Below are 126,033 nucleotides of genomic sequence, written 5' to 3' on the forward strand. Positions count from 1 at the left end.
CCCCAACAAGGTAACCCCCACACCATGACCAAACTGCAGGAGGAGATAGATACTGTGTTCCCCAACAAGGTAACCCCCACACCATGACCAAACTGCAGGAGGAAATAGATACTGTGTTCCCCAACAAGGTAACCCCCACACCATGACCAAACTGCAGGAGGAGATAGATACTGTGTTCCCCAACAAGGTAACCCCCACACCATGACCAAACTGCAGGAGGAGATAGATACTGTGTTCCCCAACAAGGTAACCCCCACACCATGACCAAACTGCAGGAGGAGATAGATACTGTGTTCCCCAACAAGGTAACCCCCACACCATGACCAAACTGCAGGAGGAGATAGATACTGTGTTCCCCAACAAGGTAACCCCCACACCATGACCAAACTGCAGGAGGAGATAGATACTGTGTTCCCCAACAAGGTAACCCCCACACCATGACCAAACTGCAGGAGGAGATAGATACTGTGTTCCCCAACAAGGTAACCCCCACACCATGACCAAACTGCAGGAGGAGATAGATACTGTGTTCCCCAACAAGGTAACCCCCACACCATGACCAAACTGCAGGAGGAGATAGATACTGTGTTCCCCAACAAGGTAACCCCCACACCATGACCAAACTGCAGGAGGAGATAGATACTGTGTTCCCCAACAAGGTAACCCCCACACCATGACCAAACTGCAGGAGGAGATAGATACTGTGTTCCCCAACAAGGTAAGCCCCACACCATGACCAAACTGCAGGAGGAGTTAGATACTGTGTTCCCCAACAAGGTAACCCCCACACCATGACCAAACTGCAGGAGGAGATAGATACTGTGTTCCCCAACAAGGTAACCCCACACCATGACCAAACTGCAGGAGGAGATAGATACTCTGTTCCCCAACAAGGTAACCCCCACACCATGACCAAACTGCAGGAGGAGTTAGATACTGTGTTCCCCAACAAGGTAACCCCCACACCATGACCAAACTGCAGGAGGAGATAGATACTCTGTTCCCCAACAAGGTAACCCCCACACCATGACCAAACTGCAGGAGGAGGTAGATACTGTGTTCCCCAACAAGGTAACCCCCACACCATGACCAAACTGCAGGAGGAGATAGATACTGTGTTCCCCAACAAGGTAACCCCCACACCATGACCAAACTGCAGGAGGAGATAGATACTGTGTTCCCCATTAAAGTAACCCCCACACCATGACCAAACTGCAGGAGGAGATAGATACTGTGTTCTCCATCAAAGTAACCCCGGTGTCAGATGTGGTGAGGTACTGATGTACACTACCGGTCAAAAGTTTTAGAATACCTACTCATTCAAGGGTTTTTCTTTATTTTTACTATTTTCTACACTGTAAAATAATAGTGAAGACATCAAAACTATGAAATAACACATATGGAATCATGTAGTAACCAAAAAAGTGTTAAACAAATCCAAATATATTTTATATTTGAGATTCTTCAAATAGCCACCCTTTTCTTGATGACAGCTTTGCACACTCTTTGCATTCTCTCAACCAGCTTCACCTGGAATGCTTTTCCAACAGTCTTGAAGGAGTTCCCACATATGCTGAGCACTTGTTGGCTGCTTGTCCTTCACTCTGCGGTCTGACTCATCCCAAACCATCTCAATTTGGTTGAAGTTGGGGGATTGTGGAGGCCAGGTCATCTGATGCAGCACTCCATCACTCTCCTTCTTGGAAAAATAGTCCTTACACAGCCTGGAGGTGTGTTGGGTCATTGTCCTATTGAGAAAACAAATGATAATCCCACTAAGCACAAACCAGATGGGATGGCGTATCGCTGCAGAATGCTGAGGTAGCCATGCTGGTTAAGTGTTCCTTGAATTCTAAATAAATCACAGACAGTGTCACCAGCAAAGCACCCCCACACATCACACCTCCTCCTCCATGCTTTATGGTGGGAAATACACATCGCGTATCACAAAGACACAGCGTTTGGATCCTGTCACGAACGTCGTATGAAGGAGTGGACCAAAGCGCAGCGTTAGTTGCGAACATACTTGCTTTATTTAATTAAAGCATACACATGAAATAACAAAACAATAAACGACTCGTGAAGTCCTCAGTGACAATGACCAAACACGGAACAAAAACCCACAAACACAAAGTGAAACACAGACAGTTAAATATGGCTCCCAATCAGAGACAACCAGCACACAGCTGACACTCGTTGCCTCTGATTGGGAGTCACTCAGTCAAACATAGAAATAAACAACCTAGAACACCCAACATAGAAACAGAACACATAGAACGAACACACCCTGGCTCAACATAATGAGTCCCAGAGCCAGGGTGTGACAGATCCAAAAATCTCCAATTTGGAGTCCAGACCAAAGGACAAATTTCCTCCGGTCTAATGTCCATTGCTTGTGTTTCTTGGCCCATGCAAGTCTCTTCTTCTTATTGATGTCCTTTAGTAGTGGTTTGAAGGCCTGATTCACACAGTCTCCTCTGAACTGTTGATGTTGAGATGTGTCTGTTACTTGAACTCTGTGAAGCATTTATTTAGGTTGCAATTTCTGAGGCTGGTAACTCTAATGAACTTATCCTCTGCAGCAGAGGTAACTCTGGGTCTTCCATTCCTGTGGCGGTCCTCATGAGAGCCAGTTTCATCATAGCGCTTGATGGGTTGTTGCAACTGCACTTAAAGAAACTTTCAAAGTTCTTGAAATGTTCCGTATTGTTAATTAATTATTAAAATGTAAAGTAATGATGGACTGTCATTTCTCTTTGCTTATTTGAGCTGTTCTTGCCATAATAGGGACTTGGTCTTTTACCAAATAGGGCTATCTTCTGTGTACCCCTCTATCTTGTCACAACACAACTGATTGGCTTAAGAAGGAAAGAAATTCCACAAATTAACTTTTAAGAAGGCACACCTGTTAATTGAAATGCATTCCAGGTGACTACCTCATGAAGATGGTTGAGAGAATGCCAAGAGTGTGCAGTGCTGTCATCAAGGCAAAGGGTGGCTATTTGAAGAATCTCAAATATAAAATATATTTTGATTTGTTTAACAGTTGTATGGTTACTACATGATTCCATATGAGTTATTTCATAGTTTTGATGTCTTCACTATTATTCTACAATGTAGAAAATAGTAAAAAATAAACAAAAACCCTTGAATGAGTGGATGTTCTAAAACTTGTGACCGGTAGTGTAAGTATTCACATGTGTTTGTAACCCCGGTGTCAGATGTGTTGAGGTACTGATATATGTGTAACCCCGGTGTCAGATGTGTTGAGGTACTGATGTACGTGTAACCCCGGTGCCAGATATGTTGAGATACTGATATATGTGTAACCCCGGTGTCAGATGTGGTGAGGTACTGATGTGTGTGTAACCCCGGTGCCAGATGAGGTGAGGTACTGATGTGTGTGTAACCCCGGTGCCAGATGTGGTGAGGTACTGATGTGTGTGTAGCCCCGGTGCCAGATGTGTTGAGGTACTGATGTATGTGTAACCCCGGTGCCAGATGTGGTGAGGTACTGATGTGTGTGTAGCCCCGGTGCCAGATGTGGTGAGGTACTGCTGTGTGTGTAACCCCGGTGCCAGATGTGTTGAGGTACTGATGTGTGTGTAACCCCGGTGCCAGATGTGTTGAGGTACTGATGTGTGTGTAACCCCGGTGCCAGATGTGTTGAGGTACTGATGTGTGTGTAACCCCGGTGCCAGATGTGTTGAGGTACTGATGTGTGTGTAACCCCGGTGCCAGATGTGGTGAGGTACTGATGTGTGTGTAGCCCCGGTGCCAGATGTGGTGAGGTACTGATGTGTGTGTAACCCCGGTGCCAGATGTGTTGAGGTACTGATGTGTGTGTAACCCCGGTGCCAGATGTGTTGAGGTACTGATGTGTGTCTAACCCCGGTGCCAGATGTGTTGAGGTACTGATGTATGTGTAGCCCCGGTGCCAGATGTGTTGAGGTACTGATGTATGTGTAACCCCGGTTCAGGCTCCTATCCAGTACGAAGCTCTGATGCAGATGGACTATCTGGACAGTGTGTTGAACGAGTCTCTGAGACTGTATCCCATCTTCGGCCGACTGGAGAGGGTCGCCAAGAAGACGGTGGAGATCAACGGCATCGTCATCCCCAAAGACTGCGTTGTCATGGTTCCCACGTGGACACTCCACCGCGACCCAGAGATCTGGTCCGACCCTGAGGAGTTCAAACCAGAGAGGTACTGGACCGCACCGTAACCACGGCACAACCACAATACAACCACTTCACAACCACAATACAACCACAATTCAACCACATCACAACCACAGCACAACCACAGCACAACCACCATTTCAAAAGCACTACTTTACTACAATACAAGGATAAACACACTGCTGCAATGTAACCACAACTACAGTGCATCATTATACTGCAATGCAATGTGTTGTCTGAACCACAACCACAAATCAACTACAATACAATGTGTAATGTGACTTAACCACAACCACAAATCAACTACAACGTAATATGTCTGAACCACAACCACAAATCAACTACAATACAATGTGTAATGTGACTGAACCACAACCACAAATCAACTACAATACAATGTGTAATGTGACTGAACCACAACCACAAATCAACTACAATACAATGTGTAATGTGACTGAACCACAACCACAAATCAACTACAATACAATGTGACTGAACCACAACCACAAATCAACTACAATACAATGTGACTGAACCACAACCACAAATCAACTACAATGTGTAATGTGACTGAACCACAACCACAAATCAACTACAATGTAATGCGACAGAACCACAACCACAAATCAACTACAATACAATGTGTAATGTGACTGAACCACAACCACAAATCAACTACAATACAATGTGTAATGTGACTGAACCACAACCACAAATCAACTACAATACAATGTGTAATGTGACTGAACCACAACCACAAATCAACTACAATACAATGTGTAATGTGACTGAACCACAACCACAAATCAACTACAATACAATGTGTAATGTGACTGAACCATAACCACAAATCAACTACAATCCAATGCGACAGAACCACAACCACAAATCAACTACAATACAATGTGTAATGCGACAGAACCACAACCACAAATCAACTACAATACAATGTGTAATGTGACTGAACCACAACCACAAATCAACTACAATACAATGTGTAATGTTCTGAACGACAACCACAAATCAACTACAATACAATGTGTAATGTGACTGAACCACAACCACAAATCAACTACAATACAATGTGTAATGTGACTGAACCACAACCACAAATCAACTACAATACAATGTGTAATGTGACTGAACCACAACCACAAATCAACTACAATACAATGTGACTGAACCACAACCACAAATCAACTACAATACAATGTGTAATGTGACTGAACCACAACCACAAATCAACTACAATGTAATGCGACAGAACCACAACCACAAATCAACTACAATACAATGTGTAATGTGACTGAACCACAACCACAAATCAACTACAATACAATGTGTAATGTGACTGAACCACAACCACAAATCAACTACAATACAATGTGTAATGTGACTGAACCACAACCACAAATCAACTACAATACAATGTGTAATGTGACTGAACCACAACCACAAATCAACTACAATACAATGTGTAATGTGACTGAACCATAACCACAAATCAACTACAATCCAATGCGACAGAACCACAACCACAAATCAACTACAATACAATGTGTAATGCGACAGAACCACAACCACAAATCAACTACAATACAATGTGTAATGTGACTGAACCACAACCACAAATCAACTACAATACAATGTGTAATGTTCTGAACGACAACCACAAATCAACTACAATACAATGTGTAATGTGACTGAACCACAACCACAAATCAACTACAATACAATGTGTAATGTGACTGAACCACAACCACAAATCAACTACAATACAATGTGACTGAACCACAACCACAAATCAACTACAATGTAATGCGACAGAACCACAACCACAAATCAACTACAATGTAATGTGACAGAAATACAACCACAAATCAACTACAATACAATGTGTAATGTGACTGAACCACAACCACAAATCAACTACAATAGAATGTGTAATGTGTTTTTACCACAACCACAAATCAACTACAATGTAATGTGACAGAAATACAACCACAAATCAACTACAATACAATGTGTAATGTGACTGAACCACAACCACAAATCAACTACAATACAATGTGTAATGTGACGGAACCACAACCACAAATCAACTACAATACAATGTGACTGAACCACAACCACAAATCAACTACAATACAATGTGTAATGTGACTGAACCACAACCACAAATCAACTGCAATAGAATGTGTAATGTGACTGAACCACAACCACAAATCAACTACAATACAATGTGTAATGTGACTGAACCACAACCACAAATTAACTACAATACAATGTGACTGAACCACAACCACAAATCAACTACAATACAATGTGTAATGTGACTGAACCACAACCACAAATCAACTACAATACAATGTGAATGAACCACAAACACAAATCAACTACAATGTAATGCGACAGAACCACAACCACAAATCAACTACAATGTAATGTGACAGAAATACAACCACAAATCAACTACAATACAATGTGTAATGTAACTGAACCACAACCACAAATCAACTACAATACAATGTGTAATGTGTTTTTACCACAACCACAAATCAACTACAATATAATGTGACAGAAATACAACCACAAATCAACTACAATACAATGTGTAATGTGACTGAACCACAACCACAAATCAACTACAATACAATGTGTAATGTGACTGAACCACAACCACAAATCAACTACAATACAATGTGACTGAACCACAACCACAAATCAACTACAATACAATGTGTAATGTGACTGAACCACAACCACAAATCAACTACAATGTAATGCGACAGAACCACAACCACAAATCAACTACAATACAATGTGTAATGTGACTGAACCACAACCACAAATCAACTACAATGTAATGCGACAGAACCACAACCACAAATCAACTACAATACAATGTGTAATGTGACTGAACCACAACCACAAATCAACTACAATGTAATGTGACAGAAATACAACCACAAATCAACTACAATACAATGTGTAATGTGAATGAACCACAACCACAAATCAACTACAATACAATGTGTAATGTGACTGAACCACAACCACAAATCAACTACAATACAATGTGACTGAACCACAACCACAAATCAACTACAATGTAATGCGACAGAACCACAACCACAAATCAACTACAATGTAATGTGACAGAAATACAACCACAAATCAACTACAATACAATGTGTAATGTGACTGAACCACAACCACAAATCAACTACAATAGAATGTGTAATGTGTTTTTACCACAACCACAAATCAACTACAATGTAATGTGACAGAAATACAACCACAAATCAACTACAATACAATGTGTAATGTGACTGAACCACAACCACAAATCAACTACAATACAATGTGTAATGTGACGGAACCACAACCACAAATCAACTACAATACAATGTGACTGAACCACAACCACAAATCAACTACAATACAATGTGTAATGTGACTGAACCACAACCACAAATCAACTGCAATAGAATGTGTAATGTGACTGAACCACAACCACAAATCAACTACAATACAATGTGTAATGTGACTGAACCACAACCACAAATTAACTACAATACAATGTGACTGAACCACAACCACAAATCAACTACAATACAATGTGTAATGTGACTGAACCACAACCACAAATCAACTACAATACAATGTGAATGAACCACAAACACAAATCAACTACAATGTAATGCGACAGAACCACAACCACAAATCAACTACAATGTAATGTGACAGAAATACAACCACAAATCAACTACAATACAATGTGTAATGTAACTGAACCACAACCACAAATCAACTACAATACAATGTGTAATGTGTTTTTACCACAACCACAAATCAACTACAATATAATGTGACAGAAATACAACCACAAATCAACTACAATACAATGTGTAATGTGACTGAACCACAACCACAAATCAACTACAATACAATGTGTAATGTGACTGAACCACAACCACAAATCAACTACAATACAATGTGACTGAACCACAACCACAAATCAACTACAATACAATGTGTAATGTGACTGAACCACAACCACAAATCAACTACAATGTAATGCGACAGAACCACAACCACAAATCAACTACAATACAATGTGTAATGTGACTGAACCACAACCACAAATCAACTACAATGTAATGCGACAGAACCACAACCACAAATCAACTACAATACAATGTGTAATGTGACTGAACCACAACCACAAATCAACTACAATGTAATGTGACAGAAATACAACCACAAATCAACTACAATACAATGTGTAATGTGAATGAACCACAACCACAAATCAACTACAATCCAATGTGTAATGTGACTGAACCACAACCACAAATCAACTACAATACAATGTGTAATGTGACTGAACCACAACCACAAATCAACTACAATACAATGTGACTGAACCACAACCACAAATCAACTACAATACAATGTGTAATGTGACTGAACCACAACCACAAATCAACTACAATGTAATGCGACAGAACCACAACCACAAATCAACTACAATACAATGTGTAATGTGACTGAACCACAACCACAAATCAACTACAATACAATGTGTAATGTGACTGAACCACAACCACAAATCAACTACAATACAATGTGTAATGTGACTGAACCACAACCACAAATCAACTACAATACAATGTGTAATGTGACTGAACCACAACCACAAATCAACTACAATACAATGTGTAATGTGACTGAACCATAACCACAAATCAACTACAATCCAATGCGACAGAACCACAACCACAAATCAACTACAATACAATGTGTAATGCGACAGAACCACAACCACAAATCAACTACAATACAATGTGTAATGTGACTGAACCACAACCACAAATCAACTACAATACAATGTGTAATGTTCTGAACGACAACCACAAATCAACTACAATACAATGTGTAATGTGACTGAACCACAACCACAAATCAACTACAATACAATGTGTAATGTGACTGAACCACAACCACAAATCAACTACAATACAATGTGACTGAACCACAACCACAAATCAACTACAATGTAATGCGACAGAACCACAACCACAAATCAACTACAATGTAATGTGACAGAAATACAACCACAAATCAACTACAATACAATGTGTAATGTGACTGAACCACAACCACAAATCAACTACAATAGAATGTGTAATGTGTTTTTACCACAACCACAAATCAACTACAATGTAATGTGACAGAAATACAACCACAAATCAACTACAATACAATGTGTAATGTGACTGAACCACAACCACAAATCAACTACAATACAATGTGTAATGTGACGAAACCACAACCACAAATCAACTACAATAATAATAATAATAATAATATGCCATTTAGCAGACGCTTTTATCCAAAGCGACTTACAGTCATGCGTGCATACATTTTTTTTTTTTGTATATGGGTGGTCCCGGGGTTCGACCCCACTACCTTGGCGTTACAAGCGCCGTGCTCTACCAGCTGAGCTACAGAGGACCACAGTTTAGGCCTATGAGAGAAATATAACTGGTGTTCGTCTTCCATTATAACTCTCAATAACAACACCAGTGCATAGGCCTATCTGTATCCGTAACAGCCTGTATATTGTCCATGTAATCAGCGGGCAGGGAGAGGAGGGTGACATCATGTCCAGCTGGTGTGTGTGTCCATTGGGAGCTATGTGGGGAGATATGCTGTGTGGGGAGCTGTGTCGTTGGCTGGGGAGCTGTGTGGGAGGCTTGGGTAACGCTGCATTTCACAGTCCTCTTGTTAATCAGCTGGGGTGTTTATGGTTTATCTCATAAATACTAGGAAACTACATGTTATTAATGTGTATTTTCACAATTGGCAACAAACAAGTGGTTGTTTGTTACAACAACCCCCAAATAAAATGGCAATGATTATGCAGCCTAATAACCTTTTTATCATGTAATTTCTAAAGAATGACAGGGAAAACAGCTAAGTGAAAATAGAACAGCCAGTGAAATAGACTGTGAAAAGCGTATCCTATCTTAGGCTTGGCTCTAGAGAGCTCCAGCCCAGTGGTGCGATGCCACGTACGCTGTCGTCCGGAGTGCAGACTCTGACTTGGCACAGGTGGATGGTGAAGATGGCATGGGAGCGCGAGCTCTGGACGTTCATCTGGGTGCTGGCCGTGGTACGGGACAGAGCACCCAGCTTCAGACACTGCATCATCTCTGCCTCGGAGGTGACAATACAATGTGACTGAACCACAACCACAAATCAACTACAATACAATGTGTAATGTGACTGAACCACAACCACAAATCAACTACAATACAATGTGTAATGTGACGAAACCACAACCACAAATCAACTACAATACAATGTGACTGAACCACAACCACAAATCAACTACAATACAATGTGTAATGTGACTGAACCACAACCACAAATCAACTACAATACAATGTGTAATGTGTTTTTACCACAACCACAAATCAACTACAATGTAATGTGACAGAAATACAACCACAAATCAACTACAATACAATGTGTAATGTGACTGAACCACAACCACAAATCAACTACAATACAATGTGACTGAACCACAACCACAAATCAACTACAATACAATGTGTAATGTGACTGAACCACAACCACAAATCAACTACAATGTAATGTGACAGAAATACAACCACAAATCAACTACAATACAATGTGTAATGTGACTGAACCACAACCACAAATCAACTACAATACAATGTGTAATGTGTTTTTACCACAACCACAAATCAACTACAATGTAATGTGACAGAAATACAACCACAAATCAACTACAATACAATGTGTAATGTGACTGAACCACAACCACAAATCAACTACAATACAATGTGTAATGTGACTGAACCACAACCACAAATCAACTACAATACAATGTGACTGAACCACAACCACAAATCAACTACAATACAATGTGTAATGTGACTGAACCACAACCACAAATCAACTACAATACAATGTGAATGAACCACAAACACAAATCAACTACAATGTAATGCGACAGAACCACAAACACAAATCAACTACAATGTAATGTGACAGAAATACAACCACAAATCAAGTACAATACAATGTGTAATGTGACTGAACCACAACCACAAATCAACTACAATACAATGTGTAATGTGTTTTTACCACAACCACAAATCAACTACAATGTAATGTGACAGAAATACAACCACAAATCAACTACAATACAATGTGTAATGTGACTGAACCACAACCACAAATCAACTACAATACAATGTGTAATGTGACTGAACCACAACCACAAATCAACTACAATACAATGTGACTGAACCACAACCACAAATCAACTACAATACAATGTGTAATGTGACTGAACCACAACCACAAATCAACTACAATGTAATGCGACAGAACCACAACCACAAATCAACTACAATACAATGTGTAATGTGACTGAACCACAACCACAAATCAACTACAATGTAATGCGACAGAACCACAACCACAAATCAACTACAATACAATGTGTAATGTGACTGAACCACAACCACAAATCAACTACAATGTAATGTGACAGAAATACAACCACAAATCAACTACAATACAATGTGTAATGTGACTGAACCACAACCACAAATCAACTACAATACAATGTGTAATGTGACTGAACCACAACCACAAATCAACTACAATACAATGTGACTGAACCACAACCACAAATCAACTACAATACAATGTGTAATGTGACTGAACCACAACCACAAATCAACTACAATGTAATGCGACAGAACCACAACCACAAATCAACTACAATACAATGTGTAATGTGACTGAACCACAACCACAAATCAACTACAATACAATGTGTAATGTGACTGAACCACAACCACAAATCAACTACAATACAATGTGTAATGTGACTGAACCACAACCACAAATCAACTACAATACAATGTGTAATGTGACTGAACCACAACCACAAATCAACTACAATACAATGTGTAATGTGACTGAACCATAACCACAAATCAACTACAATCCAATGCGACAGAACCACAACCACAAATCAATTACAATACAATGTGTAATGCGACAGAACCACAACCACAAATCAACTACAATACAATGTGTAATGTGACTGAACCACAACCACAAATCAACTACAATACAATGTGTAATGTTCTGAACGACAACCACAAATCAACTACAATACAATGTGTAATGTGACTGAACCACAACCACAAATCAACTACAATACAATGTGTAATGTGACTGAACCACAACCACAAATCAACTACAATACAATGTGACTGAACCACAACCACAAATCAACTACAATGTAATGCGACAGAACCACAACCACAAATCAACTACAATGTAATGTGACAGAAATACAACCACAAATCAACTACAATACAATGTGTAATGTGACTGAACCACAACCACAAATCAACTACAATAGAATGTGTAATGTGTTTTTACCACAACCACAAATCAACTACAATGTAATGTGACAGAAATACAACCACAAATCAACTACAATACAATGTGTAATGTGACTGAACCACAACCACAAATCAACTACAATACAATGTGTAATGTGACGGAACCACAACCACAAATCAACTACAATACAATGTGACTGAACCACAACCACAAATCAACTACAATACAATGTGTAATGTGACTGAACCACAACCACAAATCAACTACAATGTAATGCGACAGAACCACAACCACAAATCAACTACAATGTAATGTGACAGAAATACAACCACAAATCAACTACAATACAATGTGTAATGTGACTGAACCACAACCACAAATCAACTACAATACAATGTGTAATGTGTTTTTACCACAACCACAAATCAACTACAATGTAATGTGACAGAAATACAACCACAAATCAACTACAATACAATGTGTAATGTGACTGAACCACAACCACAAATCAACTACAATACAATGTAATGTGACTGAACCACAACCACAAATCAACTACAATATAATGTGTAATGTGACTGAACCACAACCACAAATCAACTGCAATAGAATGTGTAATGTGACTGAACCACAACCACAAATCAACTACAATACAATGTGTAATGTGACTGAACCATAACCACAAATTAACTACAATACAATGTGACTGAACCACAACCACAAATCAACTACAATACAATGTGTAATGTGACTGAACCACAACCACAAATCAACTACAATACAATGTGAATGAACCACAAACACAAATCAACTACAATGTAATGCGACAGAACCACAACCACAAATCAACTACAATGTAATGTGACAGAAATACAACCACAAATCAACTACAATACAATGTGTAATGTGACTGAACCACAACCACAAATCAACTACAATACAATGTGTAATGTGTTTTTACCACAACCACAAATCAACTACAATGTAATGTGACAGAAATACAACCACAAATCAACTACAATACAATGTGTAATGTGACTGAACCACAACCACAAATCAACTACAATACAATGTGTAATGTGACTGAACGACAACCACAAATCAACTACAATACAATGTGACTGAACCACAACCACAAATCAACTACAATACAATGTGTAATGTGACTGAACCACAACCACAAATCAACTACAATGTAATGCGACAGAACCACAACCACAAATCAACTACAATACAATGTGTAATGTGACTGAACCACAACCACAAATCAACTACAATGTAATGCGACAGAACCACAACCACAAATCAACTACAATACAATGTGTAATGTGACTGAACCACAACCACAAATCAACTACAATGTAATATGACAGAAATACAACCACAAATCAACTACAATACAATGTGTAATGTGAATGAACCACAACCACAAATCAACTACAATCCAATGTGTAATGTGACTGAACCACAACCACAAATCAACTACAATCCAATGTGTAATGTGACTGAACCACAACCACAAATCAACTACAATACAATGTGTAATGTGACTGAACCACAACCACAAATCAACTACAATACAATGTGTAATGTGACTGAACCACAACCCCAAATCAACTCCAATCCAATGTGTAATGTGTCTGCCCTCTCCCTGTCCAGGTTCAGTAAGGAGAACAAGGAGTCTATTGACCCGTACACGTACATGCCATTCGGGGCGGGGCCCAGGAACTGTATCGGGATGCGTTTCGCCCTGATCATGATCAAACTGGCCATGGTCGAGATCCTCCAGAGTTTCACATTCTCCGTCTGCGACGAGACCGAGGTGAGACGCTCACCTGAGCAGACGGAATATGACATAATCAAATATCAGTATCATTCATAGAGTTGGATAGAGGCTGTAACTTGCCGCAGCACTTGTTTTAACATGGAGCTGATTTAACTTGGTTAACTTGGTAGCGGCAGATAGCTTAGTGGTTAAGAGCGTTGTGCCAGTAACCGAAAGGTCGCTGGTTCTAATTTCCGAGCCGACTAGGTGAAAAATCTGTTTATGTGCCCTTGAGCAAGGCACTTAACGTAATTGCTCATGTAAGTCGCTCTGGATAAGAGCGTCTGCTAAATGACTAAAATGTAAAAATGTTACCATCTGTTTTAACATAGACCTGTTTTAGCATGGTCACCACCTGTTTTAACACGGACCTGTTTTAGCATGGTCACCACCTGTTTTAACATGGTCACCACCTGTTTTAACATGGTCACCACCTGTTTTAGCATGGTCACCTCTTGTTTTAACATGGTCACAACCTATTTTAACATGGTCACCACCAGTTTTAGCATGGTCATGACCTGTTTAACACGGTCACCACCTGTTTTAACATGGACCTGTTTTAACATGGACACCACCTGTTTTAACATGGTCACCGCCTGTTTTAACATGGTCACCGCCTGTTTTAACATGGTCACCACCTGTTTAACATGGTCACCACCTGTTTTAACATGGTCACCACCTGTTTTAACATGGACCTGTTTTAACATGGTCACCACCTGTTTTAACATGGTCACCGCCTGTTTTAACATGGTCACCACCTGTTTAACATGGTACCACTTTTTTTAACATGGTCACCACCTGTTTTAACATGGACCTGTTTTAACATGGTCACCACCTGTTTTAACATGGTCACCGCCTGTTTTAACATGGTCACCACCTGTTTTAACATGGTCACCACCTGTTTTAACATGGACCTGTTTTTTTATACATGGACCCCACCTGTTTTAACATGGACCTGTTTTAACATGGACCTGTTTTAACATGGTCACCACCTGTTTTAACATGGTCACCACCTGTTTTAACATGGTCACCACCTGTTTTAACATGGACCTGTTTTAGCATGGTCACCACCTGTTTTAACATGGTCACCACCTGTATTAACATGGTCACCACCTGTTTTAACATGGACCTGTTTTAGCATGGTCACCACCTGTTTTAACATGGACCTGTTATAACATGGTCACCACCTGTTTTAACATGGTCACCACCTGTTTTAACATGGTCACCACCTGTTTTAGCATGGTCACCACCTGTTTTAACATGGTCACCACCTGTTATAACATGGTCAGCGCCTGTTTTAACATGGCACCACCTGTTTTAACATGGACCTGTTATAACATGGTCACCACCTGTTTTAACATGGTCACCACCTGTTTTAACATGGTCACCACCTGTTTTAGCATGGTCACCACCTGTTTTAACATGGTCACCACCTGTTATAACATGGTCAGCGCCTGTTTTAACATGGTCACCACCTGTTTTAGCATGGTCACCACCTTTTTTAACATGGTCTCCACCTGTTATAACATGGTCAGCGCCTGTTTTAGCATAGTCAGCGCCATCGTTGCAAATAAGGAAGAATCTCAATTGTCTTTCCTTGATTCCTCGCGGTTCTCTATCCACGCCTCCTCCTCAAAACCCATTGGATGAGAAGGAATGCGAGGAATCAAGGAAATGCAATTGAGATTCTCCCTAGTCCTGCATTCAACTCTATGTTGACACTTCACACATAAAGACACTGGGGGGCGCTCTAGATCTGTGGTTAGGTTACTGTCTAATGGTTCAGGTTAGTACTGGGTCAGTGGAATCTGGTCCTAGATCAGTGGTTAGGTTAGTGTGTAATGGTTCAGGTTAGTACTGGGTCAGGGGAATCTGGTCCTAGATCAGTGGTTAGGTTAGTGTGTAATGGTTCCTGTTAGTACTGGGGGCTCTGGGATCTAATCCTATAATTGTGGTTAAGGCTGGGGAGGGTTATGTAACAGGAGTTATCAGACGTCCAAAGATCAACACAACACGCCCACGCCCACACACACACATAAACAGTAGTGTCCAACCAGCGAGTTGGAGATCATGGACACATAATTATAAGATAATATAAATAACAATAATATATATCCCTTTAGCAGGATGCTTTTATCCAAAGTGACATATAGTCATGCATACATTTTAGGTATGGGTGGTCCCCGTTAACCTGGCGTTACAAGGCCCATGCTCTACCAACTGAGCTACAAAGGACCACAGTATTAAACCTTGTCCTGGTCTAAAACACACTTTCAATGGACATTATCCCATAATGCAAGTTGTTGAATCCAAGGGCCCGTATTCACAAAGCGTCTCATAGTTGGAGATTGACATACAGGGTTAAATAATTTATTTCGTCTCTTTGGACAGGGACAAGGTGAAACAAAAGTCTCAGAAGTGAGAAGTTGCACCAGATTTAGCTAACAGCTCATTTACATCTGCAGTCCTTGAAATAAATAGATATATGCTATGTCATGTTACATTTACGTCATTTAGCAGACGCTCTTATCCAGAGCGACTTACAGTTAGTGAGTGCATACATTATTTATAATTTTTCATACCCCCCCATGGGAATCGAACCCGCAACCCCTGGCGTTGCAAACGCCATGCTCTATCAACTGAGCTACATCCCTGCCGGCCATTCCCTCCCCTACCCTGGACGACGCTGGGCCAATTGTGCACCGCCACCATGGGTCTCCTGGTTGCGTCCGGCTACGACAGAGCCTGGATTCTAACCAGGATCTCTAGTGGCACAGCTAGCACTGCAATGCAGTGCCTTAGACCACTGCGCCACTCGGGAGACACAATCATGTTTTGTCATGTCATGTTATTCTCTATAGTTCCTGTTGGAGATGGACAACCAGGGTTATGTTCTGTTCTGTTATTCTCTATAGATCCTGTTGGAGATGGACAACCAGGGTTATGTTCTGTTCTGTTATTCTCTATAGATCCTGTTGGAGATGGACAACCAGGGTTATGTTCTGTTCTGTTATTCTCTATAGATCCTGTTGGAGATGGACAACCAGGGTTATGTTCTGTTCTGTTATTCTCTATAGATCCCGTTGGAGATGGACAACCAGGGTTATGTTCTGTTCTGTTATTCTCTATAGATCCTGTTGGAGATGGACAACCAGGGTTATATTCTGTTCTGTTATTCTCTATAGATCCTGTTGGAGATGGACAACCAGGGTTATGTTCTGTTCTGTTCTGTTATTCTCTATAGATCCTGTTGGAGATGGACAACCAGGGTTATGTTCTGTTCTGTTATTCTCTATAGATCCTGTTGGAGATGGACAACCAGGGTTATGTTCTGTTCTGTTATTCTCTATAGATCCTTTTGGAGATGGACAACCAGGGTTATGTTCTGTTCTGTTATTCTCTATAGATCCTGTTGGAGATGGACAACCAGGGTTATGTTCTGTTCTGTTCTGTTATTCTCTATAGATCCTGTTGGAGATGGATATCCAGGGTTATGTTCTGTTCTGTCATGTTATTCTCTATAGATCCTGTTGGAGATGGACAACCAGGGTTATGTTCTGTTCTGTTATTCTCTATAGATCCTGTTGGAGATGGACAACCAGGGTTATGTTCTGTTCTGTTATTCTCTATAGATCCTGTTGGAGATGGACAACCAGGGTTCTGTTCTGTTCTGTTCTGTTATTCTCTATAGATCCTGTTGGAGATGGACAACCAGGGTTATGTTCTGTTCTGTCATGTTATTCTCTATAGATCCTGTTGGAGATGGACAACCAGGGTTATGTTCTGTTCTGTTATTCTCTATAGATCCCGTTGGAGATGGACAACCAGGGTTATGTTCTGTTCTGTCATGTTATTCTCTATAGATCCTGTTGGAGATGGACAACCAGGGTTCTGTTCTGTTCTGTTATTCTCTATAGATCCCATTGGAGATGGACAACCAGGGTTATAGTCTGTTCTGTTATTCTCTATAGATCCCGTTGGAGATGGATATCCAGGGTCTGCTGATGCCCAAAAGACCAATCAAACTGAGGCTGGAGCCTCGTAGCAACACCCCCTCCACCTCTCTGAAGAGTCCAAACACATGACCAAATGCAGGAGTACCCTACCCAACCCTACCATCTATCTGTCTAACATATGAGTCTATCTATCTATCTAACATATGAGTATATCTATCACTCTATCTATCTATCTATCTACAGTTGAAGTTGGAAGTTTACATACACCTTAGCCAAATACATTTAAACTCAGTTTTTCACAATTCCTGACATTTAATCCTAGTAACAAATGCCCTGTCCTAGGTCAGTTAGGATCACCACATTATTTTAAGAATTTGAAATGTCAGATTGTTATTTTTTTATTTTATTTTATTTTATTTAACCTTTATTTAACTAGACAAGTCAGTTAAGAACAAATTCTTACAATGACGGCCTACACCGGCCAAAGCCGGACGAAGCTGGGCCAATTGTGCGCCGCCCTATGGGACTCCCAATCACGGCCGGTTGTGATACAGCCTGGAATCGAACCAGGGGGTCTGTAGTGACACGTCAAGCACTGAGATGCAGTGCCTTAGACCGCTGCACCACTCGGGAGAATGATTTATTTCAGCTTTTATTTCTTTCATCACATTCCCAGTGAGACAGAAGTTTACATACACTCAATTAGTATTTGGTTGTCTTGCCTTTAAATTGTTTAACTTGGGTCAAACGTTTCAGGTAGCCTTCCACAAGCTTCCCACAATAAGTTGGGTTTTGGCCCATTCCTCCTGACAGAGCAGGTGTAACTGAGTCAGGTTTGTAGGCCTCCTTGCTCGCACACGCTTTTTCAGTTCTGCCCACACATTTTCTATAGGCTTGAGGTCAGGGCTTTGTGATGGCCACTCCAATTCCTTGACTTTGTTGTCCTTAAGCCATTTTGCCACAACTTTGGAAGTATGCTTGGGGTCATTGTCCATTTGGAAGACCCACTTGCGACGAAGCTTTAACTTCCTGGCTGATGTCTTGAGATGTTGCTTCAATATATCCACATACTTTTCCTTCCTCATGATACCATCTATTTTGTGAAGTGCACCACAAAAGTATATAACTTTATATCTATCTATCTATCTATCTATCTATCTATCGATCTATCGATCTATCGATCTATCTATCTATCGATCTATCGATCTATCTATCTATCTATCTCTGAATATTCAGACCTTACCCTGCTATAGGCTAATGAATATTCAGGCTGGGATTCAATAGGCTACTGAATATAATATGACAATAAGACTGCATTCATGATAAATGTTGCATATGTTGGCTCAACCGGAAATTACCTTTAAATGGCGCATAGCTGACAAAGAGCTGGGATTGAATCCTGGTCTCAGTTTGAGTAGGGCTCAGAAACACATTTTCACCAGATAAACGAAAGATAGTAATACTATGGATGCATTAGGGGTACATGTCTTGTTAAAGTCAGACACCAGGGCTATTCAATCCATGGCAGATGTCATGTGTGGATCCTGCACACTACTGGCTGGAGGCTAGGATTCTCCTAGAATTTAGAACTCTAACTGGTGTTCTCTAGAACTCTACTCTCATTTTGTTCCTCTGGGTGTTCTGCTGTGCAGTCTTTCCAAAATAGAATCTTTACCGTCTGTTGAAATGATCGCTGCAGCTGCTTTGTTTTAAACTTTAATAATCACAAACCAATAAAAATCATCCCACTAAAGAATAAGGTTGTCTGTGTATTTATTAACATTCATAAATCAAAACATAAGACACAAACACATAATCATGAGAACAATCAATATATATATTGGTTGATTGATGTTATTTATCAATAAATATGTCTAATTTCACTCAGCTAGGCCTAATTGTAGTGTTTTGACTTGGTCATCCACACATTTTCTTTTCCGAACCCAATACTGCCGCCGTGTGGCCGTTGGATGTAAATACACAGCCCTGGTAGCTCGCCTGGTTCCATTCCAAACTACATTTTACATACATTTTAAATTTTAGTCATTTAGCAGACGCTCTTATCCAGAGCGACTTACAGTTAGTGAGTGCATACATTTTCTTTTTTCATACTGGACCCCTCGGTCTCTCTCTCTCTCTCTCTCTCTCACACGGAGGTCTATCACTTAAAGACGAGAATAAAAAAAAACAGGACAAGGCTGAGATATGAGTCTGAAACGAGTTTACTTCGGAGGACACCTGTTTTGTGGAAGCCCCATGTCTGGGACGGGAGGGTTTTTGAGAGGTTTTGATAAGTGGTGTGAGGTAAGAGCCTAGCGCCTCCAGGCTGTCTGTTAATGCCTTACTGAGCGGCAGAAGGGGAGCAACAGAGGTCACAGGCTCTTCAAAGGCTGGGGTCGCCACCCCTCTCACGTTCCACGCATTCCAATGTACTGTGTTAAGGTTGGGCAGCAAGGGGGTTGTTCTCAAGAGGCCCCCAAACACACACACACGTCGACCGCTCGGTGCGCTGCTTGGGGGGACAGAGGACAGATTTCCAGTGCAGGGATAAGGGACACACACACACACAGGGAGCTCCAGACAATCCTAGTTATACTGCACCTGTCCACCTTTACCCCCTCCAACACTAGATTACATGAGGAGCAGGTGAGGCTGCAGTGAGGCCCCTCTCTCAAAGGACTCAATTGTACCCTTTAAAAGTAACTTGTCATACATGCAAGTCCTTGTCATAAAACATGAATAGCCGTGTGTGTGTGTACATGGTTTACTCTCTCTATTAAACTAACATCTGGATATCCAGGTGGCTTGCTTTTCTAAGCAGTTGCTATATTGCCTGCCTCGTACGAATTTTCAGATTTCCTTCAAATGGTTTTGGGATACTGGCACAATTTCTCTCCTCTCTGTCTTGTCTGACCCATTTGACAAGTGCCTCTCCTCACCTCTCGCCTCCAAACCCCCCGATTTCCCACCTGAATCCAGATGATTGGATAATGACAGGTGTCGAGTGTCTTAATGGCCTTTTAGAGCTGGTAGATCTGATAACCTGTGAAGAGGCCCTTCCTGTGATCCTCCTCCATTGTCTCTGTGTGGTTGTTTGAATCATCTTAACTGACTAATACATAGGCTGTTAGGGAGGTGAACAGTGGAACAGGGTCAGGAACTCAAATGTGTTGGGGACTACCTAAAAAAGCACACCACTTCGATACAGCTACGAACTGAAGTTAGTTTTTATCCTCTGATGTTTGTTGTGTAGCAAATATTGATTTATGTTTTTTTTTTCCCGTGAAGCGCGTTCCATTGCGTTCATGTCTGAAATGTGCTATATATATATAAAGCTTGGTTTGATTAGGGTTAGCCAAAATGCTCTCCTAACCTGCTACGTAAATTAAAGTATAACAAAAACCATTTTCCAAACCTTAACCTAATTCTCTTAACCTGCTACGTTAATTATCCTAAACTGCTGCATAAGTTCTCCTAACCTGCTACGAAAACGTAACTTCTGGTCATAGCTGTATAGAAGTGGTTTGTTTTTTAGGGAATCTCCAAGGTGTTGATGGAAGGGAAATGGACTGGCAATAAAAAAAAAATGATTACTCAACCGCGACTGACACTAGGGCTTCAAAACACAAAGCTGGATTTGTAGAATGTGACCGTATATTTGTTTCACAGGTAATGTGCTGACGGATGTCTAAAAGAGATGTTAATAATAAAACAATGTACTTCCATGTTGCCACTGAAGCTCTCAATAGTTTCAAAAACTTGCTCTCAACAGGAAATATGGGCACTGCAACAGACTCTTTGTGAGTCTTTGGAGAACAAGTCTCAACATGTTCAGAGAATTGCAGGACTGCAGGCTAGTTGCTGTTACCTTGCAGGTGTTGGCGGAGCTAATTCAAGATCCCCAGACTAGTTTCCTGTTTGTCCAAATTGATCAAAGTAAACAGTGTATTTATTCCTCTGTAGCTCAGCTGGTAGAGCACGGCGCTTGTAACTCCAAGGTAGTGGGTTCGATCCCCGGGACCACCCGTACACAAAAAAAATGTATGCACGCATGACTGTAAGTCGCTTTGGATAAAAGCGTCTGCTAAATGGCATATTATTGTTTATTTATTTTCTGCACAAGGCATTATTTGAATAAGAAAAGCCGAGCTAGCTACCTGCCAGGGCAGGTTTTGTTTACCGGATAGCTGGATAAGCCTGTGCAAAGCTTCCCTCTTACCTCGAAAGTGACAGAAATACAAATAAGTCTCAAAGCCGTCTCTTTTAACAATGTGTATTCACCTCCAACCATGTTATTTATTAGTTTGTTCATCTGTGACTTTGTATTTGTTTGTTTTGGACCCAAACCAGCAGTTTACAGTTGTTTATTTCCCCTCGCCAGCAGTATCATTTGCATGTGACTACTGATCCACTCTCCACACTTTCCAGTTCTCTTGTATTTCTGCGTTTATAAACACAGTGCAGAGAATCTCTGGTCATGAAGTTCCCCTCCTTCACGCAGAGAACAGTAGTAGTGCAGTCCTGTTTCTGTCGTGTGTCTGTAAATAGCCTGTAAATACCCTGTTTTTTTGTATTTTTCGTACATATTTCCCTATCAGACTTTTCACCCTTCTACAAAATATACTTTCCTGCAACCCGCCTCACTCAATGTGGAACGGACTCTATTATTGACTTACCTTTATCTAGAATCTAGAATCTCCAGTTGAAACTAGCTAGCCAGCTAACTAGCTACTTGCTATTAGCCACAGCTAGCGGTGTTTCACCCAGAACATTGGATTTTTTCCCGCTGGATTAATTTTAATCACTGGACATTGATCACCGGATATTCGGCCAGTCTGCACAGCGCGTTATCGACCCAGAAAATATCCGTTTTTCCGCCGGAATCACTGAATCACTGGACCTTTAACTCCGGATTCATCGCTACCAGCTGGCTACAACAAAACGGACGCTGTGGTCTGGCTAATCATCCTGAGCTAGGCCCATCTCCCGGCTATCTACCTCTCTGTCAACCGGACGGGACCACCTAGTGTTGACACGGAGCCCCGCCGATCCTACACGACTGGTCTGCCGACGAAATCGTCTGATGTGGTTACGACGTTAACCACGAAGATTCCATCCATCTGTTAGCCCTGGCCCGCTAGCACACGCTATCCGTGGCCTCTTACTCACAAGTGCTTCACCACCGGAGCCTTATGATAACTCAGCTATACAGCTGATATCTGCTGGACTGTTCCTTTTTACGGTACTACATCCTGTTTATGTTTAGCCTCAGCCCAAACATGGTTAGTTTATTGTTGTTTCGGTTATTTCTAATTGTACTATATCACTGTAGACCCCCCAGCCTAGCTAAACCTGCCTTAGATAGCTCCTTTGTCCCTCCCCCCATATACTCAGAGACCGACTCAATTGATGCCTCTAGAGATACTATCTCTTTCATTGTTACCCAATGCTTAGGTTTACCTCCACTTTACTCATATCCTTCCATATCCTTGTCTGTACATAATGCCCTGAATCTTTTCTATAACACCCGGAAATCTGCCCCCTTTATTTTATGTACCCAACGCACTAGAAGACCAGTTCTTAAAGCCTTTAGCCGTATCCTTATTCTAGTCCTCCTCTGTTCCTCTGGTGATGTAGAGGCTAACCCAGGCCCTGCAGCCCTCAGTATCACTCCTACTCCCCAGGCGCTATCATGTGATGACTTCTGTAATCGCAAAAGTCTTGGTTTCTTGCACATAAATATCAGAAGTCTACTTCCTAAGTTTGAGTTATTCACTGCGTTAGCACACTCTGCCAACCCTGATGTTCTAGCAGTGTCTGAATCCTGGCTCAGGAAGGCCAGCAAAAATTCTGAAATTTCCATCCCCAACTATAACATTTTCCGTCTAGATAGAACTGCCAAAGGGGGTGGAGTTGCAATCTACTGTAGAGATAGCATGCAGAGCTCCATCATACTATCCAGGTCAGTGCCCAAACAGTTTGAGCTTCTACTTCTAAAAATTCACCTTTCCAGAAATAAGTCTCTCACTGTTGCCGCTTGCTACAGACCCCCCTCAGCCCCCAGCTGTGCCCTGGACACCATATGTGAATTGATTGCCCCCCATTTCTCCTCAGAGTTTGTACTGCTTGGTGACCTAAATTGGGATATGCTTAATACCCCAGCCATCCTACAATCCAAGCTAGATGCCCTCAACCTCACGCAAATGATCAACGAACCTACCAGGTACAACCCTAAATCCGTAAACATGGGTACCCTCATAGATATCATCCTGACTAACATACCCTCTAAATACACCTCAGCTGTCTTCAACCAAGATCTCAGCGATCACTGCCTTATTGCCTGCGTCCGTAACGGGTCCGCGGTCAAACGACCACCCCTCATCACTGTCAAACGCTCCCTAAAACACTTTAGCGAGGAGGCCTTCCTAATTGACTTGGCCCAGGTATCCTGGATGGATATAGATCTCATTCCGTCAGTAGAGGATGCCTGGTTGTTCCTTAAAAGTAATTTCCTCTCAATCTTAAATAAACATGCCCCATTCAAAAAATACAGAACTAAGAACCGATATAGCCCCTGGTTCTCCTCAGACTTGACTGCCCTTGACCAGCACAAAAACATCCTGTGGCTGTCACACTCTGGCTCCGGGACTGTGTGTTAGAGCCAGGGTGTATTTCATTTGGTGGTGTTGGGGATGGGTGAGTTTCATTTTGTTTGTGTTTAGTGGTGATTGGTCAATGACTCCCAATCGGAGGTAACGAGTGTCAGCTGTCGGCTCGTTATCTCTGATTGGGAGCCATATATATTCTGTGTGTTTTTCACCTTGTGTTTGTGGGTTTTTGTTCCTGTTGTTCCTGTGTTCCAGTGTTCCATGTTCCGTGTTTCAGTATTTGTAACTTTTGGCCTTCACGTATCGTCTTTTGTTTTGTTTTCTCGTGTTGCACTTTATTTAATAAAGTCATGAACACTCAACGCGCTGCGCTTTGGTCCGCTCATTTTGAAGACGATCGTGACAGAAAAACCCACCATCAAAGGACCAAGCGGCGTGTCAAGCGGCAACAGTATCCACCTGTCAAGGATTCATGGACATGGGAGGAGATATTGGATGGAAAGGGTCCTTGGGCACAACCGGGAGAATATCGCCTCCCTCGTGAAGAGCTGGAGGCAGCCAAAGCCGAGAGGAGGTGGTATGAGGAGGCAGCACGAAGGCGAGGCTGGAAGCCCGTGGACGAGAGGCAACCCCAAGAAATTTTTTGGGGGGGGCACATGGCTTGGGCGACTGAGCAGCAGGAGGCTGCCACAAGGCAGATTCAAAGGGCTACCAGGTTAAGGGGGCTGACGGAGGCAGAGAAGGGGCGGATTCAGGAAGCTACCAGGTTAAGGGGGCTACTGGGAAAAGCAGGGAAGGAAGGTGTAGAGGCTCGGCGAGAGGTACTGGGGTGTGTAACCAGTCCGGTCCGGCCCGTTCCTAATCCCGAGGTACAGCCAGTAGTGTGTGTTCCCCGTACGGTACGGCCTGTTCCGGCCCCTCGCACTAAGTGTACGGTACGCGTCGCCAGCCCGGTTCGGCCTGTTCCTGCCACCCGCACCAAGTGTACGGTGCGCGTCGCCAGCCCAGCCCGGCCTGTTCCTGAGCCTCGTAGGAAGCATACGGTGCGCGTCGCCAGCCCTTTCCCACCAGTGCCTACACCACGCACCAAGCCTCCTGTGTGTTCCCCGAGTCCTGTGCGTCCTGTTGCTGCTCTCCGCACTAGGCGTTATGAGAGTCCCCAGGGTCCAGCATGCCCTGTTCCGGCTCTCCGCACTAGCCCTTATGTGCGTCCCCAGGGTCCAGCATACCCTGTTGCTGCTTCCCGCACTAGCCCTGAGATGCGTGTCCTCAGCCCGGTACCTCCAGTTCCGGCACCACGTACTAGGCCGTATGTGCGTCCCCAGGGTCCAGCATGCCCTGTTGCTACTCCCCGCACTAGCCCTGAGATGCGTGTCCTCAGCCCGGGACCACCAGTTCCGGCACCACGCACCAGGCCTACGGTGCGCCTCAGACGGCCAGAGTCTGCCGTCTGCCCAACGGGGCCTGAACTGCCCGTCTGCCTAAAGCCTGCAAAGCCGCCCGTCTGCCATGAGCCATCAGAGCCGTCCGCCAGACCGGAGCCGCTAGAGCCTTCCGCCAGACAGGATCAGCCAGAGCCTTCCGCCAGACAGGATCAGCCAGAGCCTTCTGCCAGACAGGATCAGCCTGAGCCTTCTGCCAGACAGGATCAGCCAGAGCCTTCAGCCAGCCATAAGCAGCCAGATCCGTCAGCCAGCCATGAGCAGCCAGATCCGTCAGCCAGCCATGAGCAGCCAGATCCGTCAGCCAGCCATGAGCAGCCAGATCCGTCAGCCAGCCATGAGCAGCCAGATCCGTCAGCCAGCCATGAGCAGCCAGATCCGTCAGCCAGCCATGAGCAGCCAGATCCGTCAGCCAGCCATGAGCAGCCAGATCCGTCAGCTAGCCATGAGCAGCCAGATCCGTCAGCCAGCCATGAGCAGCCAGATCCGTCAGCCAGCCATGAGCAGCCAGATCCGTCAGCCAGCCATGAGCCGTCCAGCCGGGATCCGCCAGAGCCGTCCAGCCGGGATCCGCCAGAGCCGTCCAGCCGGGATCCGCCAGAGCCGTCCAGCCGGGATCCGCCAGAGCCGTCCAGCCGGGATCCGCCAGAGCCGTCCAGCCGGGATTCACCAGAGCCGTCCAGCCGGGATCCGTCAGAGCCGTCCAGCCGGGATCCGCCAGAGCCAGCCAGCCAGGATCCGCCATTTAGTCCGGTGCTGCCCCTTAGCTCGGTGTTGCTCCTTATCCTGGTGCTGTCCCTTATCCTGGTGCTGCCCCTTAGTCCGGTGCTGCCCCTTAGCTCGGTGCTGCTTCTTATCCTGGTGCTGTCCCTTAGTCCGGTGCTGCCCCTTAGTCCGGTGCTGCCTCTTAGTCCGGTGCTGCCCCTTAATCCAGGTGGGTTAGGTTGTAGGGTGGTCAAATGGAGGAGGCTACTAAAGCGGGTAGTGACTATGGTGGGGTGGGGACCACGACCAGTGCCAGAGCCGCCTCCGAGGAGCAACACCCACCCAGCCCTCCCCATTTTTTGGGTTAGGCGCGGTCGGAGTCCGCGCCTTTGGGGGGGGGGTACTGTCACACTCTGGCTCCGGGACTGTGTGTTAGAGCCAGGGTGTATTTCATTTGGTGGTGTTGGGGATGGGTGAGTTTCATTTTGTTTGTGTTTAGTGGTGATTGGTCAATGACTCCCAATCGGAGGTAACGAGTGTCAGCTGTCGGCTCGTTATCTCTGATTGGGAGCCATATATATTCTGTGTGTTTTTCACCTTGTGTTTGTGGGTTTTTGTTCCTGTTGTTCCTGTGTTCCAGTGTTCCATGTTCCGTGTTTCAGTATTTGTAACTTTTGGACTTCACGTATCGTCTTTTGTTTTGTTTTCTCGTGTTGCACTTTATTTAATAAAGTCATGAACACTCAACGCGCTGCGCTTTGGTCCGCTCATTTTGAAGACGATCGTGACAGTGGCGTACAGCACTAGCATCAAATAGCCCCCGCGATATGCAACTTTTCAGGGAAGTTAGGAATCAATATACACAAGCAGTCAAGAAAGCAAAGGCTAACTTTTTCAAACAGAAATTTGCATCCTGTAGCACTAACTCCAAAAAGTTTTGGGACACTGTAAAGTCCATGGAGAATAAGAGCACTTCCTCCCAGCTGCCCACTGCACTGAGGCTAGGAAACACTATCACCACCGATAAATCTACAATAATCGAGAATTTCAACAAGCATTTTGCTACAGCTGGCCATGCTTTCCATCTGGCTACCACTAACCCGGCCACCAACTCTGCACCCTCTGCTGCAACTTGCCCATGCCCCCCCCGCTTCTCCTTCACACAAATTCAGACAGCTGATGTTTTGAAAGCGCTGCAAAATCTGGACCCCTACAAATCAGCTGGGCTAGACAATCTGGACCCTTTCTTTCTAAAACTAGCCGCCGAAATTGTCGCAACCCCTATTACTAGTCTGTTCAACCTCTCTTTCATAACGTCTGAGATCCCCAGAGATTGGAAAGCTGCCGCGGTCATCCCCCTCTTCAAAGGGGGTGACACTCTAGATCCAAACTGCTACAGACCTATATCCATCCTGCCCTGCCTTTCGAAAGTATTCGAAAGCCAAGTTAACAAACAGATCATCGACCATTTCGAATACCACCGTACCTTCTCCGCTATGCAATCCGGTTTCCGAGCTGGTCACGGGTGCACTTCAGCCACGCTCAAGGTCCTAAACGATATTATAACCGCGATTGATAATAGACAGTACTGTGCAGCCGTCTTCATCGACCTGGCCAAGGCTTTCGACTCTGTCAACCACCGCATTCTTATTGGCAGACTAAATAGCCTTGGTTTCTCAAATGACTGCCTCGCCTGGTTCACCAACTACTTCTCAGATAGAGTTCAGTGTGTCAAATCGGAGGGCCTGTTGTCTGGACCTATGGCAGTCTCTATGGGGGTGCCACAGGGTTCAATTCTTGGGCCGACACTTTTCTCCGTGTATATCAATGATGTCGCTCTTGCTGCTGGTGACTCTCAGATCCACCTCTACGCAGACGACACCATTTTGTATACATCTGGCCCTTCATTGGACACTGTGTTAACAAACCTCCAAACGAGCTTCAATGCCATACAACAATCCTTCAGTAGCCTTCAACTGCTCTTAAACACTAGTAAAACTAAATGCATGCTTTTCAATCGAACGCTGCTAGCACCCGCCCACCCGACTAGAATCACCACTCTCTACGGGTCTGACCTAGAGTATGTGGACAACTACAAATATGTGTCTGGTTAGACTGTAATAGGTGTCTGGTTAGACTGTAAACTCAACTTCCAGACTCACATAAAGAATCTCCAATCCAAAGTTAAATCTAGAATCGGCTTCCTATTTCGCAACAAAGCCTCCTTCACTCATGCTGCCAAACATGCCCTCGTAAAACTGACTATCCTACCGATCCTTGACTTCGGCGATGTAATAATATAATAATAATAATATGCCATTTAGCAGACGCTTTTATCCAAAGCGACTTACAGTCATGCGTGCATACATTTTTTTGTGTATGGGTGGTCCCGGGGATCGAACCCACTACCTTGGCGTTACAAGCGCCGTGCTCTACCAGCTGAGCTACAGAGGATGTCATTTACAAAATAGCCTCCAACACTCTACTCAGTAAATTGGATGTAGTCTATCACAGTGCCACCCGTTTTGTCTCCAAAGCCCCATACACTACCCACCACTGTGACCTGTACGCTCTTGTTGGCTGGTCCTCACTACATGTTCGTCGTCAAACCCACTGGCTCCAGGCCATCTATAAATCACTGCTAGGCAAATCCCCGCCTTATCTTAGCTCATTGGTCACCATAGCAGCACCCACCCGTAGTCTGCGCTCCAGCAGGTATATCTCACTGGTCATTCCCAAAGCCAACACCTCCTTTGGCCGCCATTCCTTCCAGTTCTCTGCTGCCAATGACTGGAACGAATTGCAAAAATCTCTGAAGCTGGAGACTCTTATCTCCCTCAATAACTTTAAGCATCAGTTGTCAGAGCACCTTACCGATCACTGCACCTGTACACAGCCCATCTGAAATTAGCCCACCCAACTACCTCATCCCTATATTGTTATTTATTTTGCTCTTTTGCACCCCAGTATCTCTATTTGCACATAATCTCTTGCACATCTAGCATTCCAGTGTTAATACTATTATAATTATTCTGCACTATAGCCTATTTATTGCCTTACCTCCATAACTTGCTACATTTGCACACACTGTATATACATTTTCTGTTGTATTTCTGACTTTGTTTTTTTTTAACCCCATATGTAACTCTGTGTTGTTTTTTATTGCACTACTTTGCTTTATCTTGGCCAGGTCGCAGTTGTAAATGAGAACCTGTTCTCAACTGGCTTACCTGGTTAAATAAAGGTGAAATAAAAATAAAAAAAGTCAGGGATAGCAGCGACCAAACAAGTGATCAGATCAAATTAAAAAAACATTCTCAATCTGGCCCGGGAAACCAATGCCATAAGTCAAGCACTTGTTGTCTGTTCCTGGAACCGAGTACTAACCCTCTCCCTTACAAGGGCATACTCTGTTTAGGCAATGCAAATAGTCCAGGTAGCCACGATTAGCTGTTCAGGAGTCTTATGGCTTGGGGGTAGAAGCTGTTAAGAAGCCTTTTGGACCTAGACTTGGCGCTCCGGTACCGCTTGCATTGCGGAAGCAGAGAGAACAGTCTATGACTAGGGTGGCTGGAGTCTTTGACAATTTTTAGGGCCTTCCATTGACACCGCCTGGTATAGAGGTCCTGGATGGCAGGAAGCTTGGCCCCAACGATGTACTGGGCCGTACGCACTACCCTCTGTAGCGCCTTGCGGTCTGAGGCCGAGCAGTTGCCATACCAGGCGGTGATGCAGTCAGGCCTCTTTTTTTTTCCTGCAGTCCAAAATCATCTTCTTTGTCTTGATCACGTTGAGGGAGAGGTTGTTGTCCTGGCACCACACGGCCAGGTCTCTGACCTCCTCCCTATAGTCTGTCTCATCGTTGTCAGTGATCAGGCCTACCACTGTTGTGTCGTCAGCAAACTTAATGATGGTGTTGGAGTCACGCCTGACCATGCAGTCATGGGTGAACATGGAGTACAGGAGGGGACTGAGCACGCACCCCTGAGGGGCCCCTGTGTTGAGGATCAGCATGGCAGATGTGTTGTTACCTACCCTTACCACCTGGGGGTGGCCCGTCAGGAAGTCCAGGATCCAGTTGCAGATTGAGGTGTTTAGTCCCAGGATCCTTAGCTTAGTGATGAGCTTTGAGGGCACTATGGTGTTGAATGCTGAGCTTTAGTCAATGCATAGCATTCTCACGTAGGTGTTCCTCTTGTCCAGGTGGGAAAGGGCAGTGTGGAGTGCAATAGAGATTGCATCATCTGTGGATCTGTTGGGGCGGTATGCAAATTGGAGTGGGTCTAGGGTTTCTGGGATAATGGTGTTGATGTGAGCCATGACCAGCCTTTCAAAGCACTTCATAGCTACAGATGTCAGTGCTACGGGTCGGTAGTCATTTAGGCAGGTTATCTTAGTGTCCTTGGGCACGGGGACTATGGTGGTCTGCTTGAAACATGTTGGTATTACAGACTCAGTCAGGGACATGTTGAAAATGTCAGTGAAGACACTTGCCAGTTGGTCAGCACATGCTCAGAGTACACGTCCTGGTAATCCGTCTGGCCCTGCGGCCTTGTGAATGTTGACCTGCTTAAAAGTCTTACTCACATCGGCTACGGAGAGCGTGATCACATAGTCATCCGGAACAGCTGGTGCTCTCATGCATGCTTCAGTGTTGCTTGCCTCGAAGCGAGCATAGAAGTGGTTTAGCTCGTCTGGTAGGCTTGTGTCACTGGGAAGCTCGCGGCTGTGGTTCCCTTTGTAGTCTGTAATAGTTTTCAAGCCCTGCCACATCCGACGAGCGTCAGAGCCGGTGTAGTACGATTCAATCTTAGTCCTGTATTGACTCTTTGCCTGTTTGATGGTTCGTCGGAGGGCATAGCGGGATTTTTTATAAGCGTCCGGGTTAGAGTCCCGCTCCTTGAAAGCGGCAGCTCTACCCTTTTGCTCAGTGCGGATGTTTCCTGTAATCCATGGCTTCTGGTTGGGGTATGTACGTACAGTCACTGTGGGGACGACATCATCGATGCACTTATTGATGAAGCCAGTGACTGATGTGGTGTACTCCTCAATGCTATCTGAAGAATCCCGGAACATGTTCCAGTCTGTGCCAGCAAAACAGTCCTGTAGCTTAGCATCTGCGTCATCTGACCACTTTTTTATTAGCAGAGTCACCAGTGCTTCCTGCTTCAGAGGTGTAGGGAGATGATCGAACAGGTTTCCTGTTATATTCATCAGAGGTGTAGGGAGGGTGAAGTCTGTGAATCCCCAAAATAGTAATTATACAGATGATTAACAAAACATGCACACTACAGTATTCATATCTTGTTTTTTTGTTTAAATGTGAATGAAACAAAAAACTGTTTTGATAATGGTTTTCATACACATACCTTGTCCATAATGTAGAGGCTTATGGGATACTCCTTGATGAGGTTAGGGAGGAGGATGGTACATGTGATCGGTACCAACACACCAATACCAATTGAACCCCTCATTTTTTTTAAATGTAAAGGCTACAACTGCAAAGTTTTTTTTAGGACATAAAATGTGCTGTTAGATTAATACATGATACTAGCAGTGGATGTTATATTTAGTGTTAGCGATCTAGCTAATGTTTTTTTGAGTTTTCACTTCCTCATGTGGTGAATTAGCCCCAAAGTCAATTTGCCTATGACATTAGTGCACATAGATGTTGACAAGATCATCTCAATCTGGTGATTTCTCACAGTTAAAGTCCTGCAGGAAGAGCTACGACGCTAATATTAGTGTAAATTCTTCACATTTCATGGACCCAAGATCCAGAGGTAACACTGTACAGTGCAATAGAAGTTTGCCCCAATGTCACGATCGTCGGGAACAGAGGACCAAGGCGCAGCGTGGAAGGTGAACATATTTTTATTATATGAGTAATCACACGAACAGAACAAAACAACAAAAGAGACGTCCTCGGTTTAAACACAAACCGAATTGAAACAAGATCCCACACCCCACTGTGTCAAACAGACTGAATAAATATGGTTCCCAATCAGAGACAACCAGAAACAGCTGACACTAGTTGCCTCTGATTGAGAACCACTTTGGCCAACCTAGAAACACAACAACTAGAATCGACAAAGGAAACTCACACCCTGGCTCAACATACAAGTGTCCCCAGAGCCAGGGCGTGACACCCAATGCAATTCTGAAGTCTAATACAGCCACAGTGCGACTTCAACTATTATTTTTGGGAGTGTCAAATTAACTACTTATTGTCTTTTGTTTAATTAATATAACAACATTCCAACCTTGTTCAGCGTTACCTAGTCCAAATATGGCATTATTCCACTATTTGTATCCGTTTGCATCAGTTTCAATATGGGACTCTTATTCTGAAGGCGAACCGCAAATTCCATTGTGGCTCATCCTTGTTGTGGCTAGATTCACACAGGTGCTTTTCCGACGGGATACAACAATCATCCGCAACGTGTACTGTCTCAAACAGAATACCGAGAAGAGCAACAGTCGGTAGTCGAACCACACTAGAACCGGACAGAAAAAAACAACTAAAAACCTGTCAGACCATTGGACAAGTGAACTCGAACCGAGCCTGAGAGAAAACGGGACCTTTGTTTTTAGAAGCAGCAGCGAGCCGAACCGGAGGAAAGATGAGTTTTCTGCCCTACTTCTCTGCTGAGACCTGGACACTCCTGGCCCTCCTCATCACCCTCATAGTGGTGTAAGGACTTCAAATGAAATTGTATTACATCAAATCAAATGTTATGTGTCACATGCATGGTAGTTAACCGGTGTAGACTAACAGTGAAATGCTTACTTAGGGGTCATTTTCCAACAATGCAGAGTTAAAGATATGTTTTTATTTTTTGTAAATACTTCTCTAGAATATATTACTAGTTAATGTGTGTGTGTGTGTGTGTGTGTATAGGTACGGATACTGGCCCTATGGTGTATTCACTAAGATGGGGATCCCTGGACCCAAACCCATACCTTACCTTGGCACAATGATGGAGTATAAAAAGGTTTGTAATAATAATATGCCATTTAGCAGACGCTTTTATCCAAAGCCACTTACAGTCATGCCTGCATACATTATTTTGTGTATGGGTGGTCCCGGGGATCGAACCCACTACCTTGGCGTTACAAGCGCCGTGCTCTACCAGCTGAGCTACAGAGGACCACGTTGTACACATTCATAGTAAACATCTCTACATGTTTTACACAATAGTGTTTTTTTCCCCCCCATGTAAAATAATACATTGAGAAGGACAAAAATGACTAGCAGGTTGTTTAAACAATAGATAAAAGGTCATATGAGACATGATAAGTCTAGAAGTTGTGTTGCTTCCCCCTGGGGAAAGAACAGAACAAACCCTCCTCAACCCTGACCTGTTTCAGGTGTTCAACCCTGACCTGTTTCAGGTGTTCAACCCTGACCTGTTTCAGGTGTTCAAACCTGACCTGTTTCAGGTGTGTTCTCTGATCAGCTGTAGGACACACCTACATAAACTAGCGCATGCCCAGGCATGAATCAGCTGTTTTTCTCTCTCTCTCTTTCTCTCTTTTCAATTTAAGGGCTTTATTGGCATGGGAAACGTGTGTTAACATTGCCAAAGCAAGGGAAGTAGATAGTAAACAAAAGTGAAATAAATATTAACAGTAAACATTACACTCAGAAGTTTCAAAAGAATAAAGACATTTCAAATGTCATATTATGTATATATACAGTGTTGTAACAATGTGCAAATAGTTAAAGTACAAATGGGAAAATAAATAAACATATGTGTTGTATTTACGATGGTGTTTGTTCTTCACTGGTTGCCCTTTTCTTGTGGCAACAGGTCACAAATCTTGCAACTGTGATGGCACACTGTGGTTTTTCACCCAGTAGATAAGGGAGTTTATCAAAATTGGGTTTGTTTTTGAATTCTTTGTGGATCGCCGTAATCTGAGGGAAATATGTGTCTCTAATATGGTCATACATTTGGCAGGAGGTTAGGAAGTGCAGCTCAGTTTCCACCTCATTTTGTGGGCAGTGTGCACATAGCCTGTCTTCTCTTGAGAGCCAGGTCTGCCTACGGCGGCCTTTCTCAATAGCAAGGCTATGGTCACTGAGTCTGTACATAGTCAAAGCTTTCCTTAAGTTTGGGTCAGTCACAGTGGTCAGGTATTCTGCCACTGTGTACTCTCTGTTTAGGGCCAAATAGCATTCTAGTTTGCTCTGTTTTTTTGTTCTTTCCAATGTGTCAAGTAATTCTCTTTTTGTTTTCTCATGATTTGGTTGGGTCTAATTGTGTTGTTGTCCTGGGGCTGTGTGGGGTCTGTTTGTGAACAGAGGCCCAGGACAAGCTTACTTAGGGGACTCTTCTCCAAGTTCATTTCTCTGTAGGTGATGGCTTTGTTATGGAAGGTTTGGGAATCGCTTCCTTTTAAGTGGTTATAGAATTTAACGGCTCTTTTCTGGATTTTGATAATTAGCGGGTATTGGCCTAATTCTGCTCTGCATGCATTATTTGGTGTTTTACGTTGTACACTGATGTTTTTGCAGAATTCTGCATGCAGTCTCAATTTGGTGTTTGTCCCATTTTGTGAATTCTTGGTTGGTGAGCGGACCCCAGACCTCAGAACCATAAAGGGCAATGGGTTCTATAACTGATTCAAGTATTTTTAGCCAGATCCTAATTGGTATGTCAAATTTTATGTTCCTTTTGATGGCATAGAAGGCCCTTCTTGCCTTGTCTCTCAGATCGTTCACAGCTTTGTGGAAGTTACCTGTGGCGCTGATGTTTAGGCCGAGGTATGTATAGTTATTTGTGTGCTCTAGGGCAACGGTGTCAAGATGGAATTTGTATTTGTGGTCCTGGCAACTGGACCTTTTTTGGAACACCATTATTTTTGTCTTACTGAGATTTACTGTCAGGGCCCAGGTCTGACAGAATCTGTGCAGAAGATCTAGGTGCTGCTGTAGGCCCTCCTTGGTTGGTGACAGAAGCACCAGATCATCAGCAAACAGAAGACATTTGACTTCAGATTCTAGTAGGGTGAGGCTGGGTGCTGCAGACTGTTCTAGTGCCCTCGCCAATTCATTGATATATATGTTGAAGAGGGTGGGGCTTAAACTGCATCCCTGTCTCACCCCACGGCCCTGTGGAAAGAAATGTGTGATTTTTGCCAATTTTAACCGCACACTTGTTGTTTGTGTACATGGATTTTATAATGTCGTATGTTTTTCCCCCAACCCCACTTTCCATCAATTTGTATAGCAGACCCTCATGCCAAATTGAGTCAAAAGCTTTTTTGAAATCAACAAAGTATGAGAAGACTTTGTTTTGGTTTGTTTGTTTGTCAATTAGGGTGTGCAGGGTGAATACGTGGTCTGTCGTACGGTGATTTGGTAAAAAGCCAATTTGACATTTGCTCAGTACATTGTTTTCACTGAGGAAATGAACTAGTCTGTTGTTAATGATAATGCAGAGGATTTTCCCAAGGTTGCTGTTGACGCATATCCCACGGTAGTTATTGGGGTCAAATTTGTCTCCACTTTTGTGGATTGGGGTGATCAGTCCTTGGTTCCAAATATTGGGGAAGATGCCAGAGCTAAGGATGATGTTAAAGAGTTTAAGTATAGCTAATTGAAATTTGTGGTATGTATATTTTATCATTTCATTGAGGATACCATCAACACCACAGGACTTTTTGGGTTGGAGGGTTTGTATTTTCTCCTGTAGTTCATTCAATGTAATTGGAGAATCCAGTGGGTTCTGGTAGTCTTTAATAGTTGATTCTAAGATTTGCATTTGATCATGTATATTTTTTTGCTGTTTGTTCTCTGTTATAGGGCCAAAAAGATTGGAGAAGTGGTTTACCCATACATCTCCGTTTTGGATAGATAGCTCTTCGTGTTGTTGTTTGTTTAGTGTTTTCCAATTTTCCCAGAAGTGGTTAGAGTCTATGGATTCTTCAATTACATTGAGCTGATTTCTGACATGCTGTTCCTTCTTTTTCCGTAGTGTATTTCTGTATTGTTTTAGTGATTCACCATAGTGAAGGCATAGGCTCAGGTTTTCTGGGTCTCTATGTTTTTGGTTGGATAGGTTTCTCAATTTCTTTCTTAGGTTTTTGCATTCTTCATCAAACCATTTATCACTGTTATTACTTTTCTTTGGTTTTCTGTTAGAGATTTTTAGATTTGATAGGGAAGCTGAGAGGTCAAATATACTGTTTAGGTTTTCTACTGCCAAGTTTACAACTTCACTATTACAGTGGAACGTTTTGTCCAGGAAGTTGTCTAGAATGGATTGAATTTGTTGTTTCCTAATTGTTTTTTGGTAGGTTTCAACACTACTTTCCTTCCATCTATAGCATTTCTTAATATTTTTCAGTTCATTTGGCTTTGATGCCTCATGATTGAGTATTGCTCTGTTCAAGTAGACTGTGATTTTGCTGTGGTCTGATAGGGGTGTCAGTGGGCTGACTGTGAACGCTCTGAGAGACTCTGGGTTGAGGTCAGTGATAAAGTAGTCTACAGTACTACTGCCAAGAGATGAGCTATAGGTGTACCTACCATAGGAGTCCCCTCGAAGCCTACCATTGACTATGTACATACCCAGTGTGCGACAGAGCTGCAGGAGTCGTGACCCATTTTTGTTGGTTATGTTGTCGTAGTTGTGCCTAGGGGGGCATATGGGGGAGGGAATGCTGTCACCTCCAGGTAGGTGTTTGTCCCCCTGTGTGCTGAGGGTGTCAGGTTCTTGTCCAGTTCTGGCATTTAGGTCGCCACAGACTAGTACATGTCCCTGGGTCTGGAAATGATTGATTTTCCCCCTCCAGGATGGAGAAACTGTCTTCATTAAAGTATGGGGATTCTAGTGGGGGGATATAGGTAGCACACAGGAGGACATTTTTCTCAGTTGAGATAATTTCCTTTTGAATTTCTAACCAAATGTCAAATGTTCCTGTTTTGATTAATTTAATAGAGTGAGTTAGGTCTGCTCTATACCAAATTAGCATACCCCCTGAGTCCCTTCCCTGTTTCACACCTGGTAGTTTGGTGGATGGGACTACCAGCTCTCTGTAACCTAGAGGGCAACCAGTGGGTCCGTCTCCTCTATACCATGTTTCTTGTAGGATGACAATGTCTGTATTTCCGATTTCTTTGAAGTCCAGATTCCTGCTCTTTAGGCCAAAGGCAGATGACCTCAGGCCTTGGATATTCCAGGATGAAATAGTGAAGGCTTTGTGTTCCATAAAGTGTCTAATGTTGTTGGTTGTGTGGTTTGGCCTCAGGCCAGTAATTGTGAGCAGAGCCTGCTGAGCATCTGGTACATACCATTGGCTTGGGCTAGTGTAAGAGTGGTTGTTGGGCCTGTTTGCCTGCTCACGGCCTGGGCGTATGTGTGACTTTCATGTTGAGGCCCTCTTTGTGGGGGGCTTGGGGTGGGTAGGAGGGGCATAGGTCTGATCTGAGGGGGCCTAAATGGGGTGTGGGCATGGTTGACTTGGGGGGGAGTTAATTGGTGGGGGTGGGGGTGTAGATGTGGTTGATGGTGCTGTGGTCTGGATGTAGGTCCTCTCTGCGGGGGTCCTCTCTGTGTAGGTCCTGGGGGGGGGGTCCCGCAGGTCTGGGAGGGTGTCTCGCTGGTCTGGGCGGGGTGTCTGTTGATCTGTTGCTCCTGTGTGAGGTGTTGTGTCTGCGGTTGAGGGCGATATCCTTTAGGGTCCGGGCGAAGGTGGGCACTGCTGCCTTGTATAGGTGGACCTGGTCATAAAGGCTGTTCACATCCAGGGTGAAGTGGTGGGCCAGGTAGACATTTGGTTTTGATGCACAGTCACGGGAAATACTTGCGTTTACCCGCTGTATGGTAGCAGGGTGGAAGTCTTTTCGTGGTAACAGGGTTGAGATAACCACTTGTGCGTTGGGGAAAGTAGAATAAGCTTTTTCTATCACTCCCTTGAGTGATGTGGCCACCCTTTCCTGTTGTGTTCTCAGGTCGTTTGTGCCTGTGTGTATTATTATGTGGCTGGGTGATCCTAGTCGGTCCTCAGACAGAAGGTCTAGGGCGTGCTGGGTGTTTGGACACCAGAGTTTTGGAAAAAGTTTATTTTCTTGTATGTATTTCCCGTTTGAGTCCATAAGGAGTACAATCTGTGGCTTGTGTATGTCCTCAGTGGGTGTGGGGGGGTTGTCAGGAGGGCTATCAGGGTGTCTGACTGGGGGGTTGCTCAGAGGGGTTGGGATCCCCTGGGCTTGGAGTTCTTCATTTGTGTGTGATGTCGAGGCTATGGTCAGGGTCTAGGGTGGACTGTTCTGCTGCGGTGTCGAGACTTTGGCCAGGATCTGAGGTGGGCTGTTCTGCTGGCTTCTCTGCGGGGGTGGCCAGCTCTCTAATGGGTTGTTCTATGTCACCCGTCATCGTTCTCACCTTCTCCTCTCCTCTAGTGCTCTGTTCTTCTCCTGCTCCTGCTCTTTCTCCTGTTGATGTTGTCTTACCACAGTCCAGAGTGCAGACATGTCTCTCTCTACCTGCAGCTCTCCAGGTCTAGTTAAGGGGGTGTTGTGCTGGACTGTTGTCTGGGTCTGTGCTGACTGGAGTGTGTTCACCTGCTGTTCCAGCTCCACCTGCCTTACCTCCAGCTGGGTGAATTTATCCTTCATTTCAATGAGGGAGTAGTACTCTGTGCTGGGAAGTTGACTTTCTGCTTGGGGTTGCTCTGTGGGGTTATTTAATGAAGAGGTCTGGTCTGACCCGCTCGGGGTAGGGGTATCTTTCTCAAGGGAGAGCTTCTCCTGCTGAGCAATTTCTTTGATTAGGTGAAAGTCCAGCTGGAACTGTTTGGTGTTGCCTTGAACCAAAACGGTTCCAGATTTATAGAGATTAATATTAGATGACTCAGAGTCCTCGTTGTCCAGTATCCTGAGTTTCCACCCGTCGCTAACACCCCCCCTCTTAACAGAGGGGTAGTGTGCTAGTATAGCACTGTGCCATGCCAGGGGATGGTCTGTGTGGAAGATAAGGTTGCTTATGTTCCCATTTTTATACAAATCTGCAAAAAGTGTCTCCTGCTTCCCCAAAAGAAGTTTCAATTTGTACTCTTTTCGTGTCTTGTCGTTTTTTACATTCAGAGGGTACTGTATTTTAATGACCTCTGAACAGTGGGGGGGTGCTTCTAAGGCCTCTCCATTTGGTTGGGGTAGACTGTACGACTCTCCTGCCATTGTTGGGCTCCGGGGCTTTGACACCTCTCACTTCACACGTCAGTGTGACGGAACCGGTGTGGATGTGGTGGAGGAGTCAAGCGCAGGAAACAGAGGTTTAGTCCAACAAGACTTTAATAGTCTAAAGTACACGAGAGAAAACCCCGACCTCGAAAAATACACGAAGTGGCGAGGGAAAATTACGCACACGCGTAAAACACTAAACATGAAACAAAACGGAAAACATCCACGAAGCATAGACAAAGTGGCCACAAAATAACAACACACAAAAACCCTAGAGCAAAACAAGGAACTTATAAGACACGTAATCAACACCCAAACAGACACAGGTGTGACAGACAGACAAAAGCAATCAACTACAGAAACATAGAGCGGTGGCAGCTAGTACTCCGGGGACGGCGAACGCCGAAGCCTGCCCGAACCAGGAGGAGGAGCAGTCTCGGCCGAAACCGTGACAGTCAGTGCTAATTGAAATTGTATCTCTTTGTCAAGTAAGCTTAAGCTTTGTAGCCTTAGCATTCAGTCCTTATAAAATAAAATATATCATTGTAATGTATTTTTCTTCTTGGTTTTTGAAAGTGAAAAATAGCTTCATACTAAACATTACTCACTCAGTTCCAGGTTGGATGGTGTTTTCAGGTTTCTGTTTGTTTGCCAGAGCATTTGCTGTATAGTTTGAGAATAGTAATCCTTGGTAGTAGAAAACTTTCCAGGTAATTCCGTCCAAAATCAGGTTGTAGGTTTGGAGTTTTGGTTTGGAATGAAGGTTATGTTGTGGAGGGTAGCATCCTGTATATGTCCCTGCCAAAAAATCCTACTTTATCTAACTCTAAATCTATATATTTCGTTAAAAATGCAGGAGCAATGTCTTTGAGCTCTCTCTCTCTCTCTCTCCAGGGTTTCACTAACTTTGACACAGAGTGCTTTCAGAAGTACGGGAGAATCTGGGGGTGAGTTCAGTTGGCTGTACCTTACTAGGATGACTCACAACTGTACTATGCTCAATTCTTCATCTGCTCAAGCTATCATGTGACCATGAATAATAATAGTAATATCAACAGTAACAACAAGAATAATGTTTTATATGAGGTGGTTTAAGCCAGGTGTGTGTGTGTTTCTCCTCTGTGAAGGATCTATGATGGGAGGCAGTCTGTTCTGTGTACCATGTACAGTGAGGGAAAAAAGTATTTGATCTCCTGCTGATTTTGTAAATTTGCCCACTGACAAAGAAATGATCAGTCTATAATTTTAATGGTACGTTTATTTGAACAGTGAGAGACAGAATAACAACAAAAAAATCCAGAAAAACACATGTCAAAAATGTTATAAATTGATTTGCATTATAACGAGGGAAATAAGTATTTGACCCCTCTGCAAAACATGACTTAGTACTTGGTGGCAAAACCCTTGTTGGCAATCACAGAGGTCAGACGTTTCTTGTAGTTGGCCACTGTTACGAACCCCGTGGCTTTTAAACGTCTAGGGTGATGGACATGAGACCCGTAACATAAATTCATGCAAATTATAAGTGTGGTATGGAACAGTGAGAACAAATATGACACAACAACCATGAACTACCGTCAAACACAAATGGTTTATTTCTGAACACACGGTAAGGGTTTGGGAAAAAGGGCTGAGCAGGACCCAAGAAATGAAACAATAGTGTAAAACCCCCTAAGCTGATCTTGCCTGCCTCAAGAACCGCTAGTGCTACTGCTACCATACAAAAATACAGTGGGTGGTCCGCTCAGGTCTAACTAGTGTATATAGACAGTTCTTTCTACGGGAAATGTATGCCCAAGGGCAGCTAGCTCAAACTCCCCTTTTCCCAGAAACACACAATAGTTACCCAACCAGAGTAACCAGCACTTAGTGAGTACTCTAAACAAAGGACCTCACAGTATCCATTACTCACATACAAAACAGTAGTCTAACAGAATTACTAATCATAGTAAACAGCACTTAGTGAGTAATCAAAAAACAGGACACCACCGTGTCCATACTCACATACGGAAATATTCTCTCTCTCTCTCAACAAACACAAGACTGGTTTTTATACAATGGGCTGTGTGATTGAACAAACGAGTAACAGGTGGTGCTATTCACAGGAATGTTCACTGATTGGTCCAATCAGCAGACACCTCAACGACCACCAATCAGGAACATACAGGACACCTGTGATTAGGGCAGAAGGAGAGAAACACACAAAAACACAGGATACCTGTATCCGTAACACTCCCACCCTTAAAAGAGCAAACCAAAATGGTTTGCGACACACAACACCCAAAATTCAATAATCATCCTGCCGGGATAACAAAAAAAAACCTAGATCATCAAACACGAGACAAAGCATCTGCCATCACATTATCTAACCCCTTTTTGTGGCGGATCTCCAAATTATAATTTTGCACGACAAGTGCCCAACGCATAAGGCGTTGGTTCTGGTTGTACATCCGGTGGAGAAAAACTAAGGGGTTATGATCAGTATACACTATCACTGGTAATGCACTGGAACCAACATAAACTTCAAAGTACTGCAGAGCTAACAACAAAGCTAGAGCTTCTTGTTCAATGGTGGAATAGTTTGTCTGACATTTGTTAAATTTCCGTGAAAAATAACAGACAGGATGGTCCACTCCACTCTGGTCTTGCTGCAGTAGAACAGCACCCGCACCTCTGGCACTTGCATCTACCTCCAGTTTAAACGGCCGTTCAAAATCTGGCGCAGCAAGAACAGGAGTACTACACAAGAGTGCTTTAGCAGTGTTGAAAGCAGTACAACAATCTTCAGACCATACAAATTTTCTCGCCGGACTGAGCAAATCCGTTAATGGAGCAACTACCGCAGAGAAATTTTTACAGAAACTACGGTAGTAGCCAACCATCCCTAAAAAACGGTGTAGCTCTCTTCTGGTGGTAGGTGCGGGAAATGCGTTTATAGCTGAGACCTTAGCATCTCTGAATTGGGCAATCTAGCACACTGCTGCTGAGTATTGCGCAACTCCAAACCATCTCCGTCCACATCATTAACATGACCTCCCACTACAGCCGTAGCAGCAATAGAGACAGCCGACTCGGCCAGTTTCTCTGGACTGTCTACCTGAGTGACGGGTCTGGTGTGGTATGTCTTCAACATGTTAACGTGGCACACACGAGATTGACGTTTTCTATCAGGAGTCTGTATCACGTAGTCAGTTTCACTTAGTTTCTTTTCAATGACATAAGGACCAGAGAAACGTGCTGACAATGACGCTCCTGGCACAGGCAACAATACAAGAACTCGGTCACCTGGCTGCAGTGAACGAGAAACAGCCTGTGTGTCATAGTGTCGTTTCATCCGTTTCTGTGAGGACGACAGCGCTTCCTTTGCTAGAGCACAGGCAGCATGTAGGCGCTCACGAAAGCGACTAACGTAGTCCAACACATTTTCTTTCACACACAACTCTTGTGACAAAAACTGATCCTTAAGGACTTTCATAGGTCCTCTCATGGTGTGTCCAAACACCAGTTCAGCTGGGCTGAACCCTAGGGATTCCTGTACTGTCTCACGGACAGCAAACAACACTAGAGGAACTCCCTCATCCCAATCTTTCTCAGATTCCAAACAATATTTACGGAGCATAGACTTCAGGGTCTGATGCCAACGTTCAAGCGCACCCTGAGACTCTGGGTGATATGCGCTTGACACACGGTGTGTAACTGACAAGGATTTTAACACTTGTTTGAAAAGTTTAGAAAGGAAATTCGTACCCTGATCAGTTTGTATCACCTTAGGTAATCCAAAAGTTGAGAAGAATTTGATCAACGCTTTACTCACCACCGGAGCAGTAATCCTTCGCAGAGGAATGGCCTCTGGGTACCTGGTGGCCACACACATAATTGTCAACATAAACTGGTTACCAGATTTTGTTTTTGGTAATGGTCCAACACAATCAACCATCACATGTTCGAATGGTTCACCTATGGCCGGTATGGGACAAAGAGGCGCGGGGGAAATAACCTGGTTCGGTTTCCCAACTACTTGACAGGTGTGGCAAGTCCGACAGAACTGAGCCACATCTTGTTTTAAGCCAGGCCAAAAGAAATGTCGCAAAACACGATCATAAGTCTTGGTGACTCCCAGATGTCCGGACCACTGGTGATCATGAGCGAGGGATAAAACATTTTGTCGAAAGGCTGTAGGAATCACTATTTGGTAAACAGCATTCCAATCTCCGCCAGCGTCAACATGGGATGTCCATTTACGCATGAGGAGATTACCATCAATGAAATATGCCATGTTTTTCTTCTTTAGCTCGTCCTCTGAGACAACACTAGAAAAACATTTAGCCAGGCTAATGTCAACCTGTTGGTTAGCGATCAGCTGCTCACGAGTAACTGGTAACTGTATTGCCTCAGCAACAAGTTCCACATCCTTCTTCCTTTCTCTGGGCTGTTGGTCAGACGGCACCAGCTTACCAGAGGTAGCACCCGAACTACCCTCTGGGTCACACTCTCTGAATAGAATCGTGTCTGACAAATCTACCACTTCACCCACTTGTCGTGCTTGAGCACGTGTGACTGCACAAGCGGGGAACACCTCTGGATAACCCTGTGCCAGCTCCTCGGAGAGAGACTGGTCACTTTTATCCAATACCTCCAATATGGGTATTACCTTTCCTCCGGCAATATCGTTGCCCATTATAAATGTCACCCCTTTTACTGGCAACATAGGACGTACGCCAACTCTGAACAATCCACTGACTAACTCAGAGTGTACGTTCACAAAGTGCAATGGCACTGGGACGAAACCCATTTCAATTCCTTGTACTAACACACTGGAACCACAATATGTATTATTAGACAAGGGCAACACATCAGATAGTATGAACGACTGCGCCGCACCAGTATCTCTGAGGATTCTAACTGGACGCTGAGACGCTTCATCATCTGATATAGAAACAAACCCCTCAAAAATGAACGGTTCATAACTGTGATCTGGGACAGGGACTTTCAAACCACATTCACTATGAGGCTTCGGTCTTGATTCCGGCCTTACCACCGTACGAATCAGCCCAACACCCGTTGGCGGCCTGGCGTGCTGAGGCATCCCCGGTTTGCGTTTTAGCAGAAAGCAATCATTAACTATATGTCCCACCTTATGACAATAGAAACAGTGACGCACATCTTTTGGGCGTGCTGGATGTACTGCTGGTCGACTAGGATTAAAAGTTAGCAACTCCGCAGCCCGGCTCTCCGTACGAGCCGAAAACACGCTCTTATGCGTCAACACAAACTCGTCTGCCAATACCGACGCTTCCGACAGTGAGGATACTTTCTGTTCGTTCAGATAAACTACAATGCGTTCCGGTAAACAATTTTTAAACTCTTCTAACAAGATTAACTCCCGTAGAGAGTTAAAATCAGTTACCTTACTAGCACTGTGCCATTTGTCAAAGAGATTTCCTTTGTCTCTAGCAAACTCCACATAAGTCTGAGTAGGAGACTTTTTATGAGACCTAAATCTCTGTCGATATGCCTCAGGAACAAGCTCATAGGCACGAAGAACAGTAGCTTTAACCACTTCATAATTCAAACTGTCTTCAAGAGGTAGCGCTGCCAGAACCTCTTGGGCTTTACCTGTTAGCTTACACTGAAGTAATAGGCACCATACCTCGTCGGGCCATTTCAATGCTACCGCTATACGTTCAAAAACACTGAAATAGGAATCAACCTCTGACTCCCTGAACACAGGTACCAAGGTGATCTGCCTACTAATATCAAACGTAGCAGATGACACAGCTGGTGAGGATGGCTCACTAGCAGGCATAGTATGAGCAGAGACTAACCTCGCTGTTTCTGCCTCTAGTTCCATTTTACGCATCTCCAGTTCCATCTTACGCGTCTCCAGTTCTTGATCAAGCCTACGCGTCTCCAGTTCCATCTTACGCGTCTCCTGTTCTGCCTCTAGCTTACGCGTCTCCTGTTCTGCCTCTAGCTTACGCGTCTCCTGTTCTATCTTACGCGTCTCCTGTTCTGCCTCTAGTTCCATTTTACGCATCTCCAGCTTGTCTTGCCTGATGTGTGCCCGCTCTTCCGCCTCCATTTGGAGCCGCGTCGAGCGGACATCGATCCTGGCATCACTGTCAGTCAGTGGGGAGAGTGGGTCATAACGGGGCAATGTGGCTGGAGCCTTAGCCTCGTCCTCAGACACTGATGGGCTTACAGAAACAGCAACCACATCCCCTACAGGAGCAGCAGACTCAGGCGGCGGTAACACAAGCACTCGCTCGCTCAACAATATTTCTAACACTACTTCCCTAACTTCTGCTTTCACTAAACCCCTCGGTATGGGTACAGAAAAGTGGTCAGCCAAAGCCTGTAGATCCACTCTACGGCAATTATCAAAAACCTCCCACGTAGGGTTTTCCAAAAATGCCTCCAACTCAAAAGTAGCCATCCTACTAGCAACACGAGCCGTCGACTACTGAACACACAAAAAAAACAGGTAGTACAGCTGCCAAGCTCAACACTGAACCAGCCACTAACTAATTTACATGAGTAGCATGGGATATATCCCGGACGAGCCCCCCACTTTATGTTACGAACCCCGTGGCTTTTAAACGTCTAGGGTGATGGACATGAGACCCGTAACATAAATTCATGCAAATTATAAGTGTGGTATGGAACAGTGAGAACAAATATGACACAACAACCATGAACTACCGTCAAACACAAATGGTTTATTTCTGAACACACGGTAAGGGTTTGGGAAAAAGGGCTGAGCAGGACCCAAGAAATGAAACAATAGTGTAAAACCCCCTAAGCTGATCTTGCCTGCCTCAAGAACCGCTAGTGCTACTGCTACCATACAAAAATACAGTGGGTGGTCCGCTCAGGTCTAACTAGTGTATATAGACAGTTCTTTCTACGGGAAATGTATGCCCAAGGGCAGCTAGCTCAAACTCCCCTTTTCCCAGAAACACACAATAGTTACCCAACCAGAGTAACCAGCACTTAGTGAGTACTCTAAACAAAGGACCTCACAGCAGAGGTGTGGACTCGAGTCATGTGACTTGGACTCGAGTCAGACTCGAGTCATGAATTTGATGACTTCAGACTCGACTCGACAAAATGTACAAAGACTTGCAACTCGACTTGGACTTTAACATCAATGACTCGTGACTTGACTTGGACTTGTGCCTTATGACTCGAAGACTTGCTACGAGGACTTGTAATGACTTGCAAAGACTTGCTAAGAGGACTTGAAATGACTCGAAACTAAAATGTAGGACTTTGGACTCGACTTGAGACTTGATGGCTTTGACTTTTGACTCGACTTGGGACTTGCCTCATCTTTGACTCGACTTGACTCGGGACTCGAGGGCAAAGACTTGAGACTTACTTGTGACTTGCATAACAATGACTTTGTCCCACCTCTGCCTCACAGTATCCATTACTCACATACAAAACAGTAGTCTAACAAAATTACTAATCATAGTAAACAGCACTTAGTGAGTAATCAAAAAACAGGACACCACCGTGTCCATACTCACATACGGAAATATTCTCTCTCTCTCTCAACAAACACAAGACTGGTTTTTATACAATGGGCTGTGTGATTGAACAAACGAGTAACAGGTGGTGCTATTCACAGGAATGTTCACTGATTGGTCCAATCAGCAGACACCTCAACGACCACCAATCAGGAACATACAGGACACCTGTGATTAGGGCAGAAGGAGAGAAACACACAAAAACACAGGATACCTGTATCCGTAACAGCCACCAGGATTGCACACATCTCAGGAGGGATTTTGTTCCACTCCTCTTTGCAGATCTTCTATAAGTCATTAAGGTTTTGAGGCTGACGTTTGGCGAACCTTCAGCTCCCTCCACATATTTTCTATGGTATTAAGGTCTGGAGACTGGCTAGGCCACTCCAGGACCTTAATGTGCTTCGTCTTGAGCCACTCCTTTGTTGCCTTGGCCGTGTGTTTTGGGTCATTGTCATGCTGGAATACCCATCCACGACCCATTTTCAATGCCCTGGCTGAGGGAAGGAGGTTCTCACCCAAGATTTGACGATACATGGCCCCGTCCATCGTCCCTTTGATGCGGTGAAGTTGTCCTGTCCCCTTAGCAGAAAAACACCCCCAAAGCATAATGTTTCCACCTCCATGTTTGACGGTGGGGATGGTGTTCTTGGGGTCATAGGCAGTATTTCTCCTCCTCCAAACACGACGAGTAGAGTTGATGCCAAAGAGCTCGATTTTGGTCTCCTCTGACCACCACTTCCACCCAGTTCTCCTCTGAATCATTCAGATGTTCATTGGCAAACTTCAGACGGCCCTGTATATGTGCTTTCTTGAGCAAGGGGACCTTGAGGGCGCTGCAGGATTTCAGTCCTTCACGGCGTAGTGTGTTACCAATTGTTTTCTTGGTGACTATGGTCCCAGCTGCCTTGAGGTCATTGACAAGATCCTCCCGCGTAGTTCTGGGCTGATTCCTCACCGTTCTCATGATCATTGCAACTCCACGAGGTGAGATCTTGCATGGAGCCCCAGGCCAAGGGAGATTGACAGTTCTTTTGTGTTTCTTCCATTTGCGAATAATCGCATCAACTGTTGTCACCTTCTCACCAAGCTGCTTGGCGATGGTCTTGTAGCCCATTCCAGCGTTGTGTAGGTCTACAATCTTGTCCCTGACATCCTTGGAGAGCTCTTTGGTCTTGGCCATGGTGGAGAGTTTGGAATCTGATTGATTGCTTCTGTGGACAGGTGTCTTTTATACAGGTAACAAACTGAGATTAGGAGCACTCCCTTTAAGAGTGTGCTCCTAATCTCAGCTCGTTACCTGTATAAAAGACACCTGGGAGCCAGAAATCTTTCTGATTGAGAGGGGGTCAAATACTTATTTCCCTCATTAAAATGCAAATCAATTTATAACATTTTTTACATGTGTTTTTCTGGATTTTTTTGTTGTTATTCTGTCTCTCACTGTTCAAATAAACCTACCATTAAAATTATAGACTGATTAATTTCTTTGTCAGTGGGCAAACGTACAAAATCAGCAGGGGATCAAATACTTTTTTCCCTCACTGTAGGTGTATATGAGGTGGTTTAATCCAGGTGTGTGTGTTTCTCCTCTGTGAAGGATCTATGATGGGAGGCAGTCTGTTCTGTGTATCATGGACAAAAGCATGATCAAGACCATCCTGATTAAAGAGTGTTACAACATCTTCACCAACCGCAGGGTGAGACACACACACACACACACACACACACACACACACACACACACACACATATCCCCCTAATAATAATCTTAATAATAATAATCCTAACAGCATTATTTATATTATTAATACATTATCTGTGGAATTCATTTAAATATGAAAGACTTCCATCTGAAAGGTGAGCTGTTTGATAATTATTACAACTGTCCTCCATGTTTTAGAACTTCCATCTGAACGGCGAGCTGTTTGATAATTATAACAACTGTCCTCCATGTTTTAGAACTTCCATCTGAACGGAGAGCTGTTTGATAATTATTACAACTGTCCTCCATGTTTTAGAACTTCCGTCTGAACGGAGAGCTGTTTGATGCGTTGTCCGTTGCCGAGGACGATACATGGAGACGGATCCGCAGTGTCCTCTCTCCTTCCTTTACCTCTGGACGACTAAAAGAGGTAGAACCATCCCTCCATCTCCCTCATCCTTTTATCATCTGTCATTTCTACTCCTGTTTTATCAATTTATTATAAACTCATTATAGCTCGTTATAAACTCTTTATAGCTCGTTATAAACTCTTTATAGCTTGTTATAAACTCTTTATAAACCCATTTTGAAGAAGTTATAAACTTATAAATGTTATAAACTTGTCTCCCGAGTGGCGCAGTGGTCTAAGGCACTGCATAGCAGTACTAGCTGTGCCACTAGAGATCCTGGTTTGAATCCAGGTTCTGTCGGGCGGCGCATAATTGGCTCAGCGTTGTCCAGGGTAGGAGAGGGAATGGCCGGCAGGGATGTAGCTCAGTTGGTAGAGCATAGCGTTTGCAACGCCAGGGTTGTGGGTTCAATTCCCACGGGGGGCCAGTATGAAAAATAAAATAATGTATGCACTCACTAACTGTAAGTCGCTCTGGATAAGAGCGTCTGCTAAATGACTAAAATGTAAATGTTATAAACCTATTATCAACGAGTTTAAACTCCTCTCTCTCCTCTAGATGTATGGTGTCATGAAGCAGCAGTCTGCTAACCTGCTGCCCTCTCTCTCTCTCTCTCTCTCTCTCTCTCATTCTCATTCTCTGTCTCTCTCTCTCCCTGTCTCTCTGTCTGTCTGTCTGTCTCTGTGTCTGTCTGTCTGTCTCTGTCTCTGTCTCTGTCTCTGTCTCTGTCTCTGTCTCTGTCTCTGTCTCTCCTCTAGATGTTTGGTATCATGAAGCAGCACTCCTCTACCCTGCTGAATGGAATGAAGAAGCAGGCAGATAAAGACCAGGCCATCGAACTGAAGGAGTGAGTCCTGACCTCTGACCTCTGACTTTTCACTTTAACCTTTAAAAAAATAGAATCACCTCTGGCAGCGATTACAGCTGTGTCTTTGCACACCTGGATTAAATGGCATATTATATTATTATATATATATTATTATATTATACAATATTTGCACATTATTATTTTTATTATGTTGTGGAAAATGGTCTTTGTCCTCCGTCAAACACAAAGTACTTTCAGAGTTTTTTGTAGAATTCAGATAGACTTTATTACAATCAATATAGCCGAGGTGGTCTGCAGAGCATCTAACTTTCCACCTCTCAGCTCTCAGTTTATACAGTCAATTTACATACATTTTAGCTTAATCCCTCCCTCTTTGGTTCCTCCACCACTGTCTCCAGTTTTCACCTCTTGACCGCTCCGCCCACTTCCTTAATGGCGGTATCTGACTTCCCTCCCTTCTAGTTCCGTGTCTGGAAACAATAGTGGTGGGACCAATGCCTGTCATGTAAAAATAACAGCCCTGTCATGCAAAAATAACAGCCCTGTCATGCAAAAATAACAGAGCCCTTTCCTGGCTCCGTTCTGACCCCCAAACCTATCAATCGATACTTAAACATGGTAGGTCCATAATCAATTTCTCAAACATATACCAGCCTCCTCCCTCTCTACTACCCAGTCCAAAACGCCCCCGTCATGTTGTGATCAACCATGTTTAGTCTGAACTCTGTTCAACCCCTGGCTCCGTTCCAGGACTATGCCTAAGGAGAGAGGCAAAGGGCAACAGTCTGGTTTCAGTCACTGATAAGGCTTAGAGTGGATTAGAGAGGAAGAGAGGAGCTTGAAGAGAGAAGAAACAGTTTACTGAGTCTGAAAAGATCCACACTATAGTTGTGTGGATGTGGTCAGTAGTTGTGGTCAGTCGTTGTGTGGATGTGGTCAGTAGTTGTGGTCAATAGTTGTGGTCAGTAGTTGTGTGGATGTGGTCAGTTGTTGTGGTCAGTAGTTGTGTGGATGTGGTCAGTCGTTGTGTGGATGTGGTCAGTCGTTGTGGTCAGTCGTTGTGGTCAGTAGTTGTGTGGTTGTGGTCAGTCGTTGTGTGGATGTGGTCAGTAGTTGTGTGTATGTGGTCAGTCGTTGTGGTCAGTCGTTGTGTGGATGTGGTCAGTAGTTGTGTGGATGTGGTTGTGGTCAGTGGATGTGGTCAGTAGTTGTGTGGTTGTGGTCAGTAGTTGTGGTCAGTAGTTGTGTGGTTGTGGTCAGTAGTTGTGGTCAGTGGTTGTGGTCAGTTGTTGTGGTCAGTATTTGTGGTCAGTCGTTGTGTGGTTGTGGTCAGTAGTTGTGGTCAGTGGTTGTGGTCAGTAGTTGTGTAGCTGTGGTCAGTAGTTGTGGTCAGTAGTTGTGTGGTTGTGGTCAGTATTTGTGGTCAGTCGTTGTGTGGATGTGGTGAGTCGTTGTGGTCAGTCGTTGTGGTCAGTAGTTGTGTGGATGTGGTCAGTCGTTGTGTAATTGTGGTTGTGTTGCAGGTTCTTTGGGCCCTACAGTATGGACGTGGTCACCAGCACAGCCTTCGGTGTGGACATTGACTCTCTGAACAACCCTTCAGACCCCTTCGTCTCCAACGTCAAGAAGATGCTCAAGTTTGACATGTTAAACCCACTGTTCCTCCTAATCGGTGAGACCACACACACACACACACACACACACACACACACACACACACACACACACACACACGGAAGCAAAGTTGTACTTTTTAATCACATAAAGGGATATAACTTTTAATGAAAGGTTTCTCTTCTCCTCTCTCCTCCTCCTCCAGCGTTGTTCCCCTTCACGAGTCCTATCTTGGAGAAGATGAAGTTTTCTTTCTTCCCGACTCCAGTGACAGACTTCTTTTACGCCTCGCTGGCTAAGATAAAATCTGGACGCGGCACTGGGAACACAACTGTAAACGTTTTATAATTGTATTGAAATATTCTGAATTTATATATTGAACAAAAATATAAACGCAACATGCAAAAATGTCAACGATTTTACTGAGTTACAGTTCATATAAGGAAATCAGTCAATTGAATCTATTGATTTCACATGACTGGGCAGGGGCGCAGCTATGGGTGGGCCTGGGAGGGCATAGGCCCACCCACTGGGGAGCCAGGCCCAGCCAATGAGAACGAGTTTTTCCCCACAAAAGGGCTTTATTACAGACAGAAATACTCCTCAGTTTCATCAGCTGTCCGGGTGGCTGGTCTCAGACGATCCCGCAGGTGGAGATTCTGGGCTGGTGTGGTTACACGTGGTCTGCGGTTGTAAGGCCAGTTGGACGTATTGTCAATTTCTCTAAAACAACGTTGGAGGCGGTTTATGGTAGAGAAATTGACATTAAATTCTCTGGCAACAGCTCTGGTGGACATTCCTGCATGCCAATGGCACGCTCCCTCAAAACGTAAGACATCTGTGGTATTGTGTGACAAAACTGCACATTTTAGAGTGGCCTTTTATTGTCCACAGCACAAGCTGCACCTGTGTAATGATCATGCTGTTTAATCAGCTTCTTGATATGCCACACCTGTCATGTGGATGGATTATATTGGCAAAGGAGAAATGCTCACTAACAAGGATGTAAACAGTATTGTGTACAAAACCTTTGAGAAATCAGCTTTTTGTGAGTATGGAACATTTCTGGGATCTTTTATTTCAGCTCATGAAACATGGGAACAATTTTACATGTTGCATTTATATCTTTGTTCAGTATATATTATGTTTAGGAAACCTATGTTTGTCAACGTCTGGGTGAGGTGGTGAAACGGAATCAGGCGCAGGACACAGAACTGAGAAATGAATTGATTTACTAAAACAAAAGTAAACCATAACAAACCCTCCACGCAGGGAAGAGCAGTCCAACAGCTCAACCAAAACCACGTAAAACAATGGACAATCACGCAAAAGCCCAGGAGGGAAAACAGAGGTCATTATAGGGAAACAAATAAGCATAATGGGTAACAGGTGTGAATAATAAAGACAAGACTAGTGTAACACCGAAACATCGATCGGTGGCAACTAGTACTCCGGTGACGACGAACGTCAAAGCCTGCCCGAGCAAGGAGGAGGGGCAGCCTCGGCTGTATTCATGACAGTAACAGCTCCAGCCGTGCGTCGACACCGGCCTCGGGGACGGCCAGGAGGACGCGGAGCAGGGCGAGTCGGATGACGACGATGGAAATCCCTTAACAAGGAGGGGTCGAGGATGTCCCTCCTGGGAACCCAGCTCTGTTCCTCCGGACCGTACCCCTCCCACTCCACGAGATACTGCAGGCCTCCCACCCGACGCCTCAAATCCAGAATGGAACGGACCGAGTACGCCGGTGCTCCCTCGATGTCCAACGGGGACGGAGGAACCTCCCGCACCTCAGACTCCTGGAGCGGACCAGCTACCACCAGCCTGAGGAGAGACACATGGAACGAGGGGTTAATACGGTAATCAGGAGGGAGTTGTAACGTATAACAAAACCTCGTTCAACCTCCTCAGGACTTTAAAGGGCCCCACAAACCGCCGACCCAGCTTCCGGCAGGGCAGGCGAAGGGGCAGGTTTCGGGTCGAGAGCCAGACCCGGTCCCCCGGTGCATACACCGGAGCCTCACTGCGGTGGCGGTCGGCACTCGCCTTCTGTCTCCTGATATCCCGTTGCAGGCTACATGGGAAGCGTACCATGTCTCCTCTGAGCGCCGAAACCATTCATCCACCGCAGGTGCCTCGATCTGGCTTTGATGCCAGGACCGGCTGGTAACCTAGTACACACTGAAAGGGAGAGACAGGTCAGTGGAGGAGTGGCGGAGGGAATTTTGTGCCATCTCTGCCCAGGGGATGTAAACTGACCAATCTCCCTGCCGGTCCTGGCAATATGATCTCAGAAACCTACCCACATCCTGGTTTGCTCTCTCCACCTGCCCATTACTCTCAGGGTGAAACCCTGAGTTCAGGCTGACCGAGACCCCCAGATGGTCCATGAACGCCTTCCAGACCCTTGATGTAAACTGGGGACCCCGATCAGACACTATATCCTCAGGTACCCCATAGTGCCGGAAGACGTGTGTAAACCGGGCCTCCGCGGTCTGTAGGGCAGTAGGGAAACCGGGCAAAGGAATGAGATAACAGGTCTTAGAAAACCGATCCACAACAACCAGGATCGTGGTGTTAGCTTGTGACGGAGGAAGATCCGTATCAAAGTCCACCGATAGGTGTGACCACGGCCGTTGTGGAACGGGGAGGGGTTGTAATTTCCCTCTGGGCAGGTGTCTAGGTGCCTTGCACTGGGCGCACACCGAACAGGAAGAAACATAAACCCTCACGTCCTGAGCTAAGGTAGGCCACCAGTACATCCCACTAAGACAGCGCACTGTCCGACCGATGCCAGGATGCCCAGAGGAGGGTGACGTGTGAGCCCAATAGATCAAACAATCGCGAACCTCAGACGGAACGTACAAACGACCCACTGGACACTGGGGGGGAGTGGGCTCCGTGTGTAACGCCCGCTCGATGTCCGCGTCAACCTCCCATACCACCGGTGCCACCAGACAAGAAGCCGGAAGTATGGGAGTGGGCTCCCTCGTCCGCTCCACTGAGTCATACAGCCGGGACAGAGTGTCTGCCTTAGCATTCTGGAAACCTGGCCTGTACGATAGGGTGAACACAAAACGCGTGAAAAACATGGCCCACCTTGCCTGACGAGGGTTCAGTCTCCTCGCTGCCCGTATGTACCCCAGATTGCGGTGGTCAGTCAAAATGAGAAAAGGGTGTTTTGCCCCCTCAAGCCAATGTCTCCACACCTTAAGAGCTTTCACAACAGCTAACAGCTCCCGGTCCCCCACATCATAGTTTTGCTCCGCCGGGCTGAGCTTCTTCAAAAATAAAGCACAAGGGCGGAGTTTGGGAGGTGTACCCGAGCGATGAGACAGTACAGCTCCAATCCCAGCCTCGGACGCGTCCACCTCGACTGTGAATTGCAAGGAAGGATCCGGATGAGCCAGCACGGGAGCCAAGGTGAACAGCGCCTTCAGCTGACCAAAAGCCATTCCGCCTCAGCTGACCACTGCAGGCGCACCGGTCCGCCCTTCAGTAAAGAGGTTATGGGAGCTGCTACATGGCCAAAGCCCCGGATAAATCTCCGGAAGTAGTTGGCAAACCCCAAAAATCGCTGCACCTCCTTTACCGTGGTAGGAGTCGGCCAATTACGCACGGCTGAAATGCGGTCACTCTCCATCTCGACCCCTGACTCTGACAGGCGGTATCCTAAGAAAGAGAAGGACTGTTTGAAGAACAAACATTTCTCAGCCTTAACGTACAGGTCATGCTCCAACAGTCTACCAAGCACCTTGCACACCAGGGACACATGCGTGTAGCCGAGTATATGAGAATATAATCTATATACACCACTACACCCTGTCCGTGCAGATCCCTGATAATCTCATCGACAAAGGATTGAAAGACTGAGGGAGCATTCATCGACCCGTACGGCAAGACGAGGTACTCATAGTGATCAGAGGTGGTACTAAATGCCGTCTTCCACTCGTCCCCCTCCCAGATACGGACCAGATTGTACGCGCTCCTGAGGTCCAATTTTGCGAAGAAGTGCGCCCCATGCAATGACTCTGTCATACTAGCTATGAGAGATAGAGGATAGCTGTATTTTACGGTTATCTGATTTAGACCTCGATAGTCAATGCACGGGCGTAAACCTCCATCCTTCTTCTTCACAAAAAATAAACTTGAGGAGGCAGGGGAAGTGGAGGGCCGACTGTATCCCTGTCCCAGAGATTCTGTGACATATTTCTCCATAGCCACCGTCTCCTCCTGTGACAGAGGATACACGTGACTCCTGGGAAGTGCAGCACCCTCCCGGAGATCTATCGCACAATCCCCTCGTCGATGGGGTGGTAATTGAGTCGCCTTCTTCTTACAGAAGGCGAGAGCCAAATCGGCATATTCTGAGAGAATGTGCATTGTGGAGACATGGTTTGGACTCTCCACCGTAGTTGCCCCTACGGAAACACCTACACACCTTCCCGAGCACTGAGGTGACCATCCCTTAAGAGCCCTCTGTTGCCATGAAATCCTGGGGTCATGGGTGGCTAGCCAGGGAAGCCCCAGCACCACGGGAAACACAGGAGAATCAATAAGGAAGAGACACATTTTTTTCCTCATGACCCCCCTGCGTCTCCATACGGAGTGGAACTGTGACCTCCCTAACCATACCCGACCCTACATGGCGACTATCTAGGGCACGTATGGGGAAGGGCACATCTACAGGCAATATAGGAATCCCTAATTTATGCGCAACCAGCCTATCCATAAAATTCCCAGCTGCACCGGAATCTACGAGCGCCTTATACTGCGAATGTGGGGAAAACCCAGGGAAATTTACATTGACCATCATGTGAGCAACAGGGAGCTCTGGGTGAGTTGGGTGCCTACTCACCTGGGATGGCCCACCAGGTCCCTGCCTGCTGCTCTCTCCTGCAACGGCCCGCAGTGTGTCCTCTGCGGCCACAGTTGGTGCAGGAGACCACCCCCTTGCAGAGTCTCTCCACATCAGCACCTCCAAGCTCCATAGGAGTGGAGTCGGAAGTGCTGGGGGATGGACTGGACGGACCCTGATCCGGATGTCCGCGGGTGGCCAACAGGTTATCCAGCCGGATCGATAAATCTACCAGCTGGTCCAGGTTTAGATTCGTGTCCCTGCAGGCCAGCTCTCTACGAGCGTCCTCCCGTAGACTGCATCAGTAGTGGTCAATCAGGGCCCTCTTATTCCATCCCGCGCTGGCTGCCAGTGTCCTGAAATCCAGGGCGAAGTCCTGTGCGCTCCTCCTTCCCTGTCTGAGGTGAAACATACGCTCCCCTGCTGCTCTCCCCTCCGGCGGATGATCGAAATACTGCCCGGAAACGGCGGGTAAAATCCTCGTAACGTACGGACTCAGCATCTTTTCCACCCCACTCCGCGTTGGCCCATTCCAGCGCTCTGCCCTAGAGACAGGAGATGAGGGCGGACACGCTCTCGTATCCCGAGGGAGCCGGGTGGATGGTTGCCAGGTAGAGCTCCACCTGGAGCAGGAAACCCTTACACCCGGCAGCTGTCCCATCGGGAGCGAGAGCCGAATTCCACTGGATCTAGGGTTTGATGGTCTTTGATGGGGAAGAAATCAGAGGAGGAGGAAGTGTAGGAAAACCACCTCTCTCCCATCGATCCATGGTGTTCACCACTCGATCCACAGCCAGACCTAGAGTCTGCAGCACGGTCGAGTTGCTGCTGGATGCGTTCCTCCACCGAGGCGCTGGGATCGGACGTGCCTGCTGACTCCATAGATGTGCGTGATTCTGTCAACGTCTGGGTGAAGTGGTGAAACAGAATCAGGCGCAGGACACAGAACTGAGAAATGGATTTACTAAAACAAAAGTAAACCATAACAAACCCTCCACGCAGGGAAGAGCAGTACAACAGCTCACCAAAACGACGTAAAACAATGGACAAACACGCACAAACCCAGGAGGAAAAACAGAGGTCATTATAGGGAAACAAATAAGCAAAATGGGTAACATGTGTGAACAATAAAGACAAGACTAGTGTAACACAGAAACATCGATCGGTGGCAGCTAGTACTCCGGTGACAACGAACGTCAAAGCCTGCCCGAACAAGGAGGGGAGGCAGCCTCGGAGGAAGTCGTGACCGTTTGTGTTGGTTGTGATTGGACCAGATCCAGTAGAATCTGTTTGTGTTGGTTGTGATTGGGTGGATTTTTACATCATTTATTTCTGCTTCCAGAGTCGGGTGGATTTCTTACAGCTGATGATCGACTCTCAGAAAGGCAGCGACACAAAGACAGGAGAGGAACAGACTAAAGGTACCTGCCAAACACACACCTGTTAACTACTGCTACAAACACACACCTGTTAACTACTGTTACAAACACACACCTGTTAACTACTGTTACAAACACACACCTGGAAACTACTGTTACAAACACACACCTGGAAACTACTGTTACAAACACACACCTGGAAACTACTGTTACAAACACACACCTGGAAACTACTGTTACAAACACACACCTGGAAACTAATAATACAAACACACACCTGGAAACTACTGTTACAAACACACACCTGTTAACAATTCCCCACCCCCCACCCCCCACACAGGACTGACCGATCATGAGATCTTGTCTCAGGCCATGATCTTTATCTTTGCCGGCTATGAGACCAGTAGCAGTACTCTGAGTTTCCTGGCCTATAACCTGGCTACCAACCCACATGTCATGACCAAACTGCAGGAGGAGATAGATACTGTGTTCCCCAACAAGGTAACCCCCACACCATGACCAAACTGCAGGAGGAGATAGATACTGTGTTCCCCAACAAGGTAACCCCCACACCATGACCAAACTGCAGGAGGAAATAGATACTGTGTTCCCCAACAAGGTAACCCCGGTGCCAGATGTGTTGAGGTACTGATGTATGTGTAACCCCGGTGCCAGATGTGGTGAGGTACTGATGTATGTGTAACCCCGGTTCAGGCTCCTATCCAGTACGAAGCTCTGATGCAGATGGACTATCTGGACAGTGTGTTGAACGAGTCTCTGAGACTGTACCCAGTCTCCCCCCGACTGGAGAGGGTCGCCAAGAAGACGGTGGAGATCAACGGCATCGTCATCCCCAAAGACTGCGTTGTCATGGTTCCCACGTGGACCCTCCACCGCGACACAGAGATCTGGTCCGACCCTGAGGAGTTCAAACCAGAGAGGTACTGGACCGCATCGTAACCACAGCACAACCACAATACAACCATATCACAACCATAGCACAACCACAATACAACCATATCACAACCATAGCACAACCACAATACAACCACAACACAACCACAACACAACCACAACACAAGGATAAACACACTGCTGCAATGTAACCACAACTACAGTGCATCATTATACTGCAGTGCAATGTGTTGTGTCTGAACCACAACCACAAATCAACTACAATACAATGTGTAATGTGACTGAACCACAACCACAAATCAACTACAATACAATGTGTAATGTGTCTGAACCACAACCACAAATCAACTACAATACAATGTGACTGAACCACAACCACAAATCAACTACAATACAATGTGTAATGTGACTGAACCACAACCACAAATCAACTACAATACAATGTGTAATGTGACTGAACCACAACCACAAATCAACTCCAATCCAATGTGTAATGTGTCTGCCCTCTCCCTGTCCAGGTTCAGTAAGGAGAACAAGGAGTCTATTGACCCGTACACGTACATGCCGTTCGGGGCGGGGCCCAGGAACTGTATCGGGATGCGTTTCGCCCTGATCATGATCAAACTGGCCATGGTCGAGATCCTCCAGAGTTTCACATTCTCCGTCTGCGACGAGACCGAGGTGAGATGCTCACCTGAGCAGACGCACCACCTGTTTTAGCATGGTCACCACCTGTTTTAACATGGTCACCACCCATTTTAACATGGTCACCACCTGTTTTAACATGGTCACCACCTGTTTTAACATGGACCTGTTTTAACATGTTCACCACCAGTTTTAGCATGGTCACCACCTGTTTTAGCATGGTCACAACCTGTTTTAACATGGTCACCACCTGTTTTAACATGGTCACCACCTGTTTTTGCATGGTCACCACCTGTTTTAACATGGTCAGCGCCTGTTTTAGCATGGTCAATGCCATCGTTGCCAATATAGAAGAATAAGGAAGAATCTCAATTGTCTTTCCTTGATTCCTTATGTTCTCTATCCTCACCTCCTCCTCAAAACCCATTGGATGAGAAGGAATACGAGGAATCAAGGAAATGCAATTGAGATTCTCCCTAGTCCTGTATTCAACTCTGAAACCTGTTTTAACATGGACCTGTTTTAACATGGTCACCACCTGTTTTAACATGGACCTGTTTTAAAATGGTCACCACCTGTTTTAACATGGACCTGTTTTAACATGGTCACCGCCTGTTTTAACGTGAACCTGTTTTAACATGGTCAACACCTGTTTTAAAATGGTAACCACCTGTTTTAAAATGGACCTGTTTTAAAATGGTCACCACCTGTTTTAACATGGTCACCACCTGTTTTAACATGGTCACCACCTGTTTTAAAATGGTCAACACCTGTTTTAGCATGGTCACCACCTGTTAAACATGGCCACCACCTGTTTTAACATGGTCACCACCTGTTTTAACATGGACCTGTTTTAGAATAGTCACCACCTGTTTTAACATGGACCTGTTTTAACATGTTCACCACCAGTTTTATCATGGACCTGTTTTAGCATGGTCACCACCTGTTTTAACATGGACCTGTTTTAACATGGTCACCACCTGTTTTAGCATGGACCTGTTTTAACATGGTCACCACCTGTTTTAACATGGACCTGTTTTAAAATGGCCACCACCTGTTTTAACATGGACCTGTTTTAACATGGTCACAGCCTGTTTCAACGTGAACCAGTTTTAACATGGTCAACACCTGTTTTAGCATGGACCTGTTTTAACATGGTCACCACCTATTTCAACATGGACCTGTTTTAACATGGTCACCACCTATTTTAACATGAACCTGTTTCAGCATGGTCACCACCTGTTTTTAAATGGTCACCACCTGTTTTAGCATGGTCACCACCTGTTTTAACATGGTCACCACCTGTTTTAACATGGTCACCACCTGTTTTAACATGGACCTGTTTTGGCATGGTCACCACCTGTTTTAACATGGTTACCACCTGTTTTAACATGGTCACCACCTGTTTTAACATGGTCATCACCTGTTTTAACATGGTCACTGCCTGTTTTAACGTGAACCCGTTTTAACATGGTCAACACCTGTTTTAAAATGGTCACCACCTATTTTAACATGGTCAACACCTGTTTTAACATGGTCACCACCTGTTTTAAAATGGTCACTACCTGTTTTAGCATGGACCTGTTTTAACATGGTCACCACCTATTTTAACATGGACCTGTTTTAAAATGGTCACCACCTATTTTAACATGGACCTGTTTCAGCATGGTCACCACCTGTTTTAAAATGGTCACCACCTGTTTTAGCATGGTCACCACCTGTTTTAACATGGTCACCACCTGTTTTAACATGGTCACCACCTATTTTAGCATGGACCTGTTTTAACATGGTCACCACCTGTTTAAAAATGGTCACCACCTGTTTTAGCATGGTCACCACCTGTTTTAACATGGTCACCACCTGTTTTAACATGGACCTGTTTTGGCATGGTCACCACCTGTTTTAACATAGTTACCACCAGTTTTAAAATGGTCACCACCTGTTTTAGCATGGACCTGTTTTAACATGGTCATCACCTGTTTTAGAATGGACCTGTTTTAACATGGTCACCACATATTTTAACATGGACCTGTTTTAACATGGTCACCACCTATTTTAACATGGACCTGTTTCAGCATGTTCACCACCTGTTTTAAAATGGTCACCACCTGTTTTAGCATGGTCACCACCTGTTTTAGCATGGTCACCACCTGTGTTAACATGGTCACCACCTGTTTTAACATGGTCACCACCTGTTTTAACATGGTCACCACCTATTTTAGCATGGACCTGTTTTAACATGGTCACCACCTGTTTTAACATGGACCTGTTTTGGCATGTCACCACCTGTTTTAACATGGTTACCACCTGTTTTAACATGGTCATCACCTGTTTTAACATGGTCACTGCCTGTTTTAACGTGAACCCATTTTAACATGGTCAACACCTGTTTTAAAATGGTCACCACCTATTTTAACATGGTCACCACCTGTTTTAAAATGGTCACTACCTGTTTTAGTATGGACCTGTTTTAACATGGTCACCACCTATTTTAACATAGACCTGTTTTAAAATGGACACCACCTATTTTAACATGGACCTGTTTCAGCATGGTCACCACCTGTTTTAAAATGGTTTCCACCTGTTTTAGCATGGTCACCACCTTTTTTAACATGTTCACCACCTGTTTTAACATGGTCACCACCTATTTTAGCATGGACCTGTTTTAACATGGTCACCACCTGTTTAAAAATGGTCACCACCTGTTTTAGCATGGTCACCACCTGTTTTAACATGGTCACCACCTGTTTTAATATGGACCTGTTTTGGCATGGTCACCACCTGTTTTAACATAGTTACCACCTGTTTTAAAATGGTCACCACCTGTTTTAGCATGGACCTGTTTTAACATGGTCACCACCTGTTTTAGCATGGACCTGTTTTAACATGGTCACCACATATTTTAACATGGACCTGTTTTAACATGGTCACCACCTATTTTAACATGGACCTGTTTCAGCATGGTCACCACCTGTTTTAAAATGGTCACCACCTGTGTTAACATGGTCACCACCTGTTTTAACATGGTCACCACCTATTTTAGCATGGACCTGTTTTAACATGGTCACCACCTGTTTTAACATGGACCTGTTTTGGCATGTCACCACCTGTTTTAACATGGTTACCACCTGTTTTAACATGGTCACCACCTGTTTTAACATGGTCACCACATATTTTAACATGGTCACCATCTGTTTTAACATGGTCACCACCTGTTTTAACATGGTCAGCGCCTGTTTTAGCATGGTCAATGCCATCGTTGCAAATATAGAAGAATAAGGAAGAATCTCAATTGTCTTTCCTTGATTCCTCGCGGTTCTCTATCCCCGCCTCCTCCTCAAAACCCATTGGATGAGAAAGAATGCGAGGAATCAAGTAAATGCAATTGAGATTCTCCCTAGTCCTGCATTCAACTCTATGTTGACACTTCACACATAAAGACACTGGGGGGCGCTCTAGATCAGTGGTTAGGTTACTGTTAGGACTGGGTCAGGGGAATCTGGTCCTAGATCAGTGGTTAGGTTAGTATCTAATGGTTAATCTAATCACACACACACACACACACATAGCACACATTGTCCATCTCCAACATCCATATGCTCAGTTGTTCTGTCATGTTATTCTCTATAGATCTTGTTGGATATGGACAACCAGGGTTATGTTCTGTCATGTTATTCTCTATAGATCCTGTTGGAGATGGACAACCAGGGTTATGTTCTGTCATGTTATTCTCTATAGATCCTGTTGGAGATGGACAACCAGGGTTATGTTATGTTCTGTTATTCTCTATAGATCCTGTTGGATATGGACAACCAGGGTTATGTTCTGTTCTGTTATTCTCTATAGATCCTGTTGGAGATGGACAACCAGGGTTATATTATTTTCTGTTATTCTCTATAGATCCTGTTGGAGATGGACAACCAGGGTTATGTTCTGTTCTGTTATTCTCTATAGATCCTGTTGGAGATGGACAACCAGGGTTATGTTCTGTTCTGTTATTCTCTATAGATCCTGTTGGAGATGGACAACCAGGGTTATGTTCTGTCATGTTATTCTCTATAGATCCTGTTGGAGATGGACAACCTGGGTTCTGTTCTGTTCTGTCATGTTATTCTCTATAGATCCTGTTGGAGATGGACAACCAGGGTTATGTTCTGTTCTGTTTTGTTATTCTTTATAGATCCTGTTGGAGATGGACAGCCAGTTTCTGCTGATGCCTAAACGACCAATCAAACTGAGGCTGGAGCCCCGTAGCAACACCCCTAGCAACACCACCACCACCTCTCTGAAGAGTCCAAACACATGACCAAATGCAGGAGTACCTTACCCTACCATCTATCTATCTATCTATCTATCTATCTATCTATCTATCTATCTATCTATCTATCTACACCTCCATCACTCTATCTATCCATCCATCCATCCATCCATCCATCCATCCATCCATCCATCCATCCATCCATCCATCCATCCATCCATCCATCCATCCATCCATCCATCCATCCATCACTACCTACCTACCTGTCACACTATCTATCTATACTGAACAAAAATAGAAACGCAACATGCAACAATTTCAAAGATGTTACAGTTCATATAAGCAAATCAATCAATGGAAATAAATTCATTAGGCCCTAATCTATTGATTTCACATGACTGGGCAGAGGTGGCATTGTGTTGTGTGACAAAACTGCACATTTTAGAGTGGCCTTTTTATTGTCCCCAGCACAAGGTGCACCTGTGTAATGATCATGCTGTTTAATCAGCTTCTTGATATGCCACACCTGTCAGGTGGATGGATTATTTTGGCAAAGAAGAAATGCTCACTAACAGGGATGTGAACACATTTTTGGGGGTCTGTAGTGAAGCACTGAGATGCAGTGCCTTAGACCGCTGCACCACTCGGGAGAATGACTTATTTCAGCTTTTATTTCTTTCATCACATTCCCAGTGAGTCAGAAGTTTACATACACTCAATTAGTATTTGGTAGCATTGCCTTTCAATTGTTTAACTTGGGTCAAATGTTTCAGGTAGCCTTCCACAAGCTTCCCACAATAAGTTGGGTTTTGGCCCATTCCTCCTGACAGAGCAGGTGTAACTGAGTCAGGTTTGTAGGCCTCCTTGCTCGCACACGCTTTTTTAGTTCTGCCCACACATTCTCTATAGGATTGAGGTCAGGGCTTTGTAATGAAGTGCACCACAAAAGTATATAACTTTCTATCTATCTATCTATCTATCTATCTATCTATCTATCTATCTATCTATCTATCTATCTATCTATCTATCTATCTATCTATCTATCTATCTATCTATCTATCTATCTATCTATCTATCTATCTATCTATCTATCTATCTATCTATCTATCTATCTATCACTGAATATTCAGTCCTTACCCTAACCCTGCTATATTCAATAGGTTTCTGAATATAATATGACAATAAGACTGCATTCATGATAAATGTAGCATTTGTCGGCTCAACTGGAAATTACCTTTAAATGGCGCATAGCTGACAAAGAGCTGGGATTGAATCCTGGTCTCAGTTTGAGTAGGGCTCAGAAACACATTTTCACCAGATAAAAGAAAGATAGTAATACTATGGATGCATTAGGGGTACATGTCTTGTTAAAGTCAGACACCAGGGGTATTCAATCCATGGCAGATGTCATGTGTGGATCCTGCACACTACTGGCTGGAGGCTAGGATTCTCCTAGAATTTAGAACTCTAACTGGTGTTCTCTAGAACTCTACTCTCATTGTGTTCCTCTGGGTGTTCTGCTGTGCAGTCTTTCCAAAATAGAATCTTTACCGTCTGTTGAAATGATCGCTGCAGCTGCTTTGATTTAAACTTTAATAATCACAAATCAATAAAAATCATTCCACTAAAGAACAAGGTCGTCTGTGTATTTATTAACATTCATAAATCAAAACATAAGACACAAACACATAATCATGAGCACAATCAATATATATATTGGTTGATTGATGTTATTTATCAAGACATATTTCTAAATTCATACATCTAGGATCCACTCTCCACACTTTCCAGTTCTCTTGTATTTCTGCGTTTATAAACACAGTGCAGAGAATCTCTGGTCATGAAGTTCACCTCCTTCACACAGAGAACAGTTCACCTTCATTTCGCAATACAAAACAAACAGTCGGGGATAGCAGTGACCAAACAAGTGATCAGATCAAATTTAAAAAAAAATCTCAATCTGGCCCGGAACCAAGTCAAGCACTTGTTGTCTGTTCCTGGAACCGAGTACTAACCCTCTCCCTTACAAGGGCATACTCTGTTTAGTGTTTACCTTTAGGAAATAAAAAATTATGAAAAAAATCTAATTTTGAATCTGAAGATATTTTAGCTTATAATTAGTTGGAATCACATCTTAGATGATGCTTCCCTTTTTTTGTCTTCTAATTTAATATATGTACAAATAAACAACCAACATCTATGGGATTATTTTTGATGCTTAAAACAGAAGCTTTATACTAAATAAAACAAATTATTAGAATAACAGTGCAGAAAGTGTGGTTTCACATTAAGAAATAGTGTGCCTTCAACGGGATTCAACCTCATACCCTTACGTCTCTGAATGTTTCCCAGTGCCCAACTCTGCTTGCTAAGCTACCAGTTAGGTGAAATGACATGTACATCAGCGGGATCTCGCGTTCTGCAACACACGGTTTGTAAAAGCACGTGATTAAACAAAGCTTTGGATGCCGTTGATGACGTACTTCTGATAAAGTGATACACACATCAGCACACAGCTTCGAAGTTAGCCGCTTAGCGATTTTGACACGTGCCTCAGAACTAGGGTATCAAACGTAACATCACTACCGACAACCCTTCACGTTGCAGGGCCCTTTGTGTGTGAGAGTCGAGAGTGTGTTTTTATTTAGTTTGTTTGCTAAATTAGCAAGATACGAGCAAGCTAACTAGCTAGCTAACTGTTAGCTAAAGTGAACCCATTGCAAACATGACATGAGTATGTGGACACCCGCTCGTCGAACAAACATCTCACTCCAAAATCATGGGCATTAATATGGAGTTGTTCCCCCCTTTGCTGCTATAACAGCCTCCACTCTTCTGGGAAGGCTTTACACTAGATGTTGGAACATTGCTGCGGGCACTGATGTTGGGCGATTAGAACTGGCTCGCAGTCAGCGTTCCAATTCATCCCAAAGGTGTTCGATGGTGTTGAGGTCAGGGCTTTGTGCAGGCCAGTCAAGTTCTTCCACAAAGTTGGAAGCAAGGAAACGTCTAGACTGTCATTGTATGCTGTAGTGTTAAGATTTCCCTTCACTGGAACTAACGGGCCTAGAACGAACCATGAAACAGCCCCAGACCATTATTCCTTCTTCACCAAAATGTACAGTTGGCAATGCAAATAGTCCGGGTAGCCATGATTAGCTGTTCAGGAGTCTTATGGCTTGGGGGTATAAGCTGTTAAGAAGCATTTTGGACCTAGACTTGGCGCTGAAGTCTTTGACAATTTTTAGGGCCTTCCTCTGACACCGCCTAGTATAGAGGTCCTGGATGGCAGGAAGCTTGGCCCCAGTGATGTACTGGGCCGTACGCACTACTCTCTGTAGTGCCTTGCGGTCGGAGGCCGAGCAGTTGCCATACCAGGCGGTGATACATCCAGTCAGGATGCTCTCGATGGTGCAGCTGTATAACTTTTTGAGGATCTGAGGACCCATGCCAAATCTTTTCAGTCTCTTGAGGGGGAATAGGCTTTGTCATGCCCTCTTCTCAACTGTCTTGGTGTGTTTGGACCATGATAGTTTGTTGGTGATGTGGACACCAAGAAAGTTGAAGCTCTCAACCTGTCCCAGTACAGCCCCGTCGATGAGAATGGGGGTGTGCTCAGTCCTCTTTTTATTTCCCGCAGTCCACAATCATCTTCTTTGTCTTGATCACGTTGAGGGAGAGGTTGTTATCCTGGCACCACACGGCCAGGTCTCTGACCTCCTCCCTATAGGCTGTCTCATCGTTGTCAGTGATCAGGGCTACCACTGTTGTGTCGTCGGCAAACTTAATGATGGTGTTGGAGTCGCGCCTGGCCATGCAGTCATGGGTGAATAGGGAGTACAGGAGGGGACTGAGCACGCACCCCTGAGGGGCCCCCGTGTTGAGGATCAGAGTGGCAGATGTGTCGCAGTGCTAGCTGTGCCACTAGAGACCCTGGTTCGATTCCAGGCTCTGTCGCAGCCGGCCGTGACTGGGAGACCCATGGGGCTGCGAACAATTGGTGCCGTCCAGGGTAGGGGAGGGTTTGGCCGGCAGGGATGTTCTTGTTCCATCGCACACTAGCACTAGCGACTCCTGTGGCGGGCCGGGCGCAGTGCACGCTCACTCGGTCGCCAGGTGTACGATGTTTCCTCCGGCACATTGGTGCGGCTGGCTTCTGGGTTAAGCGGGCACTGTGTCGAGAAGCAGTGCGGCTAGGTTGGGTTGTGTTTCGGAGGACGTACGACTCTCGACCTTCGCCTCTCCCGTGTCCGTACGGGAGTTGCAGCGATGGGACAAAACTGTAAATACCAATTGGATACCACGAAATTGGGGAGAAAAAGCGGGTAAAATACCAACAATAAAAAATACAATAAAAAATGGCAACAACGCTGTTGCCTGTAATCCATGGCTTCTGGTTGGGGTATGTACGTACGGTCACTGTGGGGACGACGTCATCGATGCACTTATTGATGAAGCCAGTGACTGATGTGGTGTACTCCTCAATGCTATCGGAAGAATCCTGAATTATATTCCAGTCTGTGCTAGCAAAACAGTCCTGTAGCTTAGCATCTGTGTCATCTGACCGCTTCTTTATTAACCGAGTCACTGGTGCTTCCTGCTTTAGTTTTTGCTTATAAGCAGGAATCAGGAGGATAGAGTTATGGTCAGATTTGCCAAATGGAGGGCGAGGGAGAGCTTTGTATGCGTCTCTGTGTGTGGTGTAAAGTGGGTCAAGAGTTTTTTTTCCTCTGGTTGCACATTTAGCATGCTGGTAGAAATTAGGTAGAACGGATTTAAGTTTCCCTGCATTAAAGTCCCCGGCCACTAGGAGCGCCGCCTCTGGATGAGTGTTTTCCTGTTTACTTATGGCCTTATACAGCTCATTCAGTGCAATCCTAGTGACAGCATCGGTTTGTGGTGGTAAATAGACAGCTATGAAAAATATAGATGAAAACTCTCTTGGTAAATAGTGTGGTCTACAACTTCTCATAAGATACTCTACCTCAGGCGAGCAAAACCTTGAGACTTCCTTATTATTAGATTGTATGCACCAGCTGTTGTTTACAAATATACACAGACCGCCATCCCTTACCGGAGTCTGCCGTTCTATCCTGCCGATGTAGCGTATATCCAGCCAGCTGTATGTTATCCATGTCGTCGTTCAGTTCTTCAGGACTCGGCGGTCCCGTTCTGTGAGCTTGTGTGGCCTACCACTTCGCAGCTGAGCCGTTGTTGCTCCTAGACGTTTTCACTTCACAATAACAGCACTTACAGTTGACCGCGACAGCTCCAGCAGGGAAGAAATTTGACGAACTGACTTGTTGGAAAGGTGGCATACTATGACGGTGCCACTTTGAAAGACACTGAGCTCTTCAGTAAGTAAAATTCTGTGTGAGAACCCATGTCAGAAACCATGACTGTTAGAGTGTAGCACAGTATAGTTTATAACAGCTCAACATTAACAACGTTGCATCATGCAACACTTTACATCAAATAAACAACACACTGGCAGCATTACGATTCGCTACCCTTTTTTCAGAAGTGTTCACTCGTTCAATCCCCCTCGTGCATTTCCCAGCCCATGGGCCTGTTTCACTGGGACCTGTGAGCCACGCTCTCCCTCTCACCCGATGTGCTCTCTGGGATGGAGAAGAAAAGCTTTCTGATTGGATAATATTTCTAAATCTAATTGTGGGAATACATAGCTTTGGAAGCAGCTGCTGTTGTTCTCAGATTTCTGTGGGTATATATTTTATTTTGTCATCTCTTAATATTGAGCTCAACAGCAACTATTTAACAACCAAGATATTTAATATGTCTTTAAAATACGAAGCGTGCATCGGCCATTGCGAGTGCATAGGGGACACTCTAAAATGCGAAGCGTGCATCAGCCCATTGCGAGTGCATAGGGGACACTCTAAAATGCGAAGCGTGCATCGGCCCATTGCGAGTGCATAGGGGACACTCTAAAATGCGAAGCGTGCATCGGCCCATTGTGAGTGCATAGGGGACACTCTAAAATACGAAGCGTGCATCGGCCATTGCGAGTGCATAGGGGACACTCTAAAATACGAAGCGTGCATCGGCCCATTGCGAGTGAATAGGGGACACTCTAAAATACGAAGTGTGCATCGGCCCATTGCGAGTGAATAGGGGAAACTCTAAAATACGAAGTGTGCATCGGCCCATTGCGAGTGAATAGGGGACACTCTAAAAAGAAAAGGTTGCTGGAGTATCCTTTAAGGGTTCTTCAAATTAAAACTGTGAGAGAACCCTGATAAGTTCTTCGGAGAACCCTTTAAAATGGTTCTTTAAAGAACCCCTTTTAATGGATCCTTTTGAAGAACCTTTTGGGGTTAGTTTTTTAACAACCCCCCCCCCCCCCCCCCCCCCCCCTTCCCCGTAGTATTATTATTATTAATAATTACTACTTTGGGGGATTTACAGACTTCACCCACCCTACAGCTATGGGTATTATTATTATTAATAATAATTATTATAATAATTATAATAATTATAATAATACACATAACAACAATAACACAATATTTTAGTTGTCAGTGTTTATTATGATTTTAGTGATGATTTTAGTGGCAAAGCAGAATAAAGCAGAATAAAGCAGAATAAAGCAGAATATAAAAAATCCAAATATGAGGTAAGCTCCCAGCAGAGCCCCAAGTCCAATGGATATATCCCATGGCCTGTTGATGTTAATGTGTTGATGTTCTCCATATCCATAGTCAGAATGATTTTGCAGTGCATGGTGATCGAACAGGTTTCCTGTTATATTCATCAGAGGTGTAGGGAGGGTGAAGTCTGTGAATCCCCAAAATAGTAATTATACAGATGTACAGTATTCATATCTTGTTTTATTGTGGTAAATGTGAATGAAAAAAAAACTGTTTTGATAATGGTTTTCATACACATACCTTGTCCATAATGTAGAGGCTTATGGGATATTCCTTGATGAGGTAAGGGAGGAGGATGGTACATGTGATCGGTACCAACACACCCATACCAATTGAACCCCTCATTTTTTTTTATATGAAGGCTACAACTGCAAAGTTTTTTTTTAGGACATAAAATGTGCTGTTAGATTAATACATGATACTAGCAGTGGATGTTATATTTAGTGTTAGCGATCTAGCTAATGTGTTTTGAGTTTTCACTTCCTCATGTGGTGAATTAGCCCCAAAGGAAATTTGCATTTAAGTCATTTAGCAGATGCTCGTATCCAGAGCGATTTACAGGAGCAATTAGGGTTAAGTGCCTATCGACAGATTTTTCACCTAGTTGGCTCGGGGATTAGAACCGGCGACCTTTCGGTTACTGGCACAACGCTCTTAACCACTAATCTACCAGCCTGCATATGATATTAGTGCACGTAGATGTTGACAAAATCATCTCAATCAGGTGATTTCTCACAGTTAATGTCCTGCAGGAAGAGCTACGACGCTAATATTAGTGTAAATTCTTCACGTTTCATGGACCCAAGACCCAGAGGTAACACTGTACAGTGCAATAGAAGTTTGCCCCAATGCAATTCTGAAGTCTAATACAGCCACAGTGTGACTTTAACTATTATTTTTGTGTGTGTCAAATTAACTACTTATTGTCTTTTGTTTAATTAATATAATAACATTCCAACCTTGTTCAGCTTTACCTAGTCCAAATATGGCATTATTCCATTATTTGTATCCGTTTGCATCAGTTTCAATATGGGACTCTTATTCTGAACGCGAACCGCAAATTCCATTGTGGCTCATCCTTATTGTGGCTAGCTTCACACCTTTCCGACGGGATACAACAATCACGCGCAAGTTGTACTGTCCCAAGCAGAATACCGAGAAGAGCAAAGGTCGGTAGTCGAACCGCACTAGAACCGGACAGAAAAAAACAACTCAAATCCTGTCAGACCATTGGACAAGTGAACTCGAACCGAGCCTGAGAGAAAACGGGACCTTTGTTTTTAGAAGCAGCAGGGAGCCGAACCGGAGGAAAGATGAGTTTTCTGCCCTACTTCTCTGCTGAGACCTGGACACTCCTGGCCCTCCTCATCACCCTCATAGTGGTGTAAGAACTTCAAATGAAATTGTATTACATCAAATCAAATATTATATGCCACATGCATGGTAGTTAACCGGTGTAGACTAACAGTGAAATGCTTACTTAGGGGTCATTTTCCAACAATGCATAGTTAAAGATATGTTTTTATTTTTTGGAAATACTTCTCTAGAATATATTACTAGTTAATGTGTGTGTGTGTGTGTATAGGTATGGATACTGGCCCTATGGTGTATTCACTAAGATGGGGATCCCTGGACCCAAACCCCTACCTTACCTTGGCACAATGATGGAGTATAAAAAGGTTTGTAATAATATAATAATAATATGCCATTTAGCAGACGCTTTTATCCAAAGCCACTTACAGTCATGCCTGCATACATTATTTTGTGTATGGGTGGTGCCGGGGATCGAACCCACTACCTTGGCGTTACAAGCGCCGTGCTCTACCAGCTGAGCTACAGAGGACCACGTTGTCCACATTCATAGTAAACATCTCTTACATGTTTTACACAATAGTGTTTCCCCCCCCCCCCATGTAAAATAATACATTGAGAAGGACAAAAATGACTAGCAGGTTGTTTAAACAATAGATAAACAAAAGGTCATATGAGACATGATAAGTCTAGAAGTTGTGTTGCTTGCCCCTGGGGGCCGTAAAACAGAACAGAACAGAACAAACCCTCCTGAACCCTGACCTGTTTCAGGTGTTCATCCCTCCTGAACCCTGACCTGTTTCAGGTGTGTTCTCTGTTCAGGCATGAATCAGCTGTTTTTTTTCTCTCTCTCTCTCTCTCTCTCTCTCTCTCTCCCTCTCTCTCTCTGTACTCTCTCTCTCTCTCTGTACTCTCTCTCCATGTCTCTCTCTCTCTCTCTCTCTCTCTCTCTCTCTCTCTCTCTCTCTGTTCTCTCTGTTCTCTCTCTCTCTCTCTCTCTCTCTCTCTCTCTCTCTCTCTCTCTCTCTCTCTCTCCAGGGTTTCACTAACTTTGACACAGAGTGCTTTCAGAAGTACGGGAGAATCTGGGGGTGAGTTCAGTTGGCTGTACTGTACTAGGTTGACTCACAACTGTACTATGCTCAATTCTTCACCTGCTCAAGCTATCATGTGACCATGAATAATAATAGTAATATCAACAGTAACAACAAGAATAATGTTTTATATGTAGTTTTATATGAGGTGGTTTAAGCCAGGTGTGTGTGTGTTTCTCCTCTGTGAAGGATCTATGATGGGAGGCAGTCTGTTCTGTGTACCATGTACAGTGAGGGAAAAAAGTATTTGATCCCCTGCTGATTTTGTAAATTTGCCCACTGACAAAGAAATGATCAGTCTATAATTTTAATGGTAGGTTTATTTGAACATTGAGAGACAGAATAACAACAAAAAAATCCAGAAAAACACATGTCAAAAATGTTATAAATTGATTTGCATTATAACGAGGGAAATAAGTATTTGACCCCTCTGCAAAACATGACTTAGTACTTGGTGGAAAAACCCTTGTTGGCAATCAGAGGTCAGACGTTTCTTGTAGTTGGCTACCAGGATTGCACACATCTCAGGAGGGATTTTGTTCCACTCCTCTTTGCAGATCTTCTATAAGTCATTAAGGTTTTGAGGCTGACATTTAGCGAACCTTCAGCTCCCTCCACAGATTTTCTATGGTATTAAGGTCTGGAGACTGGCTAGGCCACTCCAGGACCTTAATGTGCTTCTTCTTGAGCCACTCCTTTGTTGCCTTGGCCGTGTGTTTTGGGTCATTGTCATGCTGGAATACCCATCCACGACCCTTTTTCAATGCCCTGGCTGAGGGAAGGAGGTTCTCACCCAAGATTTGACGATACATGGCCCCGTCCATCGTCCCTTTGATGCGGTGAAGTTGTCCTGTCCCCTTAGCAGAAAAACACCCCCAAAGCATAATGTTTCCACCTCCATGTTTGACGGTGGGCATGGTGTTCTTGGGGTCATAGGCAGTATTGCTCCTCCTCCAAACACGGCGAGTAGAGTTGATGCCAAAGAGCTCGATTTTGGTCTCATCTGACCACAACACTTTCACCCAGTTCTCCTCTGAATCATTCAGATGTTAATTGGCAACTTCAGACGGGCCTGTATATGTGCTTTCTTGAGCAGGGGGACATTGAGGGCGCTGCAGGATTTCAGTCCTTCACGGCGTAGTGTGTTACCAATTGTTTTCTTGGTGACTGTGGTCCCAGCTGCCTTGAGATCATTGACAAGATCCTCCCGCGTAGTTCTGGGCTGATTCCTCACCGTTCTCATGATCATTGCAACTCCACGAGGTGAGATCTTGCATGGAGCCCCAGGCCAAGGGAGATTGACAGTTCTTTTGTGTTTCTTCCATTTGCAAATAATCGCATCAACTGTTGTCACCTTCTCACCAAGCTGCTTGGCGATGGTCTTGTAGCCCATTCCAGCCTTGTGTAGGTCTACAATCTTGTCCCTGACATCCTTGGAGAGCTCTTTGGTCTTGGCCATGGTGGAGAGTTTGGAATCTGATTGATTGATTGCTTCTGTGGACAGGTGTCTTTTATACAGGTAACAAACTGAGATTAGGAGCACTCCCTTTAAGAGTGTGCTCCTAATCTCAGCTCGTTACCTGTATAAAAGACACCTGGGAGCCAGAAATCTTTCTGATTGAGAGGGGGTCAAATACTTATTTCCCTCATTAAAATGCAAATCAATTTATAACATTTTTGACATGCGTTTTTCTGGATTTTGTTGTTGTTATTCTGTCTCTCACTGTTCAAATAAACCTACCATTAAAATTATAGACTGATAATTTCTTTGTCAGTGGGCAAACGTACAAAATCAGCAGGGGATCAAATACTTTTTTCCCTCACTGTAGGTGTATATATAGTGGTTTAATCCAGGTGTCTGTGTGTTTCTCCTCTGTGAAGGATCTATGATGGGAGGCAGCCTGTTCTGTGTATCATGGACAAAAGCATGATCAAGACCATCCTGATTAAAGAGTGTTATAGCATCTTCACCAACCGCAGGGTGAGACACACACACACACACACACACACACACACACACACACACACACACACACACACACACACACACACACACACACACACACACACACACACACACACACACACCTAATAATAATAATCCTAACATCATTATTTATATTATTAATACATTATCTGTGGAATTCATGTAAATATGAAAGACTTCTGTCTGAACGGAGAGCTGTTTGATAATTATTACAACTGTCCTCCATGTTTTAGAACTTCCATCTGAACGGAGAGCTGTTTGATAATTATTACAACTGTCCTCCATGTTTTAGAACTTCCATCTGAACGGAGAGCTGTTTGATAATTATTACAACTGTCCTCCATGTTTTAGAACTTCCATCTGAACGGAGAGCTGTTTGATAATTATTACAACTGTCCTCCATGTTTTAGAACCTCCATCTGAACGGAGAGCTGTTTGATAATTATTACAACTGTCCTCCATGTTTTAGAACTTCCGTCTGAACGGAGAGCTGTTTGATAATTATTACAACTGTCCTCCATGTTTTAGAACTTCCATCTGAACGGCGAGCTGTTTGATGCGTTGTCCGTTGCCGAGGACGATACATGGAGACGGATCCGCAGTGTCCTCTCTCCTTCCTTTACCTCTGGACGACTAAAAGAGGTAGAACCATCCCTCCATCTCCCTCATCATTTTATCATCTGTCATTTCTACTCATGTTTTATCAATTTATTATAAACTCATTATAGCTTGTTATAAACTCTTTATAAACCCATTTTGAACATGTTATAAAGTTATTATCAACGTGTTATAAACTCCTCTCTCTTCTCTAGATGTTTGGTGTCATGAAGCAGCTAACCTGCTACTCTCTCTCTCTCTGTTCTCTCTCTGTCTCTCTCTGTACTCTCTCTCTCCCCTCTCTCTCTCTCTCCTCTCTCTCTCTCTCTCTCTCTCTCTCTCTCTCTCTCTCGTCTGTCTGTCTGTCTGTCTGTCTGTCTGTCTGTCTGTCTGTCTCTGTCTCTCTCTCTCTGTCTCTCTCTCTCTCTGTCTCTCTCACTCCCACCCCTTTCTCTCTCTCTCTCTCTCTCTCTCTCTCTCTCTCTCTCTCTCTCTCTCTCTCTCTCTCTCTCTCTCTCTCTCTCTCTCTCTCTCTCTCTCTCTCTCTCTCTCTCTCTCTCTCTCTCTCTCTCTCTCCTCTAGATGTTTGGTATCATGAAGCAGCACTCCTCTACCCTGCTGAATGGAATGAAGAAGCAGGCAGATAAAGACCAGGCCATCGAACTGAAGGAGTGAGTCCTGACCTCTGACCCCTAACCTCTGACTTTTCACCTTACACCTCTGAGTCTTGATTGTAATACACACACACACAGTACCTTCAGAAAGCATTCACACCCATTGATTTATTCCACATTTTGTGTTACAGCCTGAATTCAAAATGGATTAAAAAAATTAATAAATAAATCACATCTACACACAATACATTTTACATTACATTTTAATAATTTAGCAGACGCTCTCATCCAGAGCAACTTACAGTAAGTGAGTGCATACATTTTTCATACTGGCCCCCCGTGGGAAACGAACCCACAACCCTGGCGTTGCAAGCGCCATGCTCTACCAACTGAGCTACAGGGGACTCCAATACCCCATAATGACAGTGAAAACATGTTTTTAGGACATTTATTGAAAATGAAATACAGAAATATCTCATTTATATAATTATTCACACCCCTGAGTGAATACATGTTAGAATCACCTTTAGCAGCGATTACAGCTGTGAGTCTTTCTGGGTAAGTCTCTAAGAGCTTTGTACACCTGGATTGTACAATATTCGCACATTATTCTTTTAAAAATTCTTCAAGCTCTGTCAAGTTGGTTGTTGATCATTACTAGAAAGCCATTTCAAGTCTTGCCATAGATTTTCAAGCCGAATTTAAGTCAATACTGTAACTAGGCCACTCAGGAACATTCAATGTCGTCTAAGTAAGCAACTCCAGTGTATATTTGGCCTTGTGTTTTAGGTTATTGTCCTGCTGAAAGGTGAATCTGTCTGTTTGAAAGCAGATTGAACCAGGTTTTTGTCTAGGATTTTGCCTGTGCTTAGCTCTATTCTGTTTATTTTTATCCTAAAAAACTCTCTAGTCCTTGCCGATGACAAGCATACCCTTAACATGATGCAATGGCCACCACCATAATTGAGACATGTAGAGTGGTACTCAGTGATGTGTTGCGCTGGATTTGCCCCAAACGTAACACTTTGTATTCAGGGCATAAAGTTAATTGCTTTGCCACTTTTTTGCAGTATTATTTTAGTAACTTGTTACAAACAGGGTGCATGTTTTGGAATATGTTTTATTCTGTACAGGCTTCCTTCTTTTCACTCTGTCAATTAGGTTAGTATTGTGGAGTAACTACAATGTTATTGATCCATCCCCAGTTTTCTCCTATCTCACCCATTAAACTGTAACTATTTTAAAGTCACCATTGGCTTCTTGGTGAAATCCCTGAGCGGTTTCCTTCCTCTCCGGCAACTGTGTTAGGAAGGACGCCTGTATCTTTGTAGTGACTGGGTGTATTGATACACCATCCAAAGTCTAATTAATAACTTCACCATGCTCAAAGGGATATTCAATGTCTTCTTTTTTTATATACCCATCTACCAATAGGTGCCCTTCTTTGCAAGGCATTAGAAAACCTCCCTGGTCTTTGTGGTTGAATCTGTGTTTGAAATTCACTGCTCGACTGAGGGACCTGACAGATAATTGTATGTGTGGGGTAAAGAGATGAGGTAGTCATAAAGAAATCATGCTAAACACTATCATTGCACACAGAGTGACTCCATGCAACTCATTATGTGACTTGTTAAGCACATTTTTACTCCTGACCTTATTTAGGCTTTCCATAACAAAGGGGTTGAATACTTATTGACTCAAGATATTTCAGCTTTTCATTTTTCATTAATTTGTAAAAGTTTCTAAAAACAGAATTCCACTTTGACACACTTCACTTTGTGTGGAAGGCCAGTGACACAAAATCTAAATTTAATCCATTTTAAATTCAGGCTGTAAAACAAAAAAATGTGGAAAAAGTCAAAGGGTGTGAATACTTTCTGAAGGCACTGTATATAATATGACACTTAACAGACGTTTGATGTTTTTTGGGGAAATACCGGTATGTTTGTGGTCAGTAGTTGTGGTCAGTAGTTGTGGTCAGTAGTTTTGTGGTCAGTAGTTGTGGTCGATAATTGTGTGGTTGTGGTCAGTAGTTGTGTGGTTGTGGTCAGTAGTTGTGTAGTTGTGGTCAGTAGTTGTGGTCAGTCGTTGTGTGGTTGTGGTCAGTAGTTGTGGTCAGTAGTTGTGGTCAGTAGTTGTGTGGTTGTGGTCAGTAGTTGTGGTCAGTGGTTGTGTGGTTGTAGTCAGTAGTTGTGTAGTTGTGGTCAGTTGTTGTGTGGTTGTGGTCAGTATTTGTGGTCAGTAGTTGTGTGGTTGTAGTCAGTAGTTGTGTAGTTGTGGTCAGTTGTTGTGTGGTTGTGGTCAGTATTTGTGGTCAGTAGTTGTGTGGTTGTGGTCAGTAGTTGTGGTCAGTAGTTGTGGTCAATAGTTGTGTGGTTGTGGTCAGTAGTTGTGGTCAGTCGTTGTGTAATTGTGGTCAGTAGTTGTGTGGTTGTGGTCAGTAGTTGTGTGGTTGTAGTCAGTAGTTGTGGTCAGTAGTTGTGTGGTTGTAGTCAGTAGTTGTGGTCAGTAGTTGTGTGGATGTGGTCAGTAGTTGTGGTCAGTAGTTGTGTGGTTGTAGTCAGTAGTTGTGGTCAGTAGTTGTGTGGTTGTAGTCAGTAGTTGTGGTCAGTAGTTGTGTGGATGTGGTCAGTAGTTGTGGTCAGTAGTTGTGTGGTTGTGGTCAGTAGTTGTGTAGTTGTGGTCAGTAGTTGTGGTCAGTCGTTGTGTGGTTGTGGTCAGTAGTTGTGGTCAGTAGTTGTGGTCAGTAGTTGTGTGGTTGTGGTCAGTAGTTGTGGTCAGTAGTTGTGGTCAGTAGTTGTGGTCAGTAGTTGTGTGGTTGTGGTCAGTAGTTGTGGTCAGTGGTTGTGTGGTTGTAGTCAGACGTTTGATGTTTTTTGGGGAAATACCGGTATGTTTGTGGTCAGTAGTTGTGGTCAGTAGTTGTGGTCAGTAGTTTTGTGGTCAGTAGTTGTGGTCGATAATTGTGTGGTTGTGGTCAGTAGTTGTGTGGTTGTGGTCAGTAGTTGTGTAGTTGTGGTCAGTAGTTGTGGTCAGTCGTTGTGTGGTTGTGGTCAGTAGTTGTGGTCAGTAGTTGTGGTCAGTAGTTGTGTGGTTGTGGTCAGTAGTTGTGGTCAGTAGTTGTGGTCAGTAGTTGTGGTCAGTAGTTGTGTGGTTGTGGTCAGTAGTTGTGGTCAGTGGTTGTGTGGTTGTAGTCAGTAGTTGTGTAGTTGTGGTCAGTTGTTGTGTGGTTGTGGTCAGTATTTGTGGTCAGTAGTTGTGTGGTTGTAGTCAGTAGTTGTGTAGTTGTGGTCAGTTGTTGTGTGGTTGTGGTCAGTATTTGTGGTCAGTAGTTGTGTGGTTGTGGTCAGTAGTTGTGGTCAGTAGTTGTGGTCAATAGTTGTGTGGTTGTGGTCAGTAGTTGTGGTCAGTCGTTGTGTAATTGTGGTCAGTAGTTGTGTGGTTGTGGTCAGTAGTTGTGTGGTTGTAGTCAGTAGTTGTGGTCAGTAGTTGTGTGGTTGTAGTCAGTAGTTGTGGTCAGTAGTTGTGTGGATGTGGTCAGTAGTTGTGGTCAGTAGTTGTGTGGATGTGGTCAGTAGTTGTGGTCAGTCATTGTGTAATTGTGGTTGTGTTGCAGGTTCTTTGGGCCCTACAGTATGGACGTGGTCACCAGCACAGCCTTCAGTGTGGACATTGACTCTCTGAACAACCCTTCAGACCCCTTCGTCTCCAACGTCAAGAAGATGCTCAAGTTTGACCTGTTCAACCCACTGTTCCTTCTAGTCGGTGAGACCACACACACACACAAACACACACACACACACACACACACACACACACACACACACACACACACACACACACACACACACAGAAGCAAAGTTGTACTTTTTAATCATATAAAGTGATACTCCTTTTTATAAAAGTTTCTCTTCTCCTCTCTCCTCCTTCTCCAGCGTTGTTCCCCTTCACGGGTCCTATCTTGGAGAAGATGAAGTTTTCTTTCTTCCCGACTGCAGTGACGGACTTCTTTTACGCTTCGCTGGCTAAGATCAAATCTGGACGCGGCACTGGGAACACAACTGTAAATGTTTTATATTTGTATTGAAATATTCTGAATTTATATATTGAACAAAAATATAAACGCAACATGCAAAAATGTCAACGGTTTTACTGAGTTACAGTTCATATAAGGAAATCAGTCAATTGAAATAAATAAATTAGGCCCTAATCTATGGATTTCACATGAATGGGCAGGGGCGCAGCTATGGGTTGGCCTGGGAGGGCATAGGCCCACCCACTGGGGAGCCAGGCCCAGCCAATGAGAACGAGTTTTTCCCCACAAAAGGGCTTTATTACAGACAGAAATACTCCTCAGTTTCATCAGCTGTCCGGGTGGCTGGTCTCAGTCGATCCCGCAGGTGGAGATCCTGGGCTGGTGTGGTTACACGTGGTCTGCGGTTGTAAGGCCAGTTGGACGTACTGTCAATTTCTCTAAAACAACGTTGGAGGCGGTTTATGGTAGAGAAATTAACATTCAATTCTCTGGCAACAGCTCTGGTGGACATTCCTCCAGTCAGCATGCCAATTGCACGCTCCCTCAAAACTTGAGACATCTGTGGCATTGTGTGGTGTGACAAAACAGCACATTTTAGAGTGGCCTTTTATTGTCACCAGCACAAGGTGCACCTGTTTAATGATCATGCTGTTTAATCAGCTTCTTCATATGCCACCTGTCAGGTGGATGGATTATCTTGGCAAAGGACAAATGCTCACTAACAGGGATGTAAACAATATTGTGTACAAAACTTCTGAGAAATCAGCTTTTTCTGTATATGGAACATTTCTGGGATCTTTTATTTCAGCTCATGAAACAGTAGTTTACATGAAACATGGGACCAACACTTCACATGTTGCATTTACAGTTGAAGTCGGAAGTGTACATACACTTAGGTTGGAGTCATTAGAACTCGTTTTTCAACCACTCCACAAATGTCATGTTAACAAACTATAGTTGTTGCATGACACAAGTCATTTTTCCAACAGTTGTTTACAGACAGAGTATTTCACTTATAATTCACTGTATCATAATTCCAGTGGGTCAGAAGTTTACATACACTAAGTTGACTGTGCCTTTAAACAGCTTGGAAAATTCTGAAAAATGATGTCATGGCTTTAGAAGCTTCTGATAGGCTAATGGACATCATTTGAGTCAATTGGAGGTGTACCTGTGGATGTATTTCAAGGCCTACCTTCAAACTCAGTGCCTCTTTGCTTGACATCATGGGAAAATCCAAAGAAATCAGTCAAGACCTCAGAAAAACAATTTTTGACCTCCACAAGTCTGGTTCATCCTTGGGAGCAATTTCCAAATGCCTGAAGTTGCCACGTTCATCTGTACAAACAATAGTACGCAAGTATAAACACCATGGGACCACGCAGCCGTCATTCCGCTCAGGAAGGAGACGCGTTCTGTCTCCTAGAGATCAACGTACTTTGGTGCGAAAAGTGCAAATCAATCCCAGAACAACAGCAAAGGACCTTGTGAAGATGCTGGAGGAAACAAGTACAAAAGTATCTATATCCACAGTAAAACGAGTCCTATATCGACATAACCTGAAAGGCCGCTCAGCAAGGAAGAAGCCACTGCTCCAAAACCGCCATAAAAAAGCCAGACTACGGTTTGCAACTGCACATGGGGACAAAGATCGTACTTTTTGGAGAAATGTCCTCTGGTCTGATGAAACAAAAATAGAACAGTTTGGCCATAATGACCATCGTTATGTTTTGAGGAAAAGGGGGTAAGCTTGCAAGCCGAAGAACACCATCCCAACTGTGAAGCACGGGGGTGGCAGCATCATGCTGTGGGGGTGCTTTGCTGCAGGAGGGACTGGTGCACTTCACAAAATAGATGGCATCATGAGGAAGGAAAATTATGTGGATATATTGAAGCAATATCTCAAGACATCAGTCAGGAAGTTAAAGCTTGGTCGCAAATGGTCTTCCAAATGGACAATGTCCCCAAGCATACTTCCAAAGTTGTGGCAAAATGGCTTAAGGACAACAAAGTCAAGGTATTGGAGTGTCCATCACAAAGCCCTGACCTCAATCCTATAGAAAATGTGTGGGCAGAACTGAAAAAGCGTGTGCGAGCAAGGAGGCCTACAAACCTGACTCCGTTACACCAGCTCTGTCAGGAGGAATGGGCCAAAATTCACCCAATTTATTGTGGGAAGCTTGTGGAAGGCTACCCGAAACGTTTGACCCAAGTTAAACAATTTAAAGGCAATGCTACCAAATACTTATTGAGTGTATGTAAACTTCTGACTCACTGGGAATGTGAGGAAAGAAATGAAAGCTGAAATAAATCATTCTCTCTACTATTATTCTGACATTTCACATTCTTAAAATAAAGTGGTGATCCTAATTGACCCAAGACAAGGAATTTTTACTTGGATTAAATGTCAGGAATTGTGAAATACTGAGTTTAAATGTATTTGGCTAAGGTGTATGTAAACTTCCAACTTCAACTGTATATCTTTACTCAGTATATATTATGTTTAGGAAACCTATGTTACTATTAGTAATGGGCACCAATAAGTCCATATCAATTTCAGTTGCATTTTACTTTTTATATCGCAATGTAAAAACACTATTATTGGGACCCAAATATCTACATTCATATTTCTTTTAATATTTTGATTCCACATTATTGCAACATTTACATATTTTGGTCAGTTAGACAGCAGATATCCAGTAGAATCTGTTTGTGTTTGTTGTGATTGGACCAGATCCAGTAGAATCTGTTTGTGTTTGTTGTGATTGGACCAGATCCAGTAGAATCTGTTTGTGTTGGTTGTGATTGGACCAGATCCAGTAGAATCTGGTTGTGTTGGTTGTGAATGGACCAGATCCAGTAGAATCTGTTTGTGTTGGTTGTGATTGGACCAGATCCAGTAGAATCTAGTTGTGTTTGCTGTGATTGGACCAGATCCAGTAGAATATGTTTGTGTTGATTGTGATTGGATGGATTTTACATCATTTATTTCTGCTTCCAGAGTCGGGTGGATTTCTTACAGCTGATGATCGACTCTCAGAAAGGCAGCGACACAAAGACAGGAGAGGAACAGACTAAAGGTACCTGCCAAACACACACCTGGAAACTACTGTTACAAACACACACCTGTTAACTACTGTTACAAACACACACCTGTAAACTACTGCTACAAACACACACCTGTTAACTACTGTTACAAACACACACCTGTAAACTACTGCTACAAACACACACCTGGAAACTACTGCTACAAACACACACCTGTTAACTACTGTTACAAACACACACCTGTAAACTACTGTTACAAACACACACCTGGAAACTACCGTTACAAACACACACCTGGAAACTACTGTTACAAACACACACCTGTAAACTACTGTTACAAACACACACCTGTTAACTACTGCTAGAAACAAACACCTGTAAACTACCGTTACAAACACACACCTGGAAACTACCGTTACAAACACACACCTGTTAACTACTGTTACAAACACACACCTGTTAACTACTGTTACAAACACACACCTGTTAACTACTGCTACAAACACACACCTGGAAACTACTGTTACAAACACACACCTGTTAACTACTGTTACAAACACACACCTGTTAACTACTGCTACAAACACACACCTGTTAACTACTGTTACAAACACACACCTGTAAACTACAGCTAAAAACACACACCTGTTAACTACTGTTACAAACACACACCTGTTAACTACTGTTACAAACACACACCTGTAAACTACAGCTACAAACACACACCTGGAAACTACTGTTACAAACACACACCTGTTAACTATTGCTAGAAACACACACCTGTAAACTACTGTTACAAACACACACCTGGAAACTACTGTTACAAACACACACCTGGAAACTACTGTTACAAACACACACCTGGAAACTACTGTTACAAACACACACCTGGAAACTACTGTTACAAACACACACCTGTTAACTACTGCTACAAACACACACCTGTTAACTACTGTTACAAACACACACCTGTAAACTACTGCTACAAACACACACCTGTAAACTACTGTTACAACCACACACCTGTAAACTACTGTTACAAACACACACCTGGAAACTACTGTTACAAACACACACCTGTAAACTACTGTTACAAACACACACCTGTAAACTACAGCAACAAACACACACCTGTAAACTACTGTTACAAACACACACCTGTAAACTACTGTTACAAACACACACCTGGAAACTACTGTTACAAACACACACCTGGAAACTACCGTTACAAACACACACATGTAAACTACTTTACAAACACACACCTGTAAACTTATGTTACAAACACACACCTGTTAACTACTTTACAAACACACACCTGTTAACTACTTTACAAACACACACCTGTAAACTACAGCTACAAACACACACCTGTAAACTACTGTTACAAACACACACCTGTTAACTACTGTTACAAACACACACCTGTAAACTACTGTTACAAACACACACCTGTAAACTACTGTTACAAACACACACCTGGAAACTACTGTTACAAACACACACCTGTTAACTATTGCTAGAAACACACACCTGTTAACTACTGTTACAAACACACACCTGGAAACTACTGTTACAAACACACACCTGTTAACTATTGCTAGAAACACACACCTGTAAACTACTGTTACAAACACACACCTGTTAACTACTTTACAAACACACACCTGTTAACTACTGCTAGAAACAAACACCTGTAAACTACCGTTACAAACACACACCTGTTAACTACTTTACAAACACACACCTGTAAACTACTGTTACAAACACACACCTGTAAACTACTGTTACAAACACACACCTGTAAACTACTGTTACAACCACACACCTGTAAACTACTGTTACAAACACACACCTGTTAACTATTGCTAGAAACACACACCTGTTAACTACTGTTACAAACACACACCTGTAAACTACTGTTACAAACACACACCTGTTAACTACTTTACAAACACACACCTGTTAACTACTGCTAGAAACAAACACCTGGAAACTACCGTTACAAACACACACCTGTTAACTACTTTACAAACACACACCTGTAAACTACTGTTACAAACACACACCTGTAAACTACTGTTACAAACACACACCTGTAAACTACTGTTACAACCACACACCTGTAAACTACTGTTACAAACACACACCTGTTAACTATTGCTAGAAACACACACCTGTTAACTACTGTTACAAACACACACCTGGAAACTACCGTTACAAACACACACCTGTTAACTACTGTTACAAACACACACCTGTTAACTACTGTTACAAACACACACCTGTAAACTACTGTTACAAACACACACCTGTTAACTACTGTTACAAACACACACCTGTTAACTACTGTTACAAACACACACCTGTTAACTACTGTTACAAAGCAACACACCTGTAAACTACTGTTACAAACACACACCTGTTAACTACTGTTACAAACACACACCTGGAAACTACTGTTACAAACACACACCTGTAAACTACTGTTACAAACACACACCTGGAAACTACTGTTACAAACACACACCTGTAAACTACTGTTACAAACACACACCTTGAAACTACTGTTACAAACACACACCTGGAAACTACTGTTACAAACACACACCTGGAAACTACTGTTACAAACACACACCTGTTAACTACTGTTACAAACACACACCTGGAAACTACTGTTACAAACACACACCTGGAAACTACTGTTACAAACACACACCTGGAAACTACTGTTACAAACACACACCTGTAAACTACTGTTACAAACACACACCTGGAAACTACTGTTACAAACACACACCTGGAAACTACTGTTACAAACACACACCTGGAAACTACTGTTACAAACACACACCTGTTAACTACTGTTACAAACACACACCTGTAAACTACTGTTACAAACACACACCTGGAAACTACTGTTACAAACACACACCTGGAAACTACTGTTACAAACACACACCTGGAAACTACTGCTACAAACACACACCTGTAAACTACTGTTACAAACACACACCTGGAAACTACTGTTACAAATACACACCTGTTAACTACTGTTACAAAGCAACACACCTGTAAACTACTGTTACAAACACACACCTGTTAACTACTGTTACAAACACACACATGTTAACTACTGTTACAACCACACACCTGGAAACTACCGTTACAAACACACACCTGTTAACTACTGCTACAAACACACACCTGTAAACTACTGTTACAAACACACACCTGTTAACTACTGCTACAAACACACACCTGGAAACTACTGTTACAAACACACACCTGTAAACTACTGTTACAAACACACACCTGGAAACTACTATTACAAACACACACCTGTAAACTACTGCTACAAACACACACCTGTTAACTACTGTTACAAACACACACCTGTTAACTACTGTTACAAACACACACCTGTTAACTACTGTTACAAACACACACCTGGAAACTACAGCTACAAACACACACCTGTAAACTACTGTTACAAACACACACCTGTAAACTACTGTTACAAACACACACCTGTAAACTACTGTTACAAACACACACCTGTTAACTACTGTTACAAACACACACCTGGAAACTACTGTTACAAACACACACCTGTAAACTACTGTTACAAACACACACCTGTAAACTACAGCTACAAACACACACCTGTAAACTACTGTTACAAACACACACCTGGAAACTACTGTTACAAACACACACCTGGAAACTACCGTTACAAACACACACATGTAAACTACTTTACAAACACACACCTGTAAACTTCTGTTACAAACACACACCTGTTAACTACTTTACAAACACACACCTGTTAACTAATTTACAAACACACACCTGTAAACTACTGCTACAAACACACACCTGTAAACTACTGTTACAAACACACACCTGTTAACTACTGTTACAAACACACACCTGTAAACTACTGTTACAAACACACACCTGTTAACTATTGCTAGAAACACACACCTGTTAACTACTGTTACAAACACACACCTGTAAACTACTGTTACAAACACACACCTGTTAACTACTTTACAAACACACACCTGTTAACTACTGCTAGAAACAAACACCTGGAAACTACCGTTACAAACACACACCTGTTAACTACTTTACAAACACACACCTGTAAACTACTGTTACAAACACACACCTGTAAACTACTGTTACAAACACACACCTGGAAACTACTGTTACAACCACACACCTGTAAACTACTGTTACAAACACACACCTGTTAACTACTGTTACAAACACACACCTGTTAACTACTGTTACAAACACACACCTGTTAACTACTGTTACAAACACACACCTGTAAACTACTGTTACAAACACACACCTGTTAACTACTGTTACAAACACACACCTGTAAACTACTGTTACAAACACACACCTGTTAACTACTGTTACAAACACACACCTGTAAACTACTGTTACAAACACACACCTGGAAACTACTGTTACAAACACACACCTGGAAACTACTGTTACAAACACACACCTGTAAACTACTGTTACAAACACACACCTGTAAACTACTGTTACAAACACACACCTGTTAACTATTGCTAGAAACACACACCTGTTAACTACTGTTACAAACACACACCTGGAAACTACTGTTACAAACACACACCTGTTAACTACTGCTAGAAACACACACCTGTAAACTACCGTTACAAACACACACCTGGAAACTACTGTTACAAACACACACCTGGAAACTACTGTTACAAACACACACCTGTTAACTACTGTTACAAACACACACCTGTAAACTACTGTTACAAACACACACCTGGAAACTACTGTTACAAACACACACCTGGAAACTACTGTTACAAACACACACCTGGAAACTACTGCTACAAACACACACCTGTAAACTACTGTTACAAACACACACCTGGAAACTACTGTTACAAACACACACCTGTTAACTACTGTTACAAAGCAACACACCTGTAAACTACTGTTACAAACACACACCTGTTAACTACTGTTACAAACACACACCTGTTAACTACTGTTACAACCACACACCTGGAAACTACCGTTACAAACACACACCTGTTAACTACTGCTACAAACACACACCTGTAAACTACTGTTACAAACACACACCTGTTAACTACTGCTACAAACACACACCTGGAAACTACTATTACAAACACACACCTGTAAACTACTGCTACAAACACACACCTGTTAACTACTGTTACAAACACACACCTGTTAACTACTTTTACAAACACACACCTGTTAACTACTGTTACAAACACACACCTGTTAACTACTGTTACAAACACACACCTGGAAACTACAGCTACAAACACACACCTGTAAACTACTGTTACAAACACACACCTGTAAACTACTGTTACAAACACACACCTGTTAACTACTGTTACAAACACACACCTGGAAACTACTGTTACAAACACACACCTGTAAACTACTGTTACAAACACACACCTGTAAACTACAGCTACAAAAACACACCTGTAAACTACTGTTACAAACACACACCTGTAAACTACTGTTACAAACACACACCTGGAAACTACTGTTACAAACACACACCTGGAAACTACCGTTACAAACACACACATGTAAACTACTTTACAAACACACACCTGTAAACTTCGGTTACAAACACACACCTGTTAACTACTTTACAAACACACACCTGTTAACTAATTTACAAACACACACCTGTAAACTACTGCTACAAACACACACCTGTAAACTACTGTTACAAACACACACCTGTTAACTACTGTTACAAACACACACCTGTAAACTACTGTTACAAACACACACCTGTTAACTATTGCTAGAAACACACACCTGTTAACTACTGTTACAAACACACACCTGTAAACTACTGTTACAAACACACACCTGTTAACTACTTTACAAACACACACCTGTTAACTACTGCTAGAAACAAACACCTGGAAACTACCGTTACAAACACACACCTGTTAACTACTTTACAAACACACACCTGTAAACTACTGTTACAAACACACACCTGTAAACTACTGTTACAAACACACACCTGTAAACTACTGTTACATCCACACACCTGTTAACTACTGTTACAAACACACACCTGTAAACTACTGTTACAAACACACACCTGTTAACTACTGTTACAAACACACACCTGTTAACTACTGTTACAAACACACACCTGTTAACTACTGTTACAAACACACACCTGTTAACTACTGTTACAAACACACACCTGTAAACTACTGTTACAAACACACACCTGTTAACTACTGTTACAAACACACACCTGTAAACTACTGTTACAAACACACACCTGTTAACTACTGTTACAAACACACACCTGTAAACTACTGTTACAAACACACACCTGGAAACTACTGTTACAAACACACACCTGGAAACTACTGTTACAAACACACACCTGTAAACTACTGTTACAAACACACACCTGTAAACTACTGTTACAAACACACACCTGTTAACTATTGCTAGAAACACACACCTGTTAACTACTGTTACAAACACACACCTGTAAACTACTGTTACAAACACACACCTGTTAACTACTGCTAGAAACACACACCTGTAAACTACTGTTACAAACACACACCTGTAAACTACTGTTACAAACACACACCTGTAAACTACTGTTACAAACACACACCTGGAAACTACTGTTACAAACACACACCTGTTAACTACTGTTACAAAGCAACACACCTGTAAACTACTGTTACAAACACTCTGTCTCTCTCTCTCTCCCTCTCTCTCTCTCACTCACTCACTCACTCACTCACTCACTCACTCACTCACTCACTCACTCACTCTCTCTCTCTCTCTCTCTCTCTCTCTCTCTCTCTCTCTCTCTCTCTCTCTCTCTCTCTCTCTCTCTCTCTCTCTCTCTCTCTCTCTCTCTCTCTCTCTCTCTCTCTCTCTCTCTCTCTCTCTCTCTCTCTCTCCCCCCTCTCTCTCTCCCCCCCTTCTCTTTATATCTCCCCCCTCTCTCTCTCTCTCTCTCTCTCTCACTCCCCCCCTCTCTCTCTCCCCCCCTTCTCTTTATATCTCCCCCCCTCTCTCTCTCTCTCTCTCTCTCTCTCTCTCTCTCTTCCCCCCTCTCTCTCTCTCCCCTCTCTCTTCCCCCTCTCTCTCTCCCTCTCTCTCCCCCCCTCTCTCTCTCCCTCTCCCCCCCCCCCCCCCCCTCTCTCTCCCTCTCTCTCACTCTCTCTCCACAGGACTGACTGATCATGAGATCTTGTCTCAGGCCATGATCTTTATCTTTGCTGGCTACGAGACCAGCAGCAGTACGATGAGTTTCCTGGCCTATAACATAGCTACCAACCCACATGTCATGACCAAACTACAGGAGGAGATAGATACTGTGTTCCCCAACAAGGTAACCCCCACACCATGACCAAACTGCAGGAGGATTTAGATACTGTGTTCCCCAACAAGGTAACCCCCACACCATGACCAAACTGCAGGAGGAGTTAGATACTGTGTTCCCCAACAAGGTAACCCCACACCATGACCAAACTGCAGGAGGAAATGGATACTGTGTTCCCCAACAAGGTAACCCCCACACCATGACCAAACTGCAGGAGGAGTTAGATACTGTGTTCCCCAACAAGGTAACCCCCACACCATGACCAAACCGCAGGAGGAGTTAGATACTGTGTTCCCCAACAAGGTAACCCCCACACCATGACCAAACTGCAGGAGGATTTAGATACTGTGTTCCCCATCAAAGTAACCCCCACACCATGACCAAACTGCAGGAGGAGATAGATACTGTGTTCCCCAACAAGGTAACCCCCACACCATGACCAAACTGCAGGAGGAAATAGATACTGTGTTCCCCAACAAGGTAACCCCCACACCATGACTAAACTGCAGGAGGAGATAGATACTGTGTTCCCCATCAAAGTAACCCCCACACCATGACCAAACTGCAGGAGGAGATAGATACTGTGTTCCCCATCAAAGTAACCCCGGTGTCAGATGTGGTGAGGTACTGATGTAAACTACCGGTCAAAAGTTTTATAATACCTACTCATTCAAGGGTTTTTCTTTATTTTTACTATTTTCTACATTGTAGAATAATAGTGAAGACATCAAAACTATGAAATAACACATATGGAATCTTGTAGTAACCAAGAAAATGTTAAACAAATCTAAATATATTTTATATTTGAGATTCTTCAAATAGCCACCCTTTGCCTTGATGACAGCATTGCACACTCTTGGCATTCTCTCAACCAGCATCATGAGGTAGTAACCTGGAATGCATTTCAATTAACAGGTGTGCCTTCTTAAAAGTTAATTTGTGGAATTTCTTTCCTTCTTAAGCCAATCAGTTGTGTTGTGACAAGATAGGGGGGTATACAAAAGATAGCCCTATTTGGTAAAAGACCAAGTCCCTATTATGGCAAGAACAGCTCAAATAAGCAAAAAGAAACTACAGTCCATCATTACTTTAAGACATGAAGGTCAGTCAATACGGAACATTTCAAGAACTTTTAAAAGTTTCTTCAAGTGCAGTCGCAAAAACCATCAAGCGCTATTTGAAATTCTTCAAATAGCCACCCTTTGCCTTTATGGCAGCTTTGCACACTCTTGGCATTCTCTCAACCAGCGTCACCTGGAATGCTTTTCCAACAGTCTTGAAGGAGTTCCCACATATGCTGAGCACTTGTTGGCTGCTTTTCCTTCACTCTGCGGTATGACTCATCCCAAACCATCTCAATTTGGTTGAGGTCCGGGGATTGTGGAGGCCAGGTCATCTGATGCAGCACTCCATCACTCTCCTTCTTGGTCAAATAGCCCTTACACAGCCTGGAGGTGTGTTGGGTCATTGTCCTGTTGAAAAACAAATGATAGTCCCACTAAGCCCAAAACAGATGGGATGGCGTATCGCTGCAGAATGCTGCGGTAGCCATGCTGGTTAAGTGTTCTTTGAATTCTAAATAAATCACAGACAGTGTCACCAGCAAAGCACCATCACACCTCCTCCTCCATGCTTTATGGTGGGAAATACACATCGCGTCTCACAAAGAGACGCCGTTTGGATCCAAAAATCTCAAATTTGGATTCGAGACCAAAGGACAAATTTACACCGGTCTAATTTCCATTGCTCGTGTTTCTTGGCCCAAGCAAGTCTCTTCTTCTTATTGGTGTCCTTTAGTAGTGGTTTCTTTGCAGCAATTCGACCATGAAGGCCTGATTCACACAGTCTCCTCTGAACAGTTGATGTTGAGATGTGTCTGTTACTTGAAGTCTGTGAAGCATTTATTTAGGTTGCAATTTCTGAGGCTAGTAACTCTAATGAACTTATCCTCTGCAGCAGAGGTAACTCTGGGTCTTCCATTCCTGTGGCGGTCCTCATGAGAGCCAGTTTCATCATAGCGCTTGATGGGTTTCTGCAACTGCACTTGAAGAAACTTTCAAAGTTCTTGAAATGTTCCGTATTGACTGACCTTCATGTCTTAAAGTAATGATGGACTGTAGTTTCTTTTTGCTTATTTGAGCTGTTCTTGCCATAATAGGGACTTGGTCTTTTACCAAATAGGGCTATCTTCTGTATACCCCCCTATCTTGTCACAACACAACTGATTGGCTTAAGAAGGAAAGAAATTCCACAAATTAACTTTTAAGAAGGCACACCTGTTAATTGAAATGCATTCCAGGTGACTACCACATGAAGATGGTTGAGAGAATGCCAAGAGTGTGCAGTGCTGTCATCAAGACAAAGGGTGGCTATTTGAAGAATCTCAAATATAAAATATATTTGGATTTGTTTAACACTTTTTTGGTTACTACATGATTCCATATGTGTTATTTCATAGTTTTGATGTCTTCACTATTATTCTACAATGTAGAAAATAGTAAAAATAAAGAAACACCCTTGAATGAGTAGGTGTTCTAAAACTTTTGACCGGTACTGTATGTGTAACCCCGGTGCCAGATGTGTTGAGGTACTGACGTGTGTGTAACCCCGGTGCCAGATGTGTTGAGGTACTGATGTGTGTGTAACCCCGGTGTCAGATGTGTTGAGGTACTGATGTATGTGTAACCCCGGTGCCAGATGTGGTGAGGTACTGATGTGTGTGTAACCCCAGTGCCAGATGTGTTGAGGTACTGATGTATGTGTAACCCCGGTGCCAGATGTGGTGAGGTACTGATGTGTGTGTAACCCCGGTGCCAGATGTGTTGAGGTACTGATGTGTGTGTAACCCCGGTGCCAGATGAGTTGAGGTACTGACGTGTGTGTAACCCCTGTGCCAGATGTGTTGAGGTACTGATGTCTGTGTAAACCCGGTTCAGGCTCCTATCCAGTACGAAGCTCTGATGCAGATGGACTATCTGGACAGTGTGTTGAACGAGTCTCTGAGACTGTACCCCATCGCCGCCCGACTGGAGAGGGTCGCCAAGAAGACGGTGGAGATCAACGGCATCGTCATCCCCAAAGACTGCGTTATCCTGGTTCCCACATGGACACTCCATCGTGACCCAGAGATCTGGTCCGACCCTGAGGAGTTCAAACCAGAGAGGTACTGGACCACACTGTAACCACAGCACAACCACAGCACAACCACAATACAACCACAGCACTACCACATTTCAACAATAACACAACCACAGCACAACCACAATTCAACCATATCACAACCACAGCACAACCACAACACAAGCACTACTTTACCACAACACAAGGATAAACACACTGCTGCAATGTAACCACAACTACAGTGCATCATTATACTGCAATGCAATGTGTTGTGTCTGAACCACAACCAGAAATCAACTACAATACAATGTGTAATGTGACTGAATCACAACCACAAATCAACTACAATACAATGTGTAATGTGACTGAACCACAACCACAAATCAACTACAATACAATGTGTAATGTGACTGAACCACAACCACAAATCAACTACAATGTAATGCGACAGAAACACAACCACAAATCAACTACAATACAATGTGTAATGTGTTTGAACCACAACCACAAATCAACTACAATGTAATGTGACAGAAATACAACCACAAATCAACTACAATACAATGTGTAATGTGACTGAACCACAACCACAAATCAACTACAAAACAATGTGTAATGTGACTGAACCACAACCACAAATCAACTACAATACAATGTGTAATGTGACTGAACCACAACCACAAATCAACTACAATACAATGTGTAATGTGACTGAACCACAACCACAAATCAACTACAATACAATGTGTAATTTGACTGAACCACAACCACAAATCAACTACAATACAATGTGTAATGTGACTGAACCACAACCACAAATCAACTACAATACAATGTGAATGAACCACAACCACAAATCAACTACAATACAATGTGTAATGTGACTGAACCACAACCACAAATCAACTACAATGTAATGCGACAGAACCACAACCACAAATCAACTACAATACAATGTGTAATGTGACTGAACCACAACCACAAATCAACTACAATACAATGTGTAATGTGTTTGAACCACAACCACAAATCAACTACAATGTAATGTGACAGAAATACAACCACAAATCAACTACAATACAATGTGTAATGTGACTGAACCACAACCACAAATCAACTACAATACAATGTGTAATGTGACTGAACCACAACCACAAATCAACTACAATACAATGTGTAATGTGTTTGAACCACAACCACAAATCAACTACAATGTAATGTGACTGAAATACAACCACAAATCAACTACAATACAATGTGTAATGTGACTGAACCACAACCACAAATCAACTACAATACAATGTGTAATGTGTTTGAACCACAACCACAAATCAACTACAATGTAATGTGACTGAACCACAACCACAAATCAACTACAATACAATGTGTAATGTGACTGAACCACAAATCAACTACAATACAATGTGTAATGTGACTGAACCACAACCACAAATCAACTACAATCCAATGTGTAATGTGACTGAACCACAACCACAAATCAACTCCAATCCAATGTGTAATGTGTCTGCCCTCTCCCTGTCCAGGTTCAGTAAGGAGAACAAGGAGTCTATTGACCCGTACACGTACATGCCGTTCGGGGCGGGGCCCAGGAACTGTATCGGGATGCGTTTCGCCCTGATCATGATCAAACTGGCCATGGTCGAGATCCTCCAGAGTTTCACATTCTCCGTCTGCGACGAGACCGAGGTGAGACGCTCACCTGAGCAGACGGCATATGACATCATCAAATATCAGTATCATTCATAGAGTTGGAGATAGGCTGCACTTACCGCAGCACTTGTTTTAACATGGTCAGCACCTGTTTTAACATGGACCTGTTTTAGCATGGTCACCACCTGTTTTAACATGGTCACCACCTGTTTTAACATGGTCACTACCTGTTTTAACATGGTCACTACCTGTTTTAACATGGTCACTACCTGTTTTAACATGGTCACCACCTGTTTTAACATGGTCACCATCTGTTTTAACATGGACCTGTTTTAACATGGACCTGTTTTAACATGATCACCACCTGTTTTATCATGTTCACCACCTGTTTTAACATGGTCACCACCTGTTTTGACATGGTCACCACTTGTTTTAACATGTCACCACCTGTTTTAACATGGTCACCACCTGTTTTAACATGGTCACCACCTGTTTTAACATGGTCACCACCTGTTTTGACATGGTCACCACTTGTTTTAACATGGTCACCACCTGTTTTAACATGGTCAGCACCTGTTTTAGCATGGTCACCACCTGTTTTAACATGGTCACCGCCTGTTTTAACATGGTCACCGCCTGTTTTAACATGGTCACCGCCTGTTTTAACATGGTCACCACCTGTTTTAACATGGTCACCACCTGTTTTAATATGGACCTGTTTTAACATGATCACCATCTGTTTTATCATGTACACCACCTGTTTTAACATGGTCACCTTCTGTTTTAACATGGTCACCACTTGTTTTAACATGGTCAGCACCTGTTTTAACATGGACCTGTTTTAGCATGGTAACCACCTGTTTTAACATGGACCTTTTTTAGCATGGTCACCACCTGTTTTAACATGTCACCACCTGTTTTAACATGGTCACCACTTGTTTTAACATGGTCAGCACCTGTTTTAACATGGACCTGTTTTAGCATGGTCACCACCTGTTTTAACATGGTCAGCGCCTGTTTTAGCATGGTCAGCGCCATTGTTGCAAATAAGGAAGAATCTCAATTGTCTTTCCTTGATTCCTCGCATTCTCTATCCCCGCCTCCTCCTCAAAACCCATTGGATGAGAAAGAATGCGAGGAATCGAGGAAATGAAATTGAGATTCTCCCTAGTCCTGTATTCAACTCTATGTTGACACTTCACACATAAAGACACTGGGGGGCGCTCTAGATCTGTGGTTAGGTTACTGTCTAATGGTTCAGGTCAGGACTATTCTTAGATCAGTGGTTATGTTAGTGTGTAATGGTTCAGGTTAGGACTGGGTCAGGGGAATCTGGTCCTAGATCAGTGGTTATGTTAGTGTGTAATGGTTCAGGTTAGTACTGGGGGCTCTGGGATCTAATCCTATAATTGTGGTTAAGGCTGGGGAGGGTTATGTAACAAGAGTTATCAGACGTCCAAAGATCAACACAACACGCCCACGCCCACACACACACATAAACAGTAGTGTCCAACCAGCGAGTTGGAGATCATGGACACATAATTATAAGATAATATAAATAACAATAATATATATCCCTTTAGCAGGATGCTTTTATCCAAAGTGACATATAGTCATGCATACATTTTAGGTATGGGTGGTCCCCGTTAACCTGGCGTTACAAGGCCCATGCTCTACCAACTGAGCTACAAAGGACCACAGTATTAAACCTTGTCCTGGACTAAAACATACTTTCAATCGACATTATCCCATAATGCAAGTTGTTGAATCCAAGGGCCCGTATTCACAAAGCGTCTCATAGTTGGAGATTGGCATCCAGGGTTATATAATTTATTACGTTTCTTTGGACAGGGACAAGGTGAAACAAAAGTCTCAGAAGTGAGAAGTTGCACCAGATTTAGCTAACAGCTCATTTACATCTGCAGTCCCTGAAATAAATATATATATGCTATGTCATGTTACATTTACGTCATCTCCTGTTGGAAATGGACAACCAGGGTTATGTTCTGTTCTGTTATTCTCTATAGATCCTGTTGGAGATGGACAACCAGGGTTATGTTCTGTTATGTTATTCTCTATAGATCCTGTTGGAGATGGACAACCAGGGTTATGTTCTGTTATGTTCTGTTATTCTCTATAGATCCTGTTGGAGATGGACAACCAGGGTTATATTCTGTTCTGTTATTCTCTATAGTTCCTGTTGGAGATGGCCAACCAGGGTTATGTTCTGTTCTGTTATTCTCTATAGATCCTGTTGGAGATGGACAACCAGGGTTATGTTCTGTTCTGTTCTGTTATTCTCTATAGACCCTGTTGGAGATGGACAACCAGGGTTATGTTCTGTCCTGTTATTCTCTATAGATCCTGTTGGAGATGGATAACCAGGGTTCTGTTCTGTTATTCTCTATAGATCCTGTTGGAGATGGACAACCAGGGTCATGTTCTGTTATTCTCTATAGATCCTGTTGGAGATGGACAACCAGGGTTATGTTCTGTTCTGTCATGTTATTATCTATATATCCTGTTGGAGATGGACAACCAGGGTTATTTTCTGTTCTGTCATGTTATTCTCTATAGATCCTGTTGGAGATGGACAACCAGGGTTATGTTCTGTTCTGTCAAGTTATTCTCTATAGATCCTGTTGGAGATGGATAACCAGGGTTATGTTCTGTTCTGTTATTCTCTATAGATCCTGTTGGAGATGGACATCCAGGGTTATGTTCTGTTTTCTTCTGTAATTCTCTATAGATCCTGTTGGAGATGGATAACCAGGGTTATGTTCTGTTCTGTAATTCTCTATATATCCTGTTGGAGATGGACAACCAGGGTTATGTTCTGTTCTGTAATTCTCTATATATCCTGTTGGAGATGGACAACCAGGGTTATGTTCTGTTCTGTTATTCTCTATAGATCCTGTTGGAGATGGACAACCAGGGTTCTGTTCTGTTCTGTAATTCTCTATAGATCCTGTTGGAGATGGACAACCAGGGCTATGTTCTGTTCTGTAATTCTCTATAGATCCTGTTGGTGATGGACAACCAGGGTTATGTTCTGTCATGTTATTCTCTATAGATCCTGTTGGAGATGGACAACCAGGGTTATGTTCTGTTCTGTTATTCTCTATAGATCCTGTTGGAGATGGACAACCAGGGTTATATTCTGTTCTGTTATTCTCTATAGATCCCGTTGGAGATGGACAACCAGGGTTATGTTCTGTTCTGTTTTGTTATTCTCTATAGATCCTGTTGGAGATGGACAACCAGGGTTATGTTCTGTCATGTTATTCTCTATAGATCCTGTTGGAGATGGACAACCATGGTTATGTTCTGTTTTGTTATTCTCTATAGATCCCGTTGGAGATGGATATCCAGGGTCTGCTGATGCCCAAACGACCAATCAAACTGAGGCTGGAGCCCCGTAGCAACACCCCTAGCAACACCACCTCCACCTCTCTCAAGAGTCCAAAAACATGACCAAATGCAGGAGTACCCTACCAAACCCTACCCTACCCTGGATTACCCTACCATCTATCTATCTATCTATCTATCTATCTATCTATCTATCTATCTATCTATCTATCTATCTATCTATCTATCTATCTATCTATCTATCTATCTATCTATCTATCTATCTATCTATCTATCTATCTATCTATCTATCTATCTATCTATCTATCTATCTATATTCAGTCCTTACCCTAACCCTACTATATTCAATAGGTTTCTGAATATAATATGACAATAAGACTGCATTCATGATAAATGTTGCATATGTTGGCTCAACCGGAAATTACCTTTAAATAGCGCATAGCTGACAAAGAGCTGGGATTGAATCCTGGTCTCAGTTTGAGTAGGGCTCAGAAACACATTTTCACCAGATAAACGAAAGATAGTAATACTATGGATGCATTAGGGGTACATGTCTTGTTAAATTCAGACACCAGGGGTATTCAATCCATGGCAGATGTCATGTGTGGATCCTGCACACTACTGGCTGGAGGCTAGGATTCTCCTAGAATTTAGAACTCTAACTGGTGTTCTCTAGAACTCTACTCTCATTTTGTTCCTCTGGGTGTTCTGCTGTGCAGTCTTTCCAAAATAGAATCTTTACCGTCTGTTGAAATGATCGCTGCAGCTGCTTTGTTTTAAACTTTAATAATCACAAACCAATAAAAATCATCCCACTAAAGAACAAGGTCGTCTGTGTATTTATTAGCGTTCATAAATCAAAACATTATAGACGATAGTCTACTATAGGTATATTGGTATATCAGTGTTAAATTAAAATCTCTTTACCATCATATCTAACCCAATATGAAAATTCGCAAATCAACTTGATTGGAGATACACAACACACTCCCCACCTCTCTTCATAAGCCGTCCGTCCATTACCGAGAACCACACATCGGAATTTTAACAGGGTCCTTAACATTAGGGTTGTCGGACAATTTTTTGCCCAGAACTAGCTCAATATCTAGGCGTCGGATAAAAACGAGACTACAGTGTCCATAAAGTCACCATTAGACTACAGTGTCCATAAAGTCACCATTAGACTACAGTGTCCATAAAGTCACCATTAGACTACAGTGTCCATAAAGTCACCATTAGACTACAGTGTCCATAAAGTCCCCATTGGACTACAGTGTCCATAAAGTGACCATTAGACTACAGTGTCCATAAAGTCACCATTAGACTTGGCACCTTTTGGACTGAATACGTTTGTAGGGGCTCGGACTGGGGGGTATATACCGTATTTTACTATATACCGGAATTGATGCACGGACCGGTTTGGGTTTTTACTTTACCTTCTATAACGGTATTTGAATGTTTGGTTTGTTAAATGTGATCAGTGGTGGAAAAAGTACCCAATTGTCATACTTGAGTAAAAGTAAAGATACCTTAATAGAAAATGACTCAAGTAAAAGTGAAAGTCACCCAGTAAAATACTACTTGAGTAAAAGTCTAAAAGTATTTGGTTTTAAATATACTTAAGTATCAAAAGTAAATGTAATTGCTCAAATATACTTAAGTATCAAAAGTCAAAGTAAAAGTATAAATAATTTCAAATTCCTTAAATTAAGCAAACCAGACAGCACCATTTTTTATTTTTTATTTACGGGTAGCCAGGGGCACATTCCAACACTCAGACATCATTTACAAACGAAGCATGTGTTTAGTGAGTAAACACATCCAGCAGTGGTCGGGAGAGGTTGTGTTTTCTCTAGCAGGATGTAACCTTGGCTTCTTATACATTTTACATTTACGTCATTTAGCAGACGCTCTTATCCAGAGCGACTTACAGTTAGTGAATACATCTTTTTTTTATACTGGCCCCCCGTGGGAATCAAACCCACAACCCTGGCGTTGCAAACGCCATGCTCTATCAACTGAGCTACATCCCTGCCGGCCATTCCCTCCCCTACCCTGGACGACGCTGGGCCAATTGTGCGCCGCCCATGAGTCTCCCGGTCACGGCCGGCTGCGACAGAGCCTGGATTCGAACCAGGATCTCTAGTGGCACAGTTAACACTGCGATACAGTGCCTTAGACCATGTATTTAGATTGTAGGTAGGTAGTTGTAGTTAGGTATTGTAGGTAGTTTATTTAGGTAGTTATTGTAGGTTATTGTAGGTAATTATTGTAGGTAAGTATTGTATACGGCGCAGCCCGGCGAAGCACGAGGCTAGCTAACCCACTATCTGGACCAATAAAGCTAGCTAGCTAGCGGGTAGCTACTGGTAACTTTTAGCAACGGTGGATAGTTGTTTCCAATGTTATTTCACGCTTAAGAGTACCTGTAATTAAGCCAGCTAGCTACCTACCATTCAGCTGTTTTTCTAACCTCATTATCTGAGGCATTAACGTTAGGTAGTTAGTAGCTACTGTACTTAATTACAGCTACTGATTGCAGAAGACAAATGTCTTCTTGTCTGCCACCCAGACAGCTGGCGTTGGGTAAGTTTGGCTTTATACATAGCTTGGGCTTTGTCGAGTAAGGCTTAAATTATGTATTTAGATTGTAGTTAGGTATTGTAGGTAGGCATCGTGGGCTGTTGTGGGTAGTTATTGTAGGTTAGCATTGTATTCGGCGGTGCCGGGTGTAGCACGAAGCTGGCTAGCTAGCTAACTCACCTCCTGGACTAGCTGGCGAGTAGCTATTAGCAACGGTAGCAACTAGATACAATATCCTTTTTAGCCAGCTACATTTGTTCGCAGCGCCGCCGTTTTTCAAACAAAGTCAACACAGCAGCCATTGCTAGCTAGCCAACACAACCAGCTAGCTGTACTGTAGCAGCTAAATACAATATATTTGTGCTAGCTAGCCAACGTTTAATTATTGCTGCGTTATGAAAGGAACTAGACACGGACACGAATTATCTGTTTAGTGTGTTAACACACTATTGGTAGTTTGTTGTAACCAAGTATTGGTGCTAAACTGTGTGTTATTGGATGCTAGCATGCTAGTTAGCTATGGCGTCATAGTTAGCTAGCTGAATAAAGTAAGTTGAGTCTATTCCTTGAAACATTGAACCGCTGTAGTTCACAACAATTCTAATTTCTAAAGTGGAAGTTGGGAGAGTTTTTATTCGGGTGGTTCAGTGAAACAATTATAGTTTCTGAGGTGGAAGTTGTATTTGGGAGTTTTGGTGAGGGAGGCCCTACTCTCTCCTTTCCCAGATGTTTAGTTCAATTCATTCCGATCTCCTCTGCATTATTGTAGCCATTTGCTACAGCCTGTCAACTATGCCTCTGCCTATCCCTGTTCTCTCCTCTCCGCACAGGCTACACAAACGCCTCACACCGCGTGGCTGCTGCCTCTCTAACCTGGTGGTCCCTGCACGCACCCCACACCTGGAGTTCCAGGTCTCAGGCAGCCTCTGGAACTGCCGTTCTGCTGCCAACAAGGCTGACTTCATCCCAGCCTATGCTAACCTCCAGTCCTTCGACTTCCTGGCGCTGACGGAAACATGGATTACCACTGAAAACACTGCTACTCCTACTGCTCTCTCCTCGTCTGACCATGTGTTCTCGCATACCCCGAGAGCATCTGGTCAGAGGGGTGGTGGCACAGGAATCCTCATCTCTCCCAAGTGGACATTCTCAATTTTTCCCCTAACCCATCTGTCCATCTCCTCATTTGAATTCCATGCTGTCACAGTCACTAGCCCATTTAAGCTTAATATCCTTGTCATCTATCGCCCTCCAGGTTCCCTTGGAGAGTTCATCAATGAGCTTGACGCCTTGATAAGTTCCTTTCCTGAGGATGGCTCACCCCTCACAGTTTTGGGGGATTTCAACCTCCCTACGTCTACATTTGACTCATTTCTCTCTGCCTCCTTCTTTCCACTCCTCTCCTCTTTTGACCTCACCCTCTCACCGTCCCCCCCTACTCACAAGGCAGGCAATACGCTTGACCTCATCTTTACTAGATGCTGCTCTTCTACTAATCTCACTGCAACTCCCCTCCATGTCTCCGACCACTACTTTGTATCCTTTTCTCTCTCGCTCTCCTCCAACACTACTCACTCTGCCCCTACACAGATGGTAATGCGCCGCCGCAACCTTCGCTCTCTCTCTCCCACTACTCTCTCCTCTTCCATCCTATCATCTCTTCCCTCTGCTCAATCCTTCTCCCTCCAATCTCCTGATTCTGCCTCCTCAACCCTCCTCTCCTCCCTTTCTGCATCCTTTGACTCTCTGTGTCCCCTATCCTCCCGGCCGGCTCGGTCCTCCCCTCCAGCTCCGTGGCTTGATGACTCATTGCGAGCTCACAGAACAGAGCTCCGGGCAGCGGAGCGGAAATGGAAGAAAACTAAACTCCCTGCCGGCCTGGCATCTTTTCACTCCCTCCTCTCTACATTTTCTTCATCTGTTTCTGCTGCTAAGGCCACTTTATACCACTCTAAATTCCAAGCATCTGCCTCTGACCCTAGGAAGCTCTTTGCCACATTCTCCTCCCTGCTGAATCCCCCCCCCCCCCCCCCCCCCTCCCTCCTCTCTCTCTGTGGATGACTTCGTCAACCACTTTGAAAAGAAGGTTGACGACATCCGATCCTCGTTTGTTAAGTCTAATGACACTGCTGGTCCTGCTCACACTGCCCTACCCTATGCTTTGACTTCTTTCTCCCCTCTCTCTCCAGATAAAATCCTGCGACTTGTGACTGGTGACCTTCTCCCCTACCTCACCTCACTGATCAACTCATCCTTGACCGCTGGCTATGTCCCTTCCGTCTTCAAGAGAGCGAGAGTTGCACCCCTTCTCAAAAAACCAACACTCGATCCCACTGATGTCAACAACTACAGACCAGTATCCCTTCTTTCTTTTCTTTCCAAAACTATTGAGCGTGCCGTCTTTAGCCAACTCTCTTGCTATCTCTCTCAGAATGACCTTCTTGATCCAAACCAGTCAGGTTTCAGGACTGGTCATTCAACTGAGACTGCTCTTCTCTGTGTCACGGAGGCTCTCCGCACTGCTAAAGCTAACTCTCTCTCCTCTGCTCTTGTCCTTCTAGACCTGTCTGCTGCCTTTGATACTGTGAACCATCAGATCCTCCTCTCCACCCTCTCCGAGCTGGGCATCTCCGGCGCGGCTCACTCCTGGATTGCGTCCTACCTGACCGGTCGCTCCTACCAAGTGGCGTGGCGAGAAGCTGTCTCCGCACCACGTGCTCTCACCACTGGTGTCCCCCAGGGCTCAGTTCTAGGCCCTCTCCTATTCTCCCTATACACCAAGTCACTTGGCTCTGTCATATCCTCACATGGCCTCTCCTATCATTGCTATGCTGACGATACACAACTAATCTTCTCCTTTCCCCCTTCTGATAACCAGGTGGCGAATCGCATCTCTGCATGTCTGGCAGACATATCAGTATGGATGACGGATCACCACCTCAAGCTGAACCTTGGCAAGACGGAGCTGCTCTTCCTCCCGGGGAAGGACTGCCCGTTCCATGATCTCGCCATCACGGTTGACAACTCCGTTGTGTCCTCCTCCCAGAGTGCGAAGAGCCTTGGCGTGACCCTGGACAACACCCTGTCGTTCTCCGCTAACATCAAGGCGGTGACCCGATCCTGCAGGTTCATGCTCTACAACATTCGGAGAGTACGACCCTGCCTTACACAGGAAGCGGCACAGGTCCTAATCCAGGCACTTGTCATCTCCCGTCTGGATTACTGCAACTCGCTGTTGGCTGGGCTCCCTGCCTGTGCCATTAAACCCCTACAACTCATCCAGAATGCCGCAGCCCGTCTGGTATTCAACCTTCCCAAGTTCTCTCACGTCACCCCGCTCCTCCGCACACTCCACTGGCTTCCAGTTGAAGCTCGCATCTGTTACAAGACCATGGTGCTTGCCTATGGAGCTGTGAGGGGATCGGCACCTCTGTACCTTCAGGCTCTGATCAGTCCCTACACCCAAACGAGGGCATTGCGTTCATCCACCTCTGGCCTGCTGGCTCCCCTTCCTCTGCGGAAGCATAGTTCCCGCTCAGCCCAGTCAAAACTGTTCGCTGCTCTGGCACCCCAATGGTGGAACAAGCTCCCTCACGACGCCAGGACAGCGGAGTCACTCACCACCTTCCGGAGACATTTGAAACCCCACCTCTTTAAGGAATACCTGGGATAGGATAAAGTAATCCTTCTACCCCCCCGCCCTATTGTAAAGTGGTTATCCCACTGGCTATAGGGTGAATGCACCAATTTGTAAGTCGCTCTGGATAAGAGTGTCTGCTAAATGACGTAAATGTAAATGTAAATGTGAGTCCTCCAGATCAGAGGCAGTAGGGATGACCAGGGATGTTCTCTTGATAAGTATGTGAATTAGAATATTTTCCTGTCCTGCTAAGCATTCAAAATGTAACGAGTACTTTTGGGTGTCAGGGAAAATGTATGGAGTAAAAAGTACATAATTTTCTTTAGGAATGTAGTGAAGTAAAAGTAAAAGTAGTCAAAAATATTAATAGTAAAGTAAAGTACAGATACCCCCAAAAAACTACTTAAGTAGTACTTTCAAGTTTTTTTTACTTAAGTACTTTACGCCACTGAATGTGATACGCTGTGTGTAACGTCCATTTTAATAGTTTACCCCAGTACTTGAGTCATCTCTCTCCGCTCCATCTCTCTCGATGCCGCTTTCCACACAGACCTAAACCCGCCCCGTCACCCAAGGAGCGCATTTTGTTGTTCCTCGACCAGGAGACACTCGCGTTCAGTCTGCATGGTCAATGCAGCACATGCAACAATGTTGATGACTATGATGCTGTTTCCACTTCTGCTTCTTAATATGAATACACAAGCGTTCTATAATTACACTATTCGTTAAGTGTTTCTTACATCTGCAAACAGCTAGTTTGTCTTTTCTTAGCAAGTTGTGGCTAAGTTGTGTTAGCCGCTAATGCTAATCGCTAGCTAGCTAATAAATGTACTGAGTCAGACCAAACGTAGCTAGTTAATACAGCCTGGTACCAGTGGTGGTGTAGGCCAAGATCAGCATGTTGTTTGTGCCACAGGAACTTCTAAATCAGAGGAATAGGCGAAGCAATAATTTGTTAGCTACATGAAGTAGCTAAGAGTAAAAAATGGTACGTAGCCACAGTTTATAGGGTCCCCTAGGAAACACTGACCAACACTTTGGTTCCTACCCTGTCATGTCAAACAACACTGTGTTCAAGTGGCCACTATTATCTTCTAACTATAGAATTAGAATAATCATTATTTTTTTCCATGATTCCAACAGTTCACCCAAGTATTTTGATCTAAATCGCAAGTCAAATCACAATTGCAACATTTGGTTAAATTTGGGGGGCGGCGCACAATTGGCTCAGCGTCGTCCAGGGTAGGGGAGGGAATGGCCGGCAGGGATGTAGCTCAGTTGGTAGAGCATGGCGTTTGCAACGCCAGGGTTGTGGGTTCGATTCCCATGGGGGGCCAGTATGAAAGAAAATATATATATATATAAAAAATTATGTATATACTCACTAACTGTAAGTCGCTCTGGATAAGAGCGTCTGCTAAATGACTAAACTGTAAATGTAAAATGTTAAAAGTAAGGCAGAGATGTTTTACCCATATTGTGCGGGACTACGTGGCAGTGTGGAAATGATCTCAAATGAGTGCAGGAAATGCAGAGATTTATGAAAATGCAGAAAATTATTTTGGGTTGAAGTTGAATTGAACACTATAAAACAATCAGAATGGAGAAAGATCCCACTGAAAATCACTTAGAATGTATGTGTTGCCACCCTAGGGTCACACACTACCCATAAAGCAAATGTATAACTTTTATTATTCAAAAACATAAAAATACCGTCAAAAAGCACCATCAATTTGAAAAATATGTGATCATAAATTTGTGATATGATATTTTGGGCCATATCGCCCAGCCCTAGTAGGGGCAACAGTTTTGATTTCATTTATAATTTATCTCTCTCACGTTGCTCATTCGTCCGTTAAGAACGAACGACGTGCTACCGTTTTGTAGCATTTCTGACAATGCTAACATCTTTTACAGCCGAATCTCAGCGTTCTAACACCGGTTAGGTTGGAACGGTGACAACACAGCTGCTTGCACCATGCTGCCAGTCATGAGAAGTGTATGCGAACAAACTTAGGCTACTGTATATAGCTAGCTATAAGGTGGTATTCAAGTTGAGGTTAATCAATACATGCAAGCAGATATTTTGATTAGCTAGGTGGCTAACTAGCTAACATTACCTAGCTAACATTAGCTTGCTTGTACAAAGTCCAGCAGCTAGCCCTCTGTAGCTAGCTAACACCAGTCAGCTGAAAGCTAGCTAGCTAATGAACAGACAAAATAAAGGTAGCTAGCCAATAACTGTGCTATTGTTTTGATTAGCTTGTTAGCTAACGTAAGGTTATACCTGTCAGATGACCGCTAACGTTGGCTAGGTAACTAACCAACAAACAAGGAAAGCTAGCTAGCTATATTTTGCCCAGTAAGGTTTTTCATATGAGGCTGAAGTCATCATGTGTAAACTGCTGATCTAGACACTTCTGTGTAATCAGAGCACAAATATGCACCGAAAAGATAGCGAACGTCCTTGGCTGCTAAGATAACCAGTTAACGTTAAAGCCCATGTTTCACTTTAAAACCCCCCCAAACAATAATGAGTAGTACATATATGTATGAATCTGATATCACTTTTTTTTTTTTTTTATCCGACTTTGTAAATGTTTGATATAATCGATTATATACTTCTGGGCTGCACATGCGCCATAAAAAATATGAAATAGAACGTTGTCCAGGCTTTGATGTAGATTCAGGTGAATACTTTCGGAAACACTGAGCCATTAATGGCAGCGTGCGAGTGTGTTTCTTTTGACAATGAAGCACTGGACTACAGCCATATTGTTTTGAACCTAGAAGAAGACCTATAGACGGGAGTAGGCAAGAAGGTGTTGTAAAGTCTGGTTTTTTCAGAGAAGTGTGGTTAAGTCACTAACAGTGGAGGCTGCTGAGGGGAGAACGGCTCATAATAATGGCCGGAATGGAGCACAGGGAACGGCAAACACCTGGAAACCATGTGTTTGATGTATTTGATACCATTCCACTGATTCCGCTCCAGTCATTACCACCAGCCCGTCCTCCCCTATTAAGCTGTCACCAACCTCCTGTGGTCACAGTGAGTGTCTTTGATAACTGCCTAGTTGGTTAGCTAGCTAGCTAGATAATGAACTAACTGCAAGTATCATAAAACAATTAATTATCTAACTAGCTACAGTAGCTAAATATCTGTGAGATGTAAAGTAAGCAGGATTGTAGCATGTCAGAAACAATGCATGTTGGCTAGCTAGCTCACGTTAACTAGATCACGCTAGTTAGCTAGCGAGCTAATGCCTACAGATGTAACTCTGAGGTGAAGCCTACTTTCTGAATTAAGCAATAGAGTCGATTCTTCTAGAATTAATAGGGTTATCATTTAGCTAGCTAGCTACCTAGGCTAATCACCATATTTGAAGCAGTTTTGCTGCAAAATTAGCCTGGCCTCAATCACAGGTTGCATCTGGCTAAGCTAGCAGCTAACTAAAGTCAATCAATCAATCACATTTATTTACAGAAACCCAGCCTAAAACCCCAAACAGCAAGCAATGCAGATGTAGAAGCACGGTGGCTAGGAAAAACTCCCTAGAAAGGCAGAAACCTAGGAAGAAACCTAGAGAGGAACCAGGCTCTGAGGGGTGGCCAGTCCCCTTCTGGCTGTACCGGGTGGAGATTATAACAGTACATGGCCATTAAGGCCAGATTTTTCTCCAACATGTTCAAATGTTCATAGATGACCAGCAGGGTCAAATAATAATCACAGTGGTTGTAGAGGTTGCAACAAGTCAGTACATCAGGAGTAAATGTCACTTGGCTTTTCATAGCCAGGCATTTAGAGGTTGAAATAGCAGGTGCGGTAGAGAGAGAGAGTTGAAAACAGCAGGTCTGGGACAAGGTAGCACGTCCGGTGAACAGGTCAGGGTTCCATAGCCGCAGGCAGTGAGTGGAAACTGGAGCAGCAGCACGACCAGGTGGACTGGAGACAGCAAGGAGTCATCAGGCCAGGTAGTCCTGAGGCATGGTCCTAGGGCTCAGGTCCTCCGGGAGGGGAGGGAGAGAGAGATAATTAGAGGGAGCATACTTAAATTCACACAGGACACCAGATAAGACAGGAGAATAACACCAGATATAAGAGACTGACCCTAGCCCCCCGGCACATAGACTATTGCAGCATATATACTGGAGGCTGAGACAGGGGGGGTTCGGGAGACACTGTGGCCCCATCCGATGATACCCCCAGACAGGGACAACCAGGCAGGATATAACCCCACCCACTTTGCCAAAGCACAGCCCCCACACCACTAGAGGGATATCAACAGACCACCAACCTACTACCCTGAGACAAGGATGAGTATAGCCCACAAAGATTTCCTCCACTGCACGGTTTGTCGCTCCAGTGCCTTTAAGTTCACCTTCGCACCCCTGGGCCAGACTACACTCAATCATAGGACCTACTGAAGAGATGAGTCTTCAGTAAAGACTTAAAGGTCGAGGCCGAGTCTGCGTCTCTCACATGGATAGGCAGACCATTCCATAAAAATGGAGCTCTATAGGAGAAAGCCCTGCCTCCAGCTGTTTGCTTAGAAATTCTAGGGACAATAAGGAGGCCTGCGTCTTGTGACCGTAGCGTATGTGTAGGTATGTACGGCAGGACCAAATCAGAGAGATAGGTAGGAGCAAGCCCATGTAATGCTTTGTAGGTTAGCAGTAAAACCTTGAAATCAGCCCTCGCCTTAACAGGAAGCCAGTGTAGAGAGGCTAGCACTGGAGTAATATGATCAAATCTGTTGGTTCTAGTTAAGATTCTAGCAGCCGCATTTAGCACTAACTGAAGTTTATTTAGTGCTTTATCCGGAGAGTAGAGCATTGCAGTAGTCTAGTGTAGAAGTGACAAAAGCATGGATTAGCTTTTCTGCATCATTTTTGGACAAAAAGTATCTGATTATTGCAATGTTACGAAGATGGAAAAAAAGCTGTCCTTTAAATATTTTGGGATATGTTCATCAAAAGAGAGAGACAATTACTGGATGCCAGCACATCTTTCTAGCTAATTTACACGCTGAAGTTATGTTGCTCTTGGTGACCTCTGACTGTTTCATCCTAACATCGTTGGTGCCGACGTGGATAACAATATCCCTATACTCTCGTCAGTTTTAGCCTTAGCCAGTACCATCTTCAGATTAGCCTTCACGTCGGTAGCCCTGCCCCCTGGTAAACAGTGTATGATCGCTGGATGATTCTTTTTAAGTCTAATATTGCGGGTAATGGAGTCGCCAATGACTAGGGTTTTCAATTTGTCATAACTAATAGTGGGAGGCTTCGGTGGCTCAGACCCCATAACGGGTGGAGGAGAGACCTGAGAAGGCTCGGCCTCTGTCTCCGACTCATTGCTCAATGGGGAGAACCGGTTGAAAGTCATGCCGACAGCATTTCTTTCCAGAAGCCTTGAGAAAATGGTCCGGCTGCGAGGACTGTGCGAGGGGATTTATACTACTATCTGTTCTTACTGGTGGCACAGACACTGTTCCATCCTTTCCTACACTTACATTGCCCTTGCCTAATGACTGCATCTGAAGCTGGGCTTGCAGCACGGCTATCCTCACCATAAGGCGATAGTTTTATAGATAGATAGATAGTTTTAAATTATGAGTACAGAACAAAACACAGAACAAAGAGTCTCACTTTATGCTGTGAAGGGAGTAGTACACGGCGTTGTACGAGATCTTCAGTTTCTTGCATAGACTAGCCTTCATTTCTCAGAAGAAAGTTATTTGTTTCTGGGCATTTTGAGCCTGTAATCGAACCCACAATTGCTGATGCTCCAGATACTCAACTAGTCTCAAGAAGGCCAGTTTTATTGCTTCTTTAATCAGCACAACATTTTTCAGCTGTGCTAGCATGATTGCAAAAGGGTTTTCTAATGATCAATTAGCCCTTTAAAATGATAAACTTGGATTAGCAAACACAACCTGCCATTGGAACACAGGACTGATGGTTGCTGATAATGGGCATCTGTACGCCTATGTTGATATTGCATTCAAAATCAGCCTTTTCCAGCTACAACAGCCATTTACAACATTAACAATGTCTACAGTCGTGGTCAAAAGTTTTGAGAATGACACAAATACTATTTTTCACAATGTCTGCTGCCTCAGTTTTGATGATGGCAATTTGCATATACTCCAGAATGTCATGAAGTCCCTCTTTGCCATGAAAATGAACTTAATCCCCCCAAAAAACATTTCCACTACATTTCAGCCCTGCCACAAAAGGACCAGCTGCCATCATGTCAGTGATTCTCTCATTAACACAGGTGAGAGTGTTGACGAGGACAAGGCTGGAGCTTTAAAAGGAGGGTGGTGCTTGAAATCATTGTTCTTCCTCTGTTAACCATGGTTGCCTGCAAGGAAACACGTGCCATCATCATTGCTTTGCACAAAAAGGGCTTCACAGGCAAGGATATTGCTGCTAGTAAGATTGCACCTAAATCAACCATTTATCGGATCATCAAGAACTTCAAGGAGAGAGGTTCAATTGTTGTGAAGAAGGTGTCAGGGCGCCCAAGAAAGTCCAGCAAGCGCCAGGACCGTCTCCTAAAGTTGATTCAGCTGCGGGATCGGGGCACCACCAGTGCAGAGCTTGCTCAGGAATGGCAGCAGGCAGGTGTGAGTGCATCTGCACGCACAGTGAGGCAAAGACTTTTGGAGGATGTCCTGGTGTCAAGAAGGGCAGCAAAGAAGGAACTTCTCTCCAGGAAAAACATCAGGGACAGACTGATATTCTGCAAAAGGTGCAGGGATTGGACTGCTGAGGACTGGGGTAAAGTCATTTTCTCTGATGAATCCCCTTTCTGATTGTTTGGGGCATCCGGAAAACACCTTGTCCGGAGAAGACAAGGTGAGCGCTACCATCAGTCCTCTGTCATGCCAACAGTAAAGCATCCTGAGACCATTCATGTGTGGGATTGCTTCTCAGCCAAGGGAGTGGGCTCACTCCCAATTTTGCCTAAGAACACAGCCATGAATAAAGAATGGTACCAACACATCCTCAGAGAGCAACTTCTCCCAACCATCCAAGAACAGTTTGGTGACGACCAATGCCTTTTCCAGCATGATGGAGCACCTTGCCATAAGGCAAAAGTGATAACTAAGTGACTCGGGGAACAAAACATCAACGTTTTGGGTCCATGGCCAGGAAACTCCCCAGACCTTAATCCCATTGAGAACTTGTGGTCAATCTTCAAGAGGCGGGTGGACAAACAAAAACCCACAAATTCTGACAAACTCCAAGCATTGATTATGCAAGAATGGGCTGCCATCAGTCAGGATGTGGCCCAGAAGTTAATTGACAGCATGCCATTGCAGAGGTCTTGAAATAGATCAACTTAATGTAATTGTCAATAAAAGCCTTTGACACTTATGGAATGCTTGTAATTATACTTCAGTATACCATAGTAACATCTGACAAAAATATCTCATAACACTGAAGCAGCGAACTTTGTGAAGACGAATACTTGTGTCATTCTCAAAACTTTTGACCACACTGTATTTCTGATCAATTTGATGGTATTTTAATGGACAAAAACATTGCTTTTCTGTCGAAAACAACAACATTTCTAAGTGACCCCAAACTTTTTAACGGTAGTGTATATATTTTTTTTGCTAAACAGTTGGGGCTCAAAACAGCTGGGGCTCTGGAACTCTAGAGCAACACATCAACAATGAGTCTGCTGGGTTATGGAACTCTAGAGCAACACATCAACAATGAGTCTGCTGGGTTATGGAACTCTAGAGCAACACATCAACAATGAGTCTGTTGGGTTATGGAACTCTAGAGCAACACATCAACAATGAGTCTGCTGGGTTATGGAACTCTAGAGCAACACATCAACAATGAGTCTGCTGGGCTATGGAACTCTAGAGCAACACATCAACAATGAGTCTGCTGGGTTATGGAACTCTAGAGCAACACATCAACAATGAGTCTGCTGGGTTATGGAACTCTAGAGCAACACATCAACAATGAGTCTGCTGGGTTATGGAACTCTAGAGCAACACATCAACAATGAGTCTGCTGGGCTATGGAACTCTAGAGCAACACATCAACAATGAGTCTGCTGGGTTATGGAACTCTAGAGCAACACATCAACAATGAGTCTGCTGGGTTATGGAACTCTAGAGCAACACATCAACAATGAGTCTGCTGGGTAATGGAACTCTAGAGCAACACATCAACAATGAGTATGCTGGGTTATGGAACTCTAGAGCAACACATCAACAATGAGTCTGCTGGGTAATGGGAACTCTAGAGCAACACATCAACAATGAGTGTGCTGGGTTATGGAACTCTAGAGCAACACATCAACAATGAGTCTGCTGGGTAATGGAACTCTAGAGCAACACATCAACAATGAGTCTGCTGGGTTATGGAACTCTAGAGCAACACATCAACAATGAGTCTGCTGGGTAATGGAACTCTAGAGCAACACATCAACAATGAGTATGCTGGGTTATGGAACTCTAGAGCAACACATCAACAATGAGTCTGCTGGGTAATGGGAACTCTAGAGCAACACATCAACAATGAGTCTGCTGGGTAATGGAACTCTAGAGCAGCACATCAACAATGAGTCTGCTGGGCTATGGAACTCTAGAGCAACACATCAACAATGAGTCTGCTGGGTTATGGAACTCTAGAGCAACACATCAACAATGAGTCTGCTGGGTTATGGAACTCTAGAGCAACACATCAACAATGAGTCTGCTGGGTTATGGAACTCTAGAGCAACACATCAACAATGAGTCTGCTGGGTTATGGAACTCTAGAGCAACACATCAACAATGAGTCTGCTGGGCTATGGAACTCTAGAGCAACACATCAACAATGAGTCTGCTGGGTTATGGAACTCTAGAGCAACACATCAACAATGAGTGTGCTGGGTTATGGAACTCTAGAGCAACACATCAACAATGAGTCTGCTGGGTTATGGAACTCTAGAGCAACACATCAACAATGAGTCTGCTGGGTAATGGAACTCTAGAGCAACACATCAACAATGAGTCTGCTGGGTTATGGAACTCTAGAGCAACACATCAACAATGAGTCTGCTGGGTTATGGAACTCTAGAGCAACACATCAACAATGAGTCTGCTGGGTTATGGAACTCTAGAGCAACACATCAACAATGAGTCTGCTGGGCTATGGAACTCTAGAGCAACACATCAACAATGAGTCTGCTGGGTTATGGAACTCTAGAGCAACACATCAACAATGAGTGTGCTGGGTTATGGAACTCTAGAGCAACACATCAACAATGAGTCTGCTGGGTTATGGAACTCTAGAGCAACACATCAACAATGAGTCTGCTGGGTAATGGAACTCTAGAGCAACACATCAACAATGAGTCTGCTGGGTTATGGAACTCTAGAGCAACACATCAACAATGAGTCTGCTGGGTTATGGAACTCTAGAGCAACACATCAACAATGAGTCTGCTGGGTTATGGAACTCTAGAGCAACACATCAACAATGAGTCTGCTGGGTTATGGAACTCTAGAGCAACACATCAACAATGAGTCTGCTGGGTTATGGAACTCTAGAGCAACACATCAACAATGAGTCTGCTGGGTTATGGAACTCTAGAGCAACACATCAACAATGAATCTGCTGGGCTATGGAACTCTAGAGCAACACATCAACAATGAGTCTGCTGGGTTATGGAACTCTAGAGCAACACATCAACAATGAGTCTGCTGGGTTATGGAACTCTAGAGCAACACATCAACAATGAGTCTGCTGGGTTATGGAACTCTAGAGCAACACATCAACAATGAGTCTGCTGGGTTATGGAACTCTAGAGCAGCACATCAACAATGAGTCTGCTGGGTTATGGAACTCTAGAGCAACACATCAACAATGAGTCTGCTGGGTTATGGAACTCTAGAGCAACACATCAACAGATCCTGCCACCCTGTCGGCAGCCATCCGCAGACCTTCAATGGCCACATTTTGGGGATGACCAAATGCAATAAAGTTTTGAAATAACAACTCATTTGAATTGTTTTTATTGTAAGATTCCAAAACAATAACTTTTCCACAGCATGTTTGTCATGTTGCTCTTCATTTGTTTACTAACTCCTGTGAAAACATCAAGACAAATACGCTTAGATCTTTAAACAGTCTAAAATAAAGTCTCAAGTCCAGAGTGAATACATTTGTATTAATGTATATCATACAGGTGTCTCAACTAATATATATATATATATATATATATATATATATATATATATATATATATATATCTCCCAGACAAGATTAAAGAATGGGACAAAGTGAATATAAGTCGGAGCTTGCGTCCGTAGAAGTTGAATTTGAGTGCTAAATGCAAATCAATATAAAACATTTTTGACATGTGTTTTTCTGGATTTTGTTGTTGTTATTCTGTCTCTCGCTGTTCAAATAAACCTACCATTAAAATTATAGACTGATCATTTCTTTGTCAGTGGGCAAACGTACAAAATCAGCAGGGGATCAAATACTTTTTCCCCTCACTGTATGTTTATTTAAGTGTATTAAACTGCTCAGTTGGTAGAGCATGGCGTGTGCAATGCCAGGGTTGTGGGTTCGTTTCCCACGGGGGGCCAGCATGAAAAATGTATGCACTCACTAACTGTAAGTCGCTCTGGATAAGAGCGTCTACTAAATGACTAAACTGTAAATGTACATGTTGACATAACGGCTGCGAGACAGAGATGTTGACATAACGGCTGCGAGACAGAGATGTTGACATAACGTCTGCGAGACAGAGATGTTGACATAACGGCTGCGAGACAGAGATGTTGACATAACGGCTGCGAGACAGAGATGTTGACATAACGGCTGCGAGACAGAGATGTTGACATAACGGCTGCGAGACAGAGATGTTGACATAACGGCTGCGAGACAGAGATGTTGACATAATGGTTGCGAGACAGAGATGTTGACATAACGTCTGCGAGACAGAGATGTTGACATAACGGCTGCGAGACAGAGATGTTGACATAACGGCTGCGAGACAGAGATGTTGACATAACGGCTGCGAGACAGAGATGTTGACATAACGGCTGCGAGACAGAGATGTTGACATAACGGCTGCGAGACAGAGAGACTGTTGCCGTTACTCCCAGGTGAGGCCCTTGCTTCTGGAACCACCAACCCCAGTATTCAGTCAGGAAGCTTGACGGAGATGTCTGTCCCCATCCAGGCCCATGTCACAGCTGTCCCCATCCAGGCCCATGTCACAGCTGTCCCCATCCAGGCCCATGTCACAGCTGTCCCCATCCAGGCCCATGTCACAGCTGTCCCCATCCAGGCCCATGTTACAGCATGCAGTGGCCCTGATGGGGAGATGACTATAAATACATGATGTACCTTTCATCACCAAAAGACATGTTCATTTGCACATGCTGCTGAAAAATTCAACCCTTTTTTATTTTTTTGTGTCATTGATTTGGAAATTTCACATACAAATATTCAGTTCATAAGCGTTGACTGTAATTCCTCCAGGGACCGTATTCACAAAACGTCTTCAGAGTAGGCAGTGGCGGTTTTACACGGAGGCCGGGGGAGGCCCGTGCCTCCCTGGAAATGTCCCTGGCCACCCCTGTGGCCCCCCCGTGCTGACCAAATAAAAAATTATGAATTTATAACTATTTTACACGCGAGCGCCAAAAGCGGAACTAATGCAACGCTCTACACGGCAACGTTCTACACGGGTAAATTAGAGTGGCGCACCCAAAAACTGTATCCTGCCATCTGCCTGCCTGCCACGTGTGGTGCTGCTTCGGTGAATGAGAGCTCAGCAACTACTATTTGCGAGAGGAGCTACGATTTGCAGGAGTCGAAGGTAAGAAAAAACGATTTAATATCATAAGTGACTTGTTGTTCTTGCACATAGCCTACATGTTCCTTTTGTTCCTCACACATAAATCAAATCAAGTTTTTAAATGTCTGGTCTCGATTTGTTTAGAAATGTAATCATATCTAAGCAAACTCATCGAAGCAGAAGCAAATATCCAAATGTTAGTAGGCTATCCTTGCTAGGTCTACACAATGTTGTGATGTTAACCACGTAACTTCATCCGTCTTGGCTGTTGCATCGCGATAACAAATACATTTTTAGTAAAGTAATCAACAGGTTATCTGCCAGTGTTAAGTAGGGAGGGATGGTTAGGTGACAAAATGTAATGCATGCCCCTACGTTTTTTCTTCTTCTAATAGTTATCATGAAACGAGGAAGGGACATAAAGTCATTTTTTGCCCCAGCAAACAAAAAAGTGAGAGAAACAAATCGAGGTTTTGAGAAAGTTGAGGAAGAGGGAGAGCCAGCATGTGATGAAAGTGAGGGGTCTGACAAAGAGAGGGAAATTCCAGAGGGTGAGGAGGATGAAGAAGAGGGTGAGGAGGATGAAGAAGAGGGTGAGGAGAACGAAGAAGAGGGCGAGGAGAATGAAGAAGAGGGTGAGAAGCATGAAGAAGAAAGCATACAGGGACAGAGAGATGAACAGCCAGAGGGACAGCAAGTGGATCCATGTGGATCAAGTACTGCACCATCAGGTTTGTGATGAGGAAGGTTCTTACTATTTGCAAAGCAATGCAATTACAATGTAATGGTAGGCCTGCTGGGTGTCCTTAAAATGCTGCTTTCTGCTGTTAATTCTTTTTTGTGTCAATATGGCTGTTTTTTTTTTAAGTAAATACTTTGCCTACATTTTGAAATACATGCAGATATACAGTAAATAAATGTTGTAGTTGTGCCCTATGTTTACTGTCCATCTTCTTCAGATATCAGCAAGTCTAAGTATGACGTACCAGTACAGCCGAACTTGAAGATATTCCCAACCACACTGATGGGGGACAGAAGACGAAGCTTCAGACCAAACTGGTACACTACTCATCCATGGCTTGAGTATTCTGTAATGACGGACTCTACATGTTGCTATGCATGTAGACATTTTAGCACACCAAATGCCCCAGACACCGTTTTTGTTTCAACACCTGGTTTTACAAACTGGAAAAAGGCAACTATGAGAAATGCAGGGTTTTCACTACATGCAAAGTCTGAACGACACAAGTGTGCAATGATCGCATGGAGGGATTATCAAAGAGCTGTTAGAACTGACGCAACACTAACAGATCTCCTTGACAAAGAACACACTAAACAAGTACAAGAAAATCAGGCATTCATTAAAACAGTTGGGGAAGTGCTGTTGCTTACAGCTACACAAAACATAGCACAAAGAGGACATGATGAATCTGAAGGGTCCACTAACAAAGGAAACTTTAGGGAAATTCTTAACACAGTTGCTAACCACAACCAACTTGTTAAGAGAAGATTAACTTCCATTCACAATGCAAAGTACACAAGCAAGATCATCCAGAATGAGGTTTTGGGTTGTTTGGCAGAAATGGTTCGGTCTGAAATCATAGAAGAAGTGAAGAAAAGTGAGGTTTTTAGCGTCATGGCAGATGAAACAAAGGATATTTCAAAAAAAGAACAGATGTCCTTCACACTCAGGTACTATTACAATGGGGCCATTAAGGAGAGTTTTCTCCATTTTGAATCTGCAGAGAGGTTAGATGCAGCAGGGCTTACTGGAAAAATAGTACACTTACTGGAACGTTATGGCCTGGACTACAAAAATAACCTCGTAGGCCAAGCGTACGATGGCGCTGCCGTTATGAGCGGTAAGCATTCAGGGGTTCAGGCAAGGATCAAAGAACAGGCTAAATTTGCCTTCTACGTCCATTGTAGTGCTCATTGTCTGAATTTAGTGTTAGTTGATGTAGTCAAAAGTGTCCCAGAAACGGAGGAGTTTTTTTCTTTGTTACAGAGTCTTTATATGTTTACTTCTTCCTCATATGTGCACCCAAAATGGCTGTCTCTCCAAAGAGAAATGTATGGCAGAACCAGAGAGCTGCAACGTTTAAGCGACACACGTTGGTCATGCCGATTTCTAGCCCTACGTAATATCATGGACACTCTACCTGCCCTTAAACGACTACTGCAAGAGATTGCTCAAGAACGTCATGGTGAAAGAACTGTTGAGGCCCGAGGTCTTCTTGCTCAAATTGACCTAGAATTTGTTGTGCATCTTGTTACTCTGCGTAAGTTGTTTGGGGAGACAAAGCTATTGTCTGACATGTTACAGTCACAAACTGTTGATCTGTCAAGTGCTGTTGACTTAGTAAATGCTTTAGTCCTGACATTGAAAGACCACAGGCAGGAGTCTTTCTTTGATGAGTTGTGGGATGAAGCATTGAATATTTGTGAGCAGTGTGATTCTGCAACAAGGTCAGTGGCGAAACGTCAGAAAATGCTGAGCTCTAGACTCAGTGGCTACTGCACGCTAAGCACTGTTGGTCAGAGGGAGGTAGAAAGATATGTTTCTCACATCATTTTTCTATCCTGTAATTGACAGCATGCTCAATGAGTTGAACAGACGTTTCTCTCAATACAAACTGTGAGCTCATGAGAAGCATACAGTCTCTCAGTCCCCAGAGTGATACCTTTTTAAAGGAGAGCAATGTTTTTTCATTTGGCCGTTTGTATAATGCAGACATTGATGATTTAGGGCATGAGCTCCATCAATTTAAGAGAGTTTTGGACAGAAAAATACAGAGTGGTGAAGTCAAAAAGCCATGCAGTACAGTTGAGCTGGTTTGTTTTATTGAGCCATACAGGGAAGTTTTCTTTGAGCTCTTTAGACTGTGCAAGATTGCTGTAACCCTTCCTGTAAGCTCAGCCTCTTGCGAACGCAGTTTCTCCACACTGAAACTGATAAAAACCTTCCTGCGGTCCACCACTAGTGATGAGAGACTCAGTGATCTTGGTGTCCTGAGCATAGAGTCCAGAAGGGCCAAGGCTCTGGATCTTGATGTATTTGTGGACCGTTTTGCCAGACAGCACAACCGCCGTATCCTGTTAATGTAGTGTATCTATATGATATATACGCTAGTAGCGTATGAGTGCCGCTGTGAGGAAAAAGCGATATAATGAACAATAAAACAACAAGCTTGAGCTTCTTAAGACACGGTGGGTTTATCTGTTCTCAATACCACCGGTAAAATGAATGGAGTTAGTCTGGTGTCCACATGAAGTTACGTGTGTAGACAAAGAGTCTGGTGTCCATATGAAGTTACATGTGTAGACAGAGACAGTCTGGTGTCCATATGAAGTTACATGTGTAGACAAAGAGTCTGGTGTCCATATGAAGTTACATGTGTAGACAGAGACAGTCTGGTGTCCATATAAAGTTACATGTGTAGACAGAGACAGTCTGGTGCCCATATGAAGTTAAATGTGTAAACAAAGACAGTCTGGTGTCCATATGAAGTTACATGTGTAGACAGAGACAGTCTGGTGCCCATATGAAGTTAAATGTGTAAACAAAGACAGTCTGGTGTCCATATGAAGTTACATGTGTAGACAGAGACAGTCTGGTGCCCATATGAAGTTAAATGTGTAAACAAAGACAGTCTGGTGTCCATATGAAGTTACATGTGTAGACAGAGACAGTCTGGTGCCCATATGAAGTTACATGTGTAGACAAAGAGTCTGGTGTCCATATGAAGTTACATGTGTAAACAGAGACGGTCTGGGGTCCATATGAAGTTAGATGTGTAGACAAAGACAGTCTGGTGTCCATATGAAGTTACATGTGTAGACAGAGACAGTCTGGTGCCCATATGAAGTTACATGTGTAGACAAAGAGTCTGGTGTCCATATGAAGTTACATGTGTAAACAGAGACGGTCTGGGGTCCATATGAAGTTACATGTGTAAACAGAGACGGTCTGGGGTCCATATGAAGTTAGATGTGTAGACAAAGACAGTCTGGTGTCCATATGAAGTTACATGTGTAAACAGAGACGGTCTGGGGTCCATATGAAGTTAGATGTGTAGACAAAGACAGTCTGGTGTCCACATGAAGTTACATGTGTCTACTTAGATGAACCCACCGTGTCTTAAGAAGCTGAAGCTTGTTTTATTTTTCATTTTACATCATCTATCTTTTTTTCCTCACAGTACCAGTAGTTCCACACACTACTAGAGTGTATGTATGTTTGTATGTATGTATATATATCCCACCAATCCTCTCTCAAGAGGTTTTCAAAAAGGGGCAAACTCATGTTTCAAGACCTGCTTCTGTTGGTTCCCCTCTCCTGCCTGTAACTTTCCATCCACATCCCCAAAGTTTTGTGGCCCATTATGACATCACTCCATTAAGTGATTGCTGCATGTACTGCTCTAAGGAAACACTTTCTCTCTCTCTCTCTCTCTCTCTCTCTCTCTCTCTCTCTCTCTCTCTCTCTCTCTCTCTCTCTCTCTCTCGATAGATAGAGTTTATGATTTTATTCTTTTGAATTATCTCTGCCAAACATCTATGTACTACAAATCTTCAAGCTCCACAGATGTTTTATGGCATCCACTAAACCTCTTTAGATATTTGTAAATTATACAGTGTGATACCTTTCAACGAAAGTTTATTTTATTTTTTACCAACTATGATTTTTCCTTTTGAAAACAAGCAAAGCAAGAAAAAAAAGAAACAAAATCACTCCAATCATTGCACACTTGTGTCGTTCAGACTTTGCAGGTCCAGCTTTGACATGATGATCTAACTAACACTAATATTGTAACTTATATTGTAACTGAAATATGTATGATCCTATGATGAGCGATTGCTTACTTCCCTTTCACTCTTAAAAAATTACTGAAAAAAAATGTGTATAAAAAGGTATATGTAGTATATGTTTGTTTAGTGAGCATTCATGCTGTCATTTTTTCCTAATGTGAACTATGGTGGAAATGTGCTGTCCTAAATGGACTTGCCCATATATGTTGTAAAGCCTTTTTTTGTACACCTGCTCATCAACTGACAGTGAAGTACACAAAGACACAGACACACACACACACACACAGACACCTGTAATATTCTTGTTTTCATGTTGTTGCTGATATCCATCAGTGTTGTTCATATTGCTACATTGTGTTGACATGATTGTTGCTTTTAAACGAATGTTAACTTAATGTTTATTGTCTGCATCCTATTGGACTACTGGATGTTAATGTGTAACACGTTTCCCTGTTTATGTGCTTTAGCAATACTGTATGTCAATATGGTCATGCTAGTAAAGCCTCTTTGAATTGAATTTATTTTCTGATTTGGTTTATTTTACCTAAATGGATACAGGGTAGTGTGTTTTGTTTATAAATCACTCAGAAAGTTTTCTTTCTTAAAACAAAATGTGGAATCAACTGTCCACAGTAGTGGGGCTTCCATAAATAGGAAATGGCACATTGTTGTACCCTTTGTTGTATCCTGGAGTTTTGTTCACATTGAATATGAACCCTGTATTTGTACCCTGTACTTTTTAATTTTTATTTTTATTTTTATTTTTTCATTTTTATGGCACTATCTCTCTTGCATCTGCACTCTTGTACAAAATACGTGTTATAATAAATGTCATATGATTTTAAAGTAAAATAAAGTTTATAATCTTTGAATATCATGTGTTGCCAGTTTTTTTATGTGTGCCCCCCTGATTAAACACTGGCCCCTCCTTGGCCCCCCTAGTAAAATGTGTCTAGAACCGCCACTGAGAGTAGGAACAGTGATCTAGGACCAGCTACCCCCCTTGTCAATGTAATCATATTCATTGTGATATAAAAGGTTAAACTGATCCTAAATCAGTACTGCTACTGTGAGGTGCTTGGTGAACACGGGGGCCCCTGCTCTGTCTGCCTGCTGCTTGTCTAGTGATCTAACTCCCCTGTCCATCTGAAATGAAACAACACCAAAACATGAATAAGAATTAGCCCTAGTCAGTCGCTCAGTTAACTAATGAAACATTCATGTCAAAATGTACACATGCCTATTCAGCGAAATTATAGCCCTGGTCAGTCGCTCAGTAAACTAATGAAACATTCATGTAAAAATGTACACATTCAGCCAAATCATACCAAAACAACACAGCCTATTTGCAGTGAAATCAAGAGGGGCATTTTAAAGATGAAATCAGTAATTCTATCGCCATCTACAAGGGGAGTGTGTTCTATTTATATTGTAACTTGCAGAGTGGCCCTTTAACTAGCTAGCTAACGTTAGCCAACATGAGACTGTAACGTTAGCTAACGTGTCTGGACAGTTCCTGCCCCACAATATAACATACTTTCTTCCACAGAACATAGCTAGTTAACGTTAGTTATTGTAAAAAAATTAAAAATAAAACTCTACCTAACTTCCCCTCGACAGTCCCTTCAGTTTCCCTTAAGTCCCATTAGTTTGGCTGCTCAGCCTACCTTAGTTATCCCTCCCCCCGTCATAGCCCTGCCATTCCTAACCAATCAGAGCGCTTGGAAATCTTCACCCCGCCCCAACTCAGGTCAGAGTGTTATCGTCATCCGAAGGGAGAAGACGCATGTTTTCTGAGGGCTTTTTAATTGTCGACAGTAACACGAATGTCTGAATGTTGTGCATGCATCGACATTTTTGTCTTATAGAACCACAACAATAAGATTCCAAGTCGTTCAGAACCACAACCATATGAACATCTTCAAATGGAAACAGGTGTGTGTGTGTGTGTGTGTGTGTGTGTGTGTGTGTGTGTGTGTGTGTGTGTGTGTGTGGTGGTGGTGGTGACTATCAAGAGTAACAGTGATGGGGCTCAACATCATGTTCTAACCAGACAGCACTCAAGAGGACAGAACCAAACCAATCAGTTAGACGGGTGAGGGCATTCACAGCCGACCGTTCAGACGGGTGAGGTCATTCACAGCCGACCGTTCAGACGGGTGAGGTCATTCACAGCCGACCGTTCAGACGGGTGAGGGCATTCACAGCCGACCGCTCAGACGGGTGAGGGCATTCACAGCCGACCGCTCAGACGGGTGAGGGCATTCACAGCCGACCGCTCAGACGGGTGAGGGCATTCACAGCCGACCGCTCAGACGGGTGAGGGCATTCACAGCCGACCGCTCAGACGGGTGAGGGCATTCACAGCCGACCGCTCAGACGGGTGAGGGCATTCACAGCCGACCGCTCAGACGGGTGAGGGCATTCACAGCCGACCGTTCAGACGGGTGAGGGCATTCACAGCCGACCGCTCAGACGGGTGAGGGCATTCACAGCCGACCGCTCAGACGGGTGAGGTCATTCACAGCCGACCGTTCAGACGGGTGAGGTCATTCACAGCCGACCATTTTAACATGGCCTGTCATTTCTCCGGATTTAGCGACCAATAGTTTGTACAGTTCTGTTACGTTTACAACCACCACACTTTGGGAAACTGCCACGCTGCTCACGTTCATTTGCATTGCACAGACCAAGTCACGGTAAAACGGGGTAACCAGATTTCAGACAGGAAAAACACTGCAGTTAGCTACGCTACATTTTGCTCGACTGAGAACAACCAAGACCACAACACAAACCATAGCCGAGATCAAATAGCTTTGTTAAGAAGCTGTAAGCTAGTTATGACCCGTATATAGCTATAGTCAATGGTTGAACCCCAAACTCACATGTAAACAGAGCCTCAGTTCAGTTGTGCACTGCAAGTGTGCAAATGCATGCTAGCATCAGACTTTTTTTTTTCTTTAAAAAAAATAATATATATATAGTGAGGGAAAAAAGTATTTGATCCCCTGCTGATTTTGTACGTTTGCCCACTGACAAAGAAATGATCAGTCTATAATTTTAATGGTAGGTTTATTTGAACAGTGAGAGACAGAATAACAACAACAAAAATCCAGATAAACGCATGTCAAAAATGTTATAAATTGATTTGCATTTTAATGAGGGAAATAAGTATTTGACCCCCTCTGCAAAAACATGACTTAGTACTTGGTGGCAAAACCCTTGTTGGCAATCACAGAGGTCAGACGTTTCTTGTAGTTGGCCACCAGGTGTGCACACATCTCAGGAGGGATTTTGTCCCACTCCTCTTTGCAGATCTTCTCCAAGTCATTAAGGTTTCGAGGCTGACGTTTTTTTTCTTCAAATAGCCTAATTGACAAATAACTTGCTGTGCATAGGTCTCCCCTGAAACGTGAATATTTTAGCCTTATATATATATAAAAACATCTCTACCATCTACCAGATAACGTCGGCTACTTCAAAGCAAGTTAACTAGACATGTTTTTATATATATATATAAGGCTCAAATATTCATGTTTCTGGGGAGACCTATGCACAGCAAGTTATTTGTCAATTAGGCTATTTGAATATATATATTTTTTAAATGTTGTCTTAATTACATGGCTACTGTTTAATAGAGGGGAATCCCAGCTTTCCAACGGTGCAGATTGATTTAGGCTCTACACATGTTCATCGTTGGTG

At 43.5% G+C, this 126,033-nt stretch overlaps 2 protein-coding genes and 1 pseudogene across 5 annotated transcripts; all 3 read left to right on the top strand.

Annotated features, from left to right (window-relative positions):
* The first annotated feature begins 6 nt into the window (after window positions 1-6).
* LOC311114851 (cytochrome P450 3A27-like) lies at window positions 7-20,182 on the top strand. 3 transcript variants are annotated; one of them, XM_084190079.1, is made up of 4 exons: window positions 7-128; window positions 3,981-4,207; window positions 14,305-14,467; window positions 18,442-20,182. In XM_084190079.1, the coding sequence occupies exons 1-4, from the start codon at window positions 84-86 to the stop codon at window positions 18,553-18,555; spliced, it is 549 nt and encodes a 182-aa protein (XP_084046205.1). In that variant the 5' UTR covers window positions 7-83; the 3' UTR covers window positions 18,556-20,182. The 3 variants fall into 3 exon arrangements, with proteins under 3 accessions (XP_084046205.1, XP_084046207.1, XP_084046206.1); XM_084190081.1 differs by lacking the exon at window positions 18,442-20,182 and adding an exon at window positions 17,548-17,936; XM_084190080.1 differs by lacking the exon at window positions 7-128 and adding an exon at window positions 953-1,012.
* Window positions 20,183-33,584: 13,402 nt separating this feature from the next.
* Window positions 33,585-65,241, top strand: LOC311114850 (cytochrome P450 3A27-like). The gene is made up of 13 exons (XM_084190078.1): window positions 33,585-33,875; window positions 34,083-34,176; window positions 41,268-41,320; window positions 49,506-49,605; window positions 49,927-50,040; window positions 50,779-50,867; window positions 52,373-52,521; window positions 52,669-52,796; window positions 58,665-58,743; window positions 59,042-59,202; window positions 59,416-59,642; window positions 60,135-60,297; window positions 64,442-65,241. Exons 1-13 carry the CDS (start codon window positions 33,805-33,807, stop codon window positions 64,565-64,567), a joined length of 1,554 nt encoding a protein of 517 aa, XP_084046204.1. The 5' UTR covers window positions 33,585-33,804; the 3' UTR covers window positions 64,568-65,241.
* Window positions 65,242-71,870: 6,629 nt separating this feature from the next.
* LOC311114853 (cytochrome P450 3A27-like) lies at window positions 71,871-99,725 on the top strand (annotated as a pseudogene). The gene is made up of 14 exons: window positions 71,871-71,914; window positions 72,382-72,574; window positions 72,776-72,869; window positions 73,540-73,592; window positions 75,477-75,576; window positions 76,111-76,224; window positions 76,762-76,850; window positions 80,410-80,558; window positions 80,729-80,856; window positions 83,831-83,909; window positions 91,155-91,315; window positions 94,243-94,469; window positions 95,971-96,133; window positions 99,446-99,725. The product of its transcript is annotated as a cytochrome P450 3A27-like (transcript).
* Window positions 99,726-126,033: the final 26,308 nt, after the last annotated feature.

The sequence above is a fragment of the Coregonus lavaretus genome, assembly GCF_964263955.1.
Source record: "Coregonus lavaretus genome assembly, contig: HAP1_SCAFFOLD_1399, whole genome shotgun sequence".
Taxonomy (NCBI): domain Eukaryota; kingdom Metazoa; phylum Chordata; class Actinopteri; order Salmoniformes; family Salmonidae; genus Coregonus; species Coregonus lavaretus.

Coding starts and splice junctions, on each gene's coding strand:
- LOC311114850 (XM_084190078.1), top strand. CDS start 33,805: ATGAGTTTTCTGCCCTACTTCTCTGCTGAGACCTGGACACTCCTGGCC. Junction 58,744..59,041: donor AGGAGAGGAACAGACTAAAG/GTACCTGCCAAA, acceptor CCCCCCACACAG/GACTGACCGATCATGAGATC. Junction 59,643..60,134: donor GAGGAGTTCAAACCAGAGAG/GTACTGGACCGC, acceptor CTCCCTGTCCAG/GTTCAGTAAGGAGAACAAGG.
- LOC311114851 (XM_084190079.1), top strand. CDS start 84: ATGACCAAACTGCAGGAGGAAATAGATACTGTGTTCCCCAACAAG. Junction 129..3,980: donor ATACTGTGTTCCCCAACAAG/GTAACCCCCACA, acceptor ACCCCGGTTCAG/GCTCCTATCCAGTACGAAGC. Junction 4,208..14,304: donor GAGGAGTTCAAACCAGAGAG/GTACTGGACCGC, acceptor CTCCCTGTCCAG/GTTCAGTAAGGAGAACAAGG.